This window comes from Choloepus didactylus, chromosome 9 (assembly GCF_015220235.1).
Source record: "Choloepus didactylus isolate mChoDid1 chromosome 9, mChoDid1.pri, whole genome shotgun sequence".
Lineage (NCBI taxonomy): Eukaryota > Metazoa > Chordata > Mammalia > Pilosa > Megalonychidae > Choloepus > Choloepus didactylus.
This window is the reverse complement of record NC_051315.1, coordinates 61,351,808-61,495,986: the sequence shown is the minus strand read 5'-3', so window position 1 is coordinate 61,495,986 and position 144,179 is coordinate 61,351,808. Positions and strand designations below refer to the sequence as shown.

The window sequence follows — 144,179 nt, the reverse complement described above, 5'->3', positions numbered from 1 at the left end:
TGCCTTTGCCTTTTAGATCTTATAGGAAGTAAAAAGAGTTACAAACCAAAAATACAAAAGTACCGCATTTATATTTACCCATGTCATTACCCTCACCTGAGGCCTTTATTCCTTCGTACAGCTTCAGTCTATTAACTATTGTCCTTTCCTTTCAATCTGAAAAACTCTCTAGCATTTCTTGTAGGGCCAGTCTAGTGGTGATGAATTACCCTCAGCCTTCGTTTATCTGTGAATGTCTTAATCTCTCCCTTAGTTTTTTTTTTTTTCTTTTTTGGATGAGTAATCACTTTTATTCTGATTTTTGAAAGCAATAAAAGGGTAGATTAATACCTATCTTTCTAAGTTAAGAGACCTTAGGCCCAAGACTGTTTCCAAATATTTCAAATGAGAAACTCCTCCTCAAAGTACAAGGTCTTAATCATTTCAAAACAGGGAAAAAAAGTAAAATACAAAATTTTATTTAGAATTAAAGCAAATACTTCAGTATCATAAACACAATACTGAACTCCAAGAAATACACTGCTTATTTAGAGTGCATGTTTATTTGCACAATTACAAGTGGACAAATGCAAAAGAGATGAACAAGACTGTGTGTCAACATCCCACCAGCACAGCTGTCAGTCACATAACAAAATACAACACTTAAACGGATGCCATTGAAGATGGCATCTCCAGACTCCTTTGCAGACAACAGTGAAGCTCTAAGGATGTGTACGTTGCTGATACTCTTCTTCTGCTGAGGAGTCTCTCTCAAATGTGTTGGCCATGAAGCAAGTGTCAGGTCTCTTGGGGACAAGCGGTTGACTCATGTTTTAGTTTCCTAGGCTGCTCAAAGCAAATATCATGAAATGGGTTAGGTTTAAACAATGGAAATTTATTTGCTCATAGTTTTAAAGATGGGAAAATAACCAAATCAAAGTATCATTAAGGTGATGCTTTCTTCCTGAAAACTGGCTGCTAGTGATCCTTGGCTCTTCTGTCACATGGCAAGGCACACGGTGGGATCTGCTGGTCTCTCCCTTTTCTTCCTGGTTTTGTTGATTTCTACTTTTTGTTTCTGTTGCTTTTTCTCTCTCTGTCTGAATTTCATTCCACTTAAAAGGACTCCAGTAATAGGAGTAAGACCCATCCTGATTGAGGAGGGCCACACCTTAACTGAAGTAGCATCATCAAAAGTTCCTACTTACAATGGGTTCACACCCACAAGAAAGGATTAACTTTAAGAACTTCAAACCTCCACACCCTGATCTCACAGTCTCAAAGCCCAAAAAGCTGAAGGTGTGGAGCAGACTGGCTCTGTCATCTCAGTACTTATGAAAGCAAAAAAAGACATGATCAATGTGGAGCTGCTCTTTGGCAAACTAGAGGAGAACTGTAAAACTGTCTTTGCTCCCCTAGGGCAGAGCCCTGGCTGAGATCTCGGTGGAGACGCTGGTGCCGCTCAGCACCACTCTCCAGTTGACATTTGACATCTGTGATCCCGGACTGGACATTAAGAATTCTAGTCTTATTGTTAGACGTTAGTTCCTCTGTTAAATCCAGCCGAATATCAAAATAAAATAAATTATCTGAAAGATTGTGGTCTCGCTGACTATTTCCTTGCCAGCTGGGATCTTCAGAGGTGGGTACATCAGGAGCGCCGCCAAGGCCCTGAACCCATGTTATACCACAATTAAGGGAGAGCCTGGAACTCTCACTGCTGTGGCTACTGCAGCTGTGGAAGCTGAAGAGTGGCAATGGTACAGCTGGCATGGACAGTGGTACTGGGTTTATCCTCCTCTTTCTTTCTGACAAAGCAGTGGCTGTTGATGATCCACTGCAAGGAGGGTTTCACCATCTGGCTGCTGGGGTCTGAAACCAGGAAAACATCCACTGCACTTTTCCATGCTGCCAGCACTGCTTGCCATTTGATCTCCCTCATTTCTGAAAGACAGTTTTAATGGATGCAGAATTCTTGGTTAGCAATTTTTTGCTTTCAGCACTTTAAATATGTCATCCCACTACCTTGCTGCCTCCATGGGTTCTGATGAGAAATCAGCACTTTAATCTTGTAGAGGCTCCCTTGCATATGACATCTTGCTTCTCTCTTGAGGCTTTCAGAATTCTCTCTTTATCATTCGCATTTGACAGTTTGAATATAATATGCCACAGTGTGGGTCCATATGGGTTTGTCCTGTTTGGCATTCATTAAGCATCTTGGATGTGTATATTTCTGTCTTTCATTAAGTTTGGAAGTTTTCAGACATTATTTCTCTCTGCTCTTTTCTCTCTTTCTTCTTCTTCTGGGACTCTCACAATGCACAAATTGGCACACTTGATGTCCCACAGGCTCTGCAGGCTCTGTTCACTTTTCTTCATTCTTTCTGTTTTCTGCTTCTCAGACTGGATGATTTCAACTGCCTCATCTTCAAGTTCACTGATTCTTTCGTCTGACAGCTCCATCTGCTGTTAAACACCTCTAGGGAATTTTCAATGTCTGTTACTGTGGTGCTCAGTTCTGTTTAGTTCCTTTTCATAATTTCCATCCCTCTGTTGATATTCTCTTTGTCCTCATCTACTGTTTTCCTGATTTCCTTTAGTTCTTTGTCCATGTTTTCCTTGAGCTCTTTGAGCATATTTAGGATCATTTTTTTTTAAAGTCTTTGTCTGGTATGTCCCAGGTCTGGTCCTCCTCACTGATGGTTACTAATGCTTTAATTTTCTCTTTTACCTAAGCCATTGCTTCCCGTTCCTTTAAATGTTTTATAATATTTTGTTGAAACCTGCACATTTTGATAACTTTATGTGTTATTGCTGGAATTTAGACTCTAAGGCATCTATTTCTTAAGTTTGTATCCAGCTAGTGTTATGACAGAGCTTTCCTATAATGCCAGGAGTTAACAAAAAAAGAAGAATGAGAGGGTGGGGGAAGAAAACAACTTTCCCAATCTTTCCAGGTTGACCTGTGTAAGTGCTCTCCTTCAGAGCTTATCCAAACAAGACTTTAGAGAATAGCTCCAGGCCAAAGCTAAGGGCCTCCCTGGTCCTTTCTGCACATGCCTCTCACCTAGGACATGCGCATTTGACCCTAGGAATTCCCCCATGTGAAAAGAATTTCCCCTCTTCCCTAGGAAACAGTTTCCTCACAGTCTGAGCACTGCACTGTATGTTCTACAACCAACAATGCCTTGCCCCAGGCAGCCACTTGACTACTCTTCCACAGTATTCTGTTTGAGAGCTCTGTGAGCAAACTTTACCCAGGGAAAGTTCTAGGATGACGAGTCCCTCAGGCCACCACCAACAGATTGGGCCAGACCTGTGCTCCCAGTATGTACACAACGGCTACTCTGCTCTCTCTGGAACCAGGACCAGGGATCTGCACTGAAAGCATGGGCTGCTTTGGCTCCAAGTTGGTGATGCCTGACCCCCCTCCCCTGATAGCTCAATCCACCAACTTTAACATGCTGTCACTTCGCTATTTCGCTATTTAACATGCTGTCACTTCGCTATTTCTTTCCCTCCCTATCTATCATCCATCATTTATTGCTCTGTCTTCTGAACATATGAGAGTTAGCTGCACACATCCTTGAACATACACTATAATTCACGTATACACTTCCCATGAATATGAGCATTCTTTTATGTAATTCCATCAAGCGCAGCTAAGAGGTATAAGAGATTCAACAATGATACAATGCTTACATTCTATATTTCCTTTTCCTTATGTCTCAACTGTGTCCCTTCGAGCCACCTGTCCTCCACCCTCCAATCCCATCCAGGTTCATCCTTAGCATTCAATTGTCAGCTAGTTAGACTTTTTTTTTTTTTTCTTTTTTCAGTTGTGGAAACATATATACAGCCTAAATCTTCCCATTCCACCCCCTCCCTAGCCTTCCATTAGTGGGATTAACCACATTTAGAATGATGTTATGCTCTTTCCCACCATCCATTACTAGAAATTTCCCTTCACCTCAAACAGCAACCCTATACTCCTTTCTTAACTCCCCATTGCCCCTTCCCCCATTTCTCTTAACCCAAACTCTACTTTCTATCTCTATGGTTATAGTCTCTGATAATTTCTTTGTATTTACTGTGGGGCTTAAAATTAACCTCTTAAATCCCTATCAATCTTGTTTTTCTTTGATACCACCTTCACTTCAATAGGGCACATAAACTATGTTCCTATACTCCTTCATTCCCCCACCTTTATATAGTTGTCTAAAATTACATATTTTACATTGAGTTCAAAACCACTGATTTGTCCTTAGAGTTTGTGTATTTTTTATCATGTAGGAAGTAAATACTGGAGTTATAGTTCAAAAATTATTGACTTCTATTTGTATTCCATTGTGGTTGGAGAATGTTCCTTGAGTATATTCAATTTTTTTTTTTTTTAATTTCTTGAGGCTTGTTTTATGTCCCAGCTTATGGTCCCTTCTGGAGAAAGATCTGTGATCACTAGAGAAAAATGAGTGTCCTGGTGATTTGGGATGTAAGGTACTATATATGTCTGTTAAAATTCTCTATATCTCTTTCTCCTTTGTCTCTCTGTTGGTAGGGTTTCCTTTAGAATCTGAAGTAGGGCAGGTCTTTTATTGGCAAAGTCTCTCAGCATTTGTTTGTCTGTGAAAAATTTAAGCTCTCCCTCAAATTTGAAGGAGAGTTTTGCTGGATAAAGTATTCTTGGCTGGAAATTTTTCTCTCTCAGAATTTTAAATATGTCATGCCACTGCCTTCTCGCCTCCATGGGGCCACTGCATAGTCACTACTTAGTCTTATGTTGTTTCCTTTGTATGTGGTGAATTGCTTTTCTCTTGCTGCTTTCAGAACTTGCTCCTTCTCTTCAGTATTTGACAGTCTGATCAGAATATGTCTTGGGGTGGGTTTATTTGGATTTATTCTATTGGAGTTCGCTGGGCATTTATGCTTTGTGTGTTTATATTGTGTAGAAGGTTGGGGAACTTTTCCCCAACAATTTCTTTGAATACTCTTTCTAGGCCTTTACCTTTCTCTTCCCCTTCTGGGACATCAATGAGTCTTAAGTTTGGACGTTCTATTTTATCTATCATATCCCTGAGATCCATTTTGATTTTTTTGATTTTTTTCTCCATTCTTTCTTTTGTTCTTTCATTTTCTGTTCTGTGGACTTCTAGGACACTGAGATGTTGTTCAGCTTCCTCTAGTCTTGTACTGTGAATATCCAGAGTCTTTTTAATTTGGCCAACAGTTTCTTTTATTTCCATAAGGTCTTCTATTTTTTATTTACTCTTGCAATGTCTTCTTTATGCTCTTCTAGGGTCTTCTTTATGGCACTTATATCCTGGGCCATGGTCTTCTTGATGTCCTTTAAATCCTTTGCCATGTTTTTGTTCTTCGATTGTAGTTCTTTGATTAATTGTGCGAGGTACAATGTTTCTTCTGAAATCTTGATTTGTGTGTTTGGAGCTGAATTCTCCATATCGTCTGGTTTTACCATATGCATTAAGATTTTCTGTTGTTTTTGGCCTCTTGGCATTTGTTTTGCTTGATAGGGTTCTTTCAAGTTGTAACAAAAAAAAAAGGATATTGATCTAATTTTTCAGAGACACAGTTTGGTGACGTACACTTTCTCTAACTAACCGGCAGATGGCATCTGTGAGTCACCTATATCCCTCAAGTCAGTTCTCAACCTTTTTCCTGCGGTGTGTGGGGAAATGATTCTTGTAGATTCAGTTGGAGAACTCAGTTTGGCTGTGTTGCTGTAGCCGTCCACCCTGAATGTGGGGCGTGTGTATGGGTGGCCAGGGAGGAAGGGCAGTTCTACTGTTCAAATCTCCCAGGTTCCAGGAGATTCAAGGCCGCCACAAGAGTCTAAGCCTTCATTTCAGTTCAGCCCCAGACCCTCTCTTGCTGTCCCACAAACCACCAGACTTGGCATAGCCTCCCTGGGTTCTCCAAGCAGGTCCCCCCTCCCAGCCGCGATCCTCCAGGAGCTCAGCCAAGGGAATGCTGTGCTACGTCACCAGTGTGCACCATCCCTCAAGGGAAGCCCTGGGCCACCAGGCTGTGCCGCGGGGCTCTCAGCTCGTTTCAGAATGCAGAATGTCTGAGGCTTTCTTTACTGCAACATCTTGCGGGCTGAGAACAGCTGAGATTTTCTCCACAGAGAGAGAGCGAGGGACAGAAAAACTCCGAGGTTCACCTGTCAGCCAGAGATAGCACCCGATTCTCTGGGCTCCCTATCCTGAGACAGATATGTCCCCCAATTCTCCCAAGGTCAGTTGTCACCAAAAGCCTCTGTCTGCTTGTTGAGGATTCGCTGTCTGTATTGAGCAGTTAATATTAAAACCTCACTTGGAGCTGGGCTGAGAGAGTGCACGGCGTGGCTTCCATGAGGGAGGGGCTCTTGGCTCTAGGTTCTTGGCTCTCAGCGCGGGTCCGCAGTTTTACTTACAGATTTTATGCTGTGATCTCGGGCATTCCAATTCATGTCAGTGGATGTTTAGTGTACAGTCACGTTTGTCTCCCCGCTGTTATTCCAGGTTATTTACTGGTTTTTTGTTCATTTATGAATTGTTCTGGGGGAGACTAAGTCTTCCACTTCTTTCTATGCCGCCATCTTCCCCGAGCCTATGGCTTTTAAGTAGCCTTTTCCTTGATTCAGCATTTGCCTTGTTACCGCACCATTCAACTGTTTTCTGGAGTTTTGAGAAAAATGTTTCTGCCAGCTCTTGCTGGTTGTTCAAAGCTTCTATAGAGGGATGGATCCCTGAAGGCTCTTACTCTGCCATCTTGATCAGGTTGGCAGTTTTTTGTTTTTTTTTTTTAAAAACTAAACATGCAACTACCATATGACTCAGTAATTCCACTCTTGGGCATATATCCCAGAAAAATGAAGATGTGTTCACACAAAAACTGGTACAAACATTTATAGCAGCTTTATTCACAAGGGTCCAAAACCAGAAACAACCTAGATGTCCTTCAATGGGTGAATGTTAAACAGAGTGGTCCATATATACCATGGAATACCATTCAGCAATAAAAAATAATAAAATATTAATACACAGATGACCTGGATGAATCTCCAGAGAATTATGCTGAATGAGAAAAGCCAATCCCAAAAGGTTTCATACTATATAATTACATTTATACAAGGGTTTTGAAATGACAAAATTATAGAAATAGAGAACAAATTAGTGGTTGCTAGGGGGTAAGGAGGGTGGGGCAGGAGGGAAGTGGGTGTGGCTATAAAAGCACAACATGAGGGATCCTTGTGTTGGTAGAAATGTTCTGTATATTGACTGTATCAATGTCAGTATCCTGGTTGTGATATTATACTATAACCTCGCAAGATGTTGCCATTGGGGGTAACTAGGTAAAGGTAATAGGATCTCTCATTTCTTACAACTATATGTGAATCTACAATTATCTCAAAATAAAAAGGTTAATTTTTTAATCTTTAGATTTCCCATTGTTCTCAGGCCAAGAATCTATTAGGTCCTACCTGATCTAGCCCCTGCCTGACTTTCCAGCCCCGTCCTGCACATTTTTTCCTCACTCAATATGATCCAACCCAGTTGGCCTTCTTCCAGTTCCTCAAATGTCCCTTTCAGACTCAAACTTTGCCTGTGCTATTCCTTTTTCTTATAATGTTCTTCACTCAACTTTTTACCTAGCTAACTCTCATTTATCCTTCAAGTATTTTACATGCCACCTCTTTCATTCAACATTCACTAAGCAATGAGGTATGGTAGGTTGAATGATGTACCCCAACAAACACATGTTCTTAATCTTAATTGACATCCCTGTGGGTGGGAACCTATTGTAAATAGGGCCTCTTGATCATGTATTTTTAGTTAAGGTGTGGCCCAATTGAATGAGGGTGGATTACTGGAGGCTTTATAAAGAGAGAGCCACAGGAAGGAGTCAGAAGCCAGAAGTCAGCAGGAACCTGGAAGAGAAAGGAGAGGATTTTGCCATATGATGGGAGGCAGAAAAAGAAGCCAAGGATCCCCGAGGGCTGCCAGTAGCCAGAACCAGAATGCTACAGTCTTCAGGGAGAAAGCAAGCCTTGCTGATACCTTGATTTTGGATTTCTAGACTCAAAACCTTGAGCTAATAAATTCCCACATATAAGCCAACCTATTGGGGGATATTTGTGATAGACACTCTGGCAAACTAAGACATGGGAATACAGCATACAAGATACACATGGTTCTTACCAACAGATAACTTACAGCTTATAACCATCTAGATCCAGGTTACTTTTGATATTTATTTCCCTTTTATCAACTTAAGACATTGGTAAAACCTTGTTAAACATTTTAGGATTCCTCTAGATGTTCTTTGGATTACGATAACTAAGAAGGTCAGGTGGTCAGAGTGTCAAAAGTCTAATGGAAAAAATAGTGTAATATAATCTTCCACTGAGCTCATCAGGGGCAGGTAATTATATAGTGAGAAATGCCCAAGGTGAAACTATTAGGGTACAAGAGTCCAGACTATGAAGTCGAGCTGCCACTTCCTTCACTTCCTTCCTCTCTCTATAGTGATCCTGAGGTTTTGGTTATTTATCTTTTGATGGCATTTTGTGTGTTTTTTTTGTTTTTAAAAAAATTACTTTCCTTATACTAATATGTACAATTTGTAGCCTCGACTATGAATTGGGTTGATGTAGATGAAGGACCTAAATGACTACTGGGTGTCACCACAGTCTGATACAAGGCAACAGTCTTGGCATGGCTACTTGGTGTTAAACCTCTTCAGGAGGGTGAAGATAAATTGTGCACAGTTCTAAGTGAAACCAAAGTACATCAGCAACTCAGAACTTAGCTGGGCATGGGGAAATAAGCGAAAATAATGTCTTTAAATGACCCCAAAACATCTCAAAGTCCTTCACTGGTACAGTAGTTTTTATACTTTCCTCAAAGGGAAACTACATATTCTTTCAGTGGGAAGTTTCCTGTTTCTTTAGGTTCTTTTTTCTATCTGAAGTTATTTCATAATTGGAACTTCTTCCCTTTGTGCTATCTTTGCCTTGGTTCATCCCATTAGCTAGCTACTGTGGATCCAAAAGAGACTGTATTAGGATGTGGGCTTACCACCCCATGACAATTCCTAAGCATAATAAGCATGTGTCCAAGGCAAGAGTGACACTGACATGGAGGAGAGGGCCCCACACGGCAGGGTGACAAAACCTCTGCAACCCATCACCTTTAAAAGGAAATGCATATGATTTGGGCTTAGACTTGCCACAACCCCACTAATGATCATTTTAAGACTTATGTTTCTAATGATAACAACCAGCTGTGCCAACCTATTTCTATTTGTGGACTAAATGCATCTAGGAATCAAATGCTTTGAGTTCTGTGCTAGGTTCCCAATTCAATCTCTGCTTTTCACAGATAAAAGATGTTCTGGATTCTTTTTCTATAATTTGCCGACAAAGTCATTGTACCCTGACTCCAAGGTCATTGTATTAGTATGGTAGCTAAATTGCTATATTTATTTTTAAAACAGATCCTAAAAGTCAATAACTTAAAGAAGGATTTTATTTCTTGGTCAGATAATAATCCAAGGCAGATGTTGAAGATTAAGGATGGCTCTCCTCTGCATTCCCCTAGGGGTGATCCCCTAGATGACTCCCCTAGTGCTGTGTTATCTGCATGGTTGAAGCTGGTTTCAGTCAGAAGAAGGGGAAAGAAATCAAGAAAATATCTCAAGTCTGTCTTAAAGGCTCCAACCCTGGAATGATGTAACTTCCACTTATGTTCCATTGGCTAAAATTGAGTCACTTCAGTACACCTAAGTGCAATAGGGGCTGGGAAATGGTGGTCTAGCTACATTGCCTAAAAGATCAGATTTTGGAAGACAGCACTAGTCATTCTTCTCTAGTCCAAATGATTAGTCACTGATAATCATTAGAATGTCATTAGAATGATTATTCTGATTAATCACTAAATTGAGGCACAGAGAAATTGAGTAACTTTCCCAATGTCACACAGATAGCAAGTGGTCAAGTTGGGATTTGAGCCCAGGGTCCATACTTTAGCCACTGTACTATATTAACTCTAAAAGCTTTAGAAGAAAATATGAAGAAATATTTTTATAATCTGGGGGTAATGATGGCATCCATAAGCACGGTCTGAAGGCTCTGAAAGCATAAAGGAAAAGATTCACATACTTGATGTGCCAGTTTGAATGTATTATGTCCCCAAAAATGCCATTATCTTTGATGTACTCTTGTATGGGCAGACATATTAGTGTTGATTAGATTGTAATCCTTTGAGTGTTTCCATGAAGATGTGACCCACCCAACTGTAGGTGATAACTCTGATTAGATAATTTCCATGGAAGCATGGCCCCACCCATTCAGCATGGGCCTGATTAGTTTACTGGAGGCCTACAAAAGCTCAGACAGAAGGAGTGAGCTTGCTACAGCCAAGAGGGAAACTTTGAAGTATGCATAGGAGCTGCAGCTAAGAAAGGAACATTCTGGGAGAAAGCCATTTTGAAACCAGAACTCTGGAGCAGACACCAGCCATGTGCCTTCCCAGCTAACAGAGGTTTTCTGGATGCCACTGGCCATCCTCCAGTGAAGGTACTTGATTGTTGACACCTTATCTTGGATACTTTATGGCCTTAAGACCGTAACTTTGTAACCAAATAAACCCCCTTTATGAAAGCCAATCCATTTCTGGTATTTTGCAAAAGGGAAGCGTTAGCAAACTAGAACATTTGGTCACACGAAACTTTAAATTTCTAATCTGGAAAAGAAATAAACAAAATTGAAAAAGAAGCAAGTAATAGGAAATGGATATTTATCATTAACAAAGTGCTAAAATCTACAGTAATAAAAGATCCTACAAATCACTTAAAAAAGGAATAACAGAAAAATGGGTAAAGGACATAAAGAAGCAATACACAGAAGAAAATCAAATGGTTGCTATAAAAAGACATTCTACCCCACCAAAAATAAAAGCTATGTAAATTAAAATGTGGCAATATTTATAGCCATCATTTTAAAAAGTATTCGAGATTCCTAATACTTATTCTTGGTAAGGTAGCTGAGAAATGAGCCTTCTCATACACTGTTAGTGAGAGTGGTAGGTTGAATTATGAAGGCCCAAAAAACACGCTCTTAATCCTAATCTTATTCCTGTGAGTGAAAACCCATTGCAAATAGGACCTTTTGAAGATGTTATTTTTAATCAAGGTATAGCCAACTGAGTCAGGATGGGTCTTAATTATATTACTGAGGATTTATAGAGACAACCAGAGGGAGAAAACCACCATGAAGGAGAAGAAGTTGGAAGTCCCGGGATCCCGGAAGACAAAGGAGAAGCTATCATCATGTGCTTTGCCCTGTGACAGAAAAGCCAAGGACCCAAGACCCAAGGATTGCCAGCAGCTAGCCCCAAAATGCTACAGTCTTCACAGAGAAAGCATCCTCTTGTTTACACCTCAATTGGGACTTCTCCTAGCCTCAAAGCCATGAGCTAATAAATTTCATTGAGTAAGGTAACCCATTGTACGGTTATTTGTCATAACAACTGGGAAACTAAGTCAGTGAGCAAGGCTTAAATTACTACAACTTTTTAAAGAAGAATCGAGTGGTATCTATTAAAATGTTGAAGCACAATTCCATTACCAGGATTCTGCCTACAGCTATAATTGGACCACTCTCCAGAAGATATTCACTCTTGTATTGTTTATAATAGGGAAATATTGGAAATAATCTAAATGCCAGTAGGTAGGAAGATTAATAAATTATGATCCATTCCTTATACAGTCCTTAAAAAGAAAGTGGTTGCTCTATTACTGCTTACATAGAAAGAAAATATTTTTTAAAAATAATATACAGTTTGATCCCATCTTTACAAAGCCAACATATATGTTTGCATATACTTATGTATATGCATTTTCGATGCATAAAGTCCTAGGAAAGGATTACTGGGGCCTTTTACCCAATATATTTCTAATAGTGTTTGATTCTCTGACAACCACTATGTCTTACTCTATAAATTTTTGATAAGATAATAATATTTCCTTTATTAAGACAGGATGCGGTGAGCAAGGCTAGGCTACCCAGAGGGACAGTCTGTTCCCTGTGAATAACTTGGTGGATTCCTCTCTCCTTCCCCATTTTCAGAGAGGTGAGCACAAGGAGCCCAGGTTTGCCACACATGGAAACCACCCAGAGGCTTGGCATGGTGGGACTTCGCCCAGGGTACTGAATGGAGGTCGTCCAATGCCCCTCTTCCCTAAGCTCGGTGCTGCTGGTGGCCCTGGGCTCCCCCATCCGCCTGCCCATATTCTGTCCCCCCCCACCTCCTGCGCGGACCTCCTCCCACCGCACCTGGATCACCCCCTGCCGCTTGCCAGGGAGCCCCCCCCCCCGTCCGCACCCCTGGGCCTGCTCTGGCCCCTGGACGGGAGGCCGCGTGTGCCCTCAGCTAGGCCGCCACCTGGAGAGGGAAGTGGAGCAACTACCCATGCTGCCTAAGCCTCGGCAGCTTAAAACCCGCGGAGCCCAGCCCGAAAATGCCGAATTCTGGAGAAGACTCAGCAGCAAAGGAGAGAACATGTAAGGGCATGTTCCCAGGCAATACCCCTATGAGGAAGGTATTATTATTATACCCGCATTCTACAGATGAAGACAATGAAGTATAGAGAAATTAAGTACTTTTTCGCACAGTTAACAGCAATGGTTCAACCCAGCAAAGTCTGGCTCCTAAGCCCACGGGCCGGCATCTCGTGTTTGCAGCTATGTGAGCTGTGAGCTGACAGAACTCTTCGGTGTATGGTGGAAGGGAAGAGGGAGTGCAGAGGTAAACTCGAGGTTAGAATGTTCGGCGAGAAAGGAATCCGCACACCCAAGAGGTTATTCTGAGTTCCGCATGTTTCTTATGGTGCTATAGGGTCTACGACCTGGCAGGCGGACCGAAAATTGGCTCATTCCAAAGCATGCTGACAACCCAGCGCTGGGATGCTACCGCGGAAAAGTCACGGCTGTGAACGTCGATTTCCCGCAGCTCTTATGGGAGGAGTTGCCTTTTCAATCTGAGAGCTGGCAGCCTTCTCTGCTAGCAGGCGCCGACACGCCGAGGGCAGGAGGTTCCAGGACCAACGCAACGCTTGGCTCCCGGCTCCGCGCTCAGCCCCGCAGGGCTGCGCACTCCGGCTCCCGGCACCAACATTCCTTGCGGTGCCGTCGACCTGCGCGGCGAGTGCGGGGAGCCTGAGGCCTGCGGGTTAGGGGCAGGGAAAGTCAAAGATTGGTTGTTTTCTGCTTTGTTTTGTTTTGAGATTTAAAAACAAACCTTGTCGACAGCCACTCGTTTGGATACCTCTCACCGTGCAATGTGGGTGCTGCTGAAAGTACAAAGAGAACATCCAAAGGTGTGGGTCTCTGGCGCTTTTGGCATTGGGGGTGGGCGGGTATAATTTATTCCACCAGCGTTTGTGGCCCCCAGGACCTGGGCCGGATCATCTGGCAGCTCTCGACCATCAAAGGAGAAAGTGCTTCTTTCGCCCGCCAATGTTTGCCCTTCTGAGCCCTCATTATGGCGCCTGTGCGCTCGGACCGTCAGGTCCCGGGCTCAGCGCCGCGGAGCCGCGGGGACCCTTCCTCCCTCGCCCGATGCCCTTAGCTCTCCTTCAAGCCCCTTGGGCTTACTCACTCCCCAGCAGGTAGCAAAGGTAAAGTGGACGGAACTCCTGCAGGGCGACACCTCGGGTCCCGGGGAAGGAGAGGACCGGAGCTGAGCACCAGACCCAGCCGAAGATCCCTCCCGCGCCCAGTGCCCACGCGCCTGCTAGTCTCGCGGGGGAACCCCCTTCCGCTTGGGGCGCGCCTCCTGCCCTCCCGAAGACACCCCCGAGTCTACTCACGCCCCAGGCCTCTGAACCCCGCTGGGGGGACTCTCCAAGACCCGCAAGCCGCTCACGGGCTGTGTCTGGGGTCGGAGGGACACGTTCCGCCTGGGTATCGCCAATGCCCCTTGACATCTGCCCCTCGACACTCGCGGTCGTAGCACAAACCCGAGAGATGGGTGCAGTGTCCGTTTTTTGTGTTCCCTAGGCCAGAAACCCAGCCGCGAGTGGCAGCGGTCTTGCTTGTAGCTCAGACCTGAGTTTGAGTCCGAACTCTGATGCGTGTCCTTAAGCAAGTGACTCGGTCTCTCTGAACCTTGGTTTCCTCGATATGAATAATACTGTACCTGCCTCATAGGGGGTTTACCAAGAGTCAATGGTATAAGGAAGGCAAAGAGCTTGAGCTCCTGAGGCTCATAAACGCTCGATAAATGCTAGTCATTACTATACAGTTATAGCAGTATACCTGCTTTCTCCACTAAACTGTAAATTTACCGGAGAAAGGAAGCCCCAGCACCTGGCACAGTAGACAGGAGGGGACTGGTTGACTGAGACCCTCAAGCACACCCCGGGGTTGGGAGAAGAGCCAGCAGTCGGCTAACAATGCAGAAATATGATAGAATCCCCGAAGCAAGGCAAAAGAAGCAGCAACCATGAGGCAGCTGAGAGACGGGAGGGTGGGGGGGTGGGGGGGGTTGGGGGGGTGGACCGCAGGGCACCTGGAGGCAACTGAGCACAGAGGACCAGAGGGCCACGCACCTCTGCCCAGCCAGTTCCTGCCATCTCAAACCACTATCGGTGGTCCCTGAACGTTTTCCCAGGTTTTTTTTCCCCCAAAGGGTGTTTCCTTTGGATACTCTCACTTACCTCTGGGTCTATACTGGGGGAAAAAATGTGGAATCCCAAGACCTAAACCCGGAGCCCTGGAGCCCGTCTGCCTAAGGGCCAGAGGTGGAGGGGCTGGGGGGTTTGGCAACTCTCCAAGTCCTTCAAAGCAGGAAACCCTGGTTGAGAACACTAGTGATGCCACGGGATCAGGCGAGAGGTGTCCCCAAGAAGCTGCAATCAGAACTCGGACAAATATTTGTACACCAATGTTCAGAGCAGCATTCTTCACAATAGCCAAAAGAAGAAAGCAACCCAAATGTCCATCAGCAGATAAATGGATTAACAAAATGTGGTATACACGTAAAATGGAATACTGCTCAGCCTTAAAAAGGAACAAAGTTCTGATACATGTTACAAGCTTAGCATATTGAGTGAAATAACTCAGTCACAAAGGGACAGATGATGTATGGTTCTACTTATATGAAATAGCTCAACTATGCAAACTCATAGAGAAAGTGGAGTACAGGAAATGGGAGCTAATGCATAATGTGTGCACTATTTCTGTTTGGAGTGATGGGAGGGTTCTGGTAATGGATGGTGGTGAGGGTAACACAACATTGTGAATGTGATTAATCTCACTGAATAGTATACTTGGGAGTGGTTGAAATGGTAAAGTTTATGTTGTATATATGCTTTCACAATTTAAAAAAAGCAACTAAGGATACAATGACAATTAAATGCAACACTTGATCCTGGAATGGATCTAATAACAGAAGAGAACATGCTCAAAAGGACATTATTAGAACAAATGAAGAATTGGAATAGAGACTTGTAAGCTTTATTTCAATGTTAAATTTCTTGAGCTTGATAACTGCACTTAAGGTGATTACATGAGAGTAATAGTTTTTGTTTTTAGGAAATGTACATGGAAATATATGTTCAAGGAGCAAGATGTATACAGCCTACTCTCAAATGTTAAGATAAAAGAAAGAATGAATGGGGGGGAGGGAGGGCAAATGGGGTGGGGGTGGGGGGTTCCTAATATGGGTTTTGTATTATTTTTGCAACTGTCCTGTAAGTTTGAAGTTATTTCTAAATCAAAGGCTTAAAAAAAAAAAACAAAAAAAACTGCAATCAGCCAATAAAGGACTCACAAACCAAAGTCACATCCTCCCCCCACTGCCTAGCCTTCTAAGACCAAACCCACAGAGATTCGAAAGCGCAGGCTCCTAAAGCTACTACTTCGGAGACTTTGGATGAAAGGTACCGAAATATTGCCTCTTAGACAAGCGCCCTGGAAGCCAGCGACCCTCGACGAAAGTGTGTGGAGTGGGGAAGCCTGGGCGGTGCAGCAGCAATGCGGGTGGCTCCGGAGTTAGGCTGAGTAGGGTAGGCTAGTGAAAGTGGGTCTCTGAGGCACATGAAGGGCAAACCGGTGCCCACCTTGTGCTTCCTGCCAGTAGGGGGCATCTTCTCCCAAGATTACTCCTACTGGCTTTTGGTGAAATGGAGGATGTCCAATAGAAGAACAAAGGCCCAGCTCTGGGCCAGACAAAGCCTTGGAACTCCAACCTACCCTCCAGAGCCGGTGGCCTTCTGCTGGGGATCCGAAGCTGTTCATTCAAGACTTACAGGAAATATCCTGTGATTTGCACCACTGCAACAGAGAAAGGCAGCTGCAGTAGCAAGTGGACAGGGGGCACCTAACTCAAAAGAGGTTGCTTCTGTCCTTGAGCCTTAGTGTTCATCCATACAATGGGAATGACGATTCCCTCCCTGCCTACTGCAAGAGCTGTCAGAGACTTCTATGGGGGAAAGAGGCAAGACCCCATGACTTAAGTGTGCAGTGACATTCAGGTGAGCGCAGCATGCAAAGAAGAAAGGTGTCAGCCCATGAGGCTGAAGAAAAGCCAGGGCAGACACTGAGCTCCCTTCATCCCCCACCCTCCTGGGGGTCGCTGAAAAGTAAGACTAGTTCTACGGAAGGAGAGAAAACCCAATACAGAGAAGGGGGAAAGGAGTGCCCTGAGGTGGAGGAGGAGGCCAGGGCCCCACACAGGCATCCCTATTCCCTAATCTTGGTCTGAGCCTTCCCTTCACTCCTCTCAGACTCTGTCAAAGCACTACAGAGAAGGATATTACCCAGCTCTGAACTGTGGACAAGAGCATCAAGTCTCTCCAGTACTGTCTCCCTCACTGCAGACCACAGTGAGGAAATCATTTGGATACTGTGACGCAGAATTTAGATAATTTTGGCAAACCCAGATTTCTGTCCTAATTATCAAAATTAATACCTCAAGTCTTTACTTGATTCTACATGTATTTGTAGAATCTGTGTTGTTACGGATTCTGCTTCTCTCTTTCTTTCTTCCCTCCTCTCTCTCTCCCTTCCCCTCCTCTGTCTCTCTCTCTCTCGCTCTGTTTCTCTGCTTGCTCAATGCCTTAGGGTCTCATCTTCTACATACACACAGGTCCCTTGTTTTCCAGGCAAAGAGGGACCCAAGTCATATTTCCTTCCAGGATGATGCCATTTTCCAGATCTCAGCCCACCCAGACTTAGGCTGTGAATGGAGGGTCACAAAGAAATAAAATGCAACAAACTTGCTAGCATAAAGAAATCAGGAGGACAAGCTTGGTGGGAACAAAGAAGCAAAGAGCAGAAGGCAAGACTACAGCAACTCAATTTTAAATTTTCATTTTCAGGAAAAAAAAGGCCATCTTAGCTCAAAACAGCTACTGCTGTGGTGGCAGAAAGACTTAGAATTTGGAGTCAAGACATCAAAAGGCACTCAAGATTAAATGTCAAGGTTCATTTTGTAACTGGGGCCTATAAAGCAACAGGCAGAGTGCAGCAGCCTCAAGGCAATGCAGTCCAGTGGTGGTGAGCCTCACAGAGAAGAAGCATTTCTAAATAAGCTTACCTTTCCCTACCCAGGAACCTTCGTTAACTAAAGGAAGGCTGGGAACTAAACCCAGGCAGACTTGAAGGCTGGATTATCTGCCTCATTATTCCGTGGAGGATGAGCTGTGTAGATGCTGGAGTTTTAATTACACACTTGCTCTTTCTGGGGAACAAGACCAAAGATCCTATTTTTCAAAATATCAACTTGTTTTCCATTCGGTAGTTGTTATAACAAGTTCTTTTGGCGACATGTATGTCTTGAGGAAGGAGTGCTTCAGATGGCACGCACTTGCACAATTTTGTGGCTTTTAATTACTATTTTGTTATTTTGGGGGGGGTTCAGAGGCTGGCGCCTCTACATGATTAGACTGTCTGCAGGACCCGCGGCAGCCACGGACAATGCCCACCAGGTGGCGCCAAGAGGCAGGCGCAGCCGCAGGACCTGCGGAGTTGGCGTCCGCGTGCGGCAAAGGCGTGTGTCCCTCACCGCCGGACCAACCACAGGATTATAGAGATACAGAGGAGGAAGCCACATCAGATTTTTTAAAAAACGAAGACATTGCAATGAAAGTGCAGAACAGGGTCTTAAAGTGCAAACGTGTAAGAGGATGGAATTAAATGCATAAGATAAACCTTTTGATATTTGTTGTACGTTTACTACGACTTGATAAAGCCAGTATTGAGACGATTCTCTCACCTAAATGTCATCCCATTTCCTTTTTCGAAATGACAAAGAATTTAGAGTAAAAAGGAATTTTCAGACCATCTGATCTAGCTTTCCACCCCAGGGAGGAATTCCCCAGGATAACATTCGGATATCAATTAGCCATCAAATATACATAAGTTCTGTCAGGAAAGTAAAAGGGAAAGTGGCTTCAAATATATTATTTGCAGTAATACCTTTTAGTTTATATAGCTTTTCTTCCAAGGAAAAAATAGTTTAAATATTATGAAATAAATTGTTGTAATATCCCTGTGGTTTGGTTAGGAGGCAGGTATTATTTATACGTGGTTTATGGACCGTTTAAATCAATTGGCTATGGAAAGTGCCGAGCGGCTTGACAAAAGTAAGCTGGCACTGCTCTCGACACTGCTTTATCTTGAATAATGTGTTTGAAAACTGACCTCGGACCTGAAGGAACGAATCACTGGAATTGGTTGGCACTTGAACACAGAATGGGATGGAAGACTCCACTTCTTCCTCTGAAGCGAAATGCCAGTCTCTCTCTTCTCGCCTTCTGTCCTTCGGCCGCCGCACTCCCTCGGCCTGTCTGTCTCCTCGCGCCTCCCCTGCAGCAGCCTTACGCGTCCGCGGCCGCCTCAACGGGAGCGCGCGCCCTGAGATACCCTCCCCCCAACGGGGCGTTACCCGGAGCCCGCAGGCCCGCGGCCTGGCGCTTCTGATTGGCTGTTACTAGGTGACGTCTCCTGCGCTCACGTGACGAGTGTTAAATGCCCACCCGGTTGAAGCCCGCCCGCAGACAATCGTAAAGCTGCTCGCGGCGGCTAACCTGCTCCCGCCTCCCCAAGCGCGGGTCTGGCCCCTCCACCCCTGCCCCCTCCACTGCCTGCCCACCCCCCGCCTGAGCCCGCGTTGGATAAGGAGAAGAGCAGGCCCAGAGGCGGAGAGGATGCGGCCGGCGGCAGCTGTCCCAAGCAGTGCAAGGTGATAGCTTCCCCTGGAGGAGGAGGCGCCTAGACCGTTGCCACATTTCTTGTTTTCCTCCCCCCCCCCCAACCACCACCACCCCAACTCCCCCATAATTACATTGGCTGCTGGAGCAGACCGGGAGAGACGGAGGAGGCGCCTCGCTTCCCCCCGCGCGCCCGCCACCCTTGCTCTTTCCAGTCCCGGGCCAGGATGACTGGAGTTTTTGACAGTCTGGTGGCTGATATGCACTCGACCCAGATCACGGCCTCCAGCACGTACCACCAGCACCAGCAGACCCCGAGCGGCGGCGGCGCGGGACCCGGAGGCAGCAACGGAAGCAGCAGCAGCAGTCTACATAAGCCCCAGGAGTCACCCACACTCCCGGTGTCCACAGCTACCGATAGCAGCTACTACACCAACCAGCAGCACCCGGCGGGGGGCGGCGGCGGCGGATCGCCCTATGCGCACATGGGTTCCTACCAGTACCACGCCAGCGGTCTCAACAACGTCCCTTATTCCGCCAAGAGTGGCTACGACTTGGGCTACACAGCCGCCTACACCTCTTACGCGCCCTACGGGACCAGTTCGTCTCCGACCAACAACGAGCCTGGTATGTAGAACTTTGGCCTCAAGCATACCAAGTCAGCGTAGTTCTTGGGGTGGGTGGGATAAATATGTTTGGGGCAGTGATCCGCTCTGCGCCCTGGCCTTTCATTTTGCCTGCTACCTGCCCGCTCATCACCCTTTGCCCTCCCCCACTTCTAAACCGTAGCGGGTCACCGAGTATGTCCCTTGGTGCTCAGCTAGTGGGACCCGGGGACCGAGTGGACACGCGGTGCATGCTTCGCGGTAACCCCCATTTCCTTTCCACCTGCTTCTCCTTTCTTTCCGGTGCGCCTGTCTTCGCCTTCCCTAGATGGTCCAGCTCCCGGGTACAGTGGCGGCGCCCGCCCGAGCTTTGCGAAGTTGCGCCTGGGCACATCGCAGCGTGTCCAGGAACCCGCCTCCCGGCTCGGGCCAGGTTCCCCGCTGAGCCCTCCTGGCGGACGGGAATTCTTAGGCCCCCGGGGCTGTGAGGTTCTCAAGGTTCCGTTTCGTTGCAGAGAAGGAGGATCTTGAACCTGAAATCCGGATTGTGAACGGCAAGCCAAAGAAAGTCCGGAAACCCCGCACTATCTACTCCAGTTTCCAGCTGGCGGCTCTTCAGCGGCGCTTCCAAAAAACTCAGTACCTGGCCCTGCCCGAGAGAGCTGAGCTGGCGGCGTCCTTGGGCCTCACCCAGACTCAGGTGGGAGCTGAAGGCTACGGAAGCGGGGAGGCGCTGGGCTGGGCTGCCTGAGAAACAGGCCGGTTCAGGGCAATGTTTCTTAAAATACTTTCAAGGATTTCGAGGCCGGCATCCCCAGGCCAGAAGCAGAAATCTCACCAGAGGCCACCGCATAGAAGGGAAGGAAAGGGACAGGGTGGAGGGTGGGGGTGTGGGCAAAAATCAGGTGCCACGTTGTCTTTCTTCGCTCTACGGTTTAAACGGGTAAAATTAACTGGTCCTCCTAACCCTCTCTCGCTGTCATTATCACCACGATTCACACACACCGCAGTCCCAGGCCTTTTGGGATTACCTCCCAATGGAGCAGGAACAACCTAAGTCCGCGTGGCCGCTGCATGTGATCCGCTTACCCTCCCAAGGTGCCCGATGTCCACCTCTAGCCCCCGTCTTTCTTCTCTTCCTCTCCTCCTCTGCCCCATGCCAGGGTTCCTTCACTAACACTCAGGTCCCTTTTCCACAAAGGTCAAAATCTGGTTCCAGAACCGCCGGTCCAAGTTCAAGAAGATGTGGAAAAGCGGCGAGATCCCCTCGGAGCAGCACCCAGGAGCCAGCGCGTCGCCCCCCTGTGCTTCGCCGCCAGTCTCGGCGCCCGCCTCCTGGGACTTCGGCGCGCCTCAGCGGATGGCGGGCGGCGGCGGCCCGAGCAGCGGCGGCAGCGGCGCAGGCAGCTCGGGGTCTAGCCCGAGCAGCGCGGCCTCGGCTTTCCTGGGCAACTATCCGTGGTACCACCAGGCCTCCGGCTCCGCCTCACACCTGCAGGCCGCCGCGCCGTTGCTGCACCCGACGCAGACTCCGCAGCCTCATCACCACCACCACCACCACCACCACCACCACGGCGGCGGCGGGGGCGCGCCAGTGAGCGCGGGGACGATTTTCTAACCCCAGGGAGACTGCGCCAGAGACTGAGAGTTGTTCGTCCCCAAGAGCTAGGGGATCCCTCCTACTAGCCGGCTGCCGCCACCCACTCCTCCCCAGGGTTGCAGCCCAGAATGGCCCGCCTCAGGCCCTGCTCCCTCGAGCGGCCACCAGCGGCTGGAGAACTGTGAGGCGTCTCCTCCTCCTCTTCCTCCGTCTCCTCCTCCTTAGGCTCCTCTTGGCGAAACACGGCAAAACGCTGGAGCAGCGTGGCGGGGCCTTCCCCCACAGCCGAATTTCCAACCTGAGCCCCAGGCCTCCGCCGCTTGGAGCCCGGCCTCAGACTTGCCTCCCTTCCCCTTCCCGCCGGGCTAGGCCGTCCGGCGCCTTCCTTGCCTGGGGCAGCGAGCGGAATCCCGGAGAGGGACGCCTCCCCCTCCCGCGAGGCTTCCCGGGCATTCAGAGGCTCTTTTTTCCTCGCCCGCCCTCAGGCTCATCCCTAGTCGGCTTCGGTTATTGACCTCCCGGGGTCCTGTCTGCCCACCTCCCCCTCCTGCCCCTTGACCCAGGCTGCCCCGTCGCTTTTTTTCTGCCCTGCTATTTGCATCCCTCAGAGCCTCCAGCCCTTCCCCCGCGTTAGCTCTCCGCAGGAACTCTCCCATCGTGCTCTCTTCATCTATCACCAGTGGAGTTTTTTTATTTTTATTTTTTTAAAAGTTTAGGTGCCTTTGCGGATGACCTCATTTTGATGTTGGGAAAATGATTTTTTAATACGTGGACATTGCAAAAAAAAAATGTGTTTAAATTATCTTTTTTAAAACCTATTCAGGACTATTAGCCTGGACTTCGACACAGAGTTTGTAAATAAGGGTGTCTGTACAGATTTTCCCACTGATTTATTTGTATAAAAATACTCACCTTTTCAGACTTTTTGTAAACCCCCAGTTGTGAAAAGTGCGGCTTAGCAGTGACCTCAGAAACACCCTCGGTTTTATTTTTCCCTTTGAAAATTTTTCTCAGTTAAATTAAGCTACTGATTTGGATTTGTTCTATTTTAACCTAAGGTCTTTGTCTTGAAAGGTATTTTGGGGTTATTTATTATGAAAACAACATGCTCTTAATGTTGATTTTACAATATGAAGAGATTATTTAAATAAATTATTGTTTTCATTGGACGTGTGCGCTTTCTCCTTGGTGCAAGGGCTCCGTCGGTCACGCGCTGGGAGCCGGGAACTTGGCCATCCGAGAGCCACGGTTAAATTTTTCCGAGGCCGCAAATGCAGTGAAGTGGGGCGAGACAGGCGCTCTTGGCTCCCCGCAGCCGCGAGGGCTTCACGCTCCGCCTCCGCCCGGGTCCCGGCACCAGGTTCGCCAACCCGCGGTTCACCAGCCTGAGGCGCTGTGAGTTACTCAGCGCCAGGCGGTTCCAGCCTCCGCCCGCGCGGCCGGCGCCGGCGCCACGGACCCTCTTCTAGGCGGTCTCCACCGCCCCCGCGGTGTTGGCTAGGCAGTGCAGCCGAGTCGCGGTCGGGAACCTCCCCGTGGGAGCCCTGGGTCAGACTCCTACTCTGGACTCGCCCTTCGGCTCGCTAATGGCCCTCAGCAAGGAGCTGGCTGAGCCAAGAACTCAGTGAGCCACCCAGACCCTCGGGAGGCGAAGTTGGCTACTCTGGAATGCAGGGCGACCCAGGCGCACAAGGCTGCGCCAGCACACACATACACACACACACTGACATAAACACTCACAATCACACTCATACTCTCATATTTTCACATACAGACACATACATGCAACGGCAAACCCAAACATTCTCAGTCACACGCTCATACTCAATCACTCTTACCTACATAACCACATGCACCTACATGCAAATTCATGAGCACACACACACACGCGCGTGCGTGGATATATAAACACACACACACACACACACACACACACACACACACTGACTGACACACAATGCCCCTGGAGTCGCATCCTTCAACCTCAAGATCTGAGGGAAAGGTCCACACTTTTGAGCTCTGCTTTCCACCTGGGACCCACCCAAGGAGTTTCCAGTTTGGGAAGTGATCCTTCTTTCTGATATTCCCTGCAAAGGCCGGGGGTAGCTTCCTTCACTGACTAGCTTAGTGAAGCAACCCACTTAACCTCTTTGTACCAGTTTCCAGATCTATACAATAGGAAAAATAATCACAACTAATCTCACAGTTGTTGTGAGCACTTAATGATGTAACTGGCACATGGCAAACACTCAATAGATATCAGTTCTTAATAGTAGTGTTGTATTATAACATTGCTCCCCAGACAGGGAGGCTTTAATTTGCCTGTAATTGTGAGACCTAGATTTATCCAGAAATCTTTCCAACTTCACCCAGTATAGAAGAGCAGTGCCCTGGGGCTGGGAGAGCTCTGGCCCTTTCTCACATTGGCACCTGAGCCTCAGCCATTCCTTTTGGTAGAACTGCCTCTACTATAGAGGAAGTTGGGGGAAGCTCTGCTTGTCAGACCCAGGCCTCCTGTTCTGTAGCATGGTTACACAGGCCATCTTCAACTCACCTCTGCCAAAACTCAGGCATGGGGCAGGAGTGACTTTCCGGCCTCGACAGCATCATCTGAAGGGAATCCTGATTTTTCTGACCAGATTGTTTGGAGTTGCTGCACCCGGGTTTGGCTTAACATAAAGTACGGTCCAGGGAGTTGGGGCCCTGGAGAAGGGAGGGAGACTGCACAATCCAGTCTCCCCTTTGTTTCTGCTTTGTTTTCCCAAGAGAGGGAAGTCTGGGCTGAAGCCTGTGGACCTGAGATCCTAGGTTTCCCTAAGCAGCCGCTGCCTGGCCGACCCCATCTCTCTCCCCCGCCAGCCCCAAATTCCGTGGTTTCTTTGAGTGTCAGTAGCTGGTGCCAACCTTCCTTCTGCGGTTGCCTGTGCCCTCCCCTCCTTTGCACTCACTTCCCTCCCTCCCCCCTTCCGAAACCAGCGGCGGAGAGACAGGGCAGTAAATTGGCTGGTGTCGAGGATCTGCTGCAGACAAGATGATTAAGAGGCCTACGCCGGAGCGCCCGGGGCAGGGAATGTCAGCCCAAGTTGGAATCACGCAACAGGCCTTGGCATGAGCCGAGCCTGGGAGCCGGGAGGGCGGCGGCCCCAGCTCCGGGGTGGGCAGAGGCCCCACAGACTCGCCGGAGTCACCGAACCTGGTACCCCGCGGCGGCGGGGTCGGGCTGGGCCACGGCGCGCCTTTCCCCAGGGAGCCCGCGAGGCCGAGGGCAGGAGGGTGCAGGGGCCACGGGAAGGGGGCGTTTCCGCAGAGCAGGAGAAGGACTAAGAGAAGCAAGCTGGAAGACGCGCCGGAGTCCCAGAAGTGAGAAGGCGAGGGGAGAAACAAAGCCCGGCTAGGGTAGGCGGGGGCAGGCTCCAGCTCCGCCGGGGGCAACGCGCTGACAAGCCTTTCTCACAGTCTCCCGGCCGCGAGACGCGGAGCCCTGTGATCAGCCCGCCGCTGCGCAGACACTCTCCCCCCGCCCGGGACTGCGCTCCCCAAAGAGCAAATGAAAAATGGAAGTGGAAAGCGGGGATCTCGGCTCCCTAAGCTGGGAAACCAGCCTGGCTCAGAACACACATAAATCTTCATTGTAATCCTCTTCCATTTGCTCACGTGAAATATCAGGCCGGAGACAGGATATGACAAGCGCTGGGAACCCAGGGGTTGGGGGACAAGGGGTGGGGGGAGAAGGCGAAGAGTGAGCGGCGCCGGGCCCTCGGGCTCCACTCCCTGGCAGGGCTGCTCGGAACCTGCGCTGAGCGCTGGCACTGAATTCCGCTGCCTGCTGCAGGCTGTGGGGGTACACACAAGCTCTCCTCCCCTCCCGTCCTTCTCCTCCTGTGCTCGGCCGCAGGCCACCCTGCTAAGGACGCGGCGCTCTGCTGGGCTCTGGACACCCCTCCCGCCGCCCTGCATTCCCGCCGCCCGCCCACGGGCTCCGGGACTGGGAGGGGGAAGAGAAGAAAGGGAATGGATCCCCGGCCTAATCAGCGCGGCTGCAATGTGGGACCGTTTAGGCTTCCCCTCGGTCTTCTTTCGGGTTACTTGTGAAAATTATGAATATCCGTCCTGTGTAAGGATTTCCGAGACTGGTGGGGCGACCTTGGGGGGAAGTATCAGATGTGGTGGAGCGGGAAGAGCGTGGGAAGACTGGAGCTTTGTTTACAAACAGCAAAGTGGTAGAAGACAGGACGGGGTGGGGGTGGACAGGGGGCAGAAGCGCTGTAAGAGCTCCCCAAAGAAGAAAGATATCAGGAGCAGAAAGCCCCCCTTGCCTTTCAAGAAGTCCTTCTTATGGGCAGTAAAACCCAGGTTCAACTCCACCCCAGCACGCACTCAGAAGTCTGCCAGAGGACAAGGACCACCACTGGCTTTAACCTGTTCAGGGTCAACTACAGATCTTCTCCAGCTCCTAAGATACAGATAGATCCCTACGAATTGGACTTTGGGATGAGGGTCTTGGAAACCGTTGAGTGGGGCGCCAAGTCTGGCAGTGGGATACGCGCGCCCTTGGCGCTGGCGGACCAAGCTCTCCAGAGACGGGAGGTCTCTCACAGGGTGGTGACACCTAAAACAGCCCCAGGGAAGCTTCTTCCCCACACGGTACTCCCCCCCCACACACACACACACACACTCACACCTGGGTTCTGGGTTCTGCCTACATCCCCAACACACACACACACACACACACACACACACACACACACACACAGCGGCGCAGAAGGATGAGGAGGCCCCTTATCCCTCAGAGGCCCCCCTGGCGGGAGATTACCTCGCGGGAACGAGTTTGGCAGTGATTGCCACATTACAAGATGTTACATTCCGCCCTGGGGCTGGGGTCGGGCGGGGCGGGGGAGACAATATGTTTCATGAAAAGAAAGAACAGGCAGGTCTTTTGGAGCAGCAACTCGGCGCCTCCACGTGAGAATGCAGATAGTCTCCAGACAGACCTTTTTTCCCGGGGCCGCCCCCGTCTGCTGCTCCCCACTTGCCCTCTGGGACCAGAACGCAAAGCACTGCACTGTCCTGGCAGTTGGCGGGCTGCAGGCAGCGCGCCCGGGATTCTCCCGCGGCCGGCTTTGGAGACCCCTAGGATTCTTGGTGCCTACGGCTGTGTCCCGGGACAGCTCCGGCCCGCGCTGAGAGCTGGAGAGCTGGTTGGGCGTGGAGCAGGATACGGCGAAGAATGGCTAAACCTGGCGAGCCGGGGCCACTGGGCAGAGGACTACAAGTCTGGGGAAGGAGGAAAGGCCAGGAGACCCGAAAGGACTGGACGTGAAGCGCGCTGGGGCTATCCCGGGGGGCAGACTTGGGCCTGCACGGAGCAAACATGGCGGGCTTTCCAGATTGCCTATTCCCCTCCTTTCTGTGATACTGGAGTATCGGACACCTGGAGTGAAATCTTCGCTCCCAGAACAATGGGGACTTCTGGCCCGGTTATGTAACAGAGTCCCCGTCGCTCCGAGCGGTGGCCGCGCTCCCCTGCCTCTCCAGCCGGGCGCCGCCGCTATCCCCCTCCTCAGGGGGAGCCCCCGCCCCCGCCCTCCCCGGCCCTGGCCTCGGTTCTTAAAGTCGCAGGGTGTCTCGGTGCCCAAGAGAAGCGCCGCCCAAGTGGGGAATGAGTGCTTCTGGGGGGCGCCTTCTCCGGGCGGTGTAGACAAAAGAAGAGCCTAGGCGGTCGCGGGGCGGGCTCCTTCCCTCCTCGCCCATCACGCCCCTCCTCCCACGCCACCAAAGCCTCCAAATAGCAGGCTCGTATTCGCCAGCACCGGGCGACCTCTGGCACCCTTTCCTGGGATGAGCACCGCCTCGCACCAAGTCCTCAGTTAACCAGGACACCCCCCCCGCCCCCGCCCCGCACCCTGCTCCCTGTCATCCGCCCTCTGGACCAGGCCTGCTGGTCCCAGGGCCCTGCCCCGCTGCATTATGGAGGAAGGATTTGCAAGAATCCGGAAAAGGGGCCGAAGGAGGGGAGAATTGGAAAGAAAAAAGAAAGGAAGAAGTGGCAGGAGGGGTGATTGGACTCAATCATTTTCTCGCCCAGTTGCTGCGTTTAGGATGGGGGCCCGGGACTTCCCGGGCATTCTAGCCCCAGAGAACAGGAGCCTGAAGAACGGGATTTTCTCCTCCACAAGTTCACGGGGGAGGACAGTGAAAATTTGCTTTGGGTGGCCAATTTCCTAATTTGCCCCTATTAAAAGAAAAAGCCCAAGAAATTCAATTAAGCCCGCCCTGGCCAAGGCGCTATTTGAGGCATGAATGTCTCCCCTAAAGCTGCAGCAATCATGTGGCATTAGACACTTCCGGAATCCTATAGCCAACCTGAAAAATCCCAGACCCCCTTTTCCCTAATTTTTGCTCTGATCTGTAATTTTATCCACATTTGCACTAGTTTGAGCATTCTGGCTCTCCCATCTGAAAGCCTGCAATTACTATATAATTCTTCGCAATTTCAGATGTCCTAATATGGACTGTAATTTTTGCGCAAGACAATTTCCTGCTATTTCAAGCATCAACATTGTCAAAGTTGTATGTACATAATAAATGGGAATATCAATGCATAGTTTTTAGCATAACATCTTGACTCCTCGATAATTATATCCGTTCGGAGCCTACGCAGAATTAGCCTGAATTGCATGGTAACTGCTGCTGCTTTAAAATTTTTAAAAATTACTCATAATTTTCCCAAAGATTACCAAGATCTCGAGTGCACAATGTCATCAGCGTAATGAAGAGTAAACATTTATGCTAATAATCTGCAATTTTTTTCATCAGCTATAAAGACAGAGGCTATATAGCCGAAAATTTCAGTCCTATTCTGCAAACGCAGCGCTGCAAAAAGCCTGCGGCGCTCGGAGGCGCCAGGTCTTGGAGACCTCTTTCTACTCTTTACTCTCGGGATAGGAGGATGGGGCCGGGGAATTCTTTTTGATTTTCTGGTTTTATTTTGCTCTGGTTTTTATCGGTTTTGCGTTTTCCAATTTTTCTTTTCCTTTTCCTTTTTTCTGTTTTTTTTTTTTTTCTTTTTTTTCCCCTGCCTTTTCTCTCCCGTCATTCTCTCAGCCAAAAGCCGTATGCGAACCTTTTGATTTGATGTAGCAAAGAGTGTGTCCAGATTATCTGAAATTGACACTGAAGAAGGTAAGGGTGGAAACCGGTTTCATTTTTCAGAGGGTTGGAAGACTGAGCTGCGCCCGCCGCGGCGGCTCCCGCTCCGGGAGTAGGAGGGTGGGGGAGTGATTATGTATGCACCAGCTAATTCTTCCATCAAAACTTCTTGTCAGCGGTGGCAGGATTATTCTTTTTTTCCTTTTTATAAAAACACTTGATGTTTCAGGAAGTGTTAATCCCTGAAGGTTGGGGGATGAGGGAGGGGGCGGGAAAGGGGTGGGTGGGGGGTGGCATGTTTCTTGAGCCTGGGGAAGGCACCCTTTAGAGCTATCTGCCTGCCTGGAGTTGGGGTTCGTTTGGAGCTGGGGGCCGGAGGAGGGCTCCTTTGAGGCATGGGGTGGGACCCCTACCCTCTCTATTGCATATGAAGGAGGTTCTATGGCCATGTGGGATGAGGAACAGAAAAATTCGCTTTAGCCTACCATTTCAGGGTGTTTAACCCAAGCGCTGGGATAACAAAAGCCAGAGAATTCTGAAGCCAGTTTATAAAATATATAGAAAGCAAGAGGTGGAGACCAGGATAAGAATTTATAGTTGGGGCCTGGGGTGACTTCTTTCCCCCCAATTTCTCTTCATCTAATATTTCAAATTCATATCTCATACCCAGACCTCCCTTTCCTTAGATGAAAGAAATTGACAATTTTTTTCATGGTGTGAGATGTAGTTAATGTCTATGTCAAATGACACTCTGGGAATGAATTCAGACTTCTGTGCATATAGATAGGGATTTAAAACTTTTTGTGGCTTTTAAAACTAGTGCAGAATAGGGAAGGCTGAAGAGCCAAGTGACCAAGTCCAGGTGGAAATTCCAAAAAGAAAGAAATAAAAATAAAACACAATGATTAATGAGGGAAAGATGTGAACTATAAATACGTTTCCAACTGTATATTTTTAATATATTGCCTAGATTTAGGAGCTGGTTTTTTCTGCTATCAGACTACCACTTGCAGGGCCTCCCAGCCCCTCCAGGCTTATGAAAGCCAAGACCAATGAGGAAGAGATTGTTGCTTCTGCCCCCAACCCCCACCCCTGTCCCTTTTAGAACGAGTGTGTATGAGAGAAGATATTAAAGAGGTATCTGTTGTTTGGCAATTTTGCTAAGTCTGTCTTCATTACTTCGACGCTGTGCATTTGCTAATTTGGAGGCCCAGCCATTGACAAGCTTGCTCCATACACCTGCAAGCAATTTGCCGGCTCCAGTACAGGAGAACTGCAGAGATGGCAGCTCGCACCTATTTGTTTTTTTTTTTTTCCCCCTTTTCTCAATGCACAGCAAATTTGGCTTTCAGTGCGTTATCTCTTTTGTTAATGCAAAAAGATTCCCTGGGCGAAAAAATTGCTCATAATTACCAGAGAGATGGGGAAACTGCATTAGAATAAATAAACCTGAAATTACTGTAATTATGTTGTGTTTGATGGGCCCGGCTTGTAATCAAGAAGAGAATACAGTGAAATGATGCTGACCCTCTTGGGTTTGCAGCTGTACGCGCACTTTGGGGTCTTTTTTGCAGAAAAGAGTCATTTTGATAATCATTAAGCTGTGTGTAACCTATTTCAGAAGTGTTTTAAAATGAGGTTCACATTTTTTGAACAAGGGAAAAAAATCCCAAAATTGCATTTTGCCATTACAGATTCATACATAAGGAAAGGTTGTGTTTTCTAAGTGACAATTGTTAAGACATAATATTCAAAATCAGTATTTAATCATTATAATGAGGTATTGTTTAAATATAACCACCTTTAGATTATTCATAGTTTAATTAATATACTCATTATGAAAATCTTTGAATCAGATATTTGATGAACTACTTGTCAGTAACAAGGCAGCATTAATTAGGCCTATATTGAGATTAACATTTTTTTGAAGTACAACTGCTTATAATTATAATAGAGCCTAACTAAAGCCCGCCTTCGTTGAGCTAAAACTAATAATTTCTCTATTTGAACTGTTAGGAAGAGATTATTAAATTAGTATAAGCTAATATCTCAAAACATTAAAATCTGCTTGACCAAACAGATTTTGCCTGTGGCTTGAGGCGCTGGGCCCCGTCTGCCATCTGGGGGACCCGAGTCCGATGCAGGAGTGAAATCCGCCAAAACCTTCCCATTAGCAAAGTCACATATCGCAGGGGAAACGAAAGCCAGGAAAGGCCCCTGCATCGGCGCCCAAGCCCGGCCCGGCAAGTCTGTTTCCTCCGTCAGTGTTTGAGGCCCGTCAGCCTGCCCGCAACCTGGTCTCCGAGGACTGATTTCCCCATTAGCGCTCCTGGTTCTGGGGCCCACAGGAGAGGAAAATTCCCAGTCTCAAGCCTGGAAGGGGCCTCGAGATCCCTGGCTGCATCCTCCACCACCTCCCCAGCCCCCTCCATCACCCCCCGCCGCTTCCCCCGCCCCTTCTCAAAGGGCGTCGGAAGGGCCTGGCGAATCTGATCTTTCACCGGCACCAATTGAAAAATGGGTGCTTGTCACAACACAGATCACTGCCTTCCCCGCTCTGCTCCCCACCACGCGCTGGAAAGGGCTCCCCAAAGGCAGAGGACCAACCCCTGCGGGAAGCAGCGTCGGAAGCTGGTACGCTGCAAGCGGGAATCGTGCAGTGTAGCCCGTCCGAGTTCGCAGCTTTCCAGAGCTGCCCCGGCTCAGCGGCAGGGTCTGGGGTTGGCACTGGGGTAGGGTGCAAGGCCAAGGGCGGAAGGGGGAACCCTGCCTGTTCTAGTCGCTCGGAGTCCGGTTCTCCTAGCGAGGACTGATCAGAGCCCTCAGCCGTGTGTGCCCAGGTTGCGACCCGGCCTCCACACTTTTGGGCTTGTGGTGGTGGAGGGAGGCGGCGTGACTACGGTGCGTCAAACCCGCCCGCCCCTCCGTTGTCACCCCCATTTCTTGGGTGCGCAAGGAAAAAGCCCGCATCATTAGGTGGGAAAGGTCCTCCCTTGCGGTAAATGTGCCTGAGCGGGTGGATTGGCTGAGGAGGGACCTTGGAGGGGTCCCGGGAGTATCCCCTGTCCCCCGGAGCGCACTGATTGATTGGGGACAGCCTGACAGACATGTCCTTCCGGCCCCTTCCCGGCGGAGTTCTTTCCGCGCCGGGATCCAGCGCCCTCCGGGCAAGCAAGACCTGAGAGGCCGGATGGGGTCGGACGCGGGGGCAAAGGGGGGTGTCTCTGCTTCCAGGCCTCCGGGCCTCCCGCGCGGTGACTGGGCTTGGAGGGCACTCAAGTCTCACAGGCCCGCTACCTTTGAACTCTGTCGCCCTGGCCGGTCCCTTCGGTTCCTAAACCCGGGCTCTGCGCCGCGGCACCTGTCCTTGATTCTCATTTCCCAGAATTCTTGCTGGCCTCTGTCTCCCTGCCCCTCCAACTCAGGTGGGGATCAGACCCTTTTGGTGTCGGGAGGAGCAAAGTAAGGGGAAAGGGCCCAGCCTTGCGTCGATATCCTCGTGTATCCCGGGCCTGGCGACCCCACACCATCCCGGACAGAAGTTACTCGCCCCACTCTAGTTGTCCCCAGAGGTGGGAGACCACCCCTGGCTCAGGCAGCCTCTCACACAGCACAGGAGACAGCAGCTGTTTCTCGAAACCATAATTTTACTGTCTCAAAGAAACTTTATAACTTATTTACAAAGTTCTTCCGTCCCTCCCCCCCCCATACAAAGCAATAAGTTAACATTCTCAATATAAAACTAAACTTTGACATAGAGGACACAAAACACAGTTGATTTTAATTGACCACATTTTCCAAATTTCACAAGTAAAATGTCAAGATTCTCATTTCACAAAGCATCAGGTTTTACAGCCACACACAATGGAACGGAAAAAGGCTAAACTTGTGCAACATGTTTACGGAACAATAATAATAACAATAATAATAATAACAACAGTAATATGTACAGCGATCAGATCCTGCACTGGAGACTGTGCGTTCAGGGTGGTGACTGGCATTATTCCGTGGTCGAGCCTCTGGGAATTGTTTTAAAGCTGCTTGTCTTATTTTAAAGCCCACTAGAATTAGGGCGCTTACTCTTGCCTGCCTGTTTTCTCTCCGCTGCCCATTGGTCCTCCCTCTTTCTCTTTCTCGGAAACAGAATGAGGATATTCCTTCTTGTTCAGGCAAAGCGACCAAGTGTTCCTCCCGAGAAAATCGCGTTAACTTCATTTCTTTCTCTTTCTTTTCTTCTTTTTTCAATAATACGGGACAAGTAAAAATGCAAATCACTAGGCTTCAACCTCTTCATACCAGCGAAGTACAAAAGTTACTGTGAAAGTTAAAAATCACCACGTGCTCCTTATTGGTTTGCCCGGGTGCGTGAAAGTAAACTGCATTTGGACAGGGCGCTGGGTGCGCCCCACGGAACCGCAAACTGGCCGGCACTTGGAGCCTTAGGCGAATTCCATTTCTCAATAAATAAGACCCCTTCCCTCCAATTTCCCCCAATTCCCGATCAAGCTACACATATAGCCAGGCAAAGCCCAGGACAACGTCCCAAAGAACAAAATTCCCACTATTCCCGATCTGGACGTTCCGGAGGACTGCTTCCCCCTCCTACACGGTGACTATTTGCAGAAGCTACAGAATGAGCACAGCGAACAGACGAGGACCTCGATTTCGTCAGCGCGCAGACACAGAGCGAAAGGAGGCAAGAGACAGACAGGACAGGAAAGAGCTTTTGCTTTTTCTACATTTTGCTTTTCCTGATAGTCCCACAAAGCTAAGCGTCGGCGGATCGGGTCGAGCGGGCTCTTTTGGCTGTTGGGGCTGTCTCCGGTGGATGTGCGTGCGCTGGGGCAGGGGCAGTTCGCCGTCCGCGCGAGTTCCAAGCCGGGATCTGGCTCCAGCGCCAGGGAAGGCTCCGAGGAGGCGGCGAGTGTCCTGCCTTCACTGTCCCTTCTTCCTTCCCTCTGGGCCCTTCTCCTCCGAGCCCAGGACACGCTGACGGGGTGGATGGACCAGGAGGTGGGAGGGGCCCGGGCTGGGAGAGACGGAAAGGAGACGTGCCGGTGCCAGCGGGCAACCCTCACATGAGCTGGGATTGCTGCATAGCTTCTTGATGCCCCGAGGGATACCAAGACGTGTAGCTGGGGATGTAGGAGCCTGCGCTGCCGCCTGAGCCCTTCCCAGACGAGGAGTTGGGGTTCCAGCCGGGAGGCACAGGGGGGGAGCCGGCAGACAGGGCCCGGCCGTTGGCCAACGCGCTACCCTCCAGAGCCGCCCCGCCCTGCTTCATCAGCTTCTTGAACTTGGAGCGCTTGTTCTGGAACCAGATCTTGACCTGTAAGAGCGGACAACAACGTGACTCGGGCTGGAGCTGCTGAGCCACCGAGGGCGCGAAGAGGGAAGAGGGGGCCGCGGGACAGCTGAGAGACGAGCCCCCGCTGCCCTGCGCAACTGGGCAGTTCCCTGCAGAGCCCTGGGCCCCAGTAAGAGCCAAGGGCGCGGAGGCCCGGCCGCCCGCCGCCGGCTGCAGCAGCTCGCAGCGAGCCAGGTGGCGTGGAGATGAGCATTGCGCGGGGGATCCAGGCCTTCCTTCGCCTGCCAGGGGCTCAGTCCGACCCTGGCGACCATCTGCAGAAGACCAAGACCTGCAGAACACCAAGCGCCAAGAATTCCAATACGAACATTAATAAAAGAATCGAAAACCTAGGAAGGAGTGCAGGAAATTTATTTGCAATGCGGGCGCCTTTTCTTTGTATCGTCCTTTTTTGCCCGTAAGTTGGGAGCTGGCTGAGGAGGTCGCAGGGTTTTGTTGAACTTTTCTTTGGATTCAAACCAACCTTTCCTTAGGGTCTCTTTGCTCTCCCCAGCTCTGCTCCAAATCCCGGCCTAGACGTTGAAAACCCGCGCCAGCCGCGGTCGGGAAGCCCAGGGGCTCCCCTGAGCCTTAGAGAAATCCGGGAAGGAAGGCCCCATTTCTCCTCCAGGGTCTGGGATTTGGGAGGTGAGAGGGCGGAGGAAAGGATCCCCCTCTACCGGGTGAGAAGGAGGAGGGGGACGAAGGCGCCGGCGGAGGCCCTGAATGATTAGCCACACTTTAAAGGCAAAGGAGGGATTAGCCCCGCGTCTATTGTTCCAGTTGTTCGGGCACGCGTGACCTCAGAGTCCCCAAACAAAACGTCCGGGGGAAATCCTTCCTGCGCCCTAATCAGATTGTCCAGGGACGTAGGGCCGGGCGGCAGGCAGCGCGGGTACAGAGCGCAGCGACAGAGTCAGGGCAGAGAGAATGAAGGAGGAAGGAGAGACTCTGGGAGCCAGGGGTGAATACACACACGCGCGCGCGCGCACACACACACACACACACACACACACAGAGACCCCGACCCTGAGGCGGGGCGAGCAGGAAATGAAGCCCCTGGCGCAGGACAGCCGCGGGAAGCCTGCGTGGCGGAAGGGCAGCGGCTAGGTACCTGGGTCTGCGTGAGTCCCAAGGAGGCCGCGAGCTCCGCCCTCTCGGGCAGAGCCAGGTACTGAGTTTGCTGGAACCTCCGGTTCAAAGCCTGCAACTGCAAACTGGAATAAATCGTCCTGGGTTTGCGGATCTTTTTCCCCTTGCCATTGAAGCGCACTTCACCGCCTTCCACCACCGTGCTCTTCTCGGAATCCGCCCCTGGAGGGACAGCAGAAGCGGGGGTCGTTGTTAATGTGGAAGGCCGCCGTTAGTGCAGGGAGCAGAGGGCTAGTGGCTAGCTAGGGATGGCGGTGGCAGGGCCGGGGAGAGAACGCTCAAGAAACTGAAAACCAGGGAAGGGTCCCGCAAAGTCCGAGGGTCCGCCCCGGGCCGCTGCAGGCGGTCTGGGGCTGTTCCCAGGCGAGCGGCTCCTGCCTTTGCAGGGAAAGTTTGCTATTTTTGCAGACGGTAGTTGAGGTTTAATTACCCTTAATTGCATACATTGTTTATAGCGCTACGCAATAAATAATTACGGAGACTAATACGTGCACATGTGGGTTTCTGTTTTCCAGTGGGGTATTGTGTGCTCGGCGCACGGAGCCGCCCAGAGGCCCAGTCAGTGCCAGGGGACGCTCTCGGACTTATCTTTGGCTGGATAGTTGCGAGTTGGTTAGATTTTTTTTTTTTTTTTTTTAATTTCTTTGCTATGACAAAGATCCATAGATTGATACCCGAAACCTCTGCTACTTCAGCGCCCTCCCCCCACCTCTTTCTCTCCCCCTCTCCCTCCTCTCTCTCTCTTTCCCTCTCTCCCTTCATACCTCCTCCTCTCCCTCTCCCCGTCGGGCACACGTACCTGGGTCCTCCAGGCGGCTCTGGGCGAGGCTGGCGCTGCCCGGGTAGGACTGCACCGAACTGATGTAAGGACTGGACGCATGGCTGCTGACCGAGTTGACGTAGGGGTAGCCCAGCGGTCGGGAGAAAGAAGAGGCTGAGCTGTAGGCGCCGTCGGGCTGCGAATGGCCCGCCGAGTGTAAACAGTGCATGGAGTAGTGCCCGTGGGACATGGGAGAAGGAGACATTTGCTGGTTGGGCGGCCCAAACTCCATAAACACCGCCTTGCCCGACACAGGGCTGTTGAGACTTTCTGGCATGGTGGTCATGGTCATCTCTTCTCGCGGGGCCGGGGTCTAGGTCTCTCTTTCCTCTGCTTCCCTTTTGGGGGTCTCTGTGTTTCTCAGGACAGGAAGGAACCCAATTTAAGCGGAACAGGGGTTTTCACTTTCCATTCATAAGAAAATGGAGTTTGTCTCTTTGAAAAGTCTAAGCATGATGCTGCCGAGCTCCCCAAACTCGCTTCAAAGCTTTGACTCAGCCAAGATCATAAATATTCATAAGATGGAGAAGCTGATTGGTCCGCTGCCTTGCATAATCACCGAGGATTGGTCCGAGGGACTCCGGCTCGGCTGGACTAGAGCGGCAGCCGCGGCTGGGCCTCGGGAGAGATGCGTCCACACTTCCTGGCCGGGGCTTCTCCGCAACGGAGCTCGCCGTGCAGGGCGCACAATGGTCTGCGGGGGCCGCTTTTCCTCGCCGCCGCCGCTCCCGGCCTGGCGCTGAGCTTAGGGCGGCCCCCGGGGCCTGGCTGCCGCCCTCGGAAAGCGGAGTGGCGCACCGGGGGAAGCCCGAGGCCGCGAAGTGGTCGCGAAGTGAGCGCGGTCCTCTGGAGCGCCTTTTCCTTAGCGCAGCACCCTCCTGGCCGCACCTCCCTGGCCCTGATCAACTCTCCACATCCTCCCGGTCAGGTTTAGAACCCTTCCCACAAACTCACTCGCTCGGCCGCCGCGCCGCCGCTTCCCGGGGCCTGCTAGCATTTCTCCAGGCCCAGCTGGCCACTTCAGCTCAAGGCTGCACCGGTCTGATTAAAGCACTGCACGCGGAGAGCCTGGAACCCGCGCTTCTCCCAGGAACCGGCCTTACCGCCACCCCCACCCTCCACTCCCCCCGCCCTCCAACACACACACACACACACACACTGTTTCCCCATGAGGGGCCAAAGGGCTCAGTTCTGCTTGAGCTGCGGACGCCAGGTGGTCATTTTCCGGCCTCCCGAGGTCTGGAGAGAATACCCAGGAGTTAGGAATCCTTGGGGAACACCAAAATCCGCGGCCAAACCCGGCCTGTGGTAGGCTCGCATCTGTGTGTAGACACTTCTCCCATTGAGTCCAGGATGTTCCCCACAGCCTGGGAGCCGAAGCGGAAGCTATGAGGCCTGGGGGGCGGGCGGGGAGGCGAAAAGGCAGAGGGCTGGTAGAGGCAAGAGCTACCACCGTGCCTTCTACCGTCTGGGGTCCTAGTGCAGAAAAGCGCACAAAAGAACCCCTCCCCCCTTCCAGCTACACACAGCCACCCCCGCGCGGCGTGGCGTGTACCACGCTGGTTGCGAGGGGCTGTTGGTTCCCCAACCCGACAGCCCCACGGTGAATCCCAAATTACTTTGTTAGGTAATTAGAAAGTGTTGATAATTATTTCTTTCATAATTTAGCCGTGTGACGGGAACAGGGAAATGATCTTGTGAAAGTTCACACGTGCAGATGTATTAGTTACTGATTCATTTGATTAAATGGTAGTCTCAAGTGCTCGGATCCGCAGCTGAAGGCGCCCCATTAGCGTAACACTGATGTTTAATTTTCATACGCATAATTAGCCATATATTTAACACTAATAGCAACATGCAGCCTTTCAGCGTTAAACAGCCGGGGATTTGATCTGGCCTGAGCTAAACCTTCGCCGCGGCACCTTCCCCTGTCTGGAGCGCTCAATGATCACAGGACAAACCTCTGTAATCAAGCACATTTTGGCAAAGAGGGAACACCAATAAAAATGAACATTCAAAACAAATTACATCGGTGCTGTCGTTACAGATGTTAGTGGAGGGGGCTTCTCTCTTCTGTAGCGGCAACGCTGCCCGCAGAATTCCAACTCCTTTGGTTTGAAGGCACGATGCTGGGGGCAGAAATATTTCAGGCAGCGTGGTTGGAGCAAAAAGAAAAACAAAGCAAAAAAAAAAAAAATCCTCCAAACCAATAACGGGTTTTCCAACGTTTAACGTTTAAAAGATTTTTTTTTTTCTTTAATCACCGAACCACACGATGAGGCTTTGTAGCAACAACCAGCTAATGACTCCGCCACCAGACAACCCCCGGAGTCGGTAGGGTTTCCAAATATCCTGATAGCACTTGTGGTTTTAATTGTTCCTTCCTAGCGCCTGTTTTGGGGTGTGGAGTACCGAGCCGTGCGCCCAGCCCAGCTGCGCTGATGCTGCCGGGGCCCCGGCTTTCCCGCGTGCGCCTTGCGGGCTCTGACCACGTAAGTTATCCCTGCGGCGGGCGTCGGGTCGGGATTGGGGCCTGGGGAAGCAGAGCTAGCGACTCCCGGGAGTCAGGGCAATGCGTGAGAAAACCCGAGGATCGGGCCACCCAGGGCCAGTTTATTCCCGAGAACTGCAGGATGGGGGAAGGGAAGAGAGGCGCCGCACCCAGAATGAAGCTTTTCGCGGCGCAGGGGACTGAGTTGGCTCCGGGAAACAAAGACTCGGCACGCGCCCCTTGGGAAACGGTTTCACAGCCTTGCTTATTTTAGAAGTGAACTGTGTGCGGGCGAGGGAATGAATACACTCCCAAATTATTTCTTAGCCCCAGAGAAGCAGGTCTGGGGAGGCGCACTGAGCGAGGGCCCTCCTCCGGCCGCGAGCCACCCGGCCTTGGCTTGCTTCTCAACGTGAGAGCTTAATCTCTCCTCTAGGAGCCCAGAGTGGATTGCCCCCTCCCCCACTGCTGAGGCGACACCTGTTTTGAAACTCTGGTTTGCTTAGATCTTTGCGTGTGTCAACTCTGAGAGGAAACAACTCTCCCTTTTATCCCGAGAGCTCCGGATTCCGAGTAGAAACTGTTGGAGACACTCCCCAGTATCTTGAGTCTGTTGGTGTAGCCCTAGCCAAGTGTGGCTGGCATCTCGGCGGCCAGGGGATGAGATTTGGGGCCAGTTCTGCTAGCAGAGGGGCGGGGAGACGTGGACAAGGTATTTTAATAACTGCTTCCTAATTTCAAGTTCAAAGCGTGTTAAACGGAGTTCATTCTAATTCAAGTTTGTTTCCTAAGGAGTTGCTTGTGTATTGGCTGCTGCTGCTGCTGCTTTTGGTGGCGGCGGCAGTGGTGATGTGTCTGTGTGTGTGCGTGTGTGTACACACACATTTAAACTTTAGGTTTAGTCACTTTAATAAATGGGATTATAAACGTGTCCCATAAATACCTCCACCTCGAAATAATTGATGCACGAGCAGCATGTTACCTCAGCAGTTAGTAAAATCCTATGGTCCTAATAAAATTATTCTTGGGGAACCTCGGAGTAAACAGATCCGCAGATCTGATTGCTCTTGCAGAGAAGTGAAGTCATTCTTTGGCAAACCTCTCTCAAGACCAACTGGGCCCTGTTCTTCTCTGGGGAATGCTGATTCCTCCCAGGCCATAGCTCCCGCCTCCTCTGGGCCTTTACTTGCCCAACTCCCGAGCACCTCAAAAGTTTTTCTATGGACTTTGAAAATCCCCCAGCCTCCTCCATCGCTTCCAGCTTTCAAACCCAGTGGAATTGGAATCGCCTCTGCCAAAAAATCTGTATCCCTAGATTCAGAGAAAGAGGGCTGGAGGAGCTGGGGAACGCCCAAGAGAGTCCCGAATTCAGGGGAAATCTCGGACTCGCCACTTTTCCCAGCACGTTCATTTTCTTCAGTTCCCCAACCCCTTCCCTATCACAAAGACAAGCTGACTCTTGGGTCCCGGGCCACCGACGCCACCTGTCGTAGCTGTTACAGGTGCCCACATTTCCTTGGTGCTCCTGCTCCAAGCTGCATTTAGCTGATGGCAGCTTTGTAAAACTTTCAGTAGAAATACGAGTTCGCACAACCACTGACCGTCTGGACACCCTCACTGGGCTTGTTCCTAAAACCAAAACCAAAGGGGCACAACTTCCCACGTGGCCTGCCAGAGGTCCCCGTTCACCCTCCCTGAGCCAGAGTGTGAACAGGTTCTAGGGAGAGGAAGCAAGGGAAGCGAGGGTGCTGCCGGCAGTAACGGGCCTGGGGAAACCCATGTGGGCTCTTTTGCTCCTGAAGCTGGTTGGAGCTGCCGGCGGAACCATAATTAAACCCGCCAACTCCAGTGCGGGCCAACTCGGTCCTTGCCCTCCAGCGTGCCCACTTCGCCTCTCCCTGGAATCCTCTGAGAAGTCCAGAAAAACGGGTCTTCGCGGCCCCTGCAGCGTCCGGCCGCGGGTCAGCAAAGGACCCCCAAAGGAAGGGATCAGTTTGGGGGGTAGACGACAGGCTAAGCGGCCCAACGCTGTTTAGATCTGAGCGGGTGGAGGTGATGTTCGAAATCCTACTGGAGCAAACGGTCTAGCGTTTATGAGATGGTGGTAGTGGGGTAGTGTCTCAAGCTTCACCTCTGGGATGGACGCGCGGGGCAAGACCCGCGCCGAGGAAGAGGGAGCCGCGGGGGACCCAGGAAGTCATTTTTTTGTGTTGTTAAAATATTGCAAAAGGGCCAGGCCCAGGGTCCACAACCAAGAGGAACTATTTGTAACCAACGCCTCCGTTGGCAGTCTAATCTTTTCATCGCAAAGCGGCAAAGAGACCCGGTCGAGAGCTCTTGGGGCCCGCCATTGTGGAGTTCACAAGGGGAAAAAAAGTGATTTTTAAAAAATTTCCCAGCAAACAGCAAAGCTAGTTTTTTGTTTTTGTTTTTCCAGCGCGCGCGGGTGTGAAAAGTTCACAGACTCAAAAATTAAGCCTCCACCTTCTCCCCCAAGTAACTGTCAGGGACGCAGAGAGCGCAGTCACACTAGGTTTAAGAGGTGAACGTTCTTTACTGAATCAGAGTCAGTTAGGACAAGGGAAAAGAGAAAATCATGGTCTTTTTGGCAGTCCCTCATCTCTCAAACCAGGGAGTCCCCATTCTGCTCCAAAGGCGTTTCCTGCGCTGGGAAGCCGAGCCCAGCGCCAGGATGTCTCCCTGAAGCTGCATGGCTCGGTAGGGCTTCAGATCTGGGTCCTCAACTGCCCCCAATCCACACCGCATTTTTCCAAAAAGCTTATTAGCTGTTAGGGAGGTTACCGCGCGACCTGTCGTTCAACTGTTTCTTCTAAAAGTTCCTCAGTTGGGTTTGGACAACTTAGAGGCGGAAAAGGCCGCGCCTTTCAGGCCGCGCTTCAGGCCTCGTGGGGCAGTTTGGTCAGGATCTGCGCGCCCCCCGACGTGATGAGAACCGTGTGCTCGAACTGGGCGGACCTGAAACGGAATCCGCAGCGGTTAGCACGCGCGGGAGCGCCGGCCGGGCGGGGAGCTGCAGCTCGCCAGCGCCGTCGGACGAATCTTTCCTTCACACACAATTTTTAAAGCAACAGAGCAGAAAGAAAGCACCTTTGATTGTCTAAGGAGACCACAGTCCATGCATCCTCCAGGACTTTAAACTCAGGGGATCCCTCGGTGATGATTGGCTCTGTAAGAGGGAAAATATTTACGGCGGTGACCTCATCAGATTCTTGTCAAACATTGTTTACCCTATTATAAAAAACAAGAATAAGGTTTCCTCCTGCCCGCCCCCCACCCCTATCCTTCCCCCCGGGTTCATCTTGCCATCTTGTAAGAGCTCTTAATTGTTGTTGCTTACATAGCATACAACCAACTAAACAGTAGGAAGAGGAAACACGATGGCTTTCAAAAATGTATGAAGTTGACCAGTTCGTAATTTTTTAGAGAAAGAAGGGCATTTTAATCAAGCCCTAATTAGGATCCCGTGGATAAAAACCACCCAAACACCAGACTCTCTTATAAGTACCAGCCAGTTAAAAAAATAATTGAATTTTTAAAACATGCTCAAAATGTTCATTAATCAGCAAATAACAATTTTCTTATTTCACTCTAATTGCTTCTTCATTAAGTCCCACAGTCAGAAACATGGTGCCTTCTTGGCCCTGGGTGATTGGAATCTGGTGGTGACACCAATCACAGGACCAGCCAGGAACGGGCCGCCAGAGAGCACATGCCACTTGCTGACAAGGAGCAAGGGACATAATCGTTTCTAGTTACTGGGTGTTAAGGGGGAACAAAAACAAAAACAAAACACCATATTATGCTGGTAACAGAATTAGAGGTTGGGCAGCTGCCGTCTCCCAAATGTGTCGGTAAGTATCTGATTTAGGAAGATGGGGCTTGAGGATATTATTTAATCAGATTTACTATGCATCCGAATTATTTCATTACGCTGATTGGTTTTATTAGTCCTTCCCGGGAAGGCCCGGCTTAGACCGTCGCTTCCGTCAGGAGCTATGGTTCTCAGAAGAGGAACTCCAGCACTGACCTATGGTGAATGCCATGCCCTCCTCCATGAGCAGATTGTCGTCATTGGCTGCAAAACAAAAACAACAAAAACACTGGGTAGGAGGAGTGGGAATGGGAAGACAGAAACAGATTTGGGAAGGGGGTTGCCACTCAAAATAACTAAAGTCGGTTTTCTTTTAGAGGCATAGAGAGTGTGGTGTCCTGGGTGGTGGTTGGATTGGTGCTGAACAGAGGGCTCTTGGGCATCATTGTCTGCACTCAGGGTCACGGCCCCTGTGGGATACCCTCTGGCTTGTAGGAGCAGCCTGGGTCTTTCAGACACCCTGGCCCTGGAGACCACCTGCTGCCAGGTCTCCTGTTCCTGCTAGGTCCTGGTACTGGTCCAGGCCTTCTACCCACCCACCCCAAAGAAAAGAAGTAAGGCTTCCCCAAAGGAGAGGGTGCAACTGGAGGGCAGCCTCCTGGGATTCGGATTGGAGTAGGATGATCATGACACAGGTTGTCCACAAACTCCAAGCATTGGGCTAGGCTGGGCACAGGTCTTTCTGCACTCCTGCCTGGACCTCTTCTGGCCCCCTTGGGGGAGGGGGGGCTTTTTGGCCCATGGGGAGTTCTGACCTTCCAGGTCCTCCAGGGACCCTCCAGGACGCGGGGGCCAGACAGTAATTCTTCCAGTAACCACCTCCCTGCCCCCAGTGGATGCCGGTAGGGGAAATGGCTGACCAAGTACAGAGGTCAAGGAAAGGGGACCAACTTTCCTTTGCTCCCTGTCCAGGTCTGCACCCTCCTCAGGGGGCACCCATAGAGCTGCCTCCTACCCTGATCAGAATCCTTCCACCCCTTCTGGCCCACCCCTGCCTTTTCATTGTAGGGGCACACACCCAGGCAGGGAAAAACAGGAGATTCTAGGGAAGCAACACAAGGGTAGGTATAATCTAGAAATCACTAAAGAGTACATGCTGCTAAATACATCAGCTGTCAACGCTGTGTAGGATGTAATGAAGTTTAACCACAACAGTCAGCAGTTAGAAAAGGGGGTAGAAAAAGAAAAACAGAAAACAGTCATATGAGCATGCTGCTGGGATATTGAGGGAGTGGTGTTTTGTTTTCAGTAACTTCTTATAGACAAATATCCGTTTTGCCTTCCAGCCACTCACCCTTTAGGAGAAGACAAAAAAAAAAACAAAATAAACCTTATTTGGGGACTGAAACTGCTGGGCTCTTATCCAGTAACATAGCAATGTGCTGGTTAAGGTTAAGAAGCCACTCCTTCACCACTCCTACCAAAAGGATGGTAATGTGGATTGAAGGCTAGAGGAAGAGCTTCAGAAGCAAAACTGCCTTATCCCGATTCCATTCAACAAATAGCTCCCAAATTAACTATCTTACCATGATGCCAAATTTCTGGATGTCCATGAAAGTAAGATCCTATCCCATGTCCAACGAAATGTGGACAGACTTGCAAATCATTCTCATGAGTTATGCGGCTTTAAAAGTAATCAAACAAAATGTTTAAAAGGTTTTAATGTATAAAATTGTTGACACTTTAAAATACCCTTAAAGAAAGAAAAAAATCAGTTACAGTTAGAGTCAGATGATAATATTAGTAGGTTTTCATTATTCTGGAGTAATTTTAATTTTTGCTGTTGCTTTTCATAACTCCCTTTGGAGATAGGAAGCTATAAGGTATGTATCTACCATGGTAGTTTGCTTCATTTACCTTAGCACAACATTCAAACAAGGCTGTTTTTAGACAACAAATAAGTGTGCCTGCACACACATATAGAATATATATACATACTCAAGATGCATGTGCATATATATAATGCAGGTCAGCAAAAGGACTGTGCAAGTTACTACTCTGTGGAACCAAATAGAAAAAAAAATCACAATCTAGAAATGTGACTTCCTACTTCTATGGTTCATTTTATTCTGGCTGGCCAATTTCAAAACACTATACATTTTACAAACAGATGTACTTACACATAAGGTCAAATCTGCTTTGTCAATATTCTTGGAACACTCCAAAACTTCAAGATCATTTGGGAGTTCCACTCAAGACTTACACCATTAGCAAAAATTCATAAAGCATGCTTTTTAATCACTACCATGCCAAAAGAAGCTAGTATTGTGGTATCTAATTCTTAATGCTTCATTAGCTCTTTTCTACTAGCAAATGTTTTGGGATCCATCTAGCCTATATAAGCAAAGAGAACCAAACTCTAAAATCTTCACCTGTAAGACTGAAAAGCTGTTTTTAAAATTAAATGATCATATTTATCTCTGGGAGCACTAGAAAGATAAGAGCATATATACCACCGACAATTAACAGTTTCATGTGGATTAAAGGCATAGCATCCCTAATTCTAACTAACCATAACAAAGGACTGGGAATTTACTGGACAAATATTTCAAATCTTAACAGAATCAAAGTTCTTAGATCCCAAACTAGAGTTTCCAGCAGACCCTAAGTTTAACTTAACACAAACCCCATGGCTTACAGCCAGCATCTTTATGAGCATTCATTGTCTACATAATTTTCTCTAAACATTTTTAGCCTCTGTCACCAGACCTGTAAGATATCTTCACTTAGACCAGGATGTCACTATACCCAGCTTCTTAGGCAGATTTAATTTCCATGTAACTGAAAGTGCAGAAATAGGTAAGCTATGCATGTGCTTGGTACAGGAATGAAAAAAAAAAAAAGAAATTTTCTTAAGCTGCACTATATGGTTATACTAATTTCTGTGCATCTTTGAACTTTGGGCAGGAGATATAGCACCTTTCTCATGGCATTTCTACTTGAACCACACAATTTCTATATATATACTGAGGATAGCAAGTGGATAGAGGGTGAAAGTGAGATTATTAAATAAGACATACTCTAGATTGGTTTCTCAAAAGTGGGTTCTACTTGAACCTGTAAATTGTGTTAGTTCAATCTCACCTAACCTTAATGATTTTAAGAACATTTAATTTAAATGGTTCTATTTCATTTTCTTTAAAAAAAAACTAAGGTTTTTTTTTTTTTTTTTTTAAGAATATGATTGGCAGGCATCACAGCTACATCTTAAATGTGTGTTAGAATGGTAATCTTCATTTTAATTTCTGATGAGAGGAGAAGGAGAAAGCCCACTTTGAAAAATGTGTGGGGTCCCTCCCCCCTCATACCTTTCATTCTTCTTCATAAAAGAAGCTGTGTAATTACTAAATGGCTAAAGATATCTGAGTGCATTTTTCTACAACAATTTACTCCCTGGATTCTGCTGGAACTTCTGGTTATAGTAGTATCATAGAATGTGTGTGTCATGGATGCAAAGGTCAGAGGATTTCACAGCCGGGTGGAAAGAGGAAAAGAGCAGGACAAATTTCCCTTAGTTTCCTGGTTGAGCATCATCTGCCCAGCTCAATGCTTGATTTCCAGGAGCTAAGTATAGACTTCTGTTTGCTTTTCAGGGTATTTTCCTTTTGCATTGGTAGTCAGTTTTTAACATGTTAACTGGGACTAAAAGGGATAAAATCTCACGAATGTTCTTAATTACTATTTAAAAGCATGTCCTTTCTACTATTTTGAAATATTCTGGGAGCACATGACTATTTACCAGATTGTTGAGTTTAAATCTTATTTCAGAGAGACAACCCAAGGGACTTGAAGTAGCAAATTCCACTCCTCTAACAGAAAAGCAATTGCTGGTAACCCTAACTGAGGCATGGGATGGTAGAGCATGCATGTTCCTCTTGACTGGTGTGTTGGAGAAAATGCAAACACCTGTGAGGGCAGGAGTATCCAAGAAGTGTTGTAGTTGCTCCCCAACACTAGCCTTTGCAGGGCCATGACCCATTTACTGAGCACAAGGTTTTCTTGCCCTGGCACTTCACTGGTGAAATCTGCCTTCTTTTTTGCTGAAATTTGCTGAAAAGAGCTCCCCTGGTAACAGTCTTCCATTCTCTATTTCTTTAACTAAAAACCCTCTAAGACAGTACAACACCTACCCATGACCCTGAGCACATTTATGATTTACAGCCCTTCATACATAATATTTGGGGAGGGCAAGCAGAGGAGAGGAGGAAGGAGGTGTATAAATATCATTTATGAACTTACTTTTATACTATACTGTGTTGTTATAGTTCATGTGTCAGTTATAATTTATAGAGGAAAGAAATCTCCTTTAAGGAATTTCATCCTGGGACCATTTTCTTAAGTTTATTTCCTTTCATGGAAGTAGCTATACTCAACTGAAATGTTGTTTAGATAAATTAATACATTTTGACTGTATTTTAGGTAAATTAATACATTTTGACTATATTTTAGAACTAAGAATACATTCTCCCAGAGGGTAGAGGAGTACTACATTTATGTGTACATATTCTCATAAATAAGTAAATATGTACATGGAAATAGTTATATTACCATTTTTGCATGAATCATAAACAAGACTAATTTCCAAATGGGTGGTACCTCTAATGAAAGGATATCAAGTGGCATTTGATTTCATAAGTTACAGAATTTCACTTTAAGCTTTTCAATTTTTATTTTAAGCCGTAGTCTTTGACTGAAGGAATGCACAAGTCCAGGGATTCCCCCTACTGACAAGGAATGTTTAAGTAAAATTAGCAATATTTTTGAAAGCGGACAACTGTTTTCCAAAAGAATAGTACATTTTTTTTGTCTCAAACTGGATCACAAATTACTGTATTTTTCTTACAATAGTGCTGAACTTTTATTTGAGGTTTTCTGTTTCTGAAAAGCAGACATGATGGATTGAAATAAAAGATAATTTATTGCAATGCTTACTTTCTTGTGAAGAAAGAAGCAGTGTAATTGTAATTTACAGTAGCTGTCAAGAAAAATCCATCACAGATGACATTAAAATGACTTATTTTGCCTGAGCCACTTATTGTTTAAATGTGCATAATCTAATAGAGATTTTTAAAAATCTGCTTTATATTGTTCTAAATTAATATCAAAACATATACTTATGAATTAAACATTAAAAACATTTATTGATACTTTCATCATGACATTTGCAACTATAAGTTTAAATTATTTTTGATTGAACTGTCACATATTTGTGATGCATGAATCTACGCATTCCCAATATTCTCATATGTGCAAGTCTTTTCATCTAGAGACAATTACAAAAATACAGATTTAGAAATTTTTAAAGCAAATGGATGTTAGGTGAGTAGAATAACACTGTAAATTAAAGATCACTAGACATCCCTCACATAGTGAAAGCACACAGAGAGAACTCTTTTCATTAAACTGTTTTGGTCTACACTTCTTTGGAGATATCAACCTATCCTTTCAGTTTCTGAGGAGAATTTCCTATTTTCCCATAAAGATCTCTAGATTTTGGGTAACGTAATACTAATAAAAGATGCCTGAATGTTCTTTTCATGGTGTATCAGTAGAGGGAGGCAATACGAAAAATGGCAAATATCTTAAAAAAAAACAACAAAAAACAAAACAAATTTGAGTTGAAAGATGTTTGTAAACCTTCTGTTTGCAACGATTCAAAGTACTCATGGCTTAAAGGTGGAGATTGCTTGTTTATTTATTCCCTTAAGACTTTGCCTGAATAAAAAAAGGCAAAATAATAGATGTCCAGAAACACTGCTTTAACACATCAGAACAAATATTTGTTAGACTCAGGGCTAGTTTCCTCCCCAGTGGCAGATACAAGCCATCTGAATAATGAGATGTATTAGGGTAAAAATAAAAAGTTCATTGTCTGTTATTTTCCTCATAGTTTTGTAAGTGTAATTGTTGGGACTGATCTGCTTTTCAAAGGAGCTTGTACATGCAAATTCATCCTCTGCAAAAACTGACCTTTGCATCCAGATAGCTAAAATCCAATGTCACTTGCAATTCTACTCTCCTTCTTCTTTTTTTAATGTAGCTAGAATTAATGTAGTGAATATGTAATGAAATGCATTATCCTGCATGGAGATTTTATCAGATTTTCCAACTGAATGCTATGCTTTGCTAGTACTAGCTGGAGTTCACCTGCATGTTGGTGTGGCGTGTGGCTCTTTTTTGTAAAGAGTTAAGTCGTACACAAAAAAAGGGAACAAAGGTCAGCACCCAGCCGCCACTTGAATGTGAGATTTTTCTTTTTATTCCCCTTGATGTATACTAGGCTCTGTGTTATTAGTCTTAATGATGGAAAATTGTAGTGTTGATACAAATCTTTTTTTCAAAGTAGTAGGCGGGAGCTCCATTTGTTAGTAAGTTTTTTTGTGACTAAAAGCCACGGACAGTACATTTATGTAGCAGTAAAAGGCCTAGATGCTCTTTCCATAGCAGAGCTAATTATTCCTACTGTGACCTTACTGATCTAGCCTGTTCCTAGTACATCTCATCTGCACGCCTGTTCTTCTGTGTAGATGGTGTCAGAGAATATGAAAAACCCTATAATGAAACCATTTTCATGATGGAGAAAGGCTACTGGAGTTGCACTTGCTACAAAGAGGCTCAATTATATGAGTAATTGTGATAATTTTCTACATTCATAGCCTTCAATGGGGAAAAAAGAATGAGAGCCACAAAGGAAAATTACTTTAACAAGAAAGTACAGAGAGTAAAAATGGAAGAAGAGACAAAAAGGGGAAAAAATAACCAGAAAAAAAGTTTAAAAAATAGATCTGGAGGGAGGAATAGCGAGACAGGGAGAACAACAGAAATGCTCAAAAGCCCATGTGCAGCTGTGTTGCACAATTAAATTGAATTTTTTTTCTGCAGTTGATGAATGTGACTACTGCAAATGTGCCTCTGTAGTTAGCTATCATTTGTTGTTCCGTGACAGGAAAAGGATAATTACCTCTCAGAGAGAATCAAAGGCTGACATGCCCTTTAGACACAGCCATGAATGCAGAGCTCGATAGAATGCTTGAATAAGAATCTAGTGTTCTCTGCCCCCTTCTACTGAAGAATAAATTTTGTTAAAATGCAAGAGCACCACCAGTAAATTTGTTGAACCCTAGGTGTTCAAAAATATGAGGTGCATCTATAGACTCATCCCATTTGCAAAAATAAAACTGCATTTTGAATTCATTTCTATTATATTCATGGACAGTAAGATAGTGAGATACGCATTAAATTTCTTTTCCCAGTAGGGGTCTGATTCAACATTTCCTATGAAAGAACAGAGAGACACTATCCTTTTTTCCCAGGCTAGTTAGCCTATAATTTAAAACTGTCAAAAACACAATTTTGTTCAAAGTCTTCAATAAAAGCTTCTCAGATATAACCCAAAGAGATTTTACTAAAGTTTGATTCAGACACTGTTACAATATTTTTAAAGTCATAAATACATTTAACTGATATTTTACTGCCTTTTTCCTTAAAGTATTCGAAGGCTTATGAAGAAAAAAGGCAGCATCTTTTCAAGGTGACTAAGCTTTCCATCCTTTAGGCAAATGGGAGGTATTCAATGGTTCATATTAAAGAGAACAGTACTTTAAAGGGTACCAATATGATCATCTTTAACAAAATGTTACTTTTAAATGAAAACATGTATTCTGCATGTCTACTTCAAAACAGCTATGGCAAAAAAAAAAAAAAAAAGGATCTAAAAGTAGGCAAAGAAAAGTAGATTACAAAGAAAAGTCTTGAATTCAGAAAATACACATACACTTAAAAAGCAAGCACTGGAATATTGTGTGGAACATAAACAATGCTTTTCGAGAAAAATTAACAAGACAAAAAAGGACCGAAGATTACCCTTTCAGGCTGCTTGCTAATCCACTAAACTCCAAAAGTAAGGCTTGCTGGGGCTAACACTTTTTATCTTTGTATCACAGGGATACATCTTGCTTCATTTATTTATAAAATTTAGTTCTTCTCCTGTCTCATCGTCCAAGGGATGGGATGCTTATCCATCCCCTTCTTAGGTACTTTCTTCCATATTTGGTGTGATTTTGAGTAATGAAACACTACAGACCAACATGTCAAGCGAAACCTAAAGCAGCCATATAAATATTGCTTGCAGCTCCTATAAGTTTCTTTGCTGACCCTAGTTTAATTCACTTTTCAAAAATCATTTTTTTTTTTTAAACCTAGGGAACAATGTTGCAGCCTGGCAGTTCACATGCTGATATCATACTGAAATGATGGTTCAGAATCATAAAACATGTTATCAATTTTATACCAAGCCACCAATAACCTTTGTACCATTTGCCAACTGTCCCTTTACTTACCTGATTGTGTTTCCAATTACAGAGAAGGGAGCCCCTGCTCTGCATGCTGCAATTGCTTCATCTCGACACCTCCTGGCAACCTCTACTAACTTTTTACCACATTCATTCACATTGCCCACCAAAAATGTTTCAGAAGTATCTCCATGGTAGCCATTATAGTAGACCTAAACACAGGAAAAAATTTCAAAATATTTCCTTGTTTAAAACTCACTCTCTAAAGTACACATTGTGTTCATTCATATATTTAATGGATTCATGTGCTTCATCCTTGCAAAATTACTCTCAAGTTTACCAATAGAAAAAGAAGAAATAGAAATACTGAAATTTCGCAGAAATTAAAACGATGGAGCCACAGAATGATACTGCACGATTTAAAAATAAAAGGTGACTAGTATGGCTGTTTCGGCATTATGATTAGCACTACTATTGTACTAGATGACTAAACTATATATGTAATAATTAGTGACCAAAGACATTGACCCACAATTACTACAAGAGGTTTAAAGAGCCAATAAGTGTTTAACATGGTGAAAAGTTTCTTCAGTGTCTCAAAGGCTTAACAGACCTTTTATTTTACCAGTTCTATACTTGGAAACAATAAATAATGATGAGAAGAAATAAGATAGATATATCAATATTATAACTGACAGAGAATTTAGTTCCAAGAATTGAAGTGGTTCAATAATAGGAATGTCATATGTTACAGAAAAATCCTATCTAGAGATGAAATCTTAATCAAATGTTCCAGATTGCAGAGTGTTAACGGAAAGAAAAGTATACATGGATTTTTAAAGAATATCAAAAGAGGCTTAAGAGTAAAATTGCAGAAAGCATAATTTTATTAGTCTTCCATGATTCAGAAGGCCCTGTGGAATGTTAGATGACACCAGATTCATCATAAAAATCAATGATTACAAAACACTATAATAAATTTAGAAGGCAGAGGAGACTGGTTGAACACTGATCCTTTGATGTATCATGGAATTGGTTATTCTGCATAAATTCATCCTATCTACTTATTTTTCATATTTCTCTTTAATAAAGCAGAGTGCAGAAACTGTTATAAAAATGTATTTATCTTTCTGCTTGTTTTGATATTGAATTAATGTCTTCAATCTGTATACTATTCTGCATTTTAAAAAATGCTTTCCTACACTCCATGAGGCAAGCAGGAAAGGTCTTTATTATATCTCCAATGTATAAGTCAGGAAACTGAGGCACAGATGAGTAACTTGTCTCAGGTTAGTAGCAGACTGCAAAGGTGGATCCAGATTAATGATGCATTATTGGCTTCTAATTGAGTGTCTTCTCAACTACATCAAATTGCCGTAATTACCTTGCAACAGAGTAGTGTTTGATACATTTATTCCCATTTACAGTCCTTTGGAATCCAGAAGGGTATAAATTTTGATTTTATATATAATTATATACAATTTGTTAATGAGTAATTATTTAAAAATTTGTAGCTGAATATTTATAAAACTACTTTTTAAGTAAAAATATATAATTTTTAAAAATCTATTTGCCTTTTCTTGTTATTATTTGCTAGCTTTTAAAATGACTACTTGAAACATTAAACACACATGTAAATAAAATACTTTTGAAAGTGCCATTTATCTGTAATATCTATAATACTGTTTGTATGCACAAACTATTTTTGTTTTGTACTTCATTTATTTAGCAAATATTTACTGAGCAACTACTATGGGTATTGCATTGTCTAATTTTTAACATTCAATTTTCAATGGGAAATTGGAGGGATTCAATTCAACAGGAGGGAAAAGCCTATTTTTTGTGATATATATATAAATGGTTTTAAATGCAATGAATGTTTTCTAAGAAAAGTATAGGATCTGTTAATGATCTTATTTTTCACAAGAAATATAATTTGTTAAAATACTGACCTATATGTTTCCTTGGCTCCTTCACATTTCCAGACACTTGAAAGTATTTCATTTTGCTTTATGAGTTTTGAAATTGTGAAATCATCTCAATGTTAAAAATGGAATTGTTTATTAAAAGTCTTCAAGAAACTTAGAAAAGTAGTAGAGTATTCTCCTTGAAAACATTGGAGAGAGTAGGGAAAAGTATATTGATATCACTCAAAGCAGCAATATCTTATTAGAGGGTGTTAGGATGAGATCATAAATGTAAAACCCTAAAATCATGTATGACCCAAAAGAAAAGTATATCATGAAAAAGACTTTATTTCAGGAACACCCATAAAACACCTTCTTCTACATGATTCTGAGTGGGAAAGATACTAACAGGATATAGTTCAAGTATTTAAGTAGGACAAAATGATATAGGAAATAATATCAGCAATAAAAGAATCTTTGGCTATATCCTCACACAAATTGATATGAAGAAAAAAGATTGAATTAATTCAAACAACTAACAATCTGACTGAATTCAATTATTGGGTGCCTATTTCCACCTTATTCCCACTCCTACTTAAGTTTCATGCTCTGGATATAAAACAACTATTATTAAAAATATTTCCTCATTCATAGAAACTATTTCTTAAAAGCTGTCCATCTCACCTTATTCTCATTATATGTTTAAAATTTATTTATTTACATTTATTAATTTGTTATCGGATGAGTAAAATTTATTTATGATCTACGTAATCCAAAGGTACCATTACAAATTTTTTTAAATAAAGTGAACTGCCAAATCACAGATACTCCAAGTTTGTGACTGGTGAAAAGCTAGGAAAATTAGAAAAGGTCAGAGCTTCTACAATTTGAAGTTCCTATCTTAAATTATTAGGCTTGTTATTTAAAAGAAAGGCTATTAACTATGTGGTGAAAACAAGTTCACAGAGAAAACCACTCTGTTTATATGCTTCAAGTTCAAGGCTCTCTATACCAGAAATGGAACACAACATTACCTTCAGGGATTTAATAAATCCAGGGAACACTGCTAGCAAAAGAGCTGCTGTCCAAATAGACTGACACACACAGGCCAATGTAGCCCCTAATGACAGAGTAAGATAATGACAGGCCCCACTCAAAATCAGCAGGAAGAGGAAGATCAATCTTGGCAGAGTGAAGGAAAAATGCTGGCTTTCTTCGTGTTAGCTCATCTCATACATATCTAGCTTCAGCAGCTGCCCAGTGCTGTGGTGCTCTGCATTAACTACACAGTGGATCAATAACAATTACACCTTCTCAAAAACATGACACATAGCAGGATTGGGTTGACATTTCACTTAGGCCAACATTGATCTCAGTGCATCTGATTCCAGCCCTAAATTCAAGTCAGGCCTGGGTTTACTTGGAATAAACACAGAGTTAAAGACAAAAACGGAAACCAGCTGCTTGCGTCTGGATCTAGAAGTAAACAGCACTTCCATTGGTGCAGTTCGCGTTTTCAATCTACTCTTCTTCCTGTTGCTATCAGCAATTCTGAAGTTGATCAAAGACTATTTTTTATATGATTTAACTCACCGTAACATCAATGTTGATAATATCTCCATCTTGAAGAGGTCGACTGAAACATAAACAGAAAAAAAATGGTGATAGATCTCAATAAAAGGAATATAAAAATAAATACCTAATGACAACTACTATCACAAAACCCAATACATTTCAGTGGTAATTTGGGATGGAGGAGGAATAAATGGAATAATTTATCTAATCTTCAACTTTTGCTAGTCCCACCAACTGTTATAAGAAATATATACCACAAGCATATTGCCATTGTTTAAAAATCTACTATTCTTAAAAAGATGTACTTATTATTGCCTTAATTTTGCAAAGTGCCAAAACAGTAGTTGATAACCAATATTTGTCTGCATTTGGATTTTACCACTTATGTGGTTAAAATCTAAAAAGGTATAAGAAATATTTAATGCACAAATGCTTTTGTAGGTTACATATTGCCTTAAGAAACATTAAATGGTGGTGTTATGTCAATTTAGAAGCAAAGTACTTCAAAATTTTTGTTTTACCATAATCAACTTGAGAAGTTTGCAGGTGGGTTTCAATTAAACTACAGTGTCTTTCAACATATGTTACAGTGCTTGGTTTCATGTTTTAGTTTCCAAAGGAACAATATGTTATTAAGAAATGAATACCTGTCAGGAATACCATGACACAGCACGTTGTTTACAGAGGTACAAACAGATTTTGGAAAACCTCCATAGCCTAGGGGTGAGGGATAGGCGTTATGACTGATGATTTCCTGATGAACAAGAGCATCTATCTCTTCAGTTGTCATGTCAACCTAAAATATTAAATAAAGAAATTGTGCAGTGACAGTTGAAAACATTTCCTGTATTTACTGACTATGCCTACAGCAACAATGCTTCCAGTTGAGCTTTTATAAATTTACTGCAATAAACTTGTGGCACAACATTTTAATTAATTATGATTAATATTAAAACCCTAAATTGTGCATTTTTGACATTCATTTGGGTATAGGATGTTGTTATCAACTATTAGGAAATGGAAATTTTAAACTCTAGGATCTTGTAAATCATTTGTGAGTCATTAAGTAACATGACTCCTTTTTTAGCCTGAAGATTTCAAAAATATGTTCTTAGGCAATTCCTTCCTCATCACCAGTGGTGAGTATCCTGGGCTAACAGAAGCATATAAATAAATACTCAAAAGGATATTTGGTTTAGATGCAAAAGCTTGAAAAGTAGGTCAACCAGCACCTTTTTATTTCAGCAAAACATTACAATGGATTTTGCTGCAATGGCATAGAGACAATGGATCCTCATTTTAAAAATTGAATCTGATATATTTTGTAGAGATTACCTTTCCATTAATCTTGGTTTCTTTAATATCTAAATAAATAAATGAGATGTTTAAACACATTTTCCCCTTACTTGAAGTTAGTCAATTGCTTCCAAACTAAAAGAAAATTAAAATATAGTTTTATGAGTGCATCAAGACTACCTCTATAAACTTGTAAGTCATAAATAAAATTAGAAACCAAAACAAAGTCTTTTATTAAAATTTAACCAATTCTTCAATAATTTTATACCCACATTATGCTTAGTTATGTTGCTATAACAGGCTTATTACATGATGACATCATAAATGATTTCATCTTTGAGTCTCACTTCCTAAATTTTGCCCATCTTTTGGAAAATGCAGGTCCACATTTCCTTTTATGATCCTTACGTAGTATAGGATGTTTCAGATTATTCTGAGAGAACTAAGTCTTCTTGTAGTGAGACAGTTGTACATTATTACATTGCTATATTACCTATGGCTTTGTATATCTCATCTGATCTTTTTTTGCAGAGTTAATGCAAGAAAATAGATGACAAAGGACAAGGTAGAGCACCTCCTGAGGCACACAAAAATAATGTGGTAAATAAAAGCAGAAACTACAGACAGGAGTAAGGGGCCAAAAGTCAAAGCTGTTTGCCATTGATCAACTTGGATAGGAAGATTCAACCACAAGTGTCTCCAGAACTCTGCAACTTAATTCAATTTGGATATAGAATCACCTCTTGAATAATCATATAGAATAATAAAATCCTTCCCCCCCACCCCAAGGATTTATTTTATTTTTAATAAATCAGATGTGTATGAAAGAAGAGTTAAAGGGAAAGGGAAAAAAAAGAGGGGAGGTTGTTTCCCTTATGTAAGTCCTTCTGAGGCTTGGTGAGACGCCACCTTTAAACTCTTCCCAGCCAGGAGGAGGACATGACGGGCCAGCTGACAAGCCTGACGAAGCCCTTGAATCTGATCTTCATTCTTAACTTCTATGCTGTCTCCCCAGTCGGGTACAATGCCTGTCGTCACATAGTCTGGCTTCTTTATGTGCTTGAGGAAAAAGGATTGAAAATGAAGATCAGAACTCAGCGCACGACAATGGGATCATTTTCTAGGACACAGCCTCCTGCTTCATGGAGCTCTGCCCTTCCTGCCGGAGCATCGACCTCCCAAAGCTGGCACAACAGACCCTCCAGGCTGCCCTCAGTTCCGTCCCTTGCCCTTTTGAACTTAACATTGCCTGTTAGTGCTGCCTCTGGATGGTCTGTTAACCTTACCGTGCTTTGAATCAAGTTGGACTGAAGTAGACTTCTGGTCAAAACAAACAGTAGTTTTCTTTTCTTCCTCCTCCCAACCCCATTTGAACTGCATTACCAATGAAGAAAAATAGCATCAAGCTTCCAAAGTGCCAAATGGTTAGTTAAGAGCACTTTCCTTTTCCTAACACAGAGATCAAATTTATGCAAAAGATAGCTCACAACACCCTCTTCTGAGTAAAAAAGGCTGACTGTCAAAGTCTACTGAAGCATACTACACATATACTTTTCTTAAACCTTACAACCATACCCAAACTAAGGGAGGGAGTGGTGGAGAGTAAAGCAAAATAACTCTCTTTTCTTTTTCTTTCTTTCTTTTTTCAAGTACATAAAAATTACTCATAACATTTCTATCATCCCCATTCCCACCCCCCACCCCACCCCCCCACCCCCACAAATTTCGATTCTGGTCACCCATTAGAACATTCTCTACCACCTACTTAAATCTATGGGCAGTACTGAGAAAAGAAATAGTATCTTACACAGAGCTTCTTTCAGACCCAAGGTTTTGCACAGCTCTTTACAAACTATTTATAAAAATTGCTACATAAGCATTGTTGAACAGCACACAGTAAGGATATACAACATTTTAGGATGGAAAGCTGAGGGAGATAACACTATTCAATTGAAACATCACAGAACTCTGGAATAACTGAGGTCAGGGCTCCCCTTTTTGTGAAGTACATCAGGAAGGAGTGAAGGCCTTCACTTATTCTGATGTTTGGATGGGACTTTCAGACGCAGGTACGCATCACAGCCTGGTTTCCCAGGATGGATGAACACTGACTCACCCCCAGCATCACCACTGGTGCCCACAAAGCTCATTGGGTCCCTCCCAACGAGGGTGTGCACCCATCTCCACCATGCTATGGTCGGGTGAGGTTACATTTACAGGCTGTATAGAGGACTGTTGGGTTGTCAGTGAAATTTTAAAACAACACATTCATCTCTCTGGAGATTTCTTTTCCTTTTCTACTTAAGAAAATAAACATCAATTTTGTGATCATCACCAAGCCCCAGCCCTCAGAATAACGGCCAGACCTCAAACGAGCCAGGAATATGTTTCTGGGCTCTGGTGGCCCTTCTATCTTGTCAGCCTTTGCCACAAAAATGGTCCACTCACCTTCAGGGAGTATAACACACTTAATATAAGAACTTAACATGGGTTCACTGTAAAAAAAAAAAAATCTTAAAAAGGAAAAAGTGATTTTTGTGACAAATCTATGTATTTTTAAAGCTATTCTTGTTCTTCCTAAATGACTCACACACAACTTTACACTGGATTTTGAAAAATAGTCAGGTTGCCTTTCCACAGAATCATAATCTCTGAAAATCAAGAATGCTCTGAAATAAGCAGTTTTATTTAATTTACCCAAAAGGACAATTCAAAGAAGGCAGCATCAATAACATGGAAAATATAAGATCAGCTTTAGATAAAACATCTAGTATGTTAGTCTTAAGTAATCTCTCCTGAAATACTTCAATTTTATAGCCAAATAGTCAAATTTTTTTTCTGTAAAAAAGTTAGGAAACTATGTATGTGTAGTTTTATCTTCAAGTTAGAAATTTTATATAAAAAATTTCATGATAGAAATTTTAATTCTAAATAAGCTAAACAGTTGTGAGCTCAGAGCTTTATTTTGTTTTATTTTTAAAAACATCAGCATTATAGAATTGCAGAATGTTAGAACTTCTCACATTAGGTATTCGTGTTTTAAATCACAAACCAAGTTTAAAACTTGTGATTCAAGCACCCCAGAAATCAAAAGTGCAAAAACATTTTATTGCTTCTGGCTGGAAAGAGCAGCAGATAATATGCAATACAGTACCTCAGGGACTGGACGAGCGGAAGAGACTGCAGCCGGCAGAACTATACTGTGTGAAATACCTCTTTGTCTCCGGAAAAAGAAATTTCTTCTTTGTTGACTGCTTGTCTGCTTGTGTAAGTAGATATGATTGAGTGGTGAAGAGAAAATTCTATGATAACCTATAAGCAGAAATAGACATATTTTAAGTAAAAACCTAATATAGTTTTGCACTTTAAGATGCTGTGTTATCTATTAGATTATTATTCTAATTCTTTATTGACTCAAAAAGGAAAAGCCCCAAATAGAAAGGGAAGCAGTGGTATTCTAAGTTCTAGTACAATAGTAACACAGCATATTTATTAGCTAATACTATGTTTACATAAATGTTTGGCAGTAGAAGACTCTACTCTCATGGGAAACATATAGAAACAGCTGCTAAGTACTAGGTCTGTAAAACAAACAAACAAACAAAAAACACAATTTCTGCGTGGTTCTTTATGCGGCAATGTTGAGGATGACTCTGAAGTCAGGGCACTGTTTTGATGGCGTTATGCTCTGCAAAGTCGTTTCCTTTCAAGATACAGGGACAAATTGCCAGCTGCACTTTTTGCCCTCAATTGAATTACTACTCTGTGTTAAGTTCACATATGGTAAGGCATTATACTGAAATTCATTGCCATGAAGGCTCAAGTCAGATAAAGACTATAAATGGCAAAAATGAAGGGTGTAACCCCAAAAGGAAAGGAACATGGGGTCCTAAAGTATCTATAACAGGAATTTAGAAATACCTATCAAAATTTTAAATGCACATATTCTTTGACTCATCAAGTTACCTTTTAGGACTTTATTCTGTGGATATCATTGCTGACGTGTGCAATGATGGATATAAAAAGATGTACCTTCATTACAGTGTTGTTTGTAGTAGGAAAAAAATGGGAAACAACTCAAATGCCCATCGATAGCGGACTGGTTAAATATATTATGGTATACCTGTACAACAGGAAACTATGGAGCTGTTAAAAAGAAAAAGCTAAATTATCACTACCTATGATATGGAAAGAGGTCACAATACATTGTTAGGAAAAAAGCAAGATGTTGAATAATATTTATAAATAATCCCATTAATGTAAAAAGATCTTGTACATTTACATAAGTTTACATACGGCTATAAAATTTCTGAAAATCAACATTTATTAAGAGTGGTTATTTCCGGGGCATGGGATCGGGACTGGGGATGAGGAGGAAGACTTCTTGATTCATTTTATTTCCCTTCATACTGTTAGATTTTTTTAAAAGCATCTATTTGCATTGCTTTTACAATTAAAATAATAGTTAAAAAAATTCCCAACATGCCACAATGGCACAATTGACCATTTTGAAGGTGGATGGTCTAGAGCAGAGGTGGGAAACTATAGCTCAAGGACCAAATCTGACCCATTGCCAGTTTTTCTACAGTTCACAAGCTAAAAATGATTTTTACATTTGTAAATGGTTGAAAAAAAATCAAAAGAATACCATTCTGTAATGTGAAATTATACAAAAGTTGGAACACAGACATGCTCATTCTAGTACCATTGTCTATGGCTGCCTTTGAGCTGCAACCGCAGAGTTGGGTAGTTGTGACAAGGACCATACGGCCCACAAACCCTAAAACATTTACTATTTGACCCTTTACAGAAAAAGTTTGCCAACTGCTGGTCTAGAACCCCCAGACCACCAGCAGCAGCAGCACGTGGGAAAGAGATGCACCACTGACTCAGACCTACTGACTCAGAAACTCTGGGGATGAGGCCAGCAATCTGTGCTTTAACAGGCCCTCGAGGTGATTATGATGCACACTCGAGTTTGAGAACCACTGGCCTAAAGTAACATTTCAACTGCGAAACACAATGGAAACGTGAATTGCAGGTGAGTACTGGTCCCCAAACTCAAGATTGGAAAAAGGCACTGATGCAAATTCCAAAGATCAGTGATTCAACTGCTTCTTTTTTTTTTTTTTTTTTTTTTTTCTATTTTGAAAATACATTTAATCCAATGAAAGGACAGAAAAATAATTTTGTCTTACATTAAAAGTGAAAACATGCAATTCTTACATTTTACCATTCAGTATTTCACTTTCTGTTTCATTTTTTAAAAGAAGTAGTTTCTTAAAAATGAGTTATCATAACCTAGTACATTTACACTAAGGGAACAAAGCTAACATTGCTTCAATTAATATGAAGAATACCAAAAATATTTAAAGCATTTGACTATATTTCTTCTACCATTTTATTCAGTATTTTAATTGTTCCACATTATTCATATGAATTCATTTAAAACAAACATTGTCAAAAAAGAAATAATTTTGAGACCTTTATAATTTGCCAATTTTTGTCACTAAAAAATAAAACCAAAAGTATCTTTATGTACAAAAATGAGCATGTCAACTGCTTAAGTTTTATTCAATTATGTTCTTTCATAAAGTTAAATGCAATATTATTGACTCAAACTAACAGAGGTGGTTTCTGTATTATTTAAAATAATTCCAAATACCAGACAAAATGCCAGTAGCATCATTTCTTTAAAAAAAAAAGAAAACTGCTTGAGAGAGGTAGGTACATAGTCCCTAAATCGTATGAAGTATTCCCCAAAGACACCACCACCAGGCCTAGGACTGGCAAGTGGTGTCCTAGGAAAAGCAGAGGGTCTCAAAGCAGAAACCTGGACTTTTGTGTCTCGGTTCTACCACTTGTTAGCTTGTGACCCTGAGTAAGTTTCTTCTTTTGAGTCTCAGGTGAGAACTAAGAGGAATAAGGTAAATGAAAGGGCCTTGCATTTATTTAGTGGGTGCCCCCCAAAAATGACAGCTCTTTCAACAGTACTTAAAGAGTAAAATGGGAAAGAAATCATGGGCTCCACTATAGTTTCTAATACTGAGCACTTGTATGTCGATTTCTGTACTAGGCACCTTACATGGTAGCTCATTAACATCCACAAGGACCTTTTGAGCTGTGAACATTTATTACTCCATTTCACTTGAATAAACTGAGGCACAGAAAGGTAAGTAACTTCCCAGGGTCACATAGTTAGTGCCAAAGCTGAATGAAAGCAGGCCAAGTTGCCTCTACAAAGTATATGACTTCTTTCACAGGCATGAGAAAAAAATGAGCTAACATGTATGGAAATACCCAGAAAATGTACACAGCATAAAAAAAAAAAAAACTATTAGGTTATTATTATTATTAAATTATTTTCCAACAGTGTTGATGGGTTGACCTAATCTATCTACTCTCTCAAGCCAATCTCCTGTCACTTCAGTGAGGTGGCCGACAGGAGTTAATTGGGCAGTTTGTGGATATGGATATGAAATGGAAAATTAACTCGGTCCCAGCTAAGACAATGGAAAGACTTATGTGGAATCAATCTATGACTGCGGGTGGGTGAGAGGGGTGGAGGGGGTGGGTGGGCAGTAATTGCATCTCTAGGTAGGACTGCATACAAGACACAACTCACACATATTTCCTTTCTCAGGAAAGTATGTATTATGATTACTATTAATAATGATACGACTACTACTAGAATTGGTAATAGTGGCAAACATTTAATAGACACTTTGTGTTAAGCACAGTGCTAGGTGCTTTACATACTTATCTTTGGTCCTTACCAACCCTGAGAGGTGGGTAGAGAGCTGTCAACATCACTATTTTATAGATGAGGAACCAAGGCTCGGAAAGATTAAGTGATTCTCCAAACTCACACCTCTGGTCATGAATGAGTTATCCCTGTGCTCAGGTCCTCTAAATCCAAATCTAGGGCTGTCTCCATCATTCCAATCTGCCTTTCAAAAGTGGGCAGGGGCTCCAAAAGCTCAATTAGCTAACATGCTTTGCCATATAATGTGTTTTTTCAGGGATTAGATTTTGTTTTGTTTTGTTTTTTGTTTTTTAAAATTTATTTTTTAGAATAGTTGTAGGTTTACAGAAAAATCATGCAGAAAGTACCAAGTTACTGTACACCTCCCTCTCCCCAGTTTTCCCTATTACTAACATTTTGTATTCGTGTGGTACATTTGTTATAATTGGTGAACTAATATTATTATAATTATATTATTAACTGAAGTCCATAGTTTATATTAGGGTTCACTCTTTGTCGTAAAGTTCTATGGGTGTTTTTTTTCATTGTGGTAACATATATACAACATGAAATCTCCCATTTTAACCACTTTCAAGTATACAGTTCAGTGTTATTAATTACATTTACAATGTTGTGCTGCCATCACCACTATCCATTACCAAAACTTTTCCATCACTCCCGATAGAAACTCTGTCCCAATTAGGCATTAACTCCCCACAGTAATGAGTTGTTTTTTTTAATTCAGTTTTATTGAAATATATTCACATACCATACAATCATCCATGGTATACAATCAGCTTTTCACAATATGATCATATAGTTATGCATTCATCACCACAATCTATTTCTGAACATTTTCCTTACATCAGAATGAATCAGAATAAGAATAAAAAATAAAAGTAAAAAAAGAACATCCAAACCATCCCCACTCATCCCACCCTGTTTGTAATTTAGTTTTTGTCCCCACTTTTCTAACCATCCATCCACACACTAGACAAAGGGAGTGTGATCTACAAGGCCTTCACAATCACACTGTCACCCCTTGTAATCTACATTATTATACAATCGTCTTCAGGAGTCCAGATTACTGGGTTGGAGTTTGGTAGTTTCAGGTATTTACTTCTAGCTATTCCAATACATTAAAACCTAAGAGGTGTTATCTATATAGTGCATAAGAATGTCCACCAGAGTGACCTCTCGACTCCACTTGAAATCTCTCAGCCACTGAAACTATTTTGTCTCATTTTGCATCCCCCTTTTTGTCAAGAAGATATTCTCAATCCCATGATGCGGGGTCCAGATTCATCCCCAGGAGTCATATCCTGCGTTGCCAGGGAGATTCACACTCCTGAGAGTCGGGTCCCATGTAGCAGGGAGGGCAGTGAGTTCACCTGCTGAGGTGGCTCAGTTAGAGAGAGAAAGAAGGCCACATCTGAGCAACAAAGAGGTACTCAGGGGGAGACTTTTAGGCACAATTATATGCAAGTTTAGCCTCTCCTTTGCAGTTACGAGCCCCACAAGAGCAAGTCCCATGATAGAGGGCTCGACACATCAAAGCGCCAGTCCCAATGTTTGTGACGACATCAACACCAGTCCAGGTGAGGAGGTCCAACACTTCTGCACCTTCCCCCAGCTCCTCTGGGAGGGGGTGTGCTGTAAATATATTTTTTATTCTCTGCCCAAATTACTTTGGGATGTGTCACTCTTTCACTCTAACCTATACCAACCCACCGTATCTCACTTCCTATTCAAAGTTCCATGTAACAGGGATTAGATTTTGAGGAAAGATTTTCTTACTTTTCATGATGGAAAAAGTAAATGTCATAAGAACAGCTAACATTTAGAATGAAGGAACTTTTCATAAAAATTCCTAAAAATAACCTAATTGTGGTAGAATGAAAATAGCTTTGAAGTCAGGTCTTGGTTACCAAACCTTCTGGGCCCCCCTTTCTTCACCATTGATTGGGAATAGTGGTGCTTTCCTCCCCACTAGGCTGTTGTGAGCATCAGGTGAGATAACTTACATGTAAACTGTGTTTAAAAAAAATTAGTTTCTTTTTCATTCCTGTCTCAACTCTTCAAATTTTAAATTTAATCTTTCCTTTAACAACCATCTGCCATGCTCTGACACAGAGAACACAGTGGTGAACAAGATGACAAGGTCCCTAATGTGTGGAGTTTGCATTCAGTGGTGGGAGACAGACAATGAGCAAGTGAACACATGCATTTGATTATATCAGATCTGTGTGGTCTGTGTGATCAAAACAGTGCCAGAGTGGCACCTGCCAAGAGCTAACAACATGACCTTGAGCAATGACATTAACAGCTAACACTGACCGAGAGCCTACTGGTGCCACGCTCTGTGCTGAGCACTCTGCAGATGTTATCTCACTGGGATACAAGGCTTGGTAAAATGAGGGAGTTGGACTTCATAATCTTTGAGGTCCTTTTCAAATCTGACATTTGTGCCTTCATTCAGCACCATCTGACCAAGTGTGCTTATGCCCCTGGCAATGGGATGATGTAGCCTCCAACCAATTTTAGGACTCATGAAAGTTTTTGTCAATGTGGCTTATTACATGGAAGGGAGATCATCTTCAGTATTATGAAGTTCAAGTATGCAGTTATTATAGGTGGCTCACTGCCAAAAAGATATACACATACCCACAGATAACTGGACAGCAAAATTTTAAACACGAGGAACACAGCCTGAATGTATTCAACCTGTTGACAATCATGACCATGTAGTGTCCTCAGCTATTCCACGTTCATAAGATATTTTTGTATTTGATGCGAAATATTTTATTTTTATCTGATAAAAAGACACCCTATACATGTTGTCATAAGGTAACAGAATAATAAGGTACCATGCCGTGTTTATTCCACTAGCTATTCATTACAAACCAGAAAAAAAAAATCTGGTGTTTTCACAGGTGAAACGAAGAAATGGGCTTAAATCAATAAGTGCCTTTAGAAGACAATGGTCCTTCAATTAACCTGGCAAAAAAAAGTATGTGTGTGTGTAGTGCAGGCGGAAGAACCTGAACTCTATTTATCATACTGTAGTGAATACGTAGTAATTAACACATTTTCTAAATACAGAGTAGGCAATATTAAAATCCTGAGTTCCCATTACATTCAGGGTTATGGAAAGTACACGCCAAACTACAGTATCTGATATTGATCATTCTAGGAAAGGTCCACTGAGTTTCCTATTTATTTCCTTTCTTTATAAAAGCACTGCTAATACTTTAATAACTACATCCGATTTCCAAATTGACTGCTACTCTGATGCAGGACATCACTCATCAGAGGCAAGAATGCCAGCCTGGGTTCCCACTAGCTGCACACCACAATCCAGGACCCACAGCACGCCCTTTTTATTAAAGTTGTTTTCAGGAAACAAAGTTCAGATGTATACTTATTACTGCAAAGGGCAAATTACCTAATCTGAAGTTTAGGAGACCCCAGAGGGAAATCATCAGAAGCCTCAGGAGAGCAGGAGAGCCCCAGATTATCAAAGAGTTGTTTTGTACTAACTTGATCTTGAAAGAGACATCACAGCAGTGTTGTTAGTGTTGATTACGTAACAAAAGCTCTATCTAGGGTTTTGTTAAGCAGTAAATCTATGTGTTATTTGTTATGGATACGAGAATATTTACTGTTAGCAAAGGTAATAAGAATTATTTTCAATGTCACAAAAATTCTATCAGTGCCTAGCTTGAGCTGAGTGCTGAAAATTATAGGCAACTGCTTCTTTTACTCTGTGGAGGAGAACACTGTGTGGCCTGAACTCTTGAAATTGCTATATGTCCTCTGGATCCTGTGGAACATTTTTCACATTTCACTTTATTTTTTTTTTTGTAATGAAAATCTAGGTTATAGTTTTAAAGATTTTCATATCCAATAATAACATCAATTTCTAAAAGCTTCATTTTATTTCCCTTTACAGATCAAGTCTGAAAAGTGGGATTACAGAATTCAAGTAAAATGGAGGCAGGGATACATTTTAAATAGCTAATGTTGTTGCACACACATGCCTTATATTTATTGGCCTCTTACTCTGGGTCCAGTTTAATTGTTGTCTGCTCACACACTCCACACCACATAATGAAATGCTTCCATTTCACCCACTGAGCACTGGGTTTTTATGTGTATCTCTACTAATGACCCTTAATTAAGTCGATTTTAGCCTTGAAAATGTGGGTTTTCTTTTGGTCAACAAGTATTTTTAAGGGAGGGGTCTGAATGAACTTTTAAAGAGACATTTAAAATGTTTATTAGTTTAAGCAGTTGTAAAACTGAACAAAGTACATTTGTACTCAAGTGTGAGCTACCAACACCTATATTTTCCACTGTACACTTCCAGGGAAGCACTTTCACCCTGCAGCATGCCATCAATCCTCAGTTATGTTACATTTCAGAGGTATCAAGTATCTGGATAGAAAACAACACAATAAAGCAGCCTCACACTACTTTACATCAACTAATAATGTCAACCAGAGATAATATGTAATTTAAAAGACACCCTGTAAAATGTCTCATTGAACATATTTTTTCATAATGATCAGCAAATGCCAAAGTCCGGTAACAAAACTATTATTTATAGCATATTAACATCTAACTGATTTTACAAATGGAGGCAATTATTTTGGATGAAGGGAGGATTGCCTGCCAGATTTAAATGATTTATGAATACCAAGTGAGAAAACAACAGTGTTTTGCTAATTCATTTTCAAACATAGCTCTTACACTCATTGATGATTTCAATTTTAAACCAAATGATTTGAAAAAAAGCAACTTCTTTATGACAATAATCTGAGATATTTTCAACTGTGTTCAAAAATGTTGCTTCCTACAGTAGGCTCAAAAGGGACTATACCATAGGAATACATTTTCAAGGTGCTCATTTAGAACCGGGAAAGACCACACTTCATGAATTCCAATCAATTATCCAGAGTAGGAGCAAAGGCTCTTATGCACTGTGTGCTTCAAGACCAAAAGGGAACGCTGCAAATGCATCCATGACTTATAGTTCTTGACCTAAAACATCGACTGTCTGCTTGATAGGTTTGATAACTTTTACAGCTGTGGTGAAAGGAAAATTAAAATAGACTGCATTACTCAATATAACTTGTACTGATTTTTATAATCTACTACTAAGATGAACATGCTTTAAAAGTAAATGAGAAGGATTGAAGGCTCCTTCCAATTTCAAGGAGACTGTAAAACAGAAGAGAAGCTCACATTTCACAAAAAATAACCTGTGTATTTGTTGAAGAAACAAAACAAAACAAAACAAAACAACTAGGGGGCATGCCCCAGGCTGAAGCAGACACTGATTGGGCAGAGCTAAAGGACAAGGGCCCTTGAAACTAAACAAAAGCAAATTCATTCTGTTGACAGATGTTGATTACATCAAAGCAACAAGGAACTCCCCCACTCCCATTTTTTTAAACAATTAATACCTCTTTACACTTAAGGACAAAGTAAGTTTTAAACCAATCATAATAAACTTTATTAGACTTGTTTTTAAAAAATTTCAGTGCAGTTAAAGGGTATTCTAGTGCACTTTAAGCTATGGGCTTCTCCAAACAGTAGTTTATTCATTCATTCCCATGGACATGTCTGGGAAGCCAAGCTGGCCATGCTATCAGCCCCTTACTTTCAGGGGTTAACTGCTCTGGCTGCCAAATAAAATACAGAGCAAGCCATGTAATTATGGAGACAGTCAAAGGGCAGGCTCTATTTTGAAATCTATTTGCGCAGACAAGGTCTTCCAATTGAGCTTACAGGAAACAAGCTGGTAAAGAGTCTCCTTTTCCCCAGATGCTTTCCACACTTTTTCTCCAATTCAGGAAATCGTGGATATGGACACCATACACCACTGCTTCCTGGATTTCAAGCTAAGATGCCATTACAGAGAGAGGGAGGAGGAGATCTGTTTCACAAACTCATAAAAAACATTTTTTTCCCTAATTAACAGCATTTGGCAACAACTTCTGACTGATAAAGCTACAACGGTTATTAAATAACATTTCTAAAGAGGATGCAGACCCAGTTTTATGCAGGTGTTGGGTAACATAATTTTCTTTAGTGCTCAAAATAAAACACATAGTTAAGGCCTAAAATATACTTACATAAATATTTGTCTGAAATAAAGATTCTACTTGATATCCAACAGTATTGTCCTTGTAGTTATTTACAGTGATGACTACTAAAAGTAACAAAATTTCCACAGAAATAAAAAAGAAGTGTGAAAAATATTTCAAGTGACAAAAACAAAAGTCCTATCACTTTCTGTTGAAATGTGATGAATTATAAGTCATCCTGATTGCTTAATGCTCTAAGTTGGCAGTTTCTATGGGGCTGCAATGTTCTCATATTAAAATAGGATTGGTAAGGAAATAACTGAAATGGTGGAACTGTAACTCATAACACTCTTTGAAATTTGCTCTCTAACTACTTAAATTGTACTTTGAAAGTTATCATTTTTCTGCATATGTGTTATATTTCACAATAAAAAAAGGTTAAAAAAAAAAAAAGGGTTGGGCCACTCCAGTCAGAACTCATCTCTAGCCATAAACCAAAGCCTGAGAGTCCTGGTTCTAGAAAAGAGGCGCTGGAAAATCAGCCATAGTCAGAATCTTCTGGGGAGAGGAAGGGTGGCGACCTTAGGGATCCTTCTTCCAATAATAACAACATTCAGGAATGATACCTAGGTCACAGCAGCCATGACCTTCCCCAAGGCCCCATCAGGAAGTTGGCTCCATGCTACATCCCTTCTCTTTTTAAAAAATGTATCAATAGCAACTAATAGTGTATTACATGAATGACAAGTTCAGAAATGGATTCAGGAAAGCATTTTATTTCACTTCTTTGCAAAAGCTAAATTTAATAATATGTGATTATTCATTAATGTGCACCACCACACCCAGGTGTCTGGGATTGAAACAAAAAACTTTCCCCTCTTTTTGGGGAAACAAAAACACCCCAGCCATCTCTATAAACAGATCAATGAACACATCTACTTAATAAACATGTTTGTAGGACTAGAAAAAAAGTTTTCTTTAGCTGGTCAACTGTAGTTGGGGAAAGGGGTGTCAACATTAAAGTAAGAACTCAAAACCTCAAACTAACAACAGAACATTTGGTGGATATGTGGAAGTTACACAGAAATGATTAATTTGAAAACAGAAATAGAGCTATTTGAAATTTCTTCATTTCAGATAAAAATGTTTACATCTATATTCAAATACCTCTTCATAATCATAATATATTGAGTAATACTGAAATAGTATATGCTTAGCAAATCCCACTGTCTCTCGACTAAAGTTTAGAGAAAAGCAGCTTTTAGCATTTCAACAATACATATACTCAGGCAACTTCCTGGACAAAGAAATATTGTATCCTTCCAGGGGAAATAAAGGAGCTGTTTAGTAGGGTCATGCTTAAAATGTAATAATTCATTCTAGTTGAGCCCTGTGAAAAATGTCATCAAAATATCATTTTCTTTGTCAGATTTTCTGGATGCCACAATGTCATTTAAATAAAAAATAAAAGGCACGCTCTGATGAGAGTAGAAGCACAACACCAAAATAAACCCAAATCAAATGCTCCAACAAAGTAATAGGAAAGAGTTTCACACAGTCCTGGTACCCAGGGAATGCACACCTCTAGGTTAGTGCAGAACATCTGGCAAATTTCAATTTTCCAAAGTCTCTCACAAGAAACATTCCTGTTACCTCACACACTTTGCTTAAAAAAGAAAATATAAAATTGTATATTAAAACACACACAAAAAACAGAGAGAGCACTTTCATCTGTGAAATCACACATGGAATTTGATTTTAGGGAAAGTTCATATAAAACAGCATGAGTTTTAAAAAACTGATAGAAAGTCCTACTTTAATTCTTAAAAAAAAAAGTAGTATTGATAAATACTACTGTCATATAAAACAATACTCAAGCACAAATAAAAACCAGAAAGAGCAATTTCACAGAAATCACACAAGGAATTTGATTTTAGGGAAAGTTCATATAAAAACATCATGAGTTTTACAAAGTTGATAGAATAAGAAAGTCCTTTAATTCTTAAAAAAAAAAACATCATGAGTTTTACAAAGTTGATAGAATAAGAAAGTCCTTTAATTCTTAAAAAAAAAAGCAGCACTAATAAATATTACTGTCATGTAAACAATACTCAAAATAATAGTTATTTAAATTAAAATACCTAATAACAGAGGCCATGGGGACTTATAGTTCAAGAACAAAGGCATAGCTTTAATATGAATATTTTTCTCTCGTATTAAAGCATTGGAAAATAGCATAATTTTGGTCTTCATCTTACAATAGTATCAACTGAATTCTATATACAGCATGTTCTAGTTATATTCCTCCCTCCGTCCCTCCCTCCCTCCGTCCCTCCCTTCCTTCCTGTTTTCACCATACAACTCCAAATAAAAGGCATAAAAAGAAGGCATAAAAAGGAATAAAAAGGCATAAAAAGGAATAAAAAGAAAACATTTGAATATAAATCCTATAGCGGTATTTTGACAATTGTGGGAATTTTGCTTTTGCTCTGTAACCAGGCAGGAATGGTAGGTAGGCCAATAATTACACCTTAAAATGAGAAAAGTAAAGCTTCAGGAAAACAATGAATTTACAAGCTTCTGTAGTTGAAGACACACAGATCTAAGACAACAGAAGCTAAGAACACTCATCAAGAGTTATTTTCACAAGAAAAATCAAGAGAAAGTACACAGTAGCCTGTTTAATAATAATAATTTTAAAAAGCTCCAAATTTTCTGAAGGCAACTTTTAGGGTTGATAAAGTTATGCTGTCACAAATAATTTTATATTCAATTCAACTGGGTAGACTTGGTTAACCATGTGAATAAATGATTGCTTACTCTATAGCTTTAAAAATGCAAAAAGTACAATATATTAAAATGGTGCAGACTTAAAAGGGGAGTCACATAGAAGCCCACTTACAATCTGCCCTTGTGTCTTTGTGTTTTGAAATGTGGCTACAACAATAAAACCGTAATTTTTTTGTACTAAAGATTAAAAATGAAAACACCACCAGCAGCTTTAAAATGTGTACTCTCTATCAGTATAAAGCAGGCTGTTTCTCATATCTGAAAACAGAATTTGATTTGAAAATCCTTGCTGACCAAAATCATTCACACTTAGTGGAATGACAAATTCATCATCTCACTTTTGGATGAAAGTCTTCAGTAAAGCCACAATACTGAAATATTCGATGTGTAAAATATTTTGAAACATATTGTCTAATGTGAGGTGCACTGAATACTTTCTGAATTATATTTTTATAGCAGTACAAAAAAGTGGTACAAAAAAGAAAACCTACCCCAAAATTCCTAAATAAAACATAGCCAATTTCTAGGTAAAAAGAAGGAGCTATTCAAAATAATGTGGAATTTAAAAGACTTTATGTTTTGTTTGTGAATGCACCATGGGATTTCCCTCCAAAAGATGTGCCTTCCTAATTATATTTACTTGAGTTCATGTTTAAATAAAATTGATTTTCCCTCACTCGGCACCAGTTGGTTTACATAGACAAGTTAGGTAAACTTGCTAAGCCTCAGTTTCCTCATCTGTTAATAGGGATAATAATATCTTCCTTACAGGGTTGCTATGATAATTGTACGACGTGATGTTTGCAAAGCTGCACAAGGTAAACACCGAATAAACGGAAGTTACTATCCTTGGTTACCTGACGGTGGGAGGTCACTTTAAAATGGACTAATCAATAGGTAGAAACCAGCCGGAAATTTCAAAACCTGCCTTGGATAATCCACAAAGTAAGTAATTTACAAAACAATCGAGAGATCCCCAGGTTGGGTCCCAGAGCTGCTACTTAAAATGCAAGCTATCCAAAGCACTGGGCATCTACTGCTTTCATCACAGGGCCACCCTGATCACTGAACAAGAATGCAGATTTGTAAATACCTTATAAACTGGACAGCGTCTCATGATGTATTAAGAGAAGGCTTAAAATCAGTAGGATGATATGCTGATGGCTATGTGGCTGATAGCTAAGGTCTAAGGAAAATCTCTTCTTTCATTCATAGGCATAAAAGACTTTGCTTTAATTTTTAATTTTTTAATTTTTTTTTAAGAATCATATCCCTCTAAACACTTTAGCATATGGAATAATTCTTAAATTTGTGCAAGGGATAGGATGGGAGAAATCATGTTAGGAAAGATTCCACTTTGCCTTGAAGACACTCCCTGTAAAGTTCACTGTCACAAACAATTTTAAGTTAGGTCAGAATTCTATTTCCTTCTGCTACCAAATAGTATTCAGTCAATGTTGTACTTATCTATAAATCATGATGTTGTCCTTGGTAACCTTAGTAACTTAAACTTTGTAAGAATTGAAATGTATTTGTCTTGGTGTGCAATTTATTTAATAGAAATATTCTAGAATTCGCCATGCCTTATTGTTTAAATGTACCAAGTAGTCTTCTTTGCATAAAAATTCCTGTTTATTAAACAGTGATACAGAAAGAACTTATTTACATTTCAAGCACTACCAACAGACATCATTTATGACAAAAAAGGCAAGCACTCCATAAAAAATGCTCAATCACTGTCAATCACAAAGACTAAAATATACATAAACCAAAGCACACCGTGTGAACTGTATTAAATTCAGCTAAACACAGAATTACCAACAGAACAAACAAAAAAACAAATAATTATCAGTGACTCACAGACCTATTTACACAATACACAAAATAACTTGGAAAGGTGTAGCCATGGAAACTGATAGTCTAAATTCAATGCCTTTAAATTTTGCATTTATTTAAACACCAAGCAAATGATGTCCTTATAAAATTAAAATATTTAAAAAGCTGTCAAAGCTTATCTTTGTTATCTGATCATTGATCAAAATAGTTTCAGCTATAAATTAGTTGCCTTCAAAATTATGCAGAAACCAATTTAATGAAACCATAATAAAAATGTCACTTTTTTTGTGATTTTTCAGCAAACCATTATTTTCAGAACCACTGATTAACAATTGAAAGAACTAACCATATACCATAAATTCCATACAGCCAAATAATATTAAAAACATGCTTTGACTTTTCTTAAACTCACACTGTTGCATGCAACCACCCCCACTTCCTCTAATTAACTACTAAAGTAGAAATGTTATTAGCTGTTTCAGTTTATAGGTGATTTTCACTGGCAATTACCATTTGAATAGTTTAATACTTACTTCTATGGGTAGTCCTAATATCTTATATTTTATTTCATAACCTAAATGAGTAAAACATTATTTTGTAGTTCACTAGCTCCCACCTTTAAGATGTAATATTCAGTGTGTGTTTCATTATGTAGATGAGCAATGGATGTTGTTTGACATGATTTAAATGGGTCAACAGTATTTTCCCAGTCACATTAATCATTCAGACAGCTGCAATGAAAAAAAAAAAGTCCTTGAAAACTAAAACTAGAGAATCTAGTCACACAAATGACACTCACCATTGGTGGGTTATCTAGGATGTGGTAAAGGAGAAGAAAGAATTACCGACTTCAAACACAATTCATTACTTATTCAGAAACCACTTCAAGACCCTAGCTCTATTTTCAGAATCCAAGTGAACACCCACAGAGACAGATTTCTGAGATACCAAATTGTAAAAAACAAAACAAAACAATAATAAGCATTAGATGCAAATCTACAAAAACATTTTCATTCAAGAAGCAAGAACAAAGATTTGGGAGCCCATTCCAAACGAGGCTGATACCCAAGAACAGGGACAGACCTACGATATTGATAAAAATACCCAGCAGCACAGATGGGGATGTAGTCTTCACTATGGACAACAATCCCGCCTTCACCTGCTGAGGAGCCCTAGGAAGTGAAGAAGAAAGGAGAAATAAAAAAAAAAAAAAAGAAGAACCGGCCCTTAGACATAGCTGCAAATTACCTAGCTTCGGCCCTGAATCAAAAGGAAATATCTGAGGAGGAACAGGGAAGGCAATAGATGTGACCATCTGAGCAGTTCGAAATCCACAAACTGCAACTCCCGGGTTTCCTTCAGTTTCCCTTTCCTTTTATAGTCACGACTGACTTTACAGTGGGTCTGATCAAGGGGTGATTTGGAGTCAACTGTCAGAATACTATTCTGGATGGCCATCCTACCATTTTATTTGTTCCACGTGAACTAGGTGTTGTCTAATAACAAGTATGGAAGTGACATACAATCTCTGCCCTCCCAACAGAAGCTAGTTAGTGGGCTTTTGGCAGCTGTGAAGAAGACAGTGTCTAGGATTAACTTTTTCATTCTGAACCTACTTCCCAAAGGTCATCCTCCTGAGTGGATGTGCATTTCCCTCTCCTGAAACCACACAGAATGAACCACACAGTCTGTGGGAAACTATCGTGGTTTTTTTTCTGTTTATGAAACTGATACAAGCATGGTATTAAATATTTTTATAACAATACTGAAAAAGCATGAAGAGAAAAGTAAAAAGTAAAAAAAAAAAATACAGTTTCCTCAAATGATCAGCAAATGTATTTTTAGAACATTTCTGTGTGAATTCACTAATATATTTTGTTGTATCAATCATATTAATGCATTATAATTGATACATATTGTTAAATAAGTAGTTTTATTAAACTGCTATTTTGAAAGCTGTTTTTTTTTCTCTTCAAAACATATGGGAAACATCTGTTTCTAACAAAAAATCTAGATCTCCATGATCTTTTTTAATGGATTCATAATATTCTCTTTCGTGAGCATTTAGATGGGTTCTTTTTTGACTTATACAATGTGCTATTTACAAATCCAGTTGCACATCTGACCAATCACTCTTTTTTAGGTTAAATTCCTACAAGTAAAATTCTTGTTGTAAGGAATATATCACATTTTAGCACATTTGCAAAAGTGCTCATCACAAAAGTAGCAATTTATATTCCCAATAGTGCCAATTTCTCTATACACTCACCAATTCTTAAGGTTTAAATTTCTGCCAATCTGAAAACTTTAAAATGTTATCATGCTTTTACTTATTTTTCTTCAGATACTACTGAGGTTGAAATTTTCTTTTGTTTATTGATCATTTATATATTCTCTTTAGTATTTTCTCCATTTAGGCCTCTTGGTTGTTTTTTCACCTGACTTATTTTTAAGAGTGCTCTGTGAATTAAAAACACTTAACATTTGTGTACCATATTGGCTCAAATATTTTTTCAGTATGCCATTTCCAAATGTTTAAAATGTCTTCATCCAAACAATTGGGTTTACATTGAATTTATGGATTAATCTATATAAAATATGCCTCTTTAAAATATTTAGTCATCTTATTTAAGCAAAGAGATGTCTTCACATTTATTGCAGTCTTCTTTAGTGCCTTTCAATAGAGATTTAATGTTCTCTTCATACAGATCCTGAATATTTCTTGTTATTTGTCTATTCCTAGGTATTTTATCTTCTTGGTTGCTATTATAAATGGAATGCCTATATACAGGCATTATAGGCAATAAATATAATTTATATTTTCTCTTAAAACCTTAGTTTTAAAAACTGAATTCTAATACTCTCGTGCTATATATTTATGCTCCTTCCTACAACATACATCATATGTACATACTGACCCACACACTTTCTCCATAGTAGAGGACTTGGGACTGACTGGTGTTAAGTAGACTTTCCTTTCCATCGTTGCCAACCACATGCCTCTCTTAGCTTCCCTCTCCCCTAATGCTACCTTCCCTCTTCCCAAGTATAAAGTGTGGACTGGGCAGGCTAACAGATGCTGGAGGTGCCAGCAGAGTAAAGGCACCATAAAAGGAAGGTAGATTGATATTTAAAATATTTCCCCAAAAAGCAATGACCGATTCATAATGGAGGGAAAATAACTTTAAAAAATTAACTTATTCTTATTTTACACTTATTTCTTCTTATCCTACAGTTCAGTCTTATTACTGTTTTAAATTATGTGTTTGCGTTGGTTTGGGGCAACTGCACCTTTTCAGTGCTAGGGGGACTGTCCTGACTCAGCCCTTGTACAATTGAAGATGTGGCTATAGGCACACGAGGGCCTCAATGCCCTGAGCAGACAACAGAATTTCAAAATTCCCCCTAGCCTTGTAGCGGTGAAAGAGACCAAGAAATTTAAACAAAAAATAAATTAAAAAACTAACCTGCCATCTGAACTCAGCATCGTGGGATTGAGAACATCCTGACCAAAAGGGGGATGCAAAATGAAACGAAATAAAGTTTCACTGGCTAAGAGATTTCAAATGGAGTCGAGAGGTCACTCTAGTGGACATTCTTATGCACTATATAGATAACACTTTTTAGGTTTTAATGCATTGGAATAGCTAGAAGTAAATACCTGAAACTACCAAACTCCAACCCAGTGGCTTTGATTCTTGAAGACGATTGTATGACAATGTGGCTTACAAGGGGTGACAGTGCGATTTCGAAAACCCTGTGGATCGTACATACAGCCTTTATCCAGTGTATGGATGGATGAGTAGAAAAATGGGGGCAAAAAACCAAGAGAAAAATAGGGCAGGGGGGTTACAATTTGGGTGTTCCTTTTTCACTATTATTTTTTTATTCTTATTATCACTTTTTCTGGTACAAGGAAAATGTTAAAAAAATAGATCAGGGTGATGAATGAACAACAATATGATGGTACTGTGAACAAATCATTGTATTATTTTGGATGACTGTATGGTGTGTGAATAAATCTTAATAAATAAATAAAATTAATAATAATAATAATAATAACTAACCTGCCAGCCTGTTGAACAAGACTCTGTATAGCTCTAGTTCCTAGAATCCTCTTGGACTCTGATTTCCCCCTGGGAAGAGCACTATGTCTTAAAAGTTGTAAAAGATGGGGAGAATCCTCTCTCTTTTACTCCATTAGGGCAAATGCTCTCCTGATGCATTTTTCTCCATGAATTTTACAATTCTACTTCCAACTCCACCCACAGGTTTAGGTAGTCACCATGCCATACAGTTGACAGATGAAAAAAATGACTATTTTTTGCTCCATTAAATATATATGATCCATAGGGAGTTCATTATACCCTTTTCTTTACTTTGATGTATGCTTGACAATTTCAATTATAAAAAGATCAAAAAATATTTGATCCAGTATTAAAAACAATTGTCTTTCCCAAAGAATTCTAAGAAATGTAGGAAGTTTGGGGCCCTTTGTTTATATGTGAAACAACAAAGCATTTGAAATTAGCATCAATCTGAAATGCTCCTGGGTGGTAAGCTAGGAACAATCCCAAGACTAGTGCTTCTTGATAGTTCGAAACCACACAGTAATTTACGCATTTCTAACTTTCAGTTTACAGCCTCAGGTGCATCTTGAGAACAAGACTGTGGCCCAGAGTTTTAGCTGCTCATATACCATGCAAGTCAAACGTCTCAAGTACACTACAACACAAGAGAGTACAGGTTCTATACACAGTTGTTTCTGAGCATAGTGTTATTTAAAGGTGCTAGCTGGGATCTGAAAGTTGTTTTGGGCTTGGTCATCGTAACAATGTTCAGAAAGGCAGGAAGCCTTCACAGAAGGAGAAACACTGCAAATTGAGTGATGTTTCATTTCCACCTTTGCTTTATAAAATCTTTAGGTGGCAGATAGATTTTCTCAGGATGGTATGGTGCCCCTCAGGTATTTTAGGGATAGTGCATAAAATAGGGAGGCTATAAATCCTGTGAAGGAAGTACAGTGGACTAAAATGGGGAGACTTTGTCCTTATAACTAATATTTCATCACAACCAAATCTGCCCTGTCCCTAATTGCACTGCTGTGACTGGATGATGCTGACCTTATTGAGAAATCTGAAAGGTGGGCAAGTATTTGGGTTTGGTAATGACTAACTTCAGAGCTCATAAATATTATGTAACTCTAATCTTTTTGCTGCTAGCCTACCAGCCTGCCTGCAATTTTCAGCCACAAGTGGCAACTGACATTGAGAATTTATGAGCTCTGCCATATCAGTAATGCACATTTCCTTTCAAATTATTCTTGTCTGTAGCCTGAAGCAGATAATTATCATTCCTTTTGCCACACAAGTCTGAAGATCTACAAGAGGTTCAGGTAGCTATATTAATATATCTCAGTGTTTTTAAATGGGTTGGTAAATAAAAGCCCCAGCTTAGCTCCACATGGGACAAATGAAAAACAGATGAATTTTTTGTATTGCTAGAATTTTTACCTATTTTGACTCATTGAAATTTGGTTCTCATCACAGGGTATCTATAGAAAGTGATTCCCTATCTTACTAGAGAAGTTTTTTTTTTTGTTTTTTTTTTTTTCACTTTATCCTCAAAAAACAAATGCATATTGTACAGTTTGCTTGGAGCAGAGTATTCAGGTAGTCAGTGATCTATACTATGGATAAAGTTTCACGCTAATATAAATATATGGTCTTAGCTCTTTGGAATGCATTTTTCTTATATAAACAATGTGGCTAACTTCTAAAGCTAGCCCATTTATCTCTAATAGAACTGAAATACTACACATTTGCAATGAAAACAAAATGCTAGGAAACAATTCAACAGCAAACACCTATTATTTTAGCTATGGTATAGATTTTTTGAACTAGCCTAGGAATGTTGCAGCTATTTACATAGCAGTTTCTAAAGAAAATGTGTTCCACATTGTTAGACAATTAGGGAAAGCAAAAATGCTGGGAAAAGTCCCCTCTACTCCCTCCACCCTCCCATTTCCAGCCTCTTTCTCTCAGACTCCAACTGGAGAGGGGATGGAGGCTGAGTGTTGCTGACATCACTGGGGCAGAAGAGGAGAAGGCCCATAATCCCTGGACCAGTCAAAGAGCCCAGAATCCTCACAAAGCTTCAGCTTCTTCCAATTTCTATAGCAAGTGAAAGGAAGGAAGTCTCTGTTTTGAAATTCATGCAACCCCCCTTACCTAGCCCTTAGCACCAGAAAGAACCCAGCACAGGCACCGTGGGAGGAACGAGGGTGGTTCTGAAGGACTGCTGTCACTCTATCCTGAGGTCACCATTAGAAGCAGGTGGTCTCGATATGTTTCCAGCTTAGATGGAGCCAGTGGGACTGGACTGACCAGGTTAAGTTCCAGTGCAATGTTTACTAGCTGTTGACCTTCTGGAAGCTGTTTAACCTCTCCGTGCCTAAATTTCCTCATCTAAAAAAAATGGGAATAATAGTAAATGAATTCATATATATGAAATGCTTTATTAACACAGTACCTGTCACTTAGTGATCGGTAAGTTGAGCTATTGCTCATTATACTTTTAATATCACTATGATTGAACAAGGTACAAAAATGACCTTCCCTGTTTTAAGAGCTATACTTTTTTTTTTTTCTTTTTTCTGGTCTTCAGAGTAGTAGTTGTTAGAAGGAAGATGTAATTTAGCAACTAGACTTTAATACCCAGAAAGAATTCATGTACCTCTGAAATATTCCTACACACACATACACACACACACACACACACAAACCATAATAAAGCCCAGATGTTTAAAATACAATATGTATGGATAATAGGCAATAGTAAACTTATTTTATCGATGCTGTTTTTACCAATAATTTTTTCAAGAAAGCACTTTTAAAAGCCTGCCAATACCAAATATAGGTGAGTATGTGAGGCAGTAAGAACTACTGGAGAGTGTGTCAATTAGTACCACCACTTTGGAAAAGTGTCAGTATGCAGTCATAGTTCACTCCTAGGTATATACCCAATAGAAATATACACACAGGTGCACCAAAAGACATCACAGAAACATTTGTAATAGAAGAAAATGGAAACAACCCAAATGCCCATCAACAGTACAATGGAAAAATTATGATTAAGTAATAAAATGGAAAACTATACAGCAACCATAATGAATGAACTACAGCTGCAGACAGCAATATTTAAAATATAATATCGAGTCAACGAAGCCAGACACAGAAAAAAGGGTACCTAAGTATGTATGATTCTACTTATATAAAGTTCAAAAGCAGGTAGAATTGAACCATACTTCTGCTTAGGAATCTATACATAGAGGAGAAAATTATAAAGCAAAGCAAGGAAATGAATACCATTAAAGGGAGGATAGCGGTTACTGGGGAAAAGGAAGAGGTTAGGGCTGGGAAAGAGCAATGAAGGGGTCTTCTGAGGTGTTGACAATGTTCTAATTTTTTTCACTTGCATAGCAGTTACACAGTAGTCTTTTTTATGATGACTCAGTAAACTGTACATTTGTTTATACATGTTTCTTTCTATATATTATATTCAACAATAAATGCTGGAAGGGAGGAAGGAAGAAGGAAGAAGGGAAGAAGAAGAAAAGGAGGGAAAGAGAGAGGGAGTGAGGGAGGGAGGGAGGGAAGGAGGAAGGAAGGAAGAAAGGGCCAGCAAGGCCAGAACTAGAAAACAAACAAAAAGAAAGCATTCTAACAAGCCTCTATATATTAAGATGCAAATAATTTAAAACATTCATTATATTTTATATAAAGCAATTTTTAAATTAAGGAAAATAAATCAGAAATAATTCATAACTTTTTACTATAAAGTGAAAAACATTAATAGCTTGATTGTTTATACTATATTTACTTGACTAGGTAGGTTAGGGGAAAATTATATTTGAAATTGCAAATTTTAAAAATAAATTCTTATAGTTACTCTATTACTACAAACTAGTTAATAAATACCCTTGATGGCCTCAAAATTATGTTCTTATTCCAGTGCTCTTTAATTGACATAATGTAAGTGGGATAACTATACTGCTTGCTGAAGCAGAAAAAGCTACTACTTTTTCTTAGCAAGAAAATGCTATCTTTTTAGGAGCTTTAAAATAATAATTAATAACTGACATGTTTGTAGCAATTTACAAAGTAATTTCACACATATTATTTAATTTGGTCCAACAGTCTGTGCAAGGTAAACTGGGAAGATAATCTTGCAACTATTTTACAGGCAAGAAACCTTGCGACTTAGGTTAAGAAATTTGCCTAACATCACTAAAGTTAGAAGTGGCAGATCTTGGGTTCAAATCTAAGCCTACTTTATAAAACTTTTTATTGTAGAAAATCTCAAACATACACAAAAGTAGACAGATCAGTAGAACAAATCTCAAGTACTCATCAACCAGCTTCAGCAATTATCCACTAATGACCAGACTTGTTTCATTTATACCCTTCTACCCTTTTCGATTAATTATTTTGAAGCCAATCCTAGACATCATATTATTTCATCTTTAAATATTTCAGTATGTACAATTAAAAGATGAGGACTCTTTCTAATGATTTAACAATGTAACACTATCACACCTTTAAAAATTAACAAATTTCTTAATGTCATCAAATATTTGGTTAGTCTTCAGAAACCACCCCCACCCCACCCCACCCCACCCCTTTTTTTTTTTTACAGTGTTACCCATGAGGTTAATTTGGGACTTACAAAATAGGAGACCATTCTTTCCAATGGTGGCCGGTTGGGAAAGTAAAATCAGCCTTCTGCACAGAGACAGAGGATTGTGAGGGTGGCTTAGAGGGGTGGGGTGCACTTATAAAGGTTTGTGACAATGATGTTTCTCACAAGATTTGGTTACAACAGGATCTCGCGAGATCTGGTTACAACAAGGTCTCATGAGATTTGGTTACTAACAGTGATTAAAGGAGGGAAGTTTTACTGCTTTCCCCCTTGATGGGGGCGGGGACCTGTTGGTCATGTAGGGGGCTGTGTGCAGCTGAGGGGGCAGGGCCCTGGGCCCTGGGCCCTCATAATCCAACCCACACAGTGGTCTACATTGACCATAGGAGAGACATGGCATCCATATTTCACAACAACAGAAAACTAGGAGACCCCACACAGACGTAACTCCCAAAGAGATGCTACCGACAATTGATAAAATCTGTGATTTTCAGTAATTCTGCCAGGCCAGCAGGGTGCTCCACGTAGTCCAATTTGCAGGGAGAAATTCCCCTTTTGTTCTTAATTTTTTAAAAAAATTAAACAAATGTTTGTTAAAATAGGATCCAAATAAGGTTTATACATTGTATTTGATAGGTCTCTATGTTTATTTTAATAGTCAATGCCTCTTTTCCCTTTAAAAATTTTCCTTGTAATGTATTTGTTAAAGAAACAAATATGTCCCTAGCATTTCGGACATTCTAGGATATGCTAATTGTATCTCAGTGGTGTCATTTCACTTGTTTCTTGGTTCCTTATATTTCTTGTAAACTGAACTAGAGACTTAATCTGATTCAAATTCATTTTTTTGGCAAAAATATTTAATAGGTGGTGATATGGTCTGAAAGCTGCCTCTCTTTTATATGATATGAGCAGCCATTGATGATCAGTCCTACATCCATTATTTCATTAGGGGTTTGCCAAATGGTGATCCTCTACCAGTCCTTCATTTGTTGACAGGGATACTTCTATAAAGAGAAACTTGTTTCATCAATTATTTGGTATCCTGAGGCTTAGTTCATACAGGAAAAGTAGGCTAAAGGCAAACAAATTTTCAGAATTGATGTTTTCAGAATGAGTTAAAAACCTAAAACTCTGAACTACAGATTCAGTGTTCTTAACTGGAGCTTACATAAAAGTTCTAGCTAAAAGATTCTCATCTAAAATATTATCTACTTTAATCTAAATGATTTTTTTACAAAACATTGCATCAGTGAAACTTATTTTCACTTTAAAATAAAATAACAGTGGTCAGAATCTAGTAAAAGAAAAACATTTTACTAATTTTTATCATAAAGTAAAAACATTAGTCACACAGACTTAAATCACATATCTTCTCCATCCATTTCTTCTCACACTTTCATTTGGGGGTAGGGTGGGGCTGGGAAATTAGAGGTAGCCAGACAACACTGCAAATAAAAGGGGGAAAAAGTACAATTCCAACTGGAGTTTTCCTTAAGAAAGAAATGCCAAACCAAAAGAAAACAGGTAAAACTAGCTATTGAAATTATGGCCCTGTGAATCAACCCTTGCTCCCCACATCTGGCAGCACTTAACTCCCCGAGGGCACGAGTGGACCCCAGGGCACTGTTACATATGTTTGACCAGTCAAGCAACAACAAAGGACACAGAGTCTATAAAAAGAGGCAGCAGGTAACCATCAGGCAGCCCAAATGGCAGAGGCACTTTGACAAAACACACAATGAAGCAACTGGTTATTCCCATGGCTGAAAACTCAATGACGGAGGGCTTTATTCTAGGATTCAAATTCCACAACACCCTCTTTAAGTCACTGGGTTACTTCCTTATTTTAATCAGGTCCACAAATCCTCCATTTTCCTTCAGACACTCAGTGAAAAGCATCCAAAACAAGCTGCATAAAGCCACCCTGTGTTCCTGCCAAGAACCTATCTGAGAATTCAACTAGGCTCTTTTCTGGACCCTACTCCCAGACTGTGGAGGAAGTAAAAGTGCTAGGTTATTCTGCACACACTTTGGCACCAGGCTCAAAAAGAGACGTAGAGGAGACAGAAAGTGTTCATGAATGACACCCTCCTTTTATGATACCCATTTCACAACTGAGCTAAATATGGCACTCTCAGTTATAAATACAGCTCCCACCTAAGCGGACATTTCATCATCGTGAAGTAGAGGCTTTGCCTTTCCCATGGCCTAAAGCCCCCTTTTGGGGCCCAGAGTAAGGGACAATCTCCCTTCTCTTCCACCAAGAATCCCCACCTTCCCCTCCTCCTCTGGGGTCTCCACCAAGACTCATAGAAACAAACCCAATCCATTCTTTCTAATTCAATCTTAGCAAAACACAAGAGTAATAACTGAGGTTTTATGGAGATACCCCCTTAACCTAAAAGAATGATTCTAATAGTTGGAAATTTTAGGCTCCATAACAGGCTATAGGGGAGATATTTTGGGGTCAATGGACCTTTTATCTCAAATTACACCATTTGTTTATAATCTGTTTTATAGATATGCAGCTCTGGGGGGGGGGGACTATAAATGCCTTCAGTCTCCCTCTTCCAATGAAATTTATCTGAATTATGAATTTTTTAAAATGACAAGCAGTTAAGATAAAAGATTCCTAAACTGCCATTCATTTCGGGAGTCTTTACTCCCCAAAACATTTTCTTAAAACTATGCTATAGGAAGATGTCTCTATGGTATTATATATACATGAAGGTGTGTGTGTGTATTTAATTGTGGAATTGACATCCTTTAGCAAATGGATCACAAATAGTTAAATATTTTAAGAAACCAAGAATATTTTCATTTCTAAGTACAGAAGAAAGTCAAATGAAAGATTATATTAAAAAACAATATTTCTTGCTAATTGATGTTGTTCCATTGTCTCCAATTTAAGATAAAAGGCAGAAATGCAACTGATTGCTGCATTACTACTGCTCATGACTTTATTACAAAAGAAAAAGATATCAAGGATTTGAATTTAGGAAGATATTGTCAAATGCTGCAGTCTGAGAAGCTTCAGGTATTTGGGTTAAGAATTCAAAGTTATCCCTCCTGTAATGCAATGGACTCCCTTATTTCTTGCCAGCTTTAATTCCTTTCCATCTTCTGCAAAATGTCAAAAACGTATGCTTGAAAATGAGCTAAGTCAGAGTTTGTGACTTTGAGGTGGTTATATTTGTTGGATAGTTTTTTGTTTTTTTTTTTTTTTCCATTCTTCTGTTTCTTTGGAAAATGTCTGCTTCCTATAATTGCTGATACTATGGAAAACTCTAAGACCACAATCCCTTTCTCTACTTCACTGTAACATAGAAAGTTTCTCCCATTTTTGCCCAGTTGTTGTAAATGGGCAAGAATAAAAGATGCTGGAGTTTTTGTAGTTCAAGAGGTTTCAGGTATAGTTTTCCACAAAAATTAAATGTATTTTAAAAGTGAGTAAACGCATTTTAAAACTTCAAATTCCACGTGAGACCAAGGGAAGATGTTTAGTTGGTGCAAGATCTATATTTCCTCAACAATTTAACTCACACAGTTCATTCAAATACTATAATTACATGAAACTTTTAATAGGAAGTGAGACCTGGTAGGTTTGCATAGGTTGGTGTGAAATAGTGATACATTTCAAAGTAAGTTGGACAGAGAATAAAAATAGATATGCAGGGCTTCCCTGAGGTAGAGCTGGGGAAAAATGCAGAGGTGTTGGGCTTTCTCACCTGGATTGTTGCTGATGTTCTCACAAACACTGAGGACTGGCAGTTTGATGTGCCGAGCTCTCTTAAGACAGGACTTGCCCTTATGAAGCTTGTCACTGCAAAGGAGAGGCTAAACCTGCTGATAATTGTGCCTAAGAGTCTCCCCCTGAGTACCTCTTTGTTGCTTAGATGTGGCCCTCTCTCTCCAGCTAAGCCAACTCAGTGGGTGAACTCACTGCCCTCCCCGCTACGTGGGATCTGACTCTCAGGGGTTTAAATCTCCTTGGCAATGTGGGATATGACTCCTGGGAATGAATCTGGACCTGACATCGTGGGTGTGCCGGTTTGAATGTATTACGTCCCCCTGAAAAAGCCATATTCTTTCATGCAATCTTGTGAGGCAGACATATTAGTGGGGATTATGTTGGAATGTTTGGATTAGGTTGTTTCCGTGGAAATGCGCCCCACCCAACTGTGGGTGATAACTCTAATTGGATAATTTCTATGGAAGTGTGGCCCCACCCATATGGCATGGGCCTTGATGAGTTTACTGGAGCACTATATAAGCTCTGACAAGCCAAGAGGGACACTCTGAAGAATGCATAGGAACTGAGAGAGTAGCTGCAGATGAGAGACAGTTTGAAGACGGCCATTGAAAGCAGACTTTTGCTCCGGAGAAGCTAAGAGAGGAAAAACACCCCAAGAGCAACTAAGAGTGACAGTTTTGAGGAACTGCAGCCTAGAGAGGAATGTCCTGAGAGAAAGCCATTTTGAAACCAGAACCTGGAGCAGATGCCAGCCACGTGCCTTCCCAGCTAACAGAGGTTTTCGGGACCCCATTGGCCATCCTCCAGTGAAGGTACCTGATTGTTGATGACTTACCTTGGACACTTTATGGCCTTAAGACCATAACTTTGTAACCAAATAAACCCCCTTTATAAAAGCCAATCCATTTCTAGTATTTTGCATTACAGCAGCATTAGCAAACTAGAACAGTGGGATTGAGAACATCTTCTTGACCAAAAGGGGATGCAAAATGAAATGAAATAAAGCCTTAGTGGCTGAGAGATTCCAAATGGAGTCGAGCAATCACTCTGGTGGGCATTCTTATCCACTATATAGATAACCCTTTTTAGGTTTTAATGAACTGGAATAGCTAGAAGTAAATACCTGAAACTATCAAACTGCAACCAAGTAGCCCTGACTCTTGAAGATGATTGTATAGCAATGTAGCTTACAAGATGTGAGAGTGTGATTGTGAAAGCCTTATGGATCATACTCCCTTATCCAGTGTATGGATGGATGAGTAGAAAAATGGGGACAAAAAACTAAATGAAAAATAGGGTGGGGGGGAGGGTGTTTTAGGTATTCTTTACTTTTATTTTTTATTCTTATTTTCACTTTTTATGGTACAAGGAAAAAGCTATTTCAAAAAATAGATAGGGGTGATGAATGCACAACTATATGATGGTACTGTGAACAACTGATTGTACACTTTGGATGACTGTATGGTATGTGAATATATCTCAATAAAATTTAATTTAAAAAGTGAATAAGTATATTTCTAATTACTGATGATGGTAAAACGTACTTTTTGTCCCCTCCCTTTTTTTTTTTTTTTTTTACAAAATTAGAGAAGTTGTAGGTTTACAGAAAAAACATGCAGAAAATCCAGAATTTCCATATATCTTGTCCCCAATCCTCCACAGCTTTATTATTAACACTTTACATTAGTGTGGTACCATTGTTACCAGCACCCCTTCTTGGTAAAAACACTTACAACACTAGGAATAGGAGGAAACTTCCTCAGCATGGTAAAGGGCATATATGAAAAACCCATAACTAACATCGTACTTAATGATGAAAAACTGAAAGCTTTCCCTCCAAGATCAGGACTGTCACCACTGTTATTCAACTGGATGTTCTAGCCACAGCAATTAGGCAAGAAAAAGAAATAAAAGGTGTTTTTACCAAGAAGTGGTGCTGGATTTTGTCAAATTCTTTTTCTGAGTCAATTGAGATGATCATGTTTTGTTTTGTTTTGTTTTTCTCCTTTGTTCTATTAATATGGTGTATTACATTAATTGATTTTCTGATGTTGAAACACCTTGCATATCTGGGATAAATTCCATTTGATCATAATATATAATTCCTTTAGTGGGCTATTGGATTCAGTTTGTTAGCATTTTCTCAAGGATTTTGCATTTATATTCACAAGGGTTATTGGTCTGTAATTTTCTTTTACCGTGGTATCTTTATGTAGCTTTGGTATCAGGGTGATGTCGGCCTCATATAATGCGCTAGGGAGGATTCCCTCCTCAATTTTTTGGAAGAATTTGAGCAGGATGGGTATCATTTCTGCTTGAATATTTGGTAAAATTCTCCAGTAAAACCATTTCATCCTGGGCTTTTCATTGTTGGGAGGCTTTTGGTTGCTGATTCTATCACTTTACTAGTTATTGGTCTTCTGAGATCTTCTATTTCTTCATTGAGTCAGTGTAGGTAATTTGTGTGTTTCTAGGAATTTGTCCATTTCATCTAGGTTATCTAATTTATTGGCATACAGTTGTTCATAGTATCCTCTTATAGTCTTTTTTATTTTGGTGTGGTTGGTAGTAATATCCCCCTTTTCATTTCTGATTTTTGTTATTTGTATCCTCTCTCTTTTTTCTCAGTCTAACTAAAGGTATGTCAATTTTATTGATCTTTTCAAAGAACCAATTTTTGGTTTTATTCTCTATTGTTTTCTTTATCTCTGCTCTAACCTTTATTATTTCCTTCCTTCTGCTCACTTTTGGTTTAGTTTGCTCTTCTTTTTCCAGACCCTCCAGTTGTGAGGTAAGGTCTCTAATTTCAGATGTTTCTTTTTTAATCTGAGCAGTTAGGGTTATAAATTTCTTTCTCAGCACTGCCTTTGCTGCATCCCTTCAATTTCGGCATGTTGTATTTTAATTTTCATTCATATCAAGATATTCCCTCGTTTCCTTTATGGTTTCTTTGACTTATTGGTTGTTTAAGAGTGTGTTGTTTAGTTATAATCCACATATTTGTGAATTATCCATTTATCCCTATGTTATTGATTTCTAGCTTCATTCCACTGTGGTCAGAGAAGACATACTGTATGATTTCAATGTTTTTGAACTGACTGAGACTTGTTTTGTAACCTAACATATGGTTTATCCAGAGAATGATCCATGGCACTATAGAAAACTGTGCACTCTGCTGCTGTTGGGTGAAGTGTTCTTAATCTATTAGGTCTAGTCAGTTTATAGTATTGTTCAAGTCTTCTATTTTCTTATTTATCTTTTATCCAGATGTTCTGCTGAGAGTGGTGTATTGAAGTCTCCTATTGTTCATATAGAACAGTCTATTTCTCCTTTCAAATCTGTCAATATATGCTTCATATATTTTGGGTCTCTGCCTGTTACGTGCATATATAAGTGTTACATCTTCTGTTTGATTGACCTCTTTATCAGTATGTAGTGGCAGTCTTTGTCTCTTGTAACATTTTTTGACTTAAAGTCTATTTTATCTGATATTGGTATAGTTATCCCAGCTATCTTTTGATTACTATTGCATGGTATTTTTTTCACATCCTTTCACTTTCATCCCCCTAGTGTCTTTGAATTTAGGATGAATCTCTTGTAAACACCATATAGTTGGGTCATGATTTTTTATCCATTCTGCCAATCTCTGCCTTTTGACAGGATAGTTTAATCCATTTATATTTACTGATAATGTAGGACTTTTCTTCTACCATTTTACTACATGGTTTTTGTCTTACACCTTTTTTTGTTACTCAATTCTTCTATTAATGCCTACTTTCATATTTATTTGATTTTTTGTATTGTACCATTTTGAATCTTGTCCTGAGCTTGTGCATGCTCACAGTCTTAGAAATTCCTCAGTATGCACACAGGGGTTGCTGTGCTCCCTCTGGAACAGGGCCAGAGATCCACAATGGAAGTGCAGGCTAGCTCTACACTGTGCTGGGGAATGGTTGGAGGAGGAGCCAGAAAAGGCACCATGAGCTCCTCCTACCATTTCTAAAGCTGGGTTTCTTGATTCAGCTTCCATGCAGTTACTGCAACATTTTAACCATTTTCCAGAAATTGAGGAAGATGGCTCTGCCAATTTTGGCAAGTTGTTTAAAGGTTCTATGGGGGAACAGCACCCTGGAACATCTTATACACCAACCTGGTTTACTGGAAACCCAGTAAAATGTACTTTTAAAGGTGACACATTCTCTGTGGAAGATAATACAGAGGAATCTGTATTATGGTTTGATTGACAACTCCTAATTTGTTGTGGTTTGACCATGCACTTCCTGTTGAGTTCTTTTTTTTAATGCAATTTTATTGAGATATATTCACATAACATACCCTGTTGAATTCTTATTCTTCTATTTGCCTTCTTTGTTCAGGCTGTGATATATTTAGAACACTAAAAATGGCCTATAAATTTGCTTTAACAATAAATACATAATTAATGCAACATACTAACCATGATAAGTTTATGAGAAATCAAGAATCAATTTGGAATATATTTTTAATGTACTTAAATTATTGAAGTGAATTCATGTCTATAATTGTGCCGGTTTGAATGCATTATGTCCCCCTAAACACCATTATCTTTGATGTAATATTGTGTGGGCAGACATATCAGTGTTGATTAGATTGTGATTCTTTGAGTGTTTCCATGGAGATGCACCCCACCCAACTTTGGGTGATGACTCTGGTTGGATAGTTGCCATGGAGGTGTGGCCCCGCCCATTCAGCATGGGCCTTGATTAGTTTACTAGAGCACTATATAAACTCAGACAGAAGAAGCGAGCTTGCTACAGCCAAGAGGGACACTTTGAAGAAAGCACAGGAGCTCAGAGAAGAGCTGCAGATGAGAGACAGTTTGAAGATGGCTGTTGAAAACAGACTCTTGCTCCAGAGAAGCTAAGAGAGGACAAATGCCTCAAGAGCAACTGAGAGTGACATTTTGGAGAGAAGCTGAAGCCTAGAGAGGAACATCCCAGGAGAAAGCCATTTTGAAACCAGAACTCTGGAGCAGACACCAGCCACATGCCTTCCCAGCTAACAGAGGTTTTCTGGACACCATTGGCCATCTCCCTGAGAAGGTACCTGATTCTTGATGCCTTACCTTGGACACTTTATGGCCTTAAGACTGTTAACTGTGTAACCAAATAAACCCCCTTTATAAAAGCCAGTCCGTTTCTGGTGTTTTGCATTACAGCAGCATTAGCAAACTAGAACAATAATGGACACTGTTTTGATTTGCTAAAGCTGCTGGAATGCAATATACCAGAAACTGGTATACTGGCTTTTAACAATGGGGATTTATTAACTTACAATTTACCGTTTGTGCCAGTTTGAATGTATTATGTCCCACAACGCCATTATCTTTGATGTAATCTTGTGCGGGCAGACCTATCAGTGTTAATTAGATTGAAATTCTTTGAGTGTTTCCATGGACATGTGCCCCACCCAACTGCGGGTGATGACTCTGGTTGGATAATTTCCCATTGGGTGGGTCTGAATTAAATTACTGGCGCACTATATAAGATCAGACAGAAGGAGCAAGCTGCTACAGCCAAGAGGGACACTCTGAAGAAAGCACAGGAGCTGCAGATGAGAGATGGCTTGAAGACGGCCGTTGGAAGCAGACCCTTGCTCCGGAGAAGCTGAGAGAGGACAAATACCCCAAGTGCAACTAAGAGTGACATTTTTGAGGAACTACAGCCTAGAGAGGAACGTCCTGGGAGAAAGCCATTTTGAAACCAGAACTTTGGAGCAGATGCCAGCCACGTGCCTTCCCAGCTAACAGAGGTTTTCCGGACACCATTGGCCATCCTCCAGTGAAGATATCTGATTGCTTATGTGTTACCTTGGACACTTTATGGCCTTAAGACTGCAACTATGTAACCAAATAAACCCCTTTTATAAAAGCCAATCCATTTCTGGTGTTTTACATTCTGGCAGTATTAGCAAACTAGAACACCGTTCTTAGTCTGTGAAAACGTCCCAACTCAAGGCATCAAAAAGGATGATACCTGGACTCTGAAGACAGGCCGCTGGCATCTGGGACACCACTGTCACATGGGAAGGTACATGGTCAGCGTCTGCTGGTCCTTGGCTCCTGGGTGTCATTGCTTTAGCTTCTGGCTTCTCCTTCTGTGGCTTCTTTCTTTAGCTTCTGTATGTTCTGTGTGGTTCTCTCAACGTCATCTCTCAGCTTCTGTGGGGCTTCTCTGAGCTCTCTGGGCTTTTCCTGGGTGTCCTTTATCCTCTTATAAAGCACTCTAGCAAGGAGACTAAGAACCACCTTGAACTGGGTGGGTCACATCTCAATTGAAATAACCTAATCAAAAGTTCCCACCTACAACAGGTCTGTACCCATAGAAATGGATTAAAAGAACATGGCCAGGGCGGGGCAAGATGGCAGTCTGGTGAGCTGTATGTTATAGTTACTCCTCCAGGAAAGTAGGTAGAAAGCCAGGAACTGCGTGGATTGGACACCACAGAGCAATCTGACTTTGGGCATACTTCATACAACACTCATGAAAACGTGGAACTGCTGAGATCAGCGAAATCTGTAAGTTTTGCGGCCAGGGGACCCGCGCCCCTCCCTGCCAGGCTCAGTCCCGGGGGAGGAGGGGCTGTCAGCTCCGGGAAGGAGAAGGGAGAGCTGCAGTGGCAGCCCTTATCGGAACCTCATTCTACTGATCCAAACTCCAAACATAGATAGACTGAGACCAGACACCAGAGAATCTGAGAGCAGCCAGCCCAGCAGAGAGGAGACAGGCATAGAAAAAAAACAACACGAAAAACTCCAAAATAAAAGCTGAGGATTTTTGGAGTTCTGGTGAACACAGAAAGGGGAAGGGCCCTGAGGCACATATGCAAATCCCGAAGAAAAGCTGATCTCTCTGCCCTGTGGACCTTTCCTTAATGGCCCTGGTTGCTTTGTCTCTTAGCATTTCAATAACCCATTAGATCTCTGAGGAGGGCCCGTTTTTTTTGTTTTTTGTTTTTTTCAATCCTTTTTTCTTTTTCTAAAACAATTACTCTAAGAAGCCCAATACAGAAAGCTTCAAAGACTTGCTATTTAGGCAGGTCAAGTCAAGAGCAGAACTAGGTGAGCTCTGAGACAAAACGCAATAATCCAGTGGCTGAGAAAATTCACTAAACACCACAACTTCCCAAGAAAAGGGGGGTGTCCGCTCACAGCCATCATCCTGGTGGACAGGAAACACTCCTGCCCATCGCCAGCTCCATAGCCCAGAACTGCCCCAGACAACCCAGTGTGACGGAAGTGCTTCAAATAACAGGCACACACCACAAAACTGGGCGTGGACATTAGCCTTCCCTGCAACCTCAGCTGACTGTCCCAGAGTTGGGAAGGTAGAGCAGTGTGAATTAACAAAGCCCCATTCAGCCATCATTTCAGCAGACTGGGAGCCTCCCTACACAGCCCAGCAGCCCAGAACTGCCCTGGGGGGACGGCACTCACCTGTGACATAGCACAGTCATCCCTCAACAGAGGACCCGGGGTGCACGGCCTGGAAGAGGGGCCCACTTGCAAGTCTCAGGAGCCATACGCCAATACCAAGGACTTGTGGGTCAGTGGCAGAGACAAACTGTGGCAGGACTGAACTGAAGGATTAGACTATTGCAGCAGCTTTAAAACTCTAGGATCACCAGGGAGATTTGATTGATAGAGCCACCCCCCCCCTCCCTGACTGCCTAGAAACACGCCCCATATACAGGGCAGGCAACACCAACTACACACGCAAGCTTGGTACACCAATTGGGCCCCACAAGACTCACTCCCCCACTCACCAAAAAGGCTAAGCAGGGGAGAACTGGCTTGTGGAGAACAGGTGGCTTGTGAACGCCACCTGCTGGTTAGTTAGAGAAAGTGTACTCCACGAAGCTGTAGATCTGATAAATTAGAGATAAGGACTTCAATTGGTCTACAAATCCTAAAAGAACCCTATCAAGTTCAGCAAATGCCACGAGGCCAAAAGCAACAGAAAATTATAAAGCATATGAAAACACCAGACGATATGGATAACCCAAGCCCAAGCACCCAAATCAAAAGACCAGAAGAGACACAGCACCTAGAGCAGCTACTCAAAGAACTAAAGATGAACAATGAGACCATAGTACGGGAGATAAAGGAAATCAAGAAGACCCTAGAAGAGCATAAAGAAGACACTGCAAGACTAAATAAAAAAAATGGATGATCTTATGGAAATTAAAGAAACTGTTGACCAAATTAAAAAGATTCTGGACACTCATAGTACAAGACTAGAGGAAGTTGAACAACGAATCAGTGACCTGGAAGATGACAGAATGGAAAATGAAAGCATAAAAGAAAGAATGGGGAAAAAAATTGAAAAAATCGAAATGGACCTCAGGGATATGATAGATAATATGAAACGTCCGAATATAAGACTCATTGGTGTCCCAGAAGGGGAAGAAAAGGGTAAAGGTCTAGGAAGAGTATTCAAAGAAATTGTTGGGGAAAACTTCCCAAATCTTCTAAACAACATAAATACACAAATCATAAATGCTCAGCGAACTCCAAATAGAATAAATCCAAATAAACCCACTCCGAGACATATACTGATCACACTATCAAACACAGAAGAGAAGGAGCAAGTTCTGAAAGCAGCAAGAGAAAAGCAATTCACCACATACAAAGGAAACAGCATAAGACTAAATAGTGACTACTCAGCAGCCACCATGGAGGCAAGAAGGCAGCGGCACGATATATTTAAAATTCTGAGTGAGAAAAATTTCCAGCCACGAATACTTTATCCAGCAAATCTCTCCTTCAAATTTGAGGGAGAGCTTAAATTTTTCACAGACAAACAAATGCTGAGAGAATTTGCTAACAAGAGACCTGCCCTACTGGAGATACTCAAGGGAGCCCTACAGACAGAGAAACAAAGAAAGGACAGAGAGACTTGGAGAAAGGTTCAGTACTAAAGAGATTCGGTATGGGTACAATAAAGGATATTAATAGACAGAGGGGAAAAATATGACAAACATAAACCAAAGGATAAGATGGCTGATTCAAGAAATGCCTTCACGGTTATAACGTTGAATGTAAATGGATTAAACTCCCCAATTAAAAGATATAGATTCGCAGAATGGATCAAAAAAAATGAACCATCAATATGTTGCATACAAGAGACTCATCTTAGACACAGGGACACAAAGAAACTGAAAGTGAAAGGATGGAAAAAAATATTTCATGCAAGCTACAGCCAAAAGAAAGCAGGTGTAGCAATATTAATCTCAGATAAAATAGACTTCAAATGCAGGGATGTTTTGAGAGACAAAGAAGGCCACTACGTACTAATAAAAGGGGCAATTCAGCAAGAAGAAATAACAATCGTAAATGTCTATGCACCCAACCAAGGTGCCACAAAATACATGAGAGAAACACTGGCAAAACTAAAGGAAGCAATTGATGTTTCCACAATAATTGTGGGAGACTTCAACACATCACTCTCTCCTATAGATAGATCAACCAGACAGAAGACCAATAAGGAAATTGAAAACCTAAACAATCTGATAAATGAATTAGATTTAACAGACATCTACAGGACATTACATCCCAAATCACCAGGATACACATACTTTTCTAGTGCTCACGGAACTTTCTCCAGAATAGATCATATGCTGGGACATAAAACAAGCCTCAATAAATTTAAAAAGATTGAAATTATTCAAAGCACATTCTCTGACCACAATGGAATACAATTAAAAGTCAATAACCATCAGAGACTTAGAAAATTCACAAATACCTGGAGGTTAAACAACACACTCCTAAACAATCAGTGGGTTAAAGAAGAAATAGCAAGAGAAATTGCTAAATATATAGAGACGAATGAAAATGAGAACACAACATACCAAAACCTATGGGATGCAGCAAAAGCAGTGCTAAGGGGGAAATTTATAGCACTAAACGCATATATTAAAAAGGAAGAAAGAGCCAAAATCAAAGAACTAATGGATCAACTGAAGAAGCTAGAAAATGAACAGCAAACCAATCCTAAACCAAGTAGAAGAAAAGAAATAACAAGGATTAAAGCAGAAATAAATGACATAGAGAACAAAAAAACAATAGAGAGGATAAATATCACCAAAAGTTGGTTCTTTGAGAAGATCAACAAGATTGACAAGCCCCTAGCTAGACTGACAAAATCAAAAAGAGAGAAGACCCATATAAACAAAATAATGAATGAAAAAGGTGACATAACTGCAGATCCTGAAGAAATTTAAAAAATTATAAGAGGATATTATGAACAACTGTATGGCAACAAACTGGATAATGTAGAGGAAATGGTCAATTTCCTGGAAACATATGAACAACCTAGACTGACCAGAGAAGAAATAGAAGACCTCAACCAACTCATCACAAGCAAAGAGATCCAATCAGTCATCAAAAATCTTCCCACAAATAAATGCCCAGGGCCAGATGGCTTCACAGGGGAATTCTACCAAACTTTCCAGAAAGAACTGACACCAATCTTACTCAAACTCTTTCAAAACATTGAAAAAAACGGAACATTACCTAACTCATTTTATGAAGCTAACATCAATCTCATACCAAAACCAGGCAAAGATGCTACAAAAAAGGAAAACTACCAGCCAATCTTCCTAATGAATATAGATGCAAAAATCCTCAATAAAATACTTGCAAATCGAATCCAAAGACACATTAAAAAAATCATACACCATGACGAAGTGGGGTTTATTCCAGGCATGCAAGGATGGTTCAGCATAAGAAAATCAATCAATGTATTACAACACATTAACAAGTCAAAAGGGAAAAATCAATTGATCATCTCAATAGATGCTGAAAAAGCATTTGACAAAATCCAACATCCCTTTTTGATAAAAACACTTCAAAAGGTAGGAATTGAAGGAAACTTCCTCAACATGATAAAGAGCATATATGAAAAACCCACAGCCAGCATAGTACTCAATGGTGAGAGACTGAAAGCCTTCCCTCTAAGATCAGGAACAAGACAAGGATGCCCGCTATCACCACTGTTATTCAACATTGTGCTGGAAGTGCTAGCCAGGGCAATCCGGCAAGACAAAGAAATAAAAGGCATCCAAATTGGAAAAGAAGAAGTAAAACTGTCATTGTTTGCAGATGATATGATCTTATATCTAGAAAACCCTGAGAAATCGACGATACACCTACTAGAGCTAATAAACAAATTTAGCAAAGTAGCGGGATACAAGGTTAATGCACATAAGTCAGTAATGTTTCTATATGCTAGAAATGAACAAACTGAAGAGACACTCAAGAAAAAGATACCATTTTCAATAGCAACTAAAAAAATCAAGTACCTAGGAATAAACTTAACCAAAGATGTAAAAGACCTATACAAAGAAAACTACATAACTCTACTAAAAGAAATAGAAGGGGACCTTAAAAGATGGAAAAATATTCCATGTTCATGGATAGGAAGACTAAATGTCATTAAGATGTCAATTCTACCCAAACTCATCTACAGATTCAACGCAATCCCAATCAAAATTCCAACAACCTACTTTGCAGACTTGGAAAAGCTAGTTATCAAATTTATTTGGAAAGGGAAGATGCCTCAAATTGCTAAAGACATTCTAAAAAAGAAAAACGAAGTGGGAGGACTTACACTCCCTGACTTTGAAGCTTATTATAAAGCCACAGTTGCCAAAACAGCATGGTACTGGCACAAAGATAGACATATAGATCAATGGAATCGAATTGAGAATTCAGAGATAGACCCTCAGATCTATGGCCGACTGATCTTTGATAAGGCCCCCAAAGTCACTGAACTGAGTCATAATGGTCTTTTCAACAAATGGGGCTGGGAGAGTTGGATATCCATATCCAAAAGAATGAAAGAGGACCCCTACCTCACCCCCTACACAAAAATTAACTCAAAATGGACCAAAGATCTCAATATAAAAGAAAGTACCATAAAACTCCTAGAAGATAATGTAGGAAAACATCTTCAAGACCTTGTATTAGGCGGCCACTTCCTAGACTTTACACCCAAAGCACAAGCAACAAAAGAGAAAATAGATAAATGGGAACTCCTCAAGCTTAGAAGTTTCTGCACCTAAAAGGAATTTCTCAAAAAGGTAAAGAGGCAGCCAACTCAATGGGAAAAAATTTTTGGAAACCATGTATCTGACAAAAGACTGATATCTTGCATATATAAAGAAATCCTACAACTCAATGACAATAGTACAGTCGGCCCAATTATAAAATGGGCAAAAGATATGAAAAGACAGTTCTCTGAAGAGGAAATACAAATGGCCAAGAAACACATGAAAAAATGTTCAGCTTCACTAGCTATTAGAGAGATGCAAATTAAGACCACAATGAGATACCATCTAACACCGGTTAGAATGGCTGCCATTAAACAAACAGGAAACTACAAATGCTGGAGGGGATGTGGAGAAATTGGAACTCTTATTCACTGTTGGTGGGACTGTATAATGGTTCAGCCACTCTGGAAGTCAGTCTGGCAGTTCCTTAGAAAACTAGATATAGAGTTACCATTCGATCCAGCGATTGCACTTCTCGGTATATACCCGGAAGATCGGAAAGCAGTGACACGAACAGATATCTGCACGCCAATGTTCATAGCAGCATTATTCACAATTGCCAAAAGATGGAAACAACCCAAATGTCCTTCAACAGATGAGTGGATAAATAAAATGTGGTATATACACACGATGGAATACTACGCGGCAGTAAGAAGGAACGATCTCGTGAAACATATGACAACATGGATGAACCTTGAAGACATAATGCTAAGCGAAATAAGCCAGACACAAAAAGAGAAATATTATATGCTACCACTAATGTGAACTTTGAAAAATGTAAAACAAATGGCTTATAATGTAGAATGTAGGGGAACTAGCAATAGAGAGCAATTAAGGAAGGGGGAACAATAATCCAAGAAGAACAGATAAGCTATTTAACCTTCTGGGGATGCCCAGGAATGACTATGGTCTGTTAATTTCTGATGGATATAGTAGGAGCAAGTTCACAGAAATGTTGCTATATTAGGTAACTTTCTTGGGGTAAAGTAGGAACATGTTGGAAGTCAAGCAGTTATCTTAGGTTAGTTGTCTTTTCCTTACTCCCTTGTTATGGTCTCTTTGAAATGTTCTTTTATTGTATGTTTGTTTTCTTTTTAACTTTTTTTTTCATACAGTTGATTTAAAAAAGAAGGGAAAGTTAAAAAAAAAAAAAAAAAGGAAAAAAAAAAGATGCAGTGCCCCCTTGAGGAGCCTGTGGAGAATGCAGGGGCATTCGCCTACCCCACCTCCATGCTTGCTAACATGACCACAGACATAGGGGACTGGTGGTTTGATGGGTTGAGCCCTCTACCACAGGTTTTACCCTTGGGAAGACGGTTGCTGCAAAGGAGAGGCTAGGCCTCCCTATGGTTGTGCCTAAGAGCCTCCTCCCGAATGCCTCTTTGTTGCTCAGATGTGGCCCTGTCTCTCTAGCTAAGCCAACTTGAAAGGTGAAATCACTGCCCTCCCCCCTACGTGGGATCAGACACCCAGGGGAGTGAATCTCCCTGGCAACGTGGAATATGACTCCCAGGGAGGAATGTAGACCCGGCATCGTGGGACGGAGAACATCTTCTTGACCAAAAAGGGGATGTGAAAGGAAATGAAATAAGCTTCAGTGGCAGAGAGAATCCAAAAGGAGCTGAGAGGTCACTCTGGTGGGCACTCTTACGCACACTTTAGACAATCCTTTTTAGGTTCTAAAGAATTGGGGTAGCTGGTGGTGGATACCTGAAACTATCAAACTACAACCCAGAACCCATGAATCTCGAAGACAGTTGTATAAAAATTTAGCTTATGAGGGGTGACAGTGGGATTGGGAAAGCCATAAGGACCACACTCCACTTTGTCTAGTTTATGGATGGATGAGTAGAAAAATAGGGGAAGGAAACAAACAGACAAAGGTACCCAGTGTTCTTTTTTACTTCAATTGCTCTTTTTCACTCTAATTATTATTCTTGTTATTCTTGTGTGTGTGCTAATGAAGGTGTCAGGGATTGATTTGGGTGATGAATGTACAACTATGTAATGGTACTGTGAACAATCGAAAGTACGATTTGTTTTGTATGACTGCGTGCTATATGAATATATCTCAATAAAATGAAGATTTAAAAAAAAAAAAAAAAAAAAAAAGACATAATGCTGAGCAAAATAAGCCAGGCACAAAAAGAGAGATATTGTATGTTACCACTAATGTGAATTCTGTGAAAAATGTACAATGTTTTATACTGTAGAATGTAGGGGACCTAGAGATACCAATTAGTGGAGGGGGAATGATAATCTAATAAGAACAGATAAACTATGGAGGGTAATCTCAATGTTATGGGAATGCTCAGGAATGAGTATGGTTTGTAAACTTTCTTGGATACAGTAAGATCATGTTGGAAGCAATAGAGTTATTTTAGGTTTCTTTTTTCTCTTATTCCTTTGTTTTCTTAGGGGTTGTTAATTTTCTTGGGGTATGGTAGGAACATGTTGGAAGCAATGTAGTTATTTTAGATTATTTGTTTTTCTTACTCCTCTGTTTGGACATGGCTTATTAATTTTCTTGGGGTATGGTAGGAACATATTGGAAGCAAAGTAGTTATTTTAGGTTATTTGTTTTCCTTAATCCATTGCTTTGTTTGAAATGTTGTGGGGTTTTTTTGGTTGTTGTTTGCCTGTTTGTTTTTAATTTTTTGATAAACAAAGTTAAAAAATTGAAAAAAAATCAGTAGAAAAATGGGAGTAAAAACTAAATGACAAATAGGGTGGGATGGGGGGATGGTTTGGGTATTCTCTTTTCACTTTTATTTTTTATTCTTATTCTGATTCTTTCTGATGTAAGGAAAATGTTCAGAAATAGATTGTGGTGATGAATGCATAACTATATGATCATACTGTGAACAGTTGATTGTATACCATGGATGACTGTATGGTTTGTGAATATATTTCAATAAAACTGAATTAAAAAAAAAAAAAAAAAAAAAGATCATGGCCTTTTCTGGTGTACATAACAGCTCCAAACTACCACAGACACTAAAAACAAACCTTCTCCTTGGGAAAAAAATTCCCTTTTTATTTCTAAGAAAACTGATTTTCTAACATAGCTTCCAAATTTTGCATTTCTCAATCTATATGCCATACAGTTCAAAGCAAAACAAACTTCCTAAAAATTTTTTTTCTTAAAGATACTTTATATTTCTTTTTAAAAGTCTTCCTTTCAGTGATGTCCATGATATACTGATAAATGAAAAAGTTAGTTGCAGATCATGTATAACATGTTATCATTAAAAACACACACACATAAGGGTTTGCATATGCATAGAAAAAATGTCTAGGCAAGGACAATTAAGTATTCTTGCTTAGAACTCTCTGATGTTTGCCAACTGCATTTAGAATATAATTCTGGCTTCTCATTATAGTCCTTGGTCCCTGCCTACCTCTGCAGCCTCAGTGCACTCCACTCTCCCCATCACTCATGGCCTGCCAGCCACCAGGGGCCCCTTTCTGTTGCTGGGACACACGTCTCTGCATTTGCTCTTTCACCAGTTCTACACATCCCTGGCTCATTCACATCCTTCAGGCCTCAGCTCAAATGTCACTTCATTTGGAGAGGCCTTCTAGGACTACTCTGTCTAAAGTGGTCTCCCCAGTAACTTGTTCTCTCTTCACTTTGTTTCCTTCAAAGCATTTTCCTCACTTGGTAGTGGTCATGTCTAATTGAGACTTATTGTCTCCCCTATCAGAATGGCAACTCCATGAGGTCTGAAACTCCGGCACCTACCACTGCCTCACACAGTCAATCACTTGCCAGAACATGAGGCTGTCCCTCCCCTTCTTTAGGTCTCTAAGACTGATAAAATTCTTATTACTTTGCATCTGGACTTTCTTCCTATCAGAGTCTGGCTTCTACAATGTGCCCTTCACTTTCTTGTCAAAAGAACTATCTACATTGGCAGACATCATAGTAGGGGTAAATTATCATGGATTCATTTGCTACCTGAAAAGCTGGGGATTGGAAAACTTCATGACTAAGCGTTCAGTGCAAATGACAATTCAAGCTAAATTCAAAACGAAGAAAAAGCATTTTTAAAATTTTTAATGTAAGTCCGAAGGGAAAATCAAATATATAAAAATTTGATTTACTTACAAGTTTTCAAGATGACACCTAAAAATTAATTCTAGACACACAGGTATGTGGTTTTATGTGTTAGGTGTTAGGTGGGGAGTTTTCAAATTTTTATGTAGAGCTTATTTATCATCAACCCTGGTACTGGCTCAGTGACTGGCATACAGTTGGTGAGAAATACATGTTTGTTGAATGAAGAAATGAACCCATATATTCCATGTTCCTGGAGTCCAACCTCATTTGTCTAGACCCATTTGCATCACCTGAATGGGGAGACCTGGGTGTGGAGAACTGATGTGGTTATGGCTGTCAGTCACAACTGTGTGCCCAGATCCAGAAACTCTGTATTGCTTTCAGGACAAAATAAATAAATACAGATATTGAAACTCATCACCTTCTCCTCAGGATGGGATGGTAGTACAGAATTGGTGGCTCTGACTCACTTGTCCTTACATGAAATCAACTTGCTTGCAGCTGTCATTTAATTGTAGGGCCCTAGACTTGCTGTTCAGTTGCATGGCCATCCATTCATTTTAATATGTCTCAGAAACTGAAGTAAAGTTGGGGGACACGAGGGCAAATTTTAAAAGATTATTACATTGAGGAAATGGAATTAAGATATGAAAGCAAACAGTGTCTAAATAGGCAGCTATGGTTCACTATGAAAGCTTTAAAAGTCTAACTTAGTAAAGGAAAAACCCATGATGAGAAGAAGGTTCTTCCATGAGCTACTTATTAGGTTAAAATACAGGGGGTTCTCCCTCATGAAATAATGGAATTCAGCAATGATCATCAATGGTTGCTAACACATCAAAAAGAGAGACAACCAGACATGTGCCTCCATATGGAAGTATACAACACTACTGATGTCGTACTCTTGCTGAAAAAATTGAACTTGAGACTGATCAAACTTTAGGATGGAACTGTCAACTAACAGGAAACACAGGAAAGAAACATGATAAATGACATCATGGGGATCAAATCAGCAAAATCTAGACTGGAAAACTCTATAGAATAAATGACCTGGTTTCTTCAACAAATAAATCACAAAGAAAAATATAGAGGGAGAAGGAACCTATAGATTAAGACTAAAAAGACACATCAATCAAATACAATGTGTAGATGTTGTCTGGTTCCTGATTCCAACAAATCAACCTTAAAACAAACAAACAAACAAAAAACCATGAGACTAACAAGGAACTCTAGACACTGACATATTTAATATTAAGGACTTATTTTCAAATGTTTAAAGGTTTGCTAATGGCATGTTTTAAAAGGAGTACTTATATTTTAGACATGCCTACTAAAATATTTGGATGTATTGATATATCTATGATTTGATTCCAAATCATCCATGGAGGAGGGGTGCAGGGGGTGGACGAGTGTAGAGATTAAGGTTGTTGAAGCTGGGGGATGGGTCCATGGAGGTTCGTCATCCTATTTTCTGTACTTTAGTGCTTGTTCACAATTTTTCATAACAAAAATTTAAAAATACATGAGATTTTATTCATTAAGAAAATACCCATCAAAACACATTTAGACCAGTTCTCATGTGATCCCATAATTGTATCAGTATCACATTGGGTGCTTATTAAAATGCAGATTTCTAGGCTCTGCCCCAGAACTACTGATTCAGACAATCCAAGAACGGGACCCTGGAATCTGTTTTAACAAACTCATTAAACAATTCTTACATACACTAAAGTTTGAGTACCACTGACTAGGCATTTTGTGTGAGGCTTTATTTCTCACTTTCCAAGTGATAAAATCAAAGGATGGAAATACATTAACTGGCCAGAGTTCACTTTGAGACACTGAAGGAATTTAGGTCTCTGAGCCTCTCAAATCTTGACTTTCCAGTTTACTGTTTAAGTAACAACCGAGCAACACGGATTCATTTCAAAAATATGATCATTAGCTTTTAAAAGTTTGGTTCAAATTCTAACAGAACCAATTTACCCTTTAACACTGTAAGATTAAAACACACACACACACGAGCACACATACACAAAATATAGGTATCACAGGGGTCTTAAATAATATATCTTGAAAAAGAAGGTCCTATCAGGATGTAAGAGACAGCTTGCCATTCTGATAAAAGTAGGGATGTTCATGGCCAAATCCCTGGGATTTGGCTGAAGACAAAAAGTCTATTTTCATTTGATAGGACCTCAGTATAAAGCACATAGCAGGGGAGGCTCCTGCTTGTTACTGATGAAGATTATAATATTTAAAAAAAATTATTATAAGACTTGATACTATAAGATTATAATATAGACTTTTATATATTATTATAAGACTTCTCAAGTGGGATATTTAGGCCAGAGAGAGATTAATTATTTTTCTTAGATCACATTAACATGACATGAGGACAAAAACCTCAGTCCCTGCAGTCAGTTCAAGGCTTTCCCCACTTGACTATACCCCAAAATTTCATTTCAAATGAAATCATGACTTCTGACTGCTTCTGAACAAATAGACAATTTCCTCCTAACCTTTTATGAAGGGCAAATCTACAGGAATAGCTAGAATAAAGAAAAAGGATCATAAATGCATATAAAAAGAGACTAAAAATAAATCACATAGGAAATGCAATTAAGTTTAATTACACTGAATGCTAATCTCTCCCTGCAATCATAAAAACAAATGTTTGAAATATTTTTCTAATAAAAGGAAAAGGCCCTTGTATAGTACACAGCTAAAAATAATACAGTTGCTTAATATTTAAATGTATATTATTACTCCAAATCTAATATAACCCAGATTTCAAAAGTTAATGATTCTGTTCACTCTACTATTTTCTACCCCATGCAAGCAAAGGCAGTAATGTTATCAAGGATATTCTTAGGATATATGAAAACTACCAATAAATAGCATTTTTTTTTTTCTTATTTGTTTAATAACTGCTGTCATTCTTTTTGGAAACACCAATCACAAGATGTCAAACAAATTCTTCCTTGACTGTGGGGACTGTTGGATGTCTCTGCTTGTTTATATTAAAAGCAAAATAAGCTTCCTACATTAATTACCAATACTGGAGAAGTGGGGGCACTGCTGTGACGTTCACCAGCCTCTGGGCATGCAAGGATACAGCATGCAAGAAAGCCACAGAGCAAACAGGAAAGCCTGAACACATTTTTCTTTAACTCCCTTGGGAATCCAGTGACTCAAAGTCTTAGATTCCCTTAAAGGGAAAAGCAGGAGTACGCACGGGGGCAGGGTGGGATCGTGTTTATCAGACACAACAGTTCATCTGGGCCTGGGTCCAGGTAGTCTGCATGTCTAAATTTCATGAAATAGAGGCGCCACCAGGTAACAGTAGTGGTCAGGGAGCTTGCCAAAAATCTGTAACTCAAAACTAAAAAAATGAAATTAAAAGACTACTTTAGCCAGGCACTTTCTTTCTTCAGGATGCAATAACTGCAAACTACCAAGTTTAAAGAACAGACAACTCTTTGTGTGTTTTAAAGTTTCTTCTTCCTAATGTGACACAACATATGGGCCAGAAAAACATACACAAATACTTTCAAACTTGTTTTTCAATACTGAACTGTAATGTGCTGGCAGAACGTCCCCTCCCCTCCTGCATTCTCCCTTCCTCTGCCTTCTGCACAGGGGTTGGCCTAGGGCAGGGAGCCAAATGACAGCTCCCGAGGCCGGCGGAGGTCTCCTGTGTATCCGGAGGGCAGGTACACGGGGCAGTGGTGGCAGAGCAGCCGCCTGACCCTGTCCTGTCAATAAACCTTAACCCCGACCTGCCAGCCCCCCCCAAGCCGGCTATTCTCTGTCTATCCTCTTCTCTAATTGCTCTAAAAATGACTCTTCATTTAAAAGTACCTCTGTGTAAACACCCCACAGGAACCAACAGTCGACAGTCGTCAACATGAACACAGAGTTCTAGTTTTTAAGAAGTGCAAGAAAAGTCTTTCATTGTGGTAGGACTTTGAAAAACGATTTCAACTGCTGTGCAGAACAATACCCATCACTCGTTTTGCTTACTCTGCAGGTGATATTAATTTTGACTTTTAACACTGTTTACACTGAAATGTTAGATCTTTGGATTAAGTTATTTGAAAGTAAAGATGGATGTGATTTTCCCCACAGAAACAGCCTGCTTCTCTTACTCTAAGCACCCCAGAGAGGTAAAGCTAAAGTTCTGTGTTTCCTCATTTCCTAAGATGAGGCTTCCCTATGAATTCTAAAAGGAACAATGTCTTTTTACTTAAATTTGAAAATCTGAATAAACAAATTAAAAAGAGGGAGGTGAGGAGATAAGGAAAAGAGGTTTTGAAGTAAAGGCTAAATAATAAAATTAAATTGACTTTGCAGACAGATACAAAACACAAACTTCTTTTTACTGGTTTATGGCTTATATATTTTTTCCTTTTCCTTATAGTAATAAAAATTTTGTATCAACATCATTTACTTCTGACTCCTTGGAAGCAATTCCCTGAACCACTAAACTACTTCTCTCCTACCAACATCAGGGGAAAGCCAGTTACTGTCAATTTTATAAAAGGAAAAACAGACTTGAATTTTGCAAATCCCAAGCTCTCTTCTGATTGGGTGCAGGTTAAATCCTTCCTTTAAAAGTATGGCTTATTTAGCCAAACTCTGCAAATGAACTTATTACCCTTCCCACTATGTGAGAAATGAAGGGTGTAAGTCTCCCTGGCAATGTGGGACATGACTCGCAGGGATGAGCCTGGCCCCTGGCATCGTGGGATTGACAATGCCTTCTTGACCAACAGCGGGGAAAGAAATGTAACAAAATAAGGTTTCAGTGGAGGTTACTCTTAAGCTTCAGGCAGGTATTGTAAATTGCCACAGTATTCCAGCCCCCAACCAACAGTATTCCTGAAAACCCCAAAGAAAACCCAGGGCTCTATCGAAGACTCTATAAAAGTTTTACATATTATTTTTCAGAAACTTAAAACATCCAGATTGCTATTCCAGAAAAGCCCTGAAACTTAAAGGTACCAGTCTCTTACAGAACGTCAAACAGTTGCATTCCCCTACCCCATAATGACAACAACCCTTTTCAACATTAAGAAGCTCGAATGGTCATTGTCCAAATATCCCTGAAGAATGAGAGAATGATCAAATGAAAGGGAGCAGTTGTAACAGAGAAGTTAGGATTCAACAAATGATTATGACTTCTGAATCATTATATAGATATTTCTTTTTAGTTTCTAGTGTATTAGTATAGCCAGAAGGAAATACCTGAAATTGTGGAACTGTAACCAATACTACACTTTGAAATTTGCTCTATAACTACTTGTTAAACTGTACTTTGAAATTTATCACTTTTCTGCATATATGTTATATTTCAAAATAAAAAATGTTTTTAAAAAGTATGGCTTATTTAAATAGCTAAAATTAAGTAAATTACTCTTCTGAGTAATTTATCAAAATTCTTAGTAATTTACTACTAAATAGTGACAAAATAAAAGCTTCTTTCTCCCCAAGCAATCACTCATACCCTGCATCATTTTCTTCATAGCACTTATCACCTTCTATAATATACTATAATTTACTTATTATATTTGTTTATTGCCTATCTATGCAAACTCCATGAGGGTAGGGACTTTTGTCTGTTTTGTCCATGAATGTATTCCAAATGACTAGAATAGTATCTGCCACATAGTAAATCCTCAATAAATAATTTTAGGATTAATGAATAAAAAGTTGGATAGATGAGGCAAACACTCAAATAAAATATGAGCATTTCTCTCATTTCTATGTATCTAGTTTACCCCACATTTCAGTATAATAAGCTGTGTCATTGTGAGCATGAAAGACTACCTGTTTTTTTTGTTGCTGTTGCCCACTCTGACACCAGTTAAATTGCAAGGAGGAAAAGCCTCCCTATTTCTGACTTGGAGTAGTCCTTAAACCACTTAAAATTGAGCTCTGAGCCTTCAGAACCCCTCAAGGAGCCTGTTGAACTTGCAGATTCCCAAGCCCCACCCTACATCTACTGACTTTCAAGTAATTCACAGACTTCTTGAAGTGGGGAGGGAGAGCCTGATTAACTGATGGTTACCTCTGGTGCTAGAGCTATGATCAGAATGCTACTGGAACAAAGTGGTGATGCATCTAAATCAAATTGTAGTTGAGCTGAATTTAAAAGAACGAATTAAAAAAAACTAATTTAAAAGAATGTATTGCTAGATGAAGATTACTGGTCATATATGAATTTCACACAGAGAGAGTAATCTTTATAAAAATCTATAGGTGTTATAGCCTGAGAGGAGAGTGCCTATCAGAAGATTAAAACTATGAAGGACTTTGTATTCGAAAATAAAGAGTTTGAATTCTACCTTGAAAACTATAGAAAGGCATTAAAGTATATTGAGCAAGGAAAAGTCATGATCATATTTAAATTTCAGAAATACCTGGAGAATGAACTCTCTGGGGTGGGGCTGTGGCTAGGGACCTAGTGGAGGCAGGAAGTAAACTAGAGAGCTATTCTAACAAGGAAGGGGAGATGAGATATGACTCTGACCTAAAGTGGTGGCAGAGTAAGGAAGAGGAAGCAAAGACTGGGAGGCAGAATCTACAGTGGCTGTGGGTAGGGATAAGTCAGGAGTCATCTAGAATTATCCCCTCACCTACCCCAGGTTTCTGTCTAGGACCCTGGGTGAATGTTGGAGTCACTGATGTATGAAGGGAAAAGAGGAGAGGGAGACTTTCCAGGCAAAGATCATGAGCTCTGTTTTGGACATGGTGACCTTGCTGTGGTTCTCAGAGTGTGACTCCTCAGACCAGCAGCCTTGGTATCTTCTGGAAACTTTTTGGAGTTAGGATGGAGCCCAGCAATTGTTCAACAAGTCTTCCAAGTGATTCTAATGCACATTCAAGTTTGAGAACCACTGAGATAGACTAATCTCAAGCTCAGGAGGGAGTTAGATTTGAGAAGTCATCAGCAAAGGAGTGGCACCTGAAGCCATAGGCTGCCAATTAAGAGACTTGCCTAAGGTCACCTGGTAAATTAAATCCAGAGCCAGAGTCACTATTCCTACCCCACAGAAGTGTGTGTTAAGTGACCTCTTACTTTGGATTAAAAAAAAAGATTTCTAATATAATCTAGTTTACTTGATGTGTCTCAATATAACAAGTTATCCTTCAAACCTTCACAGCAATTCCTTATCAAACTCTTTATCATCTCATAAATTTGTCAATAGCCATGGAAGTCAAGTTGATCACCTTTGCCACCTGTGGCATGAAAGCTCCTCTTATTCCCCAGGTACACCTGTTTTCTAATAACTTTTTTTTAATGTCTCTGCTTTCTTATCTTTATCAGCGCAGTAGGTCATCTGCCTCCCCTCTTAATAAGTAGACATAAATTTATAGGACTCAATTCTATTACTCCAAGTCTTCTCATTTCAAGTATCTAGTCAATGGCAATTACACCTCCCCCTTAGGATACTTCCTATTCAATGACATTAGGTATCTCAGTGGAAGGAAGGAAGGAAGGAGGGAAGGAGGGAAGGAGGGAAGAAAGAAGGGAAGGAGGGAAGGAGGGAAGGAAGGAAGGAAGGAAGGAAGGAAGGAGAGAAAGAAAAGTCATCAGGCTTACTTCTCTTCAGTGCTGGGAAAGGATGCTGCCTCAGTGTTGGCTGGGGTGAGATTGGAGACTCGGCCATGTGCGTCTCATCATCCAACACCTGAGCTCCAAAGAGCTTGTGTGTATTCCTATGGTGGTTGCAGGGTTCCCAGGGGCAGCAGAAAGCAAACTCCAATATGCAAGTGCTTTTCAACCCTCTGTCTACATCTTCCCATTGGCCAGATAACTCACATGGTCAAGCCCAGATTTAAAGGGTAGAGAAACAAACTTGACCCTTTGATGGGAGGAGAGGCAAAGTCACCCTGCAAAGGAGCACATATACATGAAGAAGAACTTGTAGCCTTTCTGTAATCTACCACATTAATGCACTTTACAAACCTCATATGATCTGATCCTGTTTACCTCTTCTGCCTCATCACTCACAACCTGGCCCTTGACCCAGGACTCTCACAGTATAATTTGTAGTGCTTCAATTATAACATGCTCTCTCTCTTTTAGGCTTTTGTACGTATTGTTCCCCTATCTTGAGTACTCTTTCACTACCACTTATCCTTCAGGTCTTCTGTTACAAGCCACCTTATCTTGGAAGTCTTCCTTGGGCTCATAAGACTGGAGGAGGTGCCTTGCTACTGTGCTTCCCAGTCCCTGTACTTACCCCCATTTCAGCCCTTAATACAAACTGTCATTACCCAATATTTGACTAAAATTCTCCACTGGACTGCAAGCTCCTTGAGGGCAGTGACTGTGCCTTTGTCATCACCGAAGTTCCAAAGCCTGGCACACAGTAAGTGCTTGATAGATTTCTGACTACTGAAATTACTAGAAATGAAGTATTAGGGCAAAAGACAATAAATTAAGGGAAAAGAGAATAAGGAAAATGGACAAAATATGGTTCATGGGTAAATCAGTCTTTGAAGGTTACTAGTGCTACCCTGCCCAATTTAACAGAAAAAGAACAGAATATGCAGAAAAACTGACTTGAGGTCCCTTAGCTTTTATCATATCTGATGTGTTTAGAATCAGAGAATCATTCAGCAATTTGGGTAATGGTCACTGGGTAAAGGAAAAAGGACTGCAAATTAGATGAGGGTTTCCCTGACAAAAGAAATTATAGAACGGAAGTAAAATGAAACAAAATGTGACACATATAAGGACACTATTTTTGGCCACAATGCACCATAATTAATTTCAGAAGTCAATAAAGATGGTAAGGTGAATATGCATCTACTTTCACTGCCTCTCTTGTAGGTTAAGGAATGAACCTACAAGATCAGAGAAAACAGGAAAGGAGACAACAGGGGGCAAAAACAAACAAACAAACAAAATCGGATGCTGAAAAGCAGACGCATGAATGGTAAATGATTTAGCAGACCCAAGAAGACAGAATCCTCTTCAGGCAGTGGAGACACGTGAGAATACCCAGGAATCAACTGGTGGCTCCAGGTAGCTCTAGAAATAAGGGTGAAATGGAGCTAAAATAAGGAACATTGGTTGAAAATCTGTTCGAGACAGCTAAATCCCTAGATCTCATACTCTACAAACTGGAGTGACTGCCATTTCTACTATTTTTTGCAGAAGACTGGAGAACTATTCTCAGCAGATAGTGAAACAGAAGGTCTCTGGACTGGAGAACACCAGAACTGTTAAGGATGGGGTACTGTGATGAATACAGGGGAATTAAAGGAACAAACTGCATACTTGGGTGCTCTCCCAAACCTCTTCCACTTATTTATCAGAATGCTAGCAGCCAGGCCTCCACCTTTCAGGCAGATTAGTAGAGTCTGCTTTGGGAGATCTGAATAGTCCTAGAAAAATGACCTAAAGATATTGACAATGGAGAGTCCCCAGGATAATGGCCAATCAGAGCACCCCACAGCTCACAGCTGACCTTCAGTAAGCCCCTCCACCCACATGCTCAGAGCCTCCACTCTGTTTTTTAACTTTTTATTTTGCAATAATTTTAGACTTAAAGAATAGTTGCCAAAAAAAAAAAAAAAATACAAAGGGAAACAAAAGTATGGAGAGTTTCTATACACCAAACACCAGCTTACCCTAATGTTAACATCTTACATAACCAGACTTTAATTATCAAAACCAGGAAATTAACATTATTAGAATACCATCAACTAAGTTAACGACCTTATTTGAATTTTACCAGTTTTTCCACTAAATTTTCCTTTCTCTGTTCCAGGATCTAACCCAGCATTCCAAAACGCACTTGGTTAAGTCTTCTTAGTCTTTTACAATCATGTGACAGTTCCTTTGTCTTTCCTTGTCTTTTACAAGACCACTCAGATTTTTAAATCTCTCACTTTTAATTAGAAGCAGACAACCCTGGATTTCCAAATATCCAAGAAAGTCTCTAATAATAAAAGACAAAGACCAAAACAAATGAAAAGAAGAAAGAAACTCAGAGGAAACAGACTGTACAGCGAAGAAAATTTGTAGAAAACCATTAATGACATCCTCAAGAGAAAATTGCAACCACAGAACAAGAACAGAATACTATCAACAAAAGCCCAAAACTTTCAGGGAACAAAGCAGACTCTTGGAGATTAAAAACATGGCAAAAGAAATAAAAACCTCAAATAAAGGACCAGAGAACAACTTGAGGAAATCCTCCAGAAAAGACAGCAAAAGACCAAGCACAGAGGGAACAGCATTAAACAAACACTTACACAAATAAAGTTATTAAAACAATAATAATGTGATATGTGTTATGAAGGGGAAGCAAAGACCACAGAGAGAATATACTGGGCAGGGGAGGTGGGGAGCTATGAGAGGGTCAGGAAATCCCTCTGATGAAGTGACAAGGAAGCTAAAACCTCAAGAACAAGCAGGAATTAGCCAGAGGAAGAGCTGGGGGGAAGAACATATGCAAAGATCCAGGAAAGGAAAGAGCTTAGAGAGAGTATCTGAAAAGCAGGCCAGTAGATAGAGTGGAAGGACTGGTGATTTGGGGGTGATGGGGCAGTGGGCCTTGCAAGTCAGAGTCTTCATGTGAGTGCAATGGAAACCAATGAAAGGGTTTAAGAGGGAGTGAAGTGATCCAAGGTGCTCTTTAAAAGGCCACTTGATTGTTGTGTGGAGAATGAATTGGAGGAAGTATTCTAATGGGCAGTATATTAATGACTGTAGTACAGTCCATCTTATGGTTGTATCATCATTTACTTAATCATTCCCCTATTTTATTGGACATTTGGGTTGTCCAGTTCTTTGCTAGTATAAGTAACATTGTAATAAACATCTTTGCACTTAAATCTTTGCCAGCATCTCTGATTATTTTCTGAATATAGATTTCCGAAATTAAATTAAATTAAATGAGTTAAAAGGTATGAAATTTTGTGGCTGTCTTTTTTAAAGTTTTTAATTTTTATTGTGGTAACATTTATACAACACAAAACTTCCCATTTTAACTACTTCCATGTGTATAATTCAGCGACATTAATTGCATTCATAGTATCGTGCAACCATCACCACCATCCATTACCAAACATAAAGTTATTTTTTAAAGATAAAGATTTTGCTCATTAAATATGAAAAATCTTCTTTGCAAAATGGTATCTTTCCACCTATTCAATTAAATAATAGCAATAGATTACCCGCTTTAAAGAGATGAAAAAAAATTCTATCCATATGCAAAAATTCCCCCATTAATTAGTTTTTTTTACAAGTGGCAAGCACTTACACTCATAAAAACCAATGCTGCCTAACTTCTTGGTTGAGACAGGCCACATTTAAAATAATCATCATGTTAGCAAGTAGGTTGTGCTTCTGAATCAAATAACTATATATTTGGGATAGCCTATTTTAAATAATCCCAATATAATGTAATCTTCTAATGTCTATATGTGGGTTAACTTTTTATAAATTTTTTTTTTGTTATAAATATATTCACAAATCAGAAAAAAGTGCTTTGTCAGACACTGTCTCCCAAAGCTGTGCTTGGTCACCCTGCTGCCCAGCAGAGCTGCTTTGTGCTCTCTACAGTTTTCCTCTCATTCTCTCACATATGGTCTCTTTCACACGCAAACTGACCTCTTTTATCCTCATCTCAGTGACTGGCGTCACCACACGCTAGCTCCTTCACCTCTTTCCCTACTGCTTCCCACTCAAATTCAGTTGCTTTGTATACATATCTCCTCACCCTCATGTTCTTACCTGCTTTCTCTTCAACTAATTTGATCCTGTACTCTAAAATGCCCCTCTGGCTCCCACACTCCTCTCTGGCTTTCAGCTCTCGCTTTTCATCTAACCTCTCCTCTCACACATCACACCGCCTACCCTGGGTCCTAGGCCTGTTGGTCAGGAAATCTGCCGAGGGGGCTGAAGGGACAGTTGGGGCAGCGGTGGGAGTGCAGATGCACGGATGCTGGGCATGAGGAGACCAGGTGGCAAGCCCAGGTTTCCCAGGCCTCTGTGGCAGGAGGGGGTGGGCTGGAGCTAAAGGATGGGGCCAGTGAAGCAGGGGACAGAGGCCGAGCCTGCTGCTCCACAGCCGGAGGGCACACGCCCGAGTCACCTGTAAATGCTCTGCGGCCCAGACGGGGTCTGAGAGTTGCCAGTTGGACATACACTGACCTAGACAAGCAATTAAGACGTGTTCAAGGTCTGCTGCACAGAACATACAGTCTTTTAAACTAAGCTAACTCCCCTGTTAAAACTTGGTGATTTCTCTCCCCCTAAATTTTTCAGATTTACAGTCATGGTGAGAATTGGCAGAAAAATCAGACAAGGGTACTGGAAATTTTGACACTGAAAAACAAACCAAGTATTCAGTGAACACTAAGGGGTCTAGTAGGAATGCCTAATGAGAATTGTACTAAGAAGGAATTTAAGATCAAGGTCAGGAATGATTAATCTACATACAGGACAAACGTAATATGAATCTTAGCGACTCTCCAATAGCTTCCTAGTGCCTAAAGGAATTGGTGGTATTATAAGGATTAAAGCAGTGACATTAAAGTAGAAAACTTCATTGGAAAATTAATCTAACTCAAAAGAAGTTACCACAAAGTACTAATCCACCTAAACTGACTCTGTACGGCTCTCCTCGGCAGCTGTGATTTTTCTTTAAGGTTTGCTGTCTTGTCTCTGGAGTTAGGCGGCTTTGCTGAAAAGCAACTGGTGATGGTGGCGTTGGAGGCCTTTATTTTTTTAAATCCAGGTAATTGATAATCTTCAACAAGCTTCACATCTGGCAATCACACTGCCCTCTAGCTGTCTGTCTGTCTCCCACTTACCCACGCCTCACCAGGGGCCCCCGGCCTCCTTCCGCCCTGCACACCCCTGCAGGCGTGCTCACTTGCCCCACTGTGTTGCTCCTGCACTCGGGGGTCCCTGCGCAGCTGCCTATCTCAGAGCGGTAGGGTAGGGGACAGAAGATAGATGACACAGAGGAGCTGTCTTTGAAATGTCAATTCCCTGAGGAGCTGGTTATCAGCCTCATCAGCTAGTATGCAGAGAATGCGCCAGCAAGGGTGTTTTCACTCGACCTATTTCTATTTGATTTATAGGAGACTCATAATCTTACTCATGACAGAGACAGGGTGTGTGATGCCCCAAATTCAAAATTATCACAATGCTGAGCCAAAGGGAAAAAATGGGTGTGATATATAGACTCTGAGAGAGAGAGCGATAAAAAGGATTTCAAAAATTAATTTTCCTAAATTACCATTTTCAGTAATTAACAAACTTTCTCTTGTGAAAGTATTAGGAATTTTTCAAAATCTTGGTCACTCTACTAGTAGGCCTCCTTAGGAAAAAGAAATACCATTTTAGAAATGCCTACTTTTTCTATCTAAATGGTGGGATTGTGGATGACCTTTGCTCTCTTCTTGATCTATGCCTATAATATCATAATACTACTAACAGCTGACATTTATTGAGGGCACCATGCAAAGGGCAGCAAGTGGCAGCCGGCCTCCAAGACGGCCCCCAATGAGTGCCCTCCTGGCATCCACACCCTGTCCAGTCCCCTCCCGCTCTAGCCTCAGGGGTGGTCTGTGTGACCAATAGCACATGGTAGAGTGATGGGATGCCACTTCTGCTGCTTCCGTCTTGAGCACTCTGGTTCTTTCTGGGATCACTATGTCTGGAAGAAGCAAATTGCCATGCTGTGAGCAGCCTGCCTCATCTTACTTTCATAATCAGCCCAGGTGGCACAGAACTGCAGTTTCCAGACAACAGCCAGTGAGGATGGCAAGGAACTGAGGCCTGATAACCATGTGACAGAGCTGGGAAGTGGATTCTCCAGCCCAAGCAGAGTCTTGGGTGGAGTGCAACCTCAAGAGAGATCCTGGGCCAGAGGCATCTGGCAAAGCCATTCCCAGATTCCAGGTCCTCGGAAACTGACATAATAAGTGTTTGTTGTTTTGGGGTAATTTGTGACACAACAATAAATAATACAGCTGCACATGCATTATTTCTCTGAATTCTCACAATAGCCCAGGAAGGCTCTTCTCACCCCTATTTTACAAATGAGGAAACTAAAGCTTAGAGAGGTTAACTCATGTGTCCAGGATTCCACAGCTAGTAAGTGGCAGTGTCAGGATTCGAACCTAAGCAGCCTAACATGAGAACCCACATTCTTAGCCACTGTTACACAGCCTTCCTCATCTTACTTTCATAATCAGAAAATAGAATAAAATCTATTTCCATCCCTGGAAAAAGAAACTCTCACTTTTCCTCCCCTACTGTCTTAGAGGTAGAGTCATTTCCAAGGGTAAGTTTCTCTCTTCACTTGTCCTTCCATTCGTTTCCATCTCTTTCAGGTCATGCTCCCTCTTGGGGAAGCTCCCTGATCTCCAGGATCTCCAATGTCCTTGTTTCCTTACCAATTTCTTTCCCTCTGCTTCTCAACATTTTCAGGGTCTCCTCTACCTCAAAAACAGAACAAAAAGTATGTCCACACAAAAACTTGTACTCAAATATTCACAGCAGAATTCTTCATAATAGACAAGAAGTGGAAACAACCCAAATGTCCCTCAACTGATGAATAAACAAAACATGGTATAGCCACAGAAAGAATACTAATCAGCCATAAAAATGAATACTGTATTGATACATGCTAAAATGTGGATGAACCTGAAAGCATGCTAAATGAAAGAAGCCAGATACAAAAAAAACATACTGTAAAACCCATATTGTATGATTCCATTAATTTGAAACATCCAGAATAGGCAAATCAATAGAGACAGAGAGTCAACTTGTGGTTGGTTGGGGTGGGCAGGTTTGGGGGGAAAGGGAAAAAGTGACTGCTAATGGATATGAGGTTTCTTTTTCGGGTGATGAAAATGTTCTAAAATTGATTGTGAGGACAGTGGCACAATTCTGAAATAATAAAAACCATCCAATTGTACACTTTAAATGGGTACATTGTATGGTATGTGAATTAAATCTCAATAAAGTTATTTTAGAAAAAAGAACAAAACATCCTCTGCATTGCTCCACCACCACCATCACATTTCTTACCTTTCTTCTACTATTAAAATATCACTCCCTGTCACCATGACCTCCTAGTGGCCAAATTCCCTGGCCTTTACTTAGTCATCCTGAAACTTCCTCCGGAGACCCTTTCTGACTAGGCTCTCTGCTTCTGCCAGCAACTCTTCTGCTTGTTTTTGTTTGTTTGTTTGTTTGTTTATGAACCCACAGTGTTGATACTGTTTTATTACAATAGTTAAATATGCAAAAATAAAACCAGATATAACATTTTAATATTTAGAGATTAATAAAACCTAAATAAAAGCATAACACCAATAAAATTAAAATAATTTAATGAGATGGATGATTTTTTTTTGCTGAAACTAGGTCACTGCTTTCAACACGACTATGCACTGACTGCCACTGTCCTGATTTTTAGGGAACCAGGGACCTGTACTCCCACACGCTTGGTGACATTGCAGTCCTCCCATAACTTTTCTCCGTAAAATCTCATCATTCAGTATGGGTTTGGCTTCATCTGGTCTTCTCTTGGCTTGCAGGCATCACTTATACTCAGCATTAAGTCCTCTCCCTTTCTCCCTTCTTTTCCATTAGTTTATGACAATTAAAGAAGTGGCATCAATACTATTATATAGACACAAATGCAAATGTGGAATCTGGGCACTGAAATCTTGTGCCCAAGACACATATGAATAACAAATTCCTTCCACAGGGATGTTGGTTCTGATTCAACAATTATTTACCCAGTGCCCACTAGGTGACAGGGACAGTGCTGCATGCTTTAAATATGTTATCTCATGTCATTCCTATAATATAGGTAAAATCGGATAATAATATTTTGTGACTTGTGGGACTGTTTCATGAGGATTGAATACAATAATATAAGTGATTGGCTTTTGGCACATAGTAAGCATTTGATAAATGCTGGTTATATTACTTTTTATGTAATTTTATTGAGTTATATTCACATAACATACAGTCCTCCAAAGTGTACAATCAGTTGTTCAAAGTATCATCATATAGTTGTATACTCATCACCACAACATTTTCATTATTCCAAAAAATGAAAGAAAAATTAAAATAAAAAAGAACATCCAAAACATCCCATTCCTCCCTCCCCACCATTGCTCATTTACTTTTTTAAATACGGTTTTATTGGGATACATTCACACACCCTACAGTCATCCACAGTGTACAATCAATTATTCATAGCACCACTATACAGTTGTGCATTCATCACCAGAATCAATTTTTGAACCTTTTCCTTACTCCAAAATAAAAACAAAAGCAAAAAAGAACACCCAAAACTTTCCATCCCCTCCATTTTTCCACTCATCTGTCCATACACTGGATAAAGGGAGTGTGAGCCACAAGGTTTTCACAATCACACAGTCACACTGTGCAAGCTCATAGTTATACAATCGTCTTCAAGAACCAAGGTCACCGGATTGCAGTTCAACAGCTTCAGGTATATCCCTCTAGCCATTCCAACACACCAAAAACTAAAAAGTGGTATCTATATAGCACATAAAAATACCCTCCAGAGTGACCTCTCAACTCCATTTGAAATCTCTCAGCCACTAAAACCTTATTTTGTTTCATCTCTCTTCCCCGCTTTTGATCAAGATCCTCTCAATCCCACAATGCTGGGTCCAGGCTCATCCCCAGGAGTCATTTCCCTCATTGCCAGGGGAATTCACACCCTGGTGTCATGTCTCATGTAGTGGGGAGAGTAGTGAGTTCAACTGCCCAGTTGGCTTAGAGAGAGAGGGGGCCACATCTGAGCAACAAGGAGGCTCTCTGGGAGAGACTCTTAGGCACAATTATAAGTGGGCTTCGCCTCTCTGCAGCAACAAGCTTCACAAGGGAAAGCCCCCAAATCAAGGGTTTGGCCCACCAAATTGGCAGTCCTCAATGCTTGTGAGAAAATCAGCAAGAACCCAGGTGGGGAAGTCCAACATTTCCGCATTTCTCCTGAGTTCCTCGGGGGGCCCCCCGCAAATACACTCCTTTTCTGCTTTGATAGTTCCTCTCCTTCCTTGGGCCCACTTTCCAACAAGCCACGAAGTCCTGATGATTTCTGCTTGGTATCATTTCTCTTGCATCTATCTCTCTTTCCATCCTATAATCATTACCCAAGTTTGGGCCCTCATCAGTTTGTTTCTGCCACTATCTTCTGTCTCTAGTGGCTTTCCCTTTCCAATACTTCCAGAACACTGCCAACAGCATATTAAATACAGACGTCACCTTACTTCCTTGTCAAAAACCTTCAGCGGTCTCTGCTGCCTATGAGATAAACCCTAAGCTGGCTTTTAAGGTTCTCCATGACCTAGCTCAAACCCATGTTATTAATCCTTATCTCCAAGACTCCCTGTGTTAGTTTGGAACTGTTATGTACTCCAAAAAATGCCATGTTCTTTTTTTTTTTTTTTTTTTGCCATGTTCTTTTAATCCATTCTTGTGGGTGCAGACCTATTGTAGGTGGGACCTTTTAATTAGGTTGTTTCAACTGAGATGTGACCCAGCCCATTCAAAGTGGGTCTTAATCCTTTTCTGGAGTCCTTTGTGAAAGGATAAAAGGAAGTAACACACAGAGAGAGGACAGAGAGATGAGAAACACTCAGAGAAGCAAGAAGGAACCACAGGAGTTGAGAGAGAAAGCCACTGAAATGAGAGCCCAGGAAAGAAGGACTAGCAGACATTGCCATGTGCCATGTGCCATGTGCCAGAAGAATCCCAGATGCCAGCAGCCTCTCTTCAGAGAGGGCATCCTCTTGTGGATGCCTTAATTTGGACATTTTCATGGCTTTAGAATTGTAACTTGTAACTTAATAAATCCCCATTGTTAAAAACCAAACCATTTCTGGTACGTTCCATTCCAGCAGCTTTAGCAAACTGAAACACTCCCCTACACAAAATCTCAGCTCTAACCAAACTTGCCATTCCAGAACCTTCTAAACACTTCTTGTTTTCTGTATCCACATGGTTTCCCCACCACTGTCCTGCCTCATCCCCTTTGGAATGGCCTCCTCGGCCCTATTCCTCCCTCAAGACCCAATTCAACTCTCATTTCTTATGTGAAGTGATCACTCCAGCTCCAAATTATCTTCCCTTCCTCTTATCCCCAGAGTACTATTATACTGTTCTATATTGTTATATGTATGAGACTTCTTTCTCCAATTAAACTAAAAGCAACTTAGGACCCAGATCACAAGTCCTCTCCATTGTGAAATGCTGCACCATTACCCCCAAACCTTCCAGTTACTCACTCTTCATTCCTACTATACCATCTTTATCTTGCTGAAAATTCTCACCTTTCAACTCCTTCCTCCCCTCCCAAACTATCAGCTCTCTTTCTACTTCTTCTACTCTCTCTTCTATTCATTTTAATTCGTTCAATAAACAGATATTTACTGAGTGCCTACAAAGTGCTAAGAACAGTGGGTCCAGATAAAAACAAATTAACAAACTCCATGTCCTCATAAAGCTTCCAGTCTAGGCTAGACTCTGAGATTCATTACTCCAATCTCTTTCTTGCCAAACCCCTACCTCTTTTATTACCTGGTCCTTCCAATGCATCCATCTGGAAACTGCCAGTCAATCTGACAACCTACCTTCAACCTTATGAGGTAATGTGCATTTAGGGAAAAACATACAGTGGCCTGGAATGAAGCCACTACAAATACACTGTCTCTAATTTCACTTGGGTCTCAACACTGCTGGGCAATTCTTCTATTTATCCCTTATAAGTTTCTTCTATTTCCTAAGTCACTGACTCATCATTTCATCTGTAATTTCTGCAAATTCAAAAATGTACAGAAAAAAATAGAAGTCACTGGGGGACAAGGAGCTTCTTCAACTTCCTCTCCCCTCTCCCACCTAGAAATTATCTGCATGCACATCTAACGTTTCCTCCAACTCGAAGGGAAAAAGAATCTGCCCATCCCTGCTCCTTTCCCCTCCATCCCCCACATGCCTCAGCTGTTCAATCAGGTGGTCCCAAATTCTATATGTTTTACTGCAAAAGTTGCTTCCCCCAACCTCCCCTCTGGTTACTCTCTAGCGCTCATCCTATCTTCCTGCTGTACTAAACTAACAGAACTCCTAGAAGGCTCTGTAGGTTCCACATCTCTTTTTGCCTTTGGACAAGAGGTCCTCTCTGTCTTCAGATTTCTTCACCTGACAAAGTTCTCCTTGCACTGGAGAATCAGTTCAGTCCTCACCTCCTCTGTGAAGCTGACTCCTCAATCTGTATTGGAGGATCTCATCACACCATTTGCTTGCTTCTATCTCTGCATCTATCTTACTCTGCTTCAGTAATTGGTTGACATGTCTGAGTCCCCTAACAGACTATGAATTCATGGAGGCCAAGACCTGTGTATTCCAAGTCCAACACAGTGGACTAGCACATGCCCCACTATCTCACTAGGTTCCTTCTTCTGTGTTTTCACAACACTTGGGTCAGGTCTCTTCTCTTTCCCCATTAAATGTACATTATTATTTTGTGGTCAGAGAATGTTGTTTATACAATTTTTCTGTCCAGAATTTACTGAGGTTTTTACTGGTATAACTTACCAAGGTTTACACTGTTTCATGTAAGTATGTATGTATGTATATACATACATACATACCAAAATTAATATTAAACCAAACTTACTAATGAAGCCGCATCACCTTTTATGCCAGCTCTGCATGCCATACAGCACCAACTCCTCCATACTCTTTTGGTTGAAGAGGTCACAAGGCAGCCTAGATTCAAGGGGAGGGAGCACAGACCCCACCTTTCAATGGGAGTATCAAAGAATTCGGATACTCAAAGGCAGATCCTATTTTTTTTCAAATCACATCTTACCTTGAGAAATTAATGAAAGCCATGCATATTTTCCCTCAGAAAAATGCTTCACGTCCACAAAATTTTTGCATATGTTTAGGGAGTTCACCTACCCTCTCCCATCTCATGCAAAGAACAGCTTTAGAATGTTAAAATTCTTTGACACTTATCCCATCAAGATGGGGGTCTGCATCCCTCCCCTGAATCTGCTTTGCAATTGCTTCCACCAGTAGAGCACAGCGGAAGTGACTGGGTTGTAAAAGGCAATGCTGCTTCCACCTGGTTTGCTGGTGCACATCTGTTCAAAGGAAAGGGGCAGTTCTTGTGCTAGGTGCTTTCACAGGTTCTGTTTCTTAATTTTTACTTGACTTAATGTTATCCATCTGCCTTTTGTTTTTTAACAGATGAGAAAACTGAAATTCAGAAAGGTTAAGTTACTTAAAAATTTTTTTATTGTGATACAATATACAACAAAAAATTTCCCATTTCCCGTAACTGGTTACACTATGCGTACAATTCAGTAACATCAATTACAATCAAAACATTGTGCCACAATCACTACCCTCCATTACCAAAACTTTTCCATCACCCGAAATAAAAACCCTGTACCCATTAAGCAGGGACTCCCCTTTTCCCTCCCTGCCCACACCTACTGTTGACTTTACTACCACATCTACTTTCTGGCTCTATGAATTTGTTTATTGAAGATATTTCATATAAATTAAATTATATAATGTTTGTCCTTTAGTATCTGGCTTATTTCACTCAATATGATGTCTTCAAGGTTCATCCATGTTGCCGCATGCATCACAATGTTACATTACTTTTAAAATTCATGTTATAAGTTGAAGAGACAAAATTCAAAACTAGATCTTTACCCAGTTGCCTTTTCTTTTACACAATCTTTTATTCCTTTGGATATTAAGGAGCATAGTTATAGTTACTCCAAGCACAAGATCTGACATTTCACTCTGTGCAGAACTAAGCATCTTGTTAGTGAAATAATGCAAATGCCTAATACCCTGAGTCCCAACTTGCAGCAAGTTCTGGAGGATGTTCAATCCTTTCCTACCCTATAATATTCCACTCTAGCATTAAGTTATAGTAAGAATTTCTTAAATTCATTTTTTAAAATACTACTTCTGTCAATAGCTTTTGCTCTTCTATCTTGAATCTTGCAATCTTGCCTCAGGATTTCATCTTAACACTCCATGATCCTTTCACATACTTTCCAAAAATTGACATAGTAGATATACAATTAAAAATATATTCATATAATGATTCCAAACAACAAAAACAACTCACAGTTACTTTTGAAGGATACACTCATTATTTTAACAGCTGGTAAATAAAGAGAACAAATCAAACACTTAACTTTCCTTTCCAGGGCAAAGTCTATCTATCAGGGTAATCAAACACTTGATGAAAGAAATTTTCTCTCTGTTGACATTTTCTAGCTAATAAAAGAAAAAAGAATGATAGAATTAAAATGCTACTGTTTTGCAAACTCCTAATGAATTAATGAATCCAGGTTATGATCATCAGTGGCCACTAATGCCACAAAAAACACCACCATCTATAAAGTATTTGTGCCAAAAAAAAAGTGACCTAAATCTACTCAGGTCTCAGATCTAACTGTAGTTTAGAGAGGAACATATTAAATGGCACCTTTGGAATACAATGAATCAACAAAATCCAGAATATGAAGCACTCTACAGGGCAGACAGACCAACCAGTTTCTTCAACAAATAAACTTCAAAAAAAAAGAGGGAAAGTGAAACTATAAATTAAAAAAAAGTGACATCCACTTTCAGCCATGTTGGTGTAACTTGTACTGGAATGCCCCCCTGCCTTAAACAACTAAGAAAGTAGGCAAAATACGTGAAGCAACTGTTTTTTTTTTGGGCACTAGCCACCTGGCAGTGCCGTGAACCTTGGGAGAAAACAAATACACAAAGTGAGAAAACAAATACACAACATGAGCCCACATTGTGCCCTCAGCCCGCCCCAAGCCCAGGATTTTTCCAGGGGAAACCTTCCAGACTGCGGTGTTGGGAGGTAGAGCCCAAGCAGAGCACAGCACCTTACTGGGTAGCTAAGGAGGCAGAGAGCAGAGGACCATGCACACACTAGCAGAGCAAGGGGAAAGCACGCTAAGGCCTGTGGGCCAAGCTGGCTCATTGCTTGTTTTGGTAAATAAAATGTTATTGGAACTCAGTCACACTCATTTCTTTACATACCGTCTATGTTGCTTTTGCATTACATCAGCAAAGTTGAGTAACTGCCACAAAGACTGGATGGCCCCCAAAGCCTTAAATATTTACTATCTGGCCCTGTACAGAAAATGTGCACTAGAGTAAGGTCCACCCCCTAAGACAAAGGACAAAACACAAATAGATCTAACCTAACAAAGAATAAAACCAAGCCTGACAGAATAAAATAGATCTGCCAGTAACTTAGCTGCCTGCCAGAACAAAACTCATCACACTTTAAAGGAAAACAACACAATCCCCACTAAGTATTATCCATTATGTCACACATACAATTAAACATTACACGACATTGCAGGGAAGCAGGAAAATGTGACCCACTCTCAAGAAAAAAAAGCACTCAATAAAACAGAAAAGACCCCGAGATGACCCAGATGATAGGATTAACAGACAAGAACTTTAAAATAACTATTGTAAATCCATGTTTCCCAGTACTTAAAGGAAATGATGGACATAAAGAGTGAACATGTGGGAATCTCAACAGGAAAGGGAAGCTATAAAAAAAGAACAAATGGTAATTCTAGAACTGATATGTATAGCACACAAAAAAAAGGGCTCCCTATCTTTTAGAGACACATAATGAAAAATTTACAGATGAAATAACATGATATCTGGGATGTGCTTCAAAATAATCCAGGTTGGAAACTATCAAACCACAACCCAGTAGCCTTGACTCTTGAAGACGATTGTATAGCAATGTAGCTTACGAGGGTGACAATGTGATTGTGAAAACCCTGTGGATCACACTCCCTTTATTCAGTGTATGGATGGATGAGTAGAAAAATGGGGACCAAAAACTAAATGAAAAATAGGGCGGGGGGGGGGATGATTCTTTACTTTTATTTTTTATTCTTATTTTCACAGTTTCTGGTACAAGGAAAATGTTAAAAAATAGATTGAGGTGATGAATGCACAACTATATGATGGTACTGTGAATTAACTGATTGTACACATTGGATGATTGTATGGTATATGAATATATCTCAATCAAACTGAATTTAAAAAAAAATCCAGGTTGGGGGAGAGGAAGAGGCTAGGGGTATAGATGAAACAAGAGTGGCCATGAGTTGATGACTACTGTAACTAGATGACAGGTATGTGGGAATTCACTACATTGTTGTATTTTTGTGTATATTTGAAATTTGCCATACCAAAAACCTAAAAAAGAAAAGAAAATCCAATTTCCACAAGAACAAGCTGTTTTAACTGTGTACCAAGATATTTAAATGACGTTCTGCATACATATTACTCCTCTCCCATCCTTGCCAAATTCCCTAAGATATGAAGCATCCACCCTACATTTTCAGAGAGGAGGGAAGGCATCCGGGTGAATCCATTCCTTCTCTCCCTAGGTGTGGATGTATATACACTCATGCATACTCACACACACACACAGATATAGGTATTTGATTTTATAAAATGGAATTATATTAAATTGTCCTATAACTTGCTTTTTCCAAATAATATATGTTGTGGCCATCACTCCATGTCAACAAATACAGATCAACATCATCTTCTTTTAATGACTGCATAGCATTTATTATTGAGGGTCTACATGCCCTGTACTATGCATTGAAATTTCATAATTTCAGTGAGAGCCAGGGGCTGCCTGTGTTATAGAAAGCTGTCTCAGGCAAAGGAAAAACATAAGAGTATATATAACTTTAGGGACACATATGATATTAGGGACTTTAGGGCCATGATTGTGTCTATGTATGTTCCATCTATTCAGTAACAAGCCATATTATAAGAGAGTTGGATTGTATTTGTTAAAAAATATCACTCAGCAAAAACCTATTTCCATGGATTTCCATTCTCTCTCAACATGAATATAGTTCAAGTCACAGAAAGCTCCTTATTAACATGACCAGTTTCCAAATCACCAATGGATTGCAACCTAAAAGTTTAACTATAAGTTGGTTTGGCAGAACTGAGGACATGTTTTCCTACAGAAATTATACAAGATAGTAAGTCAGCTGACAAAAGTCAAAGCATTCAATTGGTGATGTACAATACCCTCCCCTACCTAGAAATTAAATGGTTGGAAAACCACAAGGGTATGGGAAATCTCAGTGGATGAATCTAGGGCCTAGGAAAACTAGAGTCACAAGTGAAAAAAAAGCCCTTATAAATATTTCTTACATTTGTTAAAATAAAATAAAAAAGATAAAAATAAGCAACTAAAAATCCAAGTAGCATTATACACATTTTAAATTACAGTAATGAGTACCATATAAATAATATCCACTTACTATTCTTTGGTCATGGAAATCTTAAAGGTGTTCCTCTACTATAGTATCAATTACATAGACATTTTGCCTTGTTGCAGAGAATATGCATAGTAAAAGACATTTTTCACCCTGGGCCTGGTCCCATTCAAACATTCAATGCCTTTTGCATTTCTTTTTTTCACATGTTGGAAAAAATTTTACTGCTTTGGATAACAAAAACGTTATGTTTGGTGTATACAATTCAAACATGTCAGATATAAAGAATGTAAAAATCAGTCCACTTCCACCACCTAGAAAAACAACTAGACACATCATTCCACATATCTCTGTATGCATATATACACATAAGGAGACAAAGATTTGTAATTTTACATAAATTGGATCACATTATATTGTTCTATACTCTTTTTCTCTCAGAGTATGTCAACAATTATAAATCGTCAGTACATCTACATCAACTTTTTAAATATGCAAAGAATTCCACTGATGGATGAGCCATAATTTCTTTAGCCATTCCCTTATCAATGGGCACTTCAGATTCTGTTCAATATTTCCCAATTATTATAACTATACGGTTACATCCCTATTCATACATCTTTACACATTCATCCTATCATTTTCTTAGGATAAATTCCTGGAAGCAGAATTGTTTGGTAAAAGGTATGCATACTTTATACCTTGGTACATATTGCCAGACAGCCTTCTGGAGAGGCCCAACTGTTTGACACACCAACTTTTGTGCCTTTCTGCTTGGACTTTCTGCTGGACTTGCCACAGTCTGCCCCTCTCCCCTCTCACAGGCTTCAGCTCCCTCCACCTGGGACTGTGAGAGGACAGCAGGGCAGCTCATAGGTCCAAAGGTCATTTCCATCAGCTTCCTTCACCTCTCCCACAGCTACAATGTCTAAACCCTAAGCACTTCTCTTTTAGATTTTTCCCTTTCCTATTCCTAAACCCTTTTTTCTAGTTATCTCCAGTGTGACTCACAATTCAAATTTCCCGGAACGAAATTCTCAAAGTTGCCTAAAAAGATATACAGAGGTAAAATTGCCTTAAATTATTCTTGGAAGGAAATGGGATAGAAAAAAGAAAGAAAGAAAACAGGAGTAAAGTTACTATCTTTGCCTGTCATGTGAAGACGACTGACATTCAGGAATAAGTCACTCTTAAGGCCTATTATGTAACTTTTGAGCACAGCATTTCTATAGGAGGTTTTATTCTGAGGGCCTTTTCATTCAGTTATGAAACTGACTACCTACTATGCACAGGCACTGTGCTCTAGTCCCTGAGGGGACAGAAATGAAGAAGATAAGATTCTTGCCTGTAAGAAGCTCGCATTCCAGCAGGGGAGATAGATGTGTAAACAAGCACTTTTGAGATAAGTGTACAAACGAAACAGTGTGTTAAGTGTTGTGATAAACATATGTCTTAAGTGCTAAGTGGGTTACTTCTGCCTGGGCAGAAGCCAAGAAAGCATCAACGGAGAGGTGATACTGAAAGTGTGGCCTTGAAGGCTGAATGATTTGCCAAAGGAAAAAGGCCACTGCAAGGCAAGCCAAGAGCATGAGCAGAACTGTGGAGGCACACAAGTGGTAAATCCTAGCAGAGATGTGAGGAAGGGGAACCGGCAGATGAGGCTGAAAAGATTAACTGGGGCCAGACTGAGAGGGAGTTAGCCTTCCATGCTAAGAGGTTCAGACTTTTATCTCAGCAATGAGAAGCGACTTGAAAATTTTCAGAAGGAAAGCATCATAATCGGATCTGAATTTTAGAAGGATAACCCTGACTGTGGGACAGAGGACAGACTGGGGAAGAGACCAGTTATGAGGCCCCTGTCTAGGCAAGGGATGACAACTTGTACCCTGGTCCCAAAGGAAAGTAGAAGGATCCAAGAAATGGGATTTACTGACCCACTGGATATAGACGCTGAAGGAAATGGTACCGTCAACAGAACTCAAATGCTTTCCCTTAGGTACTCATTGGATGGTGATACCATTAATGGAGATACGAAATATAGGGAGAGGAACAGAAGATGTGGAGAAAAACAGTCATTTCCAAGTTGCACATGTTGAGTCGGAGGGACCTGTAGCACATTGGGAAAAAGATATCTGGCAGAGAGCTAGCAGTGAGGCCTGGTGCTCAGTTCTAGTGAATACAATGTTGATTTTTTAAAATCATGTAGATTTGACAGTCACTGAGATGGATAAGATGGCTTGGTGACAACAGAGTAAGAAGGAAGAGGGTTTAGGATAGTATCCTGGGGAACCGGATATTTAAAAACCTGCTGGACGAGAACAAAGTAAAAGTTTGGGAAAATCAGAGACACAGAAGACCAGCTAGGAAAGGCTGGCTTATAAAAGAGCTGGGACCAGAATTCAAAGGAGACAATATGCCCCCTAACTTGCCTTCCCTAGCCCTTCCCATACTCACTGGTAGTAGCTTCAGGAGCTAGAACAGGGATTCCAGCGAGTTGGGGGCTGGGGGTGAGACATTACACACTGGCCCCAGAATAGGGATTCTGCACCATGAGGATTTCCTGCCAGTGCTAATACCTGGGAATATTTAGTCCTACAAGGCTCTTGCAACCTCTCTTGGTTCCAAGAGACCCACCCACTTGTCTCTTCCCACTTTCTGTTGTCAGTACTCAGTTTCTACTCATTCCTTAGCCCCATGATGGAAGAGAACAAGTCTTAACAGATTCTCACTTCAGTACACCTTTAATGAACTTAATTTTGAGTCAGGCACTGTGCTAGTAAAGAAAGAGAGATACATGAAGACAGGTAAACTGGTGCTCTTTTCACAAGGCTCCATCTCATGTTGGTCACCACTCTTCCACCCAACCAGTCCAAAATGCTGCCTACGTTACCTTCCCCTTACACATCTCTCACCTCAAATCTTCCTGTGGCTCCTTACTCTCCTAACACTGAAATACTGAAGACTTTTTGTCCATCAACCTCCTTCCTCTCTGAAAATATCTTCCTCTTCATTTCTCACACACACTCGTCATACTTACTGTATGATCCTTGCACACTGATTTCTTTGGAGAGACCATTTATGGAGTACAGAGGAATGAGCCTTTTAAAACAATTAGTCATGTCCAAATGCATATTCTGCCTCTTACCAGCTGCGTGAGCCTCACTTTCCTGGCTGCAAAGTGTAACAATGCCTAACTCATTTAAAACGTAGATAAACAGTATCAGGTATTTAAACGGCACTTAATAAAAAGGTAGCTAGTACTATGAAAATAATACTTACCTCACAGAATTGTTATTCCTATATCACGGACACCTAAGATACCTAAATATCTCCTCAAAAAATATGTTTCCGTCTTCCCTCTATTCCTGAAACAACTTCCTAGTCCTTTCCAACCAAGATTCAGAACATAGTTCAAATCCAACAAAGATTTCTCTAATTCAGCTGCAAAAGTATTTATACATTTACTAAAATGTCACACTCGCACAGGATCGCACTGATTTAGAGCTACACAGATACTCCTCCTCTCCTTAACTTTAAGTCCCCGGAAAAGAATAATTACATTTTGCAGTTTCCCCGAAAATTGTTGTATCGCGGTAACAGAAAAGCTGTTGGAAAGACAACTGGGCGTTCAGGTGTATTTCAAAATTAGAGCAAGTTTCACTGCTCTGCTGCCGGAATAAATAAGTTTGCTACACTAATCATACAACTGAAGTGGGGGGGGGGGTACTTTGGACAATGTTCCCAAGGAGTGACTGCAGTAGATGCCACGCGGTGACGTGGTCCAGGCGAGTGACGAATGAACATATGTGTGTGTGTGTGTGTTTCTGCGGCGTGTAAAAGTGTCATCGTGTGTGCCTCCGTACGTCCCCAGGACTGAGTGTACATTCGTGTGCGCCGGGATGTCTGAGCGCAGGTGTGTATCCCTTTGAACTCCGGTGCGTGGCTAGTGAGTTACCGGACGAACCCTCGCGGGGCTGTCCTCTAGCTGCTTACCTCGGCTGACGAACAGGTGGACGCCGCTGGGCGCCGCCACGTTGGCGCCGGTCACGTGGTTGCGAGCCCTCGTTCACCGCTCCGCCAGCCCGCCTGCCCGCGAGCTACAGCCGTCCAGTCGCAGCTCCTGCCAAAGACCCGAGGCGCGGAGGCCGCCGGAGGGGAGCGCGCGTGCGCCCGGGCGGCCGACTGCCGGAGCCCTGGTTGGGGAGCGGCTCCGGCACCCGGGCCAACAGGGGAACCCGCGGCCGGCAGAGCCCGCTCCAGCGGTAAGAGGCGGGCTCCAGCCGCTGCTCACGCGCACACTCCAAGCCTCAGTGCCCAGGTGGGATGGAAGAAGGCTGTCAGGTAAGCATGGTATCCAGTATTTATAGCATCAATATTTTGGTGCACGGAAACGTGAAGTTGGGAGGGAAAATATAAAGCACAATCTAGTGTTCAACATAGCACTTTGCAACGTCTGCCACTTTGTTGCAAATTACTTCCCTGGATTCAGTCGAAAGGTAAAATCTGATTCCAAGCCACTAGCAGCCCCTTTGCTGTCCCAGACAGCAGAGACTCCAGACAAGACAGGATGTCTGTGCGGCTGCAAAATCTATTCTAGGTACCACAGTGATTGTGTCCAGAGGACTTTCCCCAAGGATACATACCTTCCACTCGGCGATGTTAACTGGCGTCTTAATCCTAAATTTGACGTTTAAGAATGAGAGGATGACACCTATCAGTTGCGATGCCAAGAGATGAAGCCCACAGAAGGCCAATTATAATTCAAGTGAGAGAACTGATATATTCCTAGTGATGACGGGGCCCATTTTTATCAAATACAGTCTTTGTCTTCCGTATTCTAGGGTAAATTTCCATGCTGTCATGGACCAAGTATTAGTCATCTTAGTAGCCTCGTTGCCCAACACAGATCCTGACACCCCAGAAATGTCTAATGAAGGAACTGAACTCTCCATGGAGCCATTCATACCTAGGATTAACAGTTCCCCAGACTTTAAATGCAGTAAAGATTGATAACGATTCTCTGTGTATGTATGTGATGTCTCCTAATGAACTTTTAGGAATTTAACTACACACAGTGAAAAATCCAGACAATTCAGAAATAAAGGAAAAAGTGCAAATCCCCCTTTCTCACCCTCTCAACACACTCCAATCCTGTGCCTCAGTTAACCACTGTTGCATCATTCCAGATCTTTGTCTTTTACAGGAAAATATGTATAAATACATTTTTTTTAAAAAGAAACTGTATACCTACCAATTACAATTTGCTGTTTGCCCTCATTGCAAATGCCAAATCTTAGAACACTTAGCTTGAGCTCATTCTTACTGACTGCATAGCCCTGATATTTTTACTTTTAAGTAGAATGAATTTTGGCAGTTCATTAAAAGACACATGCTATACCTTTTGGAGATTGAGTTTTGGATGTTCTGGGGTCACCTTGAAGGATAAAGAGAAATAATGTTCTCCACCAAGGTAAATAAGATATACAAGTGTGAGAATAAATGTATTCCTCCTACAGGTCACTTTGAGCCCCACCTTTTCCAAACTCAGATGGATTCCAGGGACAGGACTTTCCAGTGATGGTAGATCTTACCATTGTATAACTGAAGCCAATGATCTAAGTGCGGCAAAGGAGCTTTGAAAGTTAGCTGAGCGCAGTTGCAGGAAATGTGTGGAAAAATGAAATTAGAAGTCCCTAGCAAAATGTCAGAAGGCATTAAGCCCAATTTCAAACACAACTGAAACTCTTGGAAAACAAATTTGCAATGTATTCCCCCATAACTAGATGAAAGAGGAAAAGAAAAACTAGGAGGACCCACCTGATACAAACAGTAGAACCTGGGGAGGAGATGCCCAATAAATTCAACATAGAATGTGGGTATCTAGGATGACTAGAAATGAATAAGATGTGAACTTGCACAGACGACAGCTTTTCCACTGATCCTTGGTTTGGGTTCTCTCATATTATGGCCTTCTGACATTAGTATTAAAAGCTGCTGGCATCAGTCCTCCAAAATCATTAGTTTGTGAGATATATGTGTACTGAACAATAGGATAAAGGGCCAGACCACTGACATCTAGGATCCCTTGTGACCCTGGTCATTCAAAGCATTAGAATGCTTTTATTTAGATGAGTAACCACTGCTGAATCACTTCTTCTCTACTCCATTTCTGCCTATCTTCCCACCTGTGAAATAAAGCTTATTTATGGTACAGCATTTTGTTGATTTGAATTCTCATCACTATTCAGATTTTGTACTTGGGATTCTTGAATAAAAAATGGAATAATTTTGCAAAGCCATGGTTCAAGAAATAAAAGATAACTTCATAATGCCTTCAGTTTGTGTCTAGAAATTCATTTTTGAATGTTAAAATATTTTTATTACTTGTGATTGATTCTTGTTTTATAGGTCTTTTACCTTAACTTTTAAAAGATCATGTGTTTAGCTTTTTAATCTTTTTTTCTTTGTTTATAAAAGAAATAAATTCTCCTCTTCATAGTTTTTGAAAAGTCGGTTTTTCCTTCCTCCTTCATCTACTTAATGGGATTTTATTATAGACGTGACCATCTAAATTTTTCAAAAGTTGTCCAAAGGTATGTAATAAAGTTTATTGAAATTCACTATTCATTTTTTTAAAAATTCAGTTTTATTGAGATATATTCACATACCATACAATCACCCATGATGTACAATCAGCTGTTCACAGTACCATCATATAGTTGTGCATTCATCACCCCAATCTATTTTTGAACATTTTCCTTACACCAGAAAGAATAAAAGTAAGACTAAAAAATAAAAGTAAAAAAGAACACCTAAATCATCCCCTCACCCCACCCTATTTTTCATTTAGTTTTTGTCCCCATTTTTCTACTTATCCATCCATACACTGGATAAAGGGAGTGTGATCCACAAGGCTTTCACAATCACACTATTACCCCATGTAAGCTACATAGTTATATAATTGTCTTCAAGAGTCAAGGCTACTGGGTTGCAGCTTGATAGTTTTTAGGTATTTACTTCTAGCTATTCCAATACACTAAAATTTTAAAAAGGATATCTATATAGTGCATAAGAATTGCTTCCCCCTTGTGGTCATGAAGATGTCAATCCCACGATGTCAGATCCAGATTCATCCTCGGGAGTCATATTCTGCGTTGCCAGGGAGATTTACACCCCTGGGAGTCAGGTCCCATGTAGGGGGTGGGGCAATGAGTTCACCTGCAGAGTTGGCTTAGAGAGAGAGACCACATCTGAGCAACAAAGAGGTACTCAGGAGGAGACTCTTGGGCACAATTATAAGCAGGTTTAGCCTCTCCTGTGCAGTAACAAACTTCATAAAGGCAAGCCCTGAGATAGAGGGCTCGGCATACCAAACCGTCAGTCCTCAATGTTTGTGAGAACATCAGCAACTACCCAGGTGGGGAAATCCAACATTTCTGCATTTTTCCCCCGCTCCTCAGGGGGTCCCTGCATATATATTTTTATTCTCTGCCCAAATTACTTTGGAATGTATCCCTATTTCACACTAACCTGTACAAACCTACCAGATCTCATTTCCTATTCAAAATTCCATGTAATTATGGTGTTTGAATCAACTGACCGTACAAGTTAAATTATTTAGTGTACTACAGAAAATATCTGCACCAAATAAACATCTCTTCTCTTCGTCTCACACAGAAGTTGAAGTTCTAAAACACAGTCAGTATTGTCCTTTACACTTTGGCCTGATTTGCCTTAGTCCTAACCAGATCTGCTTCATTCATATCTCTAATTGAAGTCTGGACTGTTTTTCAGCTTTTTCAACAGTTGCTGTATGCGCCAATACTGACATTCATATCTGCCGAGCTTTAACTCTGAGTTTCGGGTGTCATACAGATACCCAAAGTTCCAGAGACCAATCAGGTTATACACAAACGGATCAGAATCTCAGAATGTGGAGATAACCATTAAAATTCAGGAATAAATGTGGCTGCTGTAAGGGCTTACAATCTAGGGACCATTACATAAGCGTTCCCCTGATAAGCTGTGCTCTGAGATTCAATTCTGAGTTTACACATTGTAGTTAGTCCATATTGGTGAGGCATTATAATGTTTGTCTGTTTCTGGCGTACTTCACTCAAAATGCTGTCTACAGGATCCATTCACCTTGTTGCGGGTCTTATAGCTTCACTCCTTCCCGCAGTTGCTCGATATTCCATTGTTATGAACGCACAACAGTTAACCATTCTGTTCCACAGTCCATGTATCACTATTCATTTTTAAATGCTCTAAGAAATTATGGGACATAAGTGTATCCCTTTAAAAATAAATTTCATTTTGTAATGCATCATTGTGTAATTTGTTTCACGAATTTAGGTTTTTATATACTTATTAGGATTACTTATAATGCAGCATACTTAAAAATAGGCTATAAAATAGAGACTAAGGTGCTTCCGTACCTATAGAAGAAAATTGTTAAATATAAACACATTGTAAAATTAACTGAAATAATATGATATTGTCTCCTGGGCACAGAGCAGGTTCTCTGATGTACTGGGGTAACGGGTGTCATGTGACCTAAGTGGTCTCAGTGGGCTTCTCATCTGGACCCAGGTGCTTTCATTCTCCCTGACCCTGCTTCTCTATTTTGCCATCTCATCAGAAAGATTAGTGCGGGGACTGAGCTTGTGCCTCGACTTACCAGGCCTGGGCCAGGGGACCTGATCACCCCCTGGGGAGGGTAGTAGGTACGGGCGTGAGTGCCCTCTGCAGCCCCCCCGAGCCTGAGGAGCGAGGTCAGGGCAGCTCCCTTTTCCTCACCCAAAATGCCACTGGCAGGGGAGGCTTGCCGGAGGAAACCGCCTTTCTCCCAACTGCCCTTTCCCCACTACCTTATCTTACCCACTCACTCCCTGGTGCCAAGGCCACTCCTGCCACCGCCAGTGCGCATGCACCGTGGCCAGAACAACCCCCGCCCGCTGCAATGGCTCCTGCGTCCTCTCAGAACCAATCCTAGCCCCTCTTCCTTCAGTATTGCCATTTTAGGCTACTTCACCTCCTTTCCAGCCCTGCCCCTCTTACCAGCCTATATAACCTGTAATCACCCCTGAATAAATCTCTTTGGCGCATACTCCTACTGGATGAAGAGGGTTTTTGTCCTTATCGCCGCCCTCCACACCTTGCACGCCTCTCGCCGAGGACCCTGGCCACGTCCTCCGCCTCGCCCTCGCCTCCGGGAAAGAGCCCCTGCCGCCGGTACCCTTTAAGCAGCCCCGAGAGCTGAGGGCTCGGCTACCGGCCGCCACTCCCCCTAGAAGCAGTAACCCCGACCGCAACTGGTGCCCCGTGTGAGGGACGTCTCCACACGACAGTTTGGCAGGTCACCCGCTCGCCCGGACGCCCCTCCAGCTTCCCATTTCCTCGCCTGCAAGGTAAGGGCCGCCTCTCCCTCGCCGCTTCCGGAGCCGTGGGAGGTTCCTTGCTCCGAAGCCGCTCCTCCCTTCCCCCACGCTCTCTTCATCCAGTAGGAACTCCTCCCTTCCCCCACGCTCTCTTCGTCCTCTTGTATGCGCACTTCTATGACCCCCGTTCCTCCTAACACTCTCCCTCTTCCCCTCCATTACTTTGCTGTAGTTCTTTGTATCTTTATTTCCTCATTTGGTGCCGTGTGCCTCTTTGCAACTGCCCCCCCTGACTGCTCTCGTTGCCAAAGGGCACTGCTTTCTGCTCTCGCCGTCTCCTTCGGCCTTGCGGCCACAGTTTATCTCATTCTCTCTGCTCAGTAAACTACTCCTCCTTCTCCTCCCCGCCAGCCGGCCGGCCCGGCTCGGGAGCAACTCCCCCTCCTCTCCCCTCAGCTATGGGTAATCGTATATCTACATGTCAGGCACCTCAAGTTTGTGCTCTGGCTGGTCTCCTAGACACGCATCGCTGTAAAGTGTCTGTCCGGCAGCTGCAGATATACTGGGATCTCCTGCTGCCCTTTAACCCATGGCTCACCACTTGCCATCTTTGGGACCCTGTTACTTATGATCGCCTTATTGATCGAGTCACTAATGCCATGGAACATGAGAGCAAGCGCTTCCCTCCCGGCTTGCTCCCCACCTTGATAACCATCCGCTCCTGCCTTCAAGGCTCCCTCCCCCCCTGATAGAGGCCCCGTTAAATCCAAAGAGGCCCTATCAACCCAGCCAACAGACTCAGATAGCGATACTAATTCAAATCATGACTCGGACACGGAGTCCTTAGTCGAGCAGATTAACAACGCGCTCGAGGTGACTCCCAAAAAGCAAAATAACACTGCGCCACGCCAAGATGGCGAACTTCCTCCTTCTTCTTCCATCGAGGGGAGGAAATGCTCTGGCGATGACATCAGCCCTAAGCTGGGCCGGAAACCGCCTATGCTTTACCCCGCCCTTCCACAGGGCGGAGCTAGTCCACCATCTTATGCCTTGAACCCCACCCTTTCACAGGGCGGGGCTGATCCACCATCTTGTGTCTTAGCCACGCCTACCGCGCCGCCATCTTGCGACGCTTGGGGCCTCCCACTCCCGCCTCTCCCTCCGGCGAGCTCCCCTTCGGAGCCGCTACCGGCAGCTGCCGCTGTTCCTCCCACCCTGCCGACTAACAACCCCTGGCTGCCTTCTGCACCTCAAGGCAACCCTTGGGGCAACGCTCCCCCTACCCCCACTCCCGCGCCAAGCCCTCTGCAAGCGCGTCCTCCTTTCTCTCGTGCTTTTCGCTGTTTTCCTCTTAACCTTGCCCCCATCCCACAGAGGCCGCATGACTGGTATCCCATTGACTTAGATACTATCAAGCAGCTTCGCAAGGCCGTCAAGGAGGACGGGTTAGGTAGCCCATATGCTTCCCAAATACTACAGGATCTCGCCATGAACTATTGCATCCCCCAAGACTGGGCCTCGCTTGCCCGTTCAATTTTTAACCCCGGTCAGTTTGTTGACTGGCGTGCTCACTTCCAGGCAGAAGCAGCTAAGCAAAGTGAGCAAGATGCAGCCATTGGAGTCTATCATCCCCCCGAAGCCTATTTGGGCACTGGAGCGTTTCTAAATGCGTCTGCTTATATTAATGCCCCTGCTGCCTTCTGGACTGTCCTCAGAGGCATCGCCTTACGCGCGTTTGCCAACTGCTCTGCCTGTCGGCCTAATAAATTCACCAAGCTCTTCCAGGAGCCGAGTAAGCCTTTCGCCACCTTTGTCTCCAGAGTCGAAGAAACCTACGCTTGAAAGGTAAGTAATCCACAGGCCCAATATTACATGTGCCCATCTTCAAATCCTGGAAAATCATATTGTAAATCCCCAAAGGACTATTACTGCCCGTACTGGGGGTGTGAAACATTAGCCACTGGCTGGAAACCTTCTGTCCCTGACAAATTTCTAAACCTCGCAGTAATTCCGTATACTTGCCAAAATTCAGGCTATCACTATCTCAACAGGTACCTTTGCCCTAAAAGATTAATGCTCACCATACAAAACCCTGCCGATACGTCTTGGCTCCTAGGTAAAACTTGGGGCTTCCGAATTTGGCTATCGGGGTTCGATCGGGGAACCCTTATAATCATAAGAAAGGAGGCTTTAAACCAACCAAAGAAAAATACTGTTATAAAAAAGTCCTTTAACATTGGTCCCAATAAAGTCATTAACCCCCTTTTTCCACAGCCCCCCAGCCGTGCCTCAGCTACAAACAACGCATCGCCAACCCCACCACCCCAGCTTCCTCTGCCCCCTTCTCGTTATTCCTCTCCCCTCCTCAGCCTCATCCAAGCCGCCTTTGCCTCAGTGAACTCCTCCAACCCCAATTTTACCTCCTCCTGCTGGCTCTGCCTCTCCACCTCTTCCTCACTGTACGAGCCCGTTGCCTCCAACCTCTCCTTTTCAGAAAGCACAGAAGACAGCCCCTCGGAATGCAGTTGGAATACCTCTGCCGTCCCCCTGACCTTTCATTCAGTCTCCTATACGGGAAAGTGCGTCCGCCCTCGCTCCAGTAACTCTCCCGACCTCACTGCCTGTGCCAGCTACTCATCTCCCAGTAACTCGGCAAAATTTCTCATTCCTCATAACTCCTCCCAATGGCTCTGCTCCTCTACAGGACTTACCCCCTGTCTCAGCACGAATATCATCAGCGAATATAAAGAAACTTGCCTCCTAATTGTCCTTATCCCTAGGGTCTTATATCATAGCGAAGAAGACTTCTTCCTCCGTCTGGAAAGAACTGCAGCTCCTGCCCTTCTGCAAAAGCGAGAGCCCATCACCGTCCTTACAATTGCCTTCCTCCTAGGTCTTGCCGGCGCTGGCACCGGAATCGCTGCACTAGCCAGTCAAGGCTCCGCCCTAACTCATCTCAGGGCGGCTGTTGACGAGGACATTCGCCACTTACAAAACGCTATTTACCATCTAAAAAATTCTGTCAATTCCCTCTCTGAAGTAGTGCTCCAAAACCGCCGAGGTCTTAACCTTCTCCTCCTCAAAGAAGGAGGCCTCTGCGCCGCCCTAGGAGAAGAGTGCTGTGTTTATGCCAATTCCACAGGTCTCGTCGAGGACAGCCTGAAAAGGGTCCGAGAGGGACTAGAAAAGCGTAAAAGAGATCGTGAAGCCACCAGTTATTGGTCCAGTTTTTTCACTCCCATCCTCCCATACATCCTTCCTTTTCTTAGCCCCCTATTAATAATTATTCTAGCTCTCATCTTAGGACCCTGCCTCATCCGCAAAATTGTCCAGCTTGTAAGAAAACAAACAGATGCCATTTTTTCCTCGTTCGTGCAAATCCAGTATCAGCGACTCGCCACCTCTGACGCCCCCCACTCCAAGATGACAGCCAACCCTTCGCGACCTCAACGCCACCGGTCAACCCGCCGACCGCGAGGCCCTTCTCAATCACCTGAACATCGCTCTCACCTCGAGTTCCAGCTTCTCTGAACCCCTGAACTTTAAACCCCTGAACTTTAAACCCCTCACCATCGCCCAGCCCGCTGCAGCGAAGCCATTGTCAAGCGCCCGGGCACCACACCAACGCTGAGCTCCAGCCTCACTGAGCCACCGTCAACCCCTTTTTCCCTTCCCTTACCTCCCCCTTCCCTCACCCTTAGCGGCCTCTCCGGTAAAGCCTCTTCCTCTAATTAGAAAAGAAAGGGGAATTGCGGGGACTGAGCTTGTGCCTCGACTTACCAGGCCTGGGCCAGGGGACCTGATCACCCCCTGGGGAGGGTAGTAGGTACGGGCGTGAGTGCCCTCTGCAGCCCCCCCGAGCCTGAGGAGCGAGGTCAGGGCAGCTCCCTTTTCCTCACCCAAAATGCCACTGGCAGGGGAGGCTTGCCGGAGGAAACCGCCTTTCTCCCAACTGCCCTTTCCCCACTACCTTATCTTACCCACTCACTCCCTGGTGCCAAGGCCACTCCTGCCACCGCCAGTGCGCATGCACCATGGCCAAAACAACCCCCGCCCGCTGCAATGGCTCCTGCGTCCTCTCAGAACCAATCCTAGCCCCTCTTCCTTCAGTATTGCCATTTTAGGCTACTTCACCTCCTTTCCAGCCCTGCCCCTCTTACCAGCCTATATAACCTGTAATCACCCCTGAATAAATCTCTTTGGCGCATACTCCTACTGGATGAAGAGTGTTTTTGTCCTTATCGCCGCCCTCCACACCTTGCACGCCTCTCGCCGAGGACTTTGGCCACGTCCTCCGCCTCGCCCTCGCCTCCGGGAAAGAGCCCCCGCCGCCGGTACCCTTTAAGCAGCCCCGAGAGCTGAGGGCTCGGCTACCGGCCGCCACTCCCCCTAGAAGCAGTAACCCCGACCGCAGATTAGCTTTTTGATTTGTTTTCAGGATTGTTTCTTAGCTTTTGCCCCATGGCTTGAGAAAAATATTTCCAATTCTGTCCTATAATTTTTCCTGTTTTAGGATGAAAAATTGCTTTCATCTATCTATTTTTCAAGTCAAATGAACTTTCTAAGAACAAGGAGTTCTGCATCAATGTAATCTGCACATACAACAGGGAGCCCTCTCAGTAACTGATTATTAAAGTTAGGGCTCTCTCTCTCTCTAGCTAAGCCAACTTGGCAGGTGAAATCACTGCCCTCCCCCCTACGTGGGATCAGACACCCAGGGGAGTGAATCTCCCTGGCAACATGGAATATGACTCCCGGGGAGGAATGTAGACCTGGCATCGTGGGATGGAGAATATCTTCTTGACCAAAAGGGGGATGTGAAACGAAATGAAATAAGCTACCGTGGCAGAGAGATTCCAAAAGGAGCTGAGAAGTCACTCTGGTGGGCACTCTTACTCACAATATAGACATCCCTTTTTAGGTTCTAGTGAATTGGAGTAGCTAGCAGTAAATACCTGAAACTATCAAATTACAACCCAGAACCCATGAATCTTGAAGACGATTGTATAAAAATGTAGCTTATGAGGGGTAACAACGTGATTGGGAAAGCCATGTGGACCACACTCCCCTTTGTCTAGTTTATGGATGGATGAGTAGAAAAATGGGGGAAGGAAGCAAACAAACAAAGGCACCCAGTGTTCTTTTTTACTTTAATTCTCTTTTTCACTTTAATTATTATTATTGTTATTTTTGTGTGTGTGGTAATGACGGTGTCAGGGATTGATTTTGGTGATGAATGCACAGCTATGTAATGGTACTGTGAACAATCGAATGTACACTTTGTTTTGTATGACTGCATGGTATATGAATATATCTCAATAAAATAAATTAAAAAAAAAAGATTTAAAGAAAAAAAAAGTTAGGGCCCAGCTTCAGATGATCATATGATGAGGCAGAGAGTTTCTGGGGCATTCTCTCAGCCAACTTGCTGGCATAATGTCATGTTTCCTATACCAGTCAGGGACATGGCACTGGGTAACCTAGGGGTGTTTTAGAGAAAATGTGTAAATATTCCAGGTTTGTTGAGGAAAAGTAATGCCATATGTGAGAGAGTTGTGAGAAACCAAGTGGATTTCTCTGCTGTCTGTGCTCTGTTTCCTTGGTGTATAAGCAGTGGCAATGCCAAGAGGGAGTCAGAGGGCAGAGGAGGGGACTTTAGTGGTTTGTGTCCCTCCTGCTGCTATTTTTTCCTTTGTCTAATGGCATTTTCTTAGTCCTATAAATTCTATGTAAATGAAACTTTAAGTCCTACCCCCTTCCAACCAGACTGCCTTACCTGAGCCCCTCCTACATTGAAATTCTGAAGATTTCAGGGATCTACAGCCATTTATAGTCACAACCCAAATTGACTCAGCAAATAGCATGCTGCACCCTCCTGAGCAGGCACCAGGGGAAAGGGAAGTAGAATGGGACCAGGACCAGACAAGGCTAGTCCCAACTTAGCTGCAGGGTAAGACCAAAAGCACTGTCCTAAGGGGGATGTTGCTCTCGGGCCCAGTCTGGCCAACATCCATTTCAAGCTGATTCAACTCCCTAACTCAAGATATTACAAGAGATTTTAAGCAATAGCAATCCTTCAACACAATGGTCTATCTAGGAATATAGATTATGTTTTGGAGCAGTAGCCTACCTGGTATGGTGGCAAGGGCAGTGGTGGGCTGGGAGTAGAGGAACGGTTAGGTGTGGGAAGGCCATGGGGAACGGCAGACTCCAATCTCTGATGCATTATAGCTTTCTGGTATACTGCTTGCTCTAGTCAGGATTGGCTTTGAACCAAAAGGTTGAGGCATAAGGCTTTCCTGACCTCATCTCTTGAGACTGGTTCTGAGGAAAGTTGTAAAGCAGAAGTGTGCATGGAATCTAAAGAAAAATTTCTACCATTAGAAGCTGCCATCTATTCCCAAATTTATAATCCCTGGAAAAGTAACACCTGCTTATATATTTCTGAAGAATGAAGAATTTCATTCACAGTAGGGAAGAAAGGCAAAAAGTTTCCAAGAGAATGTAGTGATCAGTCAGCCAATCAATAAATATGTAAGTGCCTGCTCCATGCTCCAAGGAGATATATTGTTTTTACTCTTCATAAACTAATTGGAAAGCTGAGAATTACCTGCTCACAAGACTGTTCATAAAGAAGTACTAATTATACCTTTGAGACTATAAATGCTATAGGAGCAACACCGGGTGTGAGGGGTCACAGATCTGACCATCCCTGACTGCCAAGAACCAAGAAAAAAGCTGAGCTCTAATTATATGAATTCCCAGGAAATTGCACCTGCTTAATCTCCTTTGCTTTTTGTAAAGATGAAGGTGAGAGAAAGAGAAATGCTTCCTTTAGCAATTCTAATCCATGCTTGTAAAAGAAGAAAAAGGAAAATGCTCTTTTGGTCCTCCTTGTTGGAATAATTTAAAAAACCTCTTTAGTTTTTCTTTTCTTTTTACACATGTATTATGTGCTTGTTGAAAAATATTCCAAAAATTCAGAAATGTAAAATATAGAAAGTAGAAGTCTCCCCAGGTAAGCATGTTAACAAGTTGATGTATATTCATCCAGATTTTTTTCCATGCATATACCGTTTTTTTTTTTTGGACTTTCTAAAGGAAGGTATCCATTTTTACCATGACCAGTAACACATCTATATAGAACAAAAGACAGCATCTATATAGAACAAAAGACAGCAGGCCAGGCAGACCCCATGCAAAAGGATAGGAATGCACAAAATTACCCATGTCTTTATTGCAACCTACTTCTCTTTTCTTTTTGCCTTCATCCTGCACTTGCTTTTTCTCTACTTTCATATTTTGTATCTTTCTATAAGATTACTTAGTTTACTGTTTTTTTTTTCTTTTCCCTTTTCCTCCTGAAGTGATGGTACACTTCTGGTTATCTTCTCTTTTTCCATTTTTGCTTATTCATTTGCTAAATTTATGGTTCTATTTTTGCTGTTTAATTTTTAGTGTGTTTAACAAAGTATATGGTCCTTTAGGCGTGTTTGAGGCCAGTCCATATGGAGAGCAGTTGGGCCATTAATATCAGAGGTTGAAGCATTTTATGATTTTGATAGTTCCTACTAAGCATGAAACGGAACCCCTTGGTCAGTTGATAGTTGTACCAAATAGACTGCAGTAAGTATCTCCAAAGAAGGGATTTAATAATAGAAAAAGAAAATTAGCTGTATGTCCCTTTCTCTGCTCCCACTTTCCGCCTCCACTCCAACTGTCTGACAAACTAAGCAGTTTGCATTTCATAACTTCTGCTCGCCTCTCACTCAACAAATTATATATTCAAGACAAACTGGTTTTAACAAACAAGAGGGCAGATGCTGCCACGACCTCTCTTCCCATTGAGCTGAGCTCTGTGCTCACCCCAGTCCACTTTAACCCAGAGAATAACCTGTCTGGAGAGCATTCTCCTCATCTGAAGCACGCACAAACATCGCTGCATTTTCTTTTGCTTGATAAAGGATAAAGGAAGAAAAGCTGCAGCTGCTCTAGGAGCAGACAGCAAACAACCCTCACTCTGGTGGCCCCCACGGCCTTCACAATGAGGAATTCAGGGAGCTGGGCAAACAAGCATGTACACCAGAGACTTCCACACAGATTCATCTGGCAAAATTATTAATTAAACATTTAAAGCACTGTTGGGGTGAACTGAAAGTCTAACCAAAGCATATTTTCCAACTGGCCTTTTATTAAGAAGATGGAGGAGAGAGAATACAGTTGAAGAAAGTGGAAAGGGCCTCAAAGTTGACCTAATCCAACTCCAAACCTACCCCTTCCTATTATAATGTAAGGGTAGTGAGACCCCGAGAGGTCATAGGAGACATTCATCCCTTTTGCAGCCTTGAGTACATTATTATAAAACAATGGAGGTTATACATATGTACATGTATATACACATATTTTTATGTATACTTTTTTTTACCTTTATAAAAGGCACATGTGGTAGTGTCTTAAACAGAATAGCTCTTCAGATATTTATAAGGGATGGCATTTCACTTTAATTGCCTTGTATTTCTCCAAGGGATTATGGAAAGCTCCCAAAATTATGACATGTATATTGTCAAAGCTCTGGTTGTATACATTTAGTGTCCATTGATTCATAGAACCAGGGGAGGTCAAAGATAGAGACGTGCTTTGGGTAGCAAATTTTCTCCAGATTAGTCATTTGCTGAATAGAATACAATAAACTGGAATTCCTTTAGGAATCAGTTTCCAAAGAAAAGGATTGGGTACTGCTCTTTATTTTTTTTTTTTTTTTAAGGAATGTCTGTTCACTACATTTTCTTTTGGCAAGTTTGACTTTGTTTGTAGAAGTCAGGCTGAGTACAATCTCATTGTTTAAAGTTGCACTTGTCTGTTTCAGGTCAACTTTTATTTTAAAAATTTTGGTTTACAGTTATATTTTCGCTGACAGTTATACAGAGCATTAGGTGCTGAACAATATAGTAATATCATTTAAACAGATTTTTATATCAAAATAACAGAGTTTTAAAAAATACAAATACAAATACAAATACAAGGCTTACAATGAAAAGCAAGTCTCCCTTCCT

General features: G+C 42.0%; 3 protein-coding genes and 1 pseudogene across 4 annotated transcripts; 1 reads left to right on the top strand and 3 right to left on the bottom strand.

Moving 5' to 3' along the window:
- Window positions 1–701: 701 nt before the first annotated feature.
- On the bottom strand, window positions 702–1,837 carry LOC119543747 (annotated as a pseudogene).
- A 17,291-nt stretch (window positions 1,838–19,128) lies between these two features.
- DLX2 (distal-less homeobox 2) lies at window positions 19,129–22,507 on the top strand. The gene is made up of 3 exons (XM_037849927.1): window positions 19,129–19,824; window positions 20,318–20,502; window positions 21,004–22,507. Exons 1-3 carry the CDS (start codon window positions 19,425–19,427, stop codon window positions 21,418–21,420), a joined length of 1,002 nt encoding a protein of 333 aa, XP_037705855.1. The 5' UTR covers window positions 19,129–19,424; the 3' UTR covers window positions 21,421–22,507.
- Window positions 22,508–32,316: 9,809 nt separating this feature from the next.
- DLX1 (distal-less homeobox 1) lies at window positions 32,317–36,327 on the bottom strand. 2 transcript variants are annotated; one of them, XM_037849933.1, is made up of 3 exons: window positions 35,850–36,327; window positions 35,013–35,212; window positions 32,317–33,880 (listed from the first exon to the last, which is right to left on the bottom strand). In XM_037849933.1, exons 1-3 carry the CDS (start codon window positions 36,160–36,162, stop codon window positions 33,626–33,628), a joined length of 768 nt encoding a protein of 255 aa, XP_037705861.1. In that variant the 5' UTR covers window positions 36,163–36,327; the 3' UTR covers window positions 32,317–33,625. The 2 variants fall into 2 exon arrangements, with proteins under 2 accessions (XP_037705861.1, XP_037705862.1); XM_037849934.1 differs by lacking the exon at window positions 35,013–35,212 and having other exon boundaries at window positions 33,804–33,880.
- Window positions 36,328–40,895: 4,568 nt separating this feature from the next.
- METAP1D (methionyl aminopeptidase type 1D, mitochondrial) lies at window positions 40,896–130,184 on the bottom strand. The gene is given in 13 exon segments (XM_037849245.1): window positions 40,896–41,337; window positions 41,470–41,548; window positions 42,410–42,457; window positions 43,780–43,877; window positions 50,593–50,756; window positions 54,045–54,087; window positions 54,674–54,822; window positions 56,232–56,381; window positions 58,477–58,634; window positions 129,740–129,821; window positions 129,823–129,864; window positions 129,866–130,150; window positions 130,152–130,184. Coding segments are annotated over 13 exon segments (1,410 nt in total). The 3' UTR covers window positions 40,896–41,258.
- Between the last annotated feature and the right edge of the window lie 13,995 nt (window positions 130,185–144,179).

What these genes read in the sequence shown, in the direction of transcription:
- DLX2 (XM_037849927.1), top strand. Translation starts at nt 19,425, where the DNA reads ATGACTGGAGTTTTTGACAGTCTGGTGGCTGATATGCACTCGACCCAG. An exon ending in TCCGACCAACAACGAGCCTG is followed by an intron (nt 19,825 to 20,317) that starts GTATGTAGAACT and finishes GTTTCGTTGCAG; the next exon opens with AGAAGGAGGATCTTGAACCT. An exon ending in TGGGCCTCACCCAGACTCAG is followed by an intron (nt 20,503 to 21,003) that starts GTGGGAGCTGAA and finishes TTTTCCACAAAG; the next exon opens with GTCAAAATCTGGTTCCAGAA.
- DLX1 (XM_037849933.1), bottom strand. Translation starts at nt 36,162, where the DNA reads ATGACCATGACCACCATGCCAGAAAGTCTCAACAGCCCTGTGTCGGGC. An exon ending in GAGCCGCCTGGAGGACCCAG is followed by an intron (nt 35,213 to 35,849) that starts GTACGTGTGCCC and finishes CTGTCCCTCCAG; the next exon opens with GGGCGGATTCCGAGAAGAGC. An exon ending in TGGGACTCACGCAGACCCAG is followed by an intron (nt 33,881 to 35,012) that starts GTACCTAGCCGC and finishes CCGCTCTTACAG; the next exon opens with GTCAAGATCTGGTTCCAGAA.